This window comes from Microcaecilia unicolor, unplaced genomic scaffold, assembly GCF_901765095.1.
Source record: "Microcaecilia unicolor unplaced genomic scaffold, aMicUni1.1, whole genome shotgun sequence".
Lineage (NCBI taxonomy): Eukaryota > Metazoa > Chordata > Amphibia > Gymnophiona > Siphonopidae > Microcaecilia > Microcaecilia unicolor.
In genome coordinates this window covers 1-116,568 of record NW_021963332.1, presented here as the reverse complement: position 1 = coordinate 116,568, position 116,568 = coordinate 1, and the positions used below count along the sequence as shown (strand labels likewise).

General features: G+C 44.4%; 2 protein-coding genes across 4 annotated transcripts; one reads left to right on the top strand and one right to left on the bottom strand.

Annotated features, from left to right (window-relative positions):
- Positions 1–8,392: 8,392 nt before the first annotated feature.
- Positions 8,393–13,299, top strand: LOC115459202 (ras-related protein Rab-19-like). Its single transcript, XM_030189065.1, has 4 exons — positions 8,393–8,531; positions 8,979–9,184; positions 11,856–12,039; positions 12,947–13,299. Exons 2-4 carry the CDS (start codon positions 8,990–8,992, stop codon positions 13,153–13,155), a joined length of 588 nt encoding a protein of 195 aa, XP_030044925.1. The 5' UTR covers positions 8,393–8,531; positions 8,979–8,989; the 3' UTR covers positions 13,156–13,299.
- A 12,848-nt stretch (positions 13,300–26,147) lies between these two features.
- Positions 26,148–94,306, bottom strand: LOC115459201 (cGMP-inhibited 3',5'-cyclic phosphodiesterase A-like). Of its 3 annotated transcripts, none has more exons than XM_030189062.1 (15): positions 94,188–94,306; positions 65,524–65,784; positions 62,741–62,895; positions 57,380–57,495; positions 55,283–55,484; positions 52,816–52,901; positions 51,318–51,505; positions 45,738–45,875; positions 40,945–41,056; positions 38,417–38,530; positions 36,434–36,633; positions 31,834–32,037; positions 30,561–30,722; positions 28,560–28,803; positions 26,148–28,178 (listed from the first exon to the last, which is right to left on the bottom strand). In XM_030189062.1, the coding sequence occupies exons 1-15, from the start codon at positions 94,296–94,298 to the stop codon at positions 27,994–27,996; spliced, it is 2,478 nt and encodes an 825-aa protein (XP_030044922.1). In that variant the 5' UTR covers positions 94,299–94,306; the 3' UTR covers positions 26,148–27,993. The 3 variants fall into 3 exon arrangements, with proteins under 3 accessions (XP_030044922.1, XP_030044923.1, XP_030044924.1); XM_030189063.1 differs by lacking the exon at positions 94,188–94,306 and adding an exon at positions 77,893–77,950; XM_030189064.1 differs by lacking the exon at positions 45,738–45,875.
- Between the last annotated feature and the right edge of the window lie 22,262 nt (positions 94,307–116,568).

Below are 116,568 nucleotides of genomic sequence, written 5' to 3'. Positions count from 1 at the left end.
TATTGACCCCTGATGAAACACGGCCTGTGTTGGGTCGTTATCTTTGATATAATAAAGCTGTTGGACTCACGTCTCCAGTGGTGAATCGTCTATTAGTCTCTACTTTTGCCTTCTGTGATTCGTCATCGTAGAGAACTTTTCCTGTTCTATATTTGGTTTTCAAGTTTACCTCATTTATTGTATTTACTAGTAAAAGAGGCCCGTTTCTGAAGCAAATGAAACGGGCGCTAGCAAGGTTTTCCTCCCAACACCCCCCCTTCTCCCTCCCTCCCTCCCTACCTACGACCCCTTCGTCGTTCTGACGTCATTGCTCCGCACCTCCTGAACGCACCGTAGGCCATTGCTCCGCCCCTCGGTGTGACGCCATTGCTCTGCCCCTCGACGTCATCACGTTTGATGCAAGGGTGGGGCCCGGAGACTTGGCGATTTCAGTGGCTTCACCACCAAACCCTTCGAACCTTTCTTGAAGGAAGTGACGTCAGTGGCTTGGCTTCACTGACGTCAGTGTCTTCAGAATGTTGAGGGTGAGTTTTATTATATATGTTTAAACTTGGTCATTTTACTGTTGTTGCTGTTAAGAAAATTTTAAGTTTTGTGAGTAATCAATAGAAATAAAACAAAATAAAACATGGAAAAGAAAATAAGATGATACCTTTTTTATTGGACATAACTTAATACATTTCTTGATTAGCTTTCGAAGGTTGCCCTTCTTCGTCAGATCGGAAATAAGCAAATGTTGGTAGATGACAGTATATATAGTGAAACATCAAAGCATTCAGTGACAGTCTAACAGGATGGGGGGGGTAGGTGGATACAAACAGAGCATTACAACTTTATGGTTTATAATGGGCTAGAAACCCAGATCTTTGTTAAGTCCTGTCTGGTGGGTGTCAAAATATTTGATCATTCTGACTTCAAGTTTTATGTAAAACTAGTAAAAAAGGCCCGTTTCTGACACAAATGAACGGGCGCTAGCAAGGTTTTCCTCGTGTGTGTTTGGGAGAGTGTATGTGAGAGTGAGTGTTTGAGAGTCAGAGTGAAAGTGTGAGTCCAATCCATGCTCCTCTGTTACCTGGCCCCTCCATTCATCCCTATCCAGCAATTTCGCTGTCTCCCTGAGGCCTGCCCTGCAATCCATATGCATCCATGGCCATCTGTTCCCTCCATTCATCCCTATTCAGCAATTCCCCTCTCCCTGAGTCTTGCCCTTCCAATCCATGGCCATCCATGCTCATCTGTCACCTGGCCCCTCCATTTTTCCCTATCCTGCATTTCCCCTCTGCTGAGGCCTGCTCTGCAATCCATATCCATCCATGGCCATCTGTCCCCTCCATTCATCCCTATCCAGCAATTCCCCTCTCCCTGAGTCCTGCCCTTCCAATCCATGCCCTCTGTCACCTGGCCCCCCATCATTCCCTATCCAGCATTCCTCTCTCCTGAGGCCTGCCCTGCAATCCATATGCATCCATGGCCATCTGTGCCCTCCTTCATCCCTATCCATCAATTCCCCTCTCCCTGAGTCCTGCCCTTCCAATCCATGCCCATCCATGCTCATCTGTCACCTGGCCCCTCCATTTTTCCGTATCCAGCATTTCCCCTCTCTGCCTGAGGCCTGTCCTGCAATCCATATCCTCCATGGCCATCTGTCCCCTCCATTCCCCTATCCAGCAATTCCCTCTCCCTGAGTCCTGCCCTTCCAATCCATGCTCCTTCACCTGGCCCCTCCATTCATCCCTATCCAGCAATTCCCCTCTCTGCCTGAGGCCTGCCTGCAATCCATATGCATCCATGGCCATCTGTCCCCTCCATTCATCCCTATCCAGCAATTCCCCTCTCCCCTAGTCCTGCCCTTCCATCCATGCCCATCCATGCTCATCTGTCACCTGGCCCCTCCATTTTTCCGTATCCAGCATTTCCCCTCTCTGCCTGAGGCCTGTCCTGCAATCCATATCCATCCATGGCCATCTGTCCCCTCCATTCATCCCTATTCAGCAATTCCCGTCTCCCTGAGTCTTGCCCTTCGAATCCATGCCCATCCATGCTCATCTGTCACCTGGCCCCTCTATTTCTCCCATCCAGCATTTCCCCTCTGCCTGAGGCCTGTCCTGCAATCCATATCCATCCATGGCCATCTGTCCCCTCCATTCATCCCTATCCAGCAATCCCGTCTCCTGAGTCTTGCCCTTCGAATCCATGCCCATCCTGCTCATCTGTCACCTGGCCCCTCCATTTTTCCCTATCCAGCAATTGCCCTCTCTCCCTGAGGCCTGCCCTGCAATCCATTTTCATCCATGCCCATCTGTCCCTGTATTCATCCCTATCCAGCAATTTCCCTCTGTCCCTGAGTCCTGCCCTCCCAATCCATGCCCATCCATGCTCCTCTGTCCCTGCCCCCATTCATCCCTTTCCAGCAATTGCCCTCTCTCCCTGAGTCCTGCCCTTCCAATCCATGCTCCTCTGTCACCTGGCCCCTCCATTCATCCCTATCCAGCAATTCCCCTCTCTGCCTGAGGCCTGCCCTGCAATCCATATGCATCCATGGCCATCTGTGCCCTCCATTCATCCCTATCCAGCAATTCCCCTCTCCCTGAGTCCTGCCCTTCCAATACATGCCCATCCATGCTCATCTGTCACCTGGCCCTCCATTTTCCGTATCCAGCATTTCCCCTCTCTGCCTGAGGCCTGTCCTGCAATCCATATCCATCCATGGCCATCTGTCCCCTCCATCATCCCTATTCAGCAATTCCCGCTCCTGAGTCTTGCCCTTCGAATCCATGCCCATCCATGCTCATCTGTCACCTGGCCCCTCTATTTCTCCCTATCCAGCATTTCCCCCTCTGCCTGAGGCCTGTCTGCAATCCATATCCATCCATGGCCATCTGTCCCTCCATTCATCCCTATCCAGCAATTCCCGTCTCCCTGAGTCTTGCCCTTCGAATCCATGCCATCCATGCTCATCTGTCACCTGGCCCTCCATTTTTCCCTATCCAGCAATTGCCCTCTCTCCCTGAGGCCTGCCCTGCAATCCATTTTCATCCATGCCCATCTGTCCCCTGTATCATCCCTATCCAGCAATTTCCCTCTGTCCCGAGTCCTGCCCTCCCAATCCATGCCCATCCATGCTCCTCTGTCCCCTGCCCCCTCCATTCATCCCTTTCCAGCAATTCCCCTCTCTCCCTGAGTCCTGCCCTTCCAATCCATGCTCCTCTGTCACCTGGCCCCTCCATTCATCCCTATCCAGCAATTCCCCTCTCTGCCTGAGGCCTGCCCTGCAATCCATGCATCCATGGCCATCTGTGCCCTCCATTCATCCCTATCCAGCAATTCCCCTCTCCCTGAGTCCTGCCCTTCCAATACATGCCCATCCATGCTCATCTGTCACCTGGCCCCTCCATTTTTCCGTATCCAGCATTTCCCCTCTCTGCCTGAGGCCTGTCCTGCAATCCATATCCATCCATGGCCATCTGTCCCCTCCATTCATCCCTATTCAGCAATTCCCTTCCCTGAGTCTTGCCCTTCGAATCCATGCCCATCCATGCTCATCTGTCACCTGGCCCCTATTTCTCCCTATCCAGCATTTCCCCTCTCTGCCTGAGGCCTGTCCTGCAATCCATATCCATCCATGGCCATCTGTCCCCTCCATTCATCCCTATCCCAATTCCCGTCTCCCTGAGTCTTGCCCTTCGAATCCATGCCATCCATGCTCATCTGTCACCTGGCCCCTCCATTTTTCCCTATCCAGCAATTGCCCTCTCTCCCTGAGGCCTGCCCTGCAATCCATTTTCATCCATGCCCATCTGTCCCCTGTATTCATCCCTATCCAGCAATTTCCCTCTGTCCCTGAGTCCTGCCCTCCCAATCCATGCCATCCATGCTCCTCTGTCCCCTGCCCCCTCCATTCATCCCTTTCCAGCAATTGCCCTCTCTCCTGAGTCCTGCCCTTCCAATCCATGCTCCTCTGTCACCTGGCCCCTCCATTCATCCCTATCCAGCAATTCCCCTCTCTGCCTGAGGCCTGCCCTGCAATCCATATGCATCCATGGCCATCTGTGCCCTCCATTCATCCCTATCCAGCAATTCCCCTCTCCCTGAGTCCTGCCCTTCCAATCCATGCCCATCCATGCTCATCTGTCACCTGGCCCCTCCATTTTCCGTATCCAGCATTTCCCCTCTCTGCCTGAGGCCTGTCCTGCAATCCTATCCATCCTGGCCATCTGTCCCCTCCATTCATCCCTATTCAGCAATTCCCGTCTCCTGAGTCTTGCCCTTCGAATCCATGCCCATCCCTGCTCATCTGTCACCTGGCCCCTCTATTTCTCCCTATCCAGCATTTCCCCTCTCTGCCTGAGGCCTGTCCTGCAATCCATATCCATCCATGGCCATCTGTCCCCTCCATTCATCCCTATCCAGCAATTCCCGTCTCCCTGAGTCTGCCCTTCGAATCCATGCCCATCCATGCTCATCTGTCACCTGGCCCCTCCATTTTTCCCTATCCAGCAATGCCCTCTCTCCCGAGGCCTGCCCTGCAATCCATTTTCATCCATGCCCATCTGTCCCCTGTATTCATCCCTATCCAGCAATTTCCCTCTGTCCCTGGTCCTGCCCTCCCAATCATGCCCATCCATGCTCCTCTGTCCCCTGCCCCCTCCATTCATCCTTTCCAGCAATTGCCCTCTCTTCCGAGCCCTGCCATCCCAATCCATGCCCCTCTGTCCCCTGCTGCCTCCATTCATCCTTTTGCAGCAAGTCCCCTGTCTCCCTTTCATGACCCCCCCTTGCATCCATGCTTCTCATTCTCCCATGTCCCAGCCTGGGCCGCCCTCTTCTCCCCCCCCTCCCCCTTCGCATCCATGCTGTCGTTTCTCCCCTGCCTCCACCGCTCCCATTGTTTGTGTTAGTGGCCCCCTCTTCTCTCCCCCCAACATGGTTGTTTTTTTTTTTTCTCTTGTTTTTTAAATTTACCTCCGTGGCAGCGAAGCGTCAGGGAAGGAGGCGGTGCTCCCGACGTCTAGGTTTCCTTCGCTGTGTTCCGCCTTCTTTTGACGTCATCCTTGACGTCAGAAGAAGGCGGAACACAGCGAAGAGAAGGCTAGACGTCGAGAGCGCCGCCTCCTTCCCTGACGCTTCGCTGCCGAGCGTTGCGATTGGTTGAGTGTCATTGCTCCGCCCTCGACGTCATCACGTTTGACGCGTGGGCGGGGCAACACAATGCGATCTCACCCCTTCACTTAGAATGTTGGCTAACAGAGGCTTCATTAGAACGTTGGAGGTGCTTTTATATAGAGAATTGTACCTGCTGTACACCGCCTTGGGTGAATCTCTTCATAAAGGTGATTAATAAATCCCAGTAAATAAATAAAATAAAATAAAAAAAATATATAGAAGAGATGTGTTTTCATTAATATGCCTTAAAGTATTTAAAATCTTTATCATATCCCCCTGTCCCTTCTTTCCTCTAGGGCACGGGTTCTTAACCCAGTCCTTGGAACACACCTAACCAGGTTTCAGGACATCCACATTGAATAAGCATGAGATAAATTTGAATGCACTGTTTCCATTCTATGCAAATCTATCTCATGCCTATTTATTGTGGGTATCTTGAAAACCTGACTGGCTAGGTGTGCTGAGGACTGGGTTGAGAAGCCCTGATCTAGGGTATACATAGTCCTAAAAACAGATGGGCAAGTGGTCCACTAGTCCCAGTAAAATGGAAGGTGAAGCAGATGACATAGTGGAAGATTAACTTACAAGTCTTCATTGTGGAGAGCAGGTAAAAGGATGCCCTATACAGGCAGAGACTTTCAGGGGCCCTTTTACTAAGCCACGTAAGCGTCTATGCGTGCCCAATATATGCCAAAATGGAGTTACCGCATGGCTACCATGTGGCTTTTGTGGTTTTGCCGCGTGTCCAATACGTGCGGCCAAAATATTTTCAGCCGCGCATATTGGACGTTCACCAAGTGGCATTTGGCGCACGTAGCTCATTACTGCCTGGTTACCGCTTGAGACTTTACCACTAGGTCAATGGCTGGCAGTAAGTCAGACCCAAAATGGATGCGCGGCAATATTCATTTTGCCGCATGTCCATTTTCAGCAAAAATAAAAAAGGGCCTTTTTTTTACAGGTGCACTGACAAATGATTCTATGCGCGCCCAAAACCCGCGCTACACTACCGCAGTCCATTTTTCAGTGCAGCTTAGTAAAAGGACCTCTCAGTTTGTTTGATGCTGTCTATTACCTGGAAGGTGGTTACACCACACCCTAGTTCTCCTACCTTGGGGAAAGTGAGAGGATAAGTCCTTGAGGTATTATATCGGCCCTGAAGCAACCCTGCTGGGCGAAACACGGCCTGTGTCAGGCATCCTTTTACCTGCTCTCTACAAGAAAGACTTGTAAGTTTATCTTGCACCGTGTCTGCTTCTTCATCTTCCATTTTACTAGAGTATACATATTTAGGTCTTCCAGTCTCTTCTCAAACCCCATACCATTTTTGTCACCTTCCTCTAAACTGCTTCAGGTCTTTTATGTCCTTGGTGAGATATGGTCTTCAAAACCAAACACTACTCCAAGTATTTTATCTGAAAGCTAAGAGATTTTAATGATGTACCAATCCTCTGAGCTTCAGAGGGTTGGGTGCTTTTAGAGTTTCTCTCACAAATTCCAGGGAATTTCTTCCTCAGGCCACCCAGAATAAAGAATCCGCTACAACAGGACCTTTGTGAACATCAGCTGAAAGAATTCTCTGTTCTTCCTACAGCTGGTTGAAGAAAGTTGTTTGTGTTTTGCAAGGAGGATGGAAGGAGCATGGAGGGATCTGTCTTCTAATAAACAGAAACAAACAAACAAAAAATAAGAAGATAATATATTTTTTGACAGGCGCTACATCAGACATCACAAAGCAAGGTCAATCCTCTGTGGGTGAGCATTTTTCGGGACCAGAGCACTGCATCAATGGCCTTATGGTCAGAATATTACGAGGAAAGTTTTTCAACAGTCCAATAACGTAAGACTTTTTAACTTAAAATGGGGCCTGCTACTAACACGTGGTTACTGTGTGGGAAAATGCACTATCGTGGGAGAAGCTCAAGCGTCCCATGGTACAGTTGGCATCTGCACACACTTCCCACATGCTAAAAAATACTTTTTATTTTTTAGCACTGGGGTTGTAATTTTTTTTTTTGGGGGGTGGGGGTGGAGAGTAGGCGTTTCCAGTGTTTGGGGGGGGGGTAGAGAGTAGGCATTTCCATGTTTGGGTGGGGGGAGAGTAGGCATTTCCGATTCTAATTGGCTAGTGCAGCTAAATTGCTGTACACGTACCGATTAGTGCATGATTGGCGCATGAGCCTTTTCTGCCTACTAAGTAAGTGTCGGTAATTGCTCATGTGTTAATTGGAAAATTAGCAAATGGCCATTAATTGAGGAAATTAAAAATCAGCCATTTTATAGCTGCGTTAAAAGTGGCCTCATTGCATGGGAAACCCACGTGCTACTCATAGCGCAGGCCACCTTTTAGAAAACCTTTGTAAAAGGGCCCCAGAATATTTTGACAGCAACAAGAAAGGACTTAACAAATATCTAGATTTCCTGTCACCTTATAAACCATTAAATTATACTTCGCTGTCACTTTCTGATCACCCATCCATCTCTCCCTGTTTCTCGTCCCCACTCCTATCATTTTCCCTATCATATGTTTCGCTTAGATATTCTGATATTGTTATCTTTTGTTTATACTGTCCTGACCTGAGGAAGAAACTTCTATCCTTGAAAAGCTAGTCAAAAAAATGTATTAATGTAGTCCAATTAAAAAGGTATCATCTTCAGTGGCGTTCCGAGGGGGGGGCGGTGGGGGCGGTCCGCCCCGGGTGCACGCCGCTGGGGGGTGCTGCGTGCCGGTCAGCATCGTTCATTTCCAAGCTCCCTCTGCCCTGGAACAGGTTACTTCCTGTTCCGGGGGAAAAGAGGGAGCATGGAAAGAACGACGCTGACCGGCGCGGCACCCCCCCAGTGGCGTGCACCAGGGGGAGGGTTTTTTTTCGCCGGGGTGGGGGGGTGTCCTTTCACTGGGGGGGCGGGGCGCATCGACGATCCGCCCTGGGTCAGCGCCCCTAGGAACGCCACTGATCATCTTATTCTTTTTTTTTGTTTTTGGAATTTCTATTTATTAACATTTATTAGGATATATTTACTTTCTTTTTGAAGGATTTCACTCAAGGCGGTGTACAGCAAGAGTAAGTCAAACCTAAGCAATAGACAGTTACAGCAGTAACCTCACTACTTGGTTCACAGTGAAAGCTTTGACTTTCCCTCCCTCTTGCCTGGGGCAATCACATTCAGTTTAGCCAGGAATGAACTACATTTCCCAGTGGAGGCAGCAGGAGTCTTACCTGTTCCGTCAGCTGAAAGGTAGGCACAGACAGGTAAGCAATAGGTGAAGAAACACATACTCTACAGGAAATGAGGAAAGATGAGGGACAGCTGAACTGAAAGAGAGCGAGGGCAGGGCTGGAAAGAGAGAAGTTATAACTATGAAAGTGAGGATCTTGTGTGCTTATGAGACGGAGGTTGATTATGACTAATGTTGAGGCAACAGATTAAAAACTGAAACACCTAAAGGGATCAGTTCAGGAGATGTGAAAAGAGAGTTCCTTGTCTGAACTACGTTTCTTTGATGCATCGAGCCCTCAGTCAGGAGAGAGTAGAGAAGCCATTGTTGTGTTGTTTCTCTAATACGAGGGGAACTGTCTAAACTGAAATCCAGTATGTCTTGAACTGAGCGTTGGCTGTGAATTTCAGAGAGAGTTTTGGTGTAGATTACTCCGAGGTTAACTTTTGAGCAAATTTTGCCTGGAGTTTGCATGCTTCATTGCTCTGGGGAATAACTGAAGGGTACAATGGTGGGATTTGCACAGCTGTGTGATGTGGGACAGATAGGCTACAAATCTAGTTGTTCCTATATGTTTCTGCATTTTTTTTTTCAGGAAGCCCAAAGATGTACTTTTTGAATTCTGGTTCAGAAGATCCCTTTGATTTCCTTTTTAAGATTATCCTGATAGGAGATTCAAATGTGGGGAAAACATGTGTGGTTCATCGTTTCAAATCTCACCTCTTCCCTGAGAAGCAACAGAACACCATTGGGGTGGATTTCACTGTGCGTTCTTTGGACATTGAAGGCAAGAAGGTGAAGGTAGGAAGCAAGGGGCGGGTAGCTGGCCCTCAAATCATGAGAACCCTTATGGGGGGGGGAGCAGGTAGGGTGTGCTTTTTCACTCTTACTGTGGATCAGATCATCTTCACACCCCTTTTCTGACCCTAAGAGAGGCATTTTCAATATGACGTCTAAGTCCGACTTTGGTCGTTTTGCAAAAAAAAAAAAAAACGTCCAAAATCTGAATAGGAAAGAAGGTCATTTTCAAAAAAAAAACATGGGGATTCTTTCTGGGTTTATCCAGCAAACACTTAGGGGCCCCTTCTACGAAAATGCACTGAAATCTGGGCTAACGCAGGACCTTCCCACACTCTAAGCCCAGATTTTCCGTGGCACTTTTTGCACATTTTCTATATTTGTTTTTCAGGTTGTGCCCTAGTGTTTGCAGTACCTGGGAAAAGTTAATGCGGGAGCACTTTCTGTCTCCTATTTTTAGTGTATGGAAAAGAGGACAACATTGCAAAATGGTGTCATGTGGTCTGTGGTACCCATTTTCAAGCGCTAAATGCGTTAAGGACCTAATATGGTTTATTAGACGGGTCCCTTATTTTTTTTTTTTGCACTGGCAAGTGTTTATCAATTATAATCTAAAACTGGAAGTCAGGATTGTGGGCAGATTGTCAATTCATGGGAGAAAGAAGATGTGTAAGGGGCAGGCAGTACGGATACCTTTCTTGACACGAGTTTTGGAGACCATATCTTGCTAAGAATACACAAAGAGTTGAAGTGGTTCAGAGAAAACGACAAAAATGATATGGGGTTTGTACTGAAAGGCCTAAGGGAAGAGACTTGAGAACCTGAATATGTATACCCTAGAGGAAAGGAAGGATAGGGTGATATGATACAGACGTTTAAATATTTGAAAGGTATTAATATATAAAGAAACCTTTTCCAGAGAAGAGTACTACTGCTACTACTTAACATTTCTAGAGCGCTACTAGGGTTACGCAGTGCTGTACAAGTTAACAAAGAAGGACGGTCCCTGCTCAGAGGAGCTTACAATCTAAAGAACGAAATGTCAAGTTGGGGCAGTCTAGATTTCCTGAGTAGAGGTGTAGTGGTTAGGTGCCGAAGGCGACATTGAAGAGGTGGGCTTTGAGCAATGATTTGAAGATGGGCAGGGAGGGGGCCTGGCGTATGGGCTCAGGGAGTCCGTTCCACGCATGGGGTGAGGCGAGGCAGAAAGGGCGGAGCCTGGAGTTGTGGTAGAACTAGAAGACATGAATTGAGGTTGCAGAGTGAGTTGATGAAGGAGTAATGTTAGGAAGTATTTTTCACAGGGAGGGTGGTGGATGCTTGGAATGCCCTCCTGCAGGACGTAGTGGAGATGGAAATAGTAACAGAATTCAAGAATTTGTGGGATAAGCCCAAAGGATTCCTAAATGGAAAGAAGAGAATGAAATCAAAGTGAATCCAGTAGTTGGAAAATAAGGCTAGTGCCAGGCAGACTTCTGTGGTCTGTGCCCCAAATATGGATAGATTGATCTGGTTGGGCTGGAGTGGGCTTCGGCAACTCCTGTAGTTGAAAATTAAGCCAGTGTCGGACAGACTTCTACGGTCTGTGCCCTGAAAATGGCAAGGACAGCTCAGGACTACGTAAGCATATGTTGGACCAACTGGATGGACCATACAGTTCTTTATCTGCTGTCACCTACTATGTTACTATGTGATTTATATGTGTTGCAAAGTAACGTAGAACATAGTTAAAATGAAAGATAAAAATTAACAAAATAGTAATAATAATAGTAAGGTGAAATTAAATAAGGACAATTCCCAGATTCAGGTGGTGGGAATGAACATAAGAGGAAAACTGTAGGGAAGATGACATGTGTGATGGGGGAGAGGGGGGGGGGGTGCTATCTGCTACAGAAGTATGTCCAGTAATGCTATAGAAATGATCAGCAGTGCTAGTACTCGAAGTCATGGTCAGATAGCAGCCTGCATGATGAGAGGAGTCTCCTGGAGCAGGAGTTATGCTAACAGGATGGTCAGTGTGCTTGATAAGGGCGGTATTATCTGTTGTGGAAGGAGTTATTTTTGCAGGTTGGGTAGTGTGCTTAAGGAGGGGGAGGTGTTGTGTTTGTAGGATTGGCAGTGTGTTTGACTGGGTGATGGAGGGAGGAGACATCTTTGGACAGAGACAACATGTACACCGAGGAGAGAGAAATGTGCCGGGGGGGGGGGGGGGGGGGGGGGTGAAGATGAATGGTAGGTGTGGGAGCAGATTGATGTGCACTAGGCCAAGCAGGATATGTAAGAGGATGGAAGATGTTACAGCTCTTGCCCGTGGCAGAAGCACATACAAGTTGCAAACAGGGTCTGGCAAATTTATTGCTGGAGGCTTCGCGCTCAGGTGTACCTAGTGTGTCTTGGTTCTGTCTTATTGCTGCATTAGTTAGACCCATTAGTAGTTAGGGAAAGGGGATGGGATTTAATATACTGCCTTTCTGTGTTACAATCAGAGTGGTTTCCATATTATATACAGGTACTTATTTTAACCTGGGGAAAATGACTTGCCCAGAGTCACAAGGAGCTGGTATGAGATTCAAGCCCATTTCCCCAGGTTCTCACGCCACTGGACTAACCCTTAGACCACTCCTCCACTCCAGTTAGGTTGGAGTGTTATGGCATTATGTTTTCTCCTCTGCAGATCCAGGTGTGGGACACAGCTGGCCAGGAACGTTTCCGGACCATAGGACAAAGCTACTATCGCAGCGCCCATGGTGCGATCATAGCTTACGATATCAGCAGGCGTCAGACGTTTGAATCTGTTCCACACTGGATCCATGAAGTTGAAAAATATGGGGCAGCCAATGTGGTGCTGATGTTAATTGGTAAGTAAATTCAATTTATTGAACTAGTTTTAAAGACAAAGCAGAATTCTGCCAATCTAAGTGGCCTAGTGTTAGGGTGGTTGACTTTGGTCCTGAGGAACTGAGTTTGTTTCCCACTTCAGGCACAGGCAGCTCCTTGTGACTCTGAGCAAGTCACTTAACCCTCCATTGCCCCATGTAAGCCGCATTGAGCCTGCCATGAGTGGGAAAGCGCGGGGTACAAATGTAACAAAAAAAAAAATCAGTTTTAATGTACTGGCCAGTTCTTCACATTTGGTCCTTCTGTGGGAGACCTATTTTATGCATTCATTCTGAATTTGAAGGAATGATATTCCCAAAGAGGTTGCCTTATGCTGTGTCAAGGTTCTTACTATTTTGTTGTTTTATATAGCTGGGCCAAATTCATTGTAACTTCACGGAAAATGTCCAGTCTCTTTTCTCACTGCAATCCACGTCCAACACGGGATATAAATTATATTGTAATGTAGTGTAATATAAAGCTTTAGTTCTCCTCCTCCCGGAATCAGTGGGAACCCACCAGTTCCTGTAGTCTGGGACCAGAGGACACGTGTGGATTCCTCCTCCCTCAAAAATCAATAGACACCCACTGTTCTGTGCAGTGTCTAGCTCCCCTCCCTCCCTGAATCAGTGGATACCCAGCATTCTGTGCATCATAAGGCCAGCCTGAGGCCATGAAGGAGACAATTTGCACATTTCTAGAGCCATGTTCCCCACTCTGTGGTTATAACGGTTTTCTTTCTCGTAGACACCTGTAATCAGCTGCATAAAATTTCACTTTTTTCCTCTTTCAATCACAACTCCTTTAGAAGTAATATTATTCATTTTCTCCTTTAAATGAGAAATAAATAAGCACAAAGTCATTTCTTTTCCTCCCCCACCTTTAAAGGGAATAAGGCAGATTTATTGGAGAACCGTCAGGTCCTGTTTGAAGACGCATGCACTCTGGCAGAGAAGCATGGGCTCTTGGCAGTCCTGGAGACCTCTGCCAAGGATGCGCAGAATGTCGAGGAGCTGTTTTTGCTAATGGCCAAGGAACTGATCGTGCGGAACAGTTGCACCTGCATCGGGAAAGTCCGTCCGGGAGCCTGCAGCTGAACTCCCGCCCTGTGATTGCAGAGGAGACCTTCCAGAAGCAGCACTGTCCTTGCTGAAAGGTCATTGCTGGAGCCGCCATGACCAGGGACCGCTGCCTCAGCATCTGAAGGCTGACGCCAGGGGCTCCTTCAGCACAGGAGGGACATTCTGGGCTCTATAGACAAGTTTTTCCTGGCCCGGAAGGAACACGTGTGTCGTCTCATAGCCTAACACCTGCTATAGGGTTTATACATACTGACTTTATGAAATCAGCTTCCAGGAGAAAGGGCAGAGGCAATCTGCTGCGAGGTGAGGGATGAAATGGCACCCCCCCCCCCTTCCGAGTCCAGCATCTCTCCCTTCACACTCTCTCCCCCCCCCCCCCAACCCCAGTCTGGTATCTCTCCCCTTCCTTCCTCAACCTTCCGTTTTTGTTTTTCAAACATCATTGTTGGCAGCGATTCCCATATATTGCCCTTCTCTCTACTGCGGCCCACCTCTCTGATGTAACTTCCTGTTTCCTCAGAGGTGGGCCACAGTACAGAGAAGAAGCCAGTGCCAGTGGAATTGCTGCTGCTGACTTTTGAACAACAACAAAAAAAAAGGTAGACCCGGGGAAAGGGTTGAGAAAGGAAGGGGGGGGGGGGGAGAAGCCAGGCCATGGCCGGTGTGGGGGATGAAAAGGAGCAATGCCGGCCTGGGAAGGAGGAGAGATGCAAGCCGTTTGGCCGGCCAGCTGGCGGCAGTGGCAAGATGCCGCTCCATGAAAAGTGCCGCCTGAGTTGGCCTAATGGTAGGGCCACCATGGTCAGGGGTAATGTCATGGACCTAAAGATCCTGAGGAAATTATTACCAAAACATGGGGAGAGTAACTTGACTTTCAAAGAAAGGTCAACAGTGTCATCTGTCATCAAAATTAACATCTGATGTTTTACAGATAGACAAGTTCTATAGTTCCAGAAAATGAGAAAAAAGCTTTTGCAGTAATTAAATAAAAAGTTACTACCTGCATCTCATATACTTCACTCTTTTCTGCAATTTCCTCTCAATATAGATTGTGGTGTCAGGTAAAGACCACGAGCCCCTGCTAGTCTTCCCTGTCCTTAGCTGGGTTTGATGGACCTTTAGTCTGTTCCAGTTTGGCAACGCTTATGTTCTTGGAGGAGTAGCCCAGTGGTTAGTGCAGTGGACTTTGATCCTGGGGAACTGGGTTCAATTCCAACTGCAGCTTCTTGTGACTCTGGGCAAGTCACTTAACCCTCCATTGCCCCTGGTACAAAATAAGTACCTGAATATATGTAAACTGCTTTGAATGTAGTTGCAAAAACCTCAGAAAGGCGGTATATCAAGTCCCATTCCCTCCCTCCCTCCCTTCTTGTAGCTAAAGATTATTCAGTACAGCCTTGACAAGGATGGTCCATTTCAGCACTTGTTAAACACACAACTGTGCACTTGAATGGTGTCTTAATTGCCTCTTAGATACAGACATTTGTCTTAACCATAATCTATAAGGACATGCGTAAATAGTAGATGACGGCAGAAAAAGACCTGCACGGTCCATCCAGTCTGCCCAACAAGATAAACTCATATGTGCCACTTTTTGTATACCTTTGATTTGTACCGGTCTTTTTCAGGGCACAGACCGTATAAGTCTGCCCAGCACTATCCCCGCCCCCCAACCACCAGCCCTGCCTCCCACCACTGGCTCTGGCACAGACTGTATAAGTCTGCCCAGCACTATCCCCGTCTCCAACCACCAGTCCCGCCTCCCACCACCGGCTCTGGCACAGACCGTATAAGTCTGCCAGCACTATCCCTGCCTCCCAACCAGCAGCCCCACCTCCCACCACCAGCTCTGGCACAGACCGTATAAGTCTGCCCAGCACTATCCCTGCCTCCCAACCAGCAGCCCCGCCTCCCATCACCAGCTCTGGCACAGACCGTATAAGTCTGCCCAGCACTATCCCTGCCTCCCAACCACCAGCCCCCCTCCCACCACCAGCTCTGGCACAGACTGTATAAGTCTGCCCAGCACTATCTCTGCCTCCCACTACCGGCTCTGCCACCAATCTCGGCTAAGCTCCTGTTGTACATGGCGTCATGCACAACATTGGTGAGGCTCTACACATGGGTGGGAGATGAGTCTCTCCCACTAATGCACACACCTTGTAGAATGATGCCAGACACATTTAATGTGCCTGGTTACACAAGCCATCGAGTCTGAATGAACCTAAACCCACCTACTGAGGTGGCGTTAAAAAAGCCCCCACCTTAATTGCCCATTTGACAGCACTCGCTGCTTACTATGTGCTGATTGCTTAGTGAGGGATTGAGCAGAGACTGGATGTGTACTGCATATTGCAGTTAGTGTAGGACGTATACGTCACCTGAATAATGTTTTAACGCACACCTAGACCTGGCACAGGTAAATGGTTAGGACACGCTAAAAGTCATGTCAACTGCTTAGTGCACATTAGTAAACATGAGAGAGAGGTTAGTGCTAATTTGGAATTGATTACCAATCGACTTCTGGATTCCATAAGAAACTTAGTTTTATTCTTAATTGTGTGGTATTTACAATCTAAGAAGTGCCAGCTACTATAATTCTTTGAATTGTTTTAATTTTAGCCCGATTCTGTAGACATTTTAATTGATTTATTGTTCTTTGTTTATTGCTGTTGGAAGTTTACATAATTGTATTTGCAAGATTGCATGAGAATCTATTTATATATTTTTTCTGAATTGCCTTATATTTTCCATAGAGGGAATTTTATCACGTTACCCACCTTGAGCTCATGGTGGTAAATCAAGCTATAAATGCCTAATTAAATGAAATTAATTTATTCCAACAACTGTCATCATAGGTCTGCTCTCTTTCAGGTAGGTAAACGCTGATGATCAAATGGTCAGACGATCCAATAGAGGAAATTTCTTAAGATCATTCGCAGTGTTAAGACGTATAGGAACAGACAGGAGGTCCATGAACTCTTCCAGCCAGTTAAGGCTCCAGTCACACAATCAGACACACAGGAGTTTTCTAGAGCTAACCACAAGCAATTGAAATGCAGCTGAGGGCTTTGCTAGTATTTTCATCAGCTAAGGAGAAACAGCTGGTTGCTGGAGTGGTACCGGCCTCCACAGCCCCCAACCCATCTCCTTTGCCCCATAACTCTCGTTCCTGAATAAGCACAACACCCGTAATACCTCATTTCACATTACAACATCCACATTCTGAATTTTGTGAGAAATAATTCTAATAATTTTGAATACATCTCACCAAGAGGCACTTCAGGAATCCTGGCAAAAAAAGCAGCTGCAGTAGACACAATGGTACAACTAAATAATGGTTATCTAAACCAGTCCTTCTGGTCATAATCTATTTTGTACCAAAACATACTGTGATGGGGAACATGGTACATATTGCTACATAAGTGCAGCTGGTTAAAAACAAGGAAGAATTATTCACCCTACAGAAAAGTACAAGATGTTGTTCTAAAAGTCTCTATGTGGACAGTGAGCCCATTATTGATTATATTAAATATAAGTTAACATGTCTAAACAAAATTTTATGCAGGCCAAATGCTGGAAAAAAGCATTATATCAATCCCCATTTTGGCTTTTGATTTGAACTAAGATTGCTTTCAAGCAGGTCCTAAGCATTTCAGATGGCCTGTCCTGACCTTCTTTCAGAAAACATCCAGCCAGAACCCGCTGGCACCTGTGGCTGAGGGTCTATTTTCTAAATTGCTGCGTATGTTAACCTGTTAGTTGCTGCAGCTCCTGCTAATGGATCTGTTCATTACAATTGTTACTGCACACTACGCCTTAGTAAACAGACTGAAATCAATAGTAGAAGAAAATGCAGGTCCGAAAGCCCAGTCCACAAACAAGTTTGGGACACGTTGCATTAAAACTTGAAACAAATGTGGAGAAATGTATTTTGCTGAGTGTTGGTGGGGTCATGCTGGTTCCATAGTCAATGTAGGTTTATTGACATGGAAGAGAGGCAAATCTATAGCAGGTCCCATCAAATCCAATAAGGACAAATATGTATTCCACCTTACAGAGCAAATAAGCTAATTTCACGACACACAAGAGAAGGAAACCTTATTTTTGCACAGATAGTCTATAACAATGCAATGGGCAACAGATTTCAATTGCAGGTGGTTGTGGCTTGTGGAAGAGACTTCGCATTCAGGTGGTCTTGGATCACTAAATAGCTGTGCTGACCTTGCATTAGATTTTTCCATTTCAGTGAGTGGAGTGGAATGGGTAGATGTGAAGCGTCTGTTTACGCTTTCCAAAAATACTAGGACTAGGGGGCATGCGATGAAGCTACAAAATAGTAAATTTAAAATGAATCGGAGAAAATTTTTCTTTACTCAGCATGTAATTCACTCTGGAATTCATTGCCAGAAAATGTGGTAAAGGCGGTTAGCTTAGCAGAGTTTTAAAAAGGTTTGGATGGCTTCCTAAAGGAAAAGTCCATAGACCATTTTTAAATTGGACTTGGGGAAAATATTTCTGGGATAAGCAGCATAAAATGTTTTGTACTTTTTTGGATCTTGCCAGGTACTTGTGACTTGGATTGGCCACTGCTGGAAACAGGATGCTGGGCTTGATGGACTTTTGGTCTTTCCCAGTATGGCAATATTATGTACTTATGTAAGTTCTTTTTTTTACTTTTCTAATAAAAGTTCACATATAGCTGTATTTATGATTTTATGTGTGTGTGTGGTGTGTGTATGTATGTGTGTGTATATATATATATATATATATATTTTTTTTTTTTTTTTGTTCACACATAGAGAAATGATTTTGCTTTTTTTTAAATATAGTTGAACAGCCATTAAAACAAATTAGTGCAGGAGCAACTTACCATCACCTATTTTGTAGACAGGGCTCACGTGCTAATTCTGCGCTAATCAGTTTGCAGTGTGGTGCAGTAACTGATCCGCGCTGGCACGCCCACTCTCCTCCTCCCAACACGCCGTCTCTGTGCTCGCTGATCTCAGACTTCCCGCAGTAAAACCCTTCCAAGCTGTGTGTCACTGGTGCTCAATGCAAAAAGGACACCTAAAAGCTTTGGCGCATCTTTTGAAATGAACCAAAGTTCAATTAACCAGCACCAGAGGAGCTGAGCCACACAGAACATGTTTACTGAGACATGTAGTTGAAATTACATTGAGGCCCAGATGCATCAACCTGATGTCAGACTGGGGCGGGCCCAGGTCAGGAAAGGAGAGAGATGTCCTGAAGACTCGGCGCCGATCAGATGTTCTTCTTGCCAGTGCAGCGCCTTCACACAGTTGAGAGGCACTGCGCGGGCCTGGTAATGTGGAGGGGGGGGCCCGGTGGAGGGGGGCGGTGGCGGCGACGACCTCAGGGGTGGGGGCATGGGGCGGAGGATGGCGGGAGGCGGAGCTTGGGAGTAGAGAGAAAGGAAGAGGGAAGGGAGGGGGGCCGGGCTGCTAAAATTTTGAGTTTTCGTGCAGGGGGAAGCGGGGAGCAGCGGGGACCTCGGGCGGTGGGGGGGGGGCAAGGCCATCCATACAGGATGCTCCTGACGAGTGCCTTTGCCCCCTCCCAATCCTTATTCGATTTTTGTTTTGCTTTTCTATTAATGCAGGGGGAAGCCTATGAAGTAGTGCATCCACCTTGTCATTCTTTATTGGTAGCGTTTTTATGTAATTCACTTAAACATGCCAGCTTGGATTTTTATGCTGCAGGGGGAAGCGGGGAGTGACAGCTCAGGCCTTAACGACAGCTCTGACCTCACGCTAAATATTTTGCTGTAAATGATTCGGTGTAATCCTCGGTATGGTTAGTGCATCCCGAATTGTCCACATTACAATAGTAGTTACTCATTTGCATTCCGTTTTCGTTAGCTGCTAGCGTAGTCGGAAAATGGCCTTTAATACATGCAACAGTTGAAAATTTCTTCGTTAAAGGTCGTTAAAATTTTGTGCATCTGGGCCTGAATGTCAACAACAGTAAAAAAAAAACAAACAAACACAGACCCAAGTGTGAACTTTCATCACATTTTGTCTGTCATTAATACTGTGCACTATTTGCAAACAGTACAATCTGTTTCCAGATAGAGTAGACTATTAATGACACTTCCTCCCCCCCCCCAAAAAAAAAAGAAAGACAATACCGCAAATGACACAGGAAGCCTAATATAAAGAGTTCTCCCCCTGCAGGATATTATATTTCTGCCAGCGTACCCATGGAGTAATGCCCTTGACAATTGGCAGAGTGAGTGCCGTCATCACAAGCCTCCATGCGCCTTCCTTCCCTGCTGGTGGCTACGGCAGGGTCGTGCCCCGGGTTTTAGGCAGCCACCGGCCGTTGGTGGACTCTTAAGGCTTCACTGTTTCTAGAACCTCCTTCTGAATTGTCCGCAACAAACATCCAAGATTATTATTCATATGTTTCCATACATTTGGATTAAGAATTAGGCTCATTTGCATAGTTTAGAGTCCTCCAAGTCCAAGCAGAGCAGTTTATAGCCTTCAAGGTTGCGATTTGAAAACCACTGACCTGAGACAGAGCTGCCCTCTCATGCCACACTTCTAAAATGAAGTCTGGTTCCCCCAATAAATGCCCCCTCCCACAAATTTCACTTTTGTACATGCAAGATTTTAGTTTACAAACATTCACTTGTTCTTCAAGGAGAAGTTCTTATGCTGCGAACACAATATTGGAAGAAACATCGTTTGGCTGGCTGGAATCTGGGGCAGAAAGCCCCAGTGACTAGGAGAAGGACACCCCAAGCTTTTCAGGGTAGCACAGTGCTTCTGAACATTACCCTTAACAGTTACAAACAATTCAATCACATTAGAGATCTTTTGATGCCCATTTCCGGAAACTGTGACGGCACATTGCCAGTGTATAACTGTTACACAGCTGGAGCCTGGGTGATCTAAACAGGTTGATGTACTTTGCACAATAAACAGCTTAGGTGTTTTGAGCTTGAAAATAAGTTAGAGCATTGCTTGAATGCTTAAGACTGCTGTGCTGAGAGGACAGTGTATGGTTCTGGCAGCTCAGGAGGCTGAGAATGACTTCAGGTTGTGTTGTCACTGAAGCAGTTTGGGAGGTGGTGGTGTAGGAGCAGGGTGTGCACACGGAGCAGCTGTCACTGAAGCATTCTGGGAGGTGGTGTGGTAGGAGCAGGGTACACACATGAAGTGGCTGTTACTGAAGCACTGGTAGGTGGTGGTGTAGGAGCAGGGTGCGTACACGGAGCAGTTGTCACTGAAGCAGTCTGGGAGGTGGTGTTGTAGGAGCAGGGTGCGTACATGGAGAGGCCATCACTGAAGCACTCTGGGAGGTGGTGTAGGAGCAGGGTGTGTACACAGCGTAGCTGTCACTGAAGCATTCTGGGAGGTGGTGTGGTAGGAGCAGGGTACACACATGACGTGGCTGTTACTGAAGCACTGGGAGGTGGTGTTGTAGGAGCAGGGTGCTTACACGGAGCAGTTGTCACTGAAGCAGTCTGGGAGATGGTGTTGTAGGAGCAGGATGCGTACATGGAGCAGACAGGTAGAGGAGCTTTGTAATCTCATGGATAACAGCAGAGTTTCCTGTGTCTTGCCTTCCATGAGCGAGAAAAGAGGTCAAAGAGACTATTGGTACAGCTGAAAATACATTACACTAACAATACTTAAAACACTCAAATTCTTCAAATAAGTTATTTTAAACAGCCTGAGTGTACAGAAAGATCTGAAATCCAGGACTGGCCTGTGATCTCCCTTCTGGAACTGGGTAACATGGAAGCTCTGCATATGAAATGCTGAAGAATATTAATAAGTAGCTCTGGAGCTTTTTGCACAGAGAGAGCCAGATCTCGCCGGTTTTCTGGCCTTGTAGTTTCCTCCTGCTCTTTTTGCCTGAATCACAACACTTCATTTGAATTATCAGGGATGCAGCTCCCCTTGAACCTGAGGTACAGCCACTAGCCATGGAATTAGCCACGGCTGTGACTGTCCTCCTCCCCCAGGAAGTAGAACCCTGCCTGTGCACAATGGCTGCCCCTGTCAGGAATTTTACCATGCCAGACCTAGTTCTGTGCAAAGCACCAACAAACAAACACAGGCTTTTTCCCTGATGAAAAAGCTGCAGGACAGGTTTGGGATTTCTTTCTGAGAAAATACACCCAGAGTAAAGCAGGCAGCCACTCATACTTTAGGGCAGTGCCTCCAACCCAGTGCTTGGGACACACCTAGACAGTCAGGTTTTCTGGAGATCCACAGTGAATATACATGAGATAGATCTGCATGCAAATTTTTCTTGTGCATATTCATTGTGTCTATCTTGACAACCTGACTGGCTGAGTGTGCCCCAAGGACCGAGTTGAGACACAGAAATTTTGTTTGGGGTGAAGGCTTTGCAAGGATGTGGCTCTATTTGCATCTTGTTGGTTGACTAATTCTGCCAGAATATTTAAAAGGGGGGAGGGTCACACAACACCACCTCCCAGACTGCTTCAGTGACAACTGTTCCGTGTGCACACCCTGCTCCTACCACACCACCTTCCAGACTGCTTCAGTGATGTAAGGACGAGATGTGCAACTTTTTATGCAAAATTAAATTGATTATGTTTAACTTAATGATCATGAAAATGAAGCAAGGAGGGGGCCCAACTGATTCTCTTGTTCGTGTACCACTGCATCCATTATCTTGCATAGTTTTGGACTCTAGGCTGGTCACAGGAACTGCTGGATTTATTTACATTATCTATTTTATTACGCTTGAAGGAACTAAATCCTATTTCTCTCCATAATGCTTCTTTCTTGGTGAGAAAGGACGGCCACAGATGATTCGTTATGAAAAGTGAATGTGGCAGTTCATGCTGCTCTGATCTGCTATGGCCTTGTCAGGAATAACTTCCTGTTTGAGACAAGAGACTGAGGTCACAGCAGTACACTGCTGGCTACACTAGGCTTAATTACTTCAAAGAGCGCTTTCTAACAGGCCAATGCTCAGAACCTAACACTGGTGCTAGAGGTGTTTAACACCAGTGTTAAACTGCGTACAATGCTCAGAGGGCTCTAATGCCAGAAACAGCACAAATAATATTTAAATGCATGCGAAGGGATGTTAAAGAGGGTCTTGAGGTATTCCCTCTTATGCTCAGAGAAGAGCGCAGGAAAGAACGCTGGAAATCTACCACCAGCTCGGATCTAGCAGTGGGCTGATTGAAGGGAGGGTTTTCACTCTAAAATTGGCTGGTTTTGCTGTACAAGCCTCGAAGCGCCAGTACTGAGCCGGACGAGCCAGGAGGGGCAAAGCCTGAAGCCTGGCTGGGGAACAATCAAAATCTTGCTGCTGGGAAAATTCACAGGATTGTTGCAAGGGAGGTAGAGAATTTAAAAGTGCAGTGATAATAAAATAGTGTATAATCTCACAAAGCTCAGCACGGGCTCCCTGCTCCCTTATTTGACTGTGTGCATGCACCAGGCATGTTCCTCCCCTTACACAGTGCACAAATGATTTGCATAGCATTACAGTGCATTGGGGAGCTGGTTTTCTGTGCTGTTCACTGCAGAACAGGTCTGAGAAGCGGTCCATAACTGTGCAGGATACATACACAGAGGGAGAAGTAGGCACTGAAGCAGTCTGTGCACTGGCTGCTGGACTCTAGCAGATGACATGAAGCTGGTGGGCATCAGAAATGCTATTTTACCCACTTCCAGGCTGGAGATTTTGACAGTCCTGGGTTTGAACTTATATCCCAAAGCAGTGTAGGATCTGTAGTGCCAGATCCTTCCCATTGAAATCAATGCTGCAAGTCCGATAATGCACCAGGATGGGCTGGTTAGAAATCCAGGACTGGGTAACTTTGCAGTAACGGTTAACCATTATTGCAAGAAACTAGGAATTAACTTGCAAAAACTCACTCTACCACTAAACCGTCCCCACGTTTACCAGCCCCTGATGGCTTTGCTTTTATGGCACAACCCACTGTTTCTGCATGTTCAGTGAGACTTTGTAGGCTGGATTATCACAAGATAGGGTTACCATATTTTGTCCCCCCAAAAGGAGGACACATGCCCTGCCCCCACCACACACCCCACCCCACCCCCTTTCATGCCCTCGCTCCGCCCCTTGTCAAATTTTCCCCTCCCCCTGTCACACACCCCGTCACCCCCTCCCCTTACTACTGCCCTGGTGGTCTAGTGACCTCTTCAGGGCAGGAAAAGAGCCCCCTCTTTCCTGCCCGGAGCGCTGCCTTGCATGCATCCTTCCTGTTGATGATCTCAGCGCGATTCAAAATGGTCACCGAGAGTTGAAGTCTCACGAGGTCACTTCAACTCTCGGCGGCCATTTTGAATCAGCGCCGAGATCACCAACAGGAAGGATGCGTGCAGGACAGCACGCCGGGCAGGAAAGAGGGGGCTCTTTCCTGCCCCGAAGGCGGAAGAGGTCACTAGACCACCAGGGCAGTAGTATCTAAGGGAAGGAGAGGCTAGCAATCTGCCCGTTTGTCCGGATTTCTGGACAAACGGGCAGATTGGCAAAACCCGCCTGGTTGCCCGGATATGTCCTCAAAAGAGGACATGTCCGGGTAAATCCGGACATATGGTAACCCTATCACAGGACACCTACGTGGAAAGTCCAGCCAGGCTCTTTATTTTATGAAAGCAGCAAGCTCTCTAAAAACAGGCTCCAAAACCAGCCCAGTAGCAATAAATTCTGATGGACACAGGTTCTCCTGTGCCAGAGGTGGGTAGTAGAAATGCAGGCACATGCTTACACGTATGAAATGCACGCATCGCTCACACTGCAACCCAGCTCTGCCCAAGGAATCCCTATGCAGGTCAGCAAACAGTTTCCGCTCCCTGCACAATGTTACAAGTCTCTCTGCACGTTAAGCAAATGTATAACATTAGAGCTGATAAGTTGATACACTGGCCATACACCATCTTAAGAGCTAAAAGACCTGAATTTGTTCTTTCCACAATCGACACTAAGAATCACTCATCACTGATAGTTGTTCAAGTGCAGTTTGTTTACAATTCTCTGTAGGCAGGGGCATAGCTGCAGCTTGTGGAGATCTCCAGGCTGTGCCAGCTGAATTGCTCCAAAGTCCTTTTCTTCCAGTGTGCAGCTGGCACCATAAGGGACTTCTAAATGATCTCATGAGATCATGGGTGGGGTATGTGGTCCATGAGGTCTCGATGTGCCACTGCACAGTAAGGAGAATGCAGAGTGCTGAAGACTGGAGTTGTGGGCTCTTGGCATTAACTGATGCCATCGTGGGTGAGAGACATGCAGTCAGAGCTTCAGGTTACCCAGGAAGGAGATTTTAGGCCAGTCCTGGATTTTTGCCAACCTCATCCTGATCCATTGTGGAATCTGCAGCACTGATTTTAATGGGTAGAATCAGGGACTACAAATCCCATACTGCTTTGGGAAGCGCTGTATAGTAACTAAGTAAATGTAGTTAGTTACTATACTTAAGTAAGTGTTTTGTCACTTTTACTTGTGAAGTAGTACAGGAAAGATTTGTTATTTTTACTTTTACCAAAGTAATAATTTCACCAGTTTTTACTACTTTTACTGATGCTTCCATTTAAAAGTAAAAGTGGAAAGTGGAAGCAAGATATAAATGATTCCTTGGTTCCTTAGTAAACCAAATGAAACAGCAAAACTTGTCACACAACATGTGGACCATCTCATCTACCTTTTGTTGTTCAGAGAATACAGCCAAGAGAACAGTGCAGTTAGTTGTCTGTGTTCGTTGAACTAATCACTGGTCTCCAGACATACAGAACAGTGATGGGTTCAGTCACTTTGAAGCAGAGATGAAGCTGAAGCTGCTTGCAATTCTTGGTGAACATTTACCACAACAGACTACTGATCATCCCATGGGAAATTTACATTGGGGTAACTGTCCACTGGATTGTTAGAGTCTTCAGAGACGAAGGCTCCTCATCTGGCCGTAAGACATAAACGTTCAACATATTGAAATATTCTTACATCAGTTCTCAAATATAGTCAAACTGAGTTTGTCATCAGATGAAAATTGTTAGAATAACAACAGACAACATTCCAACTTTGTGAAAGCCTTCTCTATAATTGGAGAGCATGACGACGATAACAAAATGAAGATGAAGATGCAATTGATGAGTTACACAGTTATGACAGTGATGATGGTGAAGCATTCTTTGCTTTACGGAAGTCAAGTGTTTCAGATAGATTCCCTTGATCAACACCCTGCAGATTGTCAGAAGACATCAATAGTTTTTCAGCCAGGTCTGATTTGAAGGAACTTTTTTTTATCAGACTGAACACTCCACTTCCTGCCAGTACAGTTGTTGAACCTTTTTAGCTGTGCTGCTTTAATAATGATTCCCAAGTGCACTCGCATGAGTGACAGTCATTTTTAAATGTACTTTTACTAAAAGCAAAGTGGACTTGAGTAGTAGAGCAGTAAAAGTTTGGGATAAAAATGTTAACAATAGTTGCATTCATTACAGTTGAGGTACTTTTACTTTTTACTTAAAAAGTATTGTTTTAGGCAATAACTATTTTACTTTCACATAAGTAAATGTTAAATGTGTTCTTCACTTTATGTTTTACTTAAGTACTTTGACCAATACTGGATTTAGGATACAAGTTTGAAATCAGGACAGGCCAAAAAAGTGTTTGTTCTGGAACTGGGTTAACTTGAAGGGGGGGGGGGGGGGTGGAGAAGGAGACAGGCCTATTGCCATGCCCAAGTTAATCTTGCCCACTTCCTTCAAGTACACTTTCAAAAGCATCATTCCACACTCAGGCCAACCTATTTTAGCAACTGAGATGTGGTGCTGGTGCGTATTGTTACACTGAGTGCTTTGGTGCAATTACAGGTTCTGTTCCTGCTTTTCTTAATCTCATCATATGCGTTTGTGATCCTTCTTTTCCGTTTCTTGGAATGGGAATCCACAGGGATGCACCTAGCAGGATCTGAGATCATCCCCAGTGGAAAAAGGCAAACAGTAAGGTTGGTTCTTCCGCTTTAAAACATGTGAATCACTGCAATATGTTTTATTAGGCTTACAAATTGTGCACGATTCATGGTCCACTGGGGTGGCAGGTTGGGAACTTAAAATAGTGCAAGCAAAAACCAAGCTGGACACCCACCAGGGGGCCAGAGACAAGAAGAGCACATGACTGCATTAAATACAGTACACGTTGCCATCCAGGCCATGTTTGGTATTTTACAGTTCTGCAACATTATCATCCCAAACTGTATGCAACACGCAAGAATTATATTTCTTCCTTTACAAAACAAAATGCAGAGGTGACAGTAATATGAGTGGGCTAATTTCTTTCTGTATGAATGTTGAATGTCAGAGGGTGTCGCAATGACAGTCCTGAAGTGCTGGAGGAAACAAATCGGCATATGTCAGTGTCGCAGAAACCCTGAGAGAGGAGGGGCTCATTTTCAAAGTACAAATACCTACATAATGATGTGGAGGCGTATTTTGAAAGCACAGAGACTTATAAAGTTACAGAGTAACCTACGCTTTAAAAATGGGCCTCCATGAGTACAAGAGCGGCCCATAAACCCCAAAACAGTTCTTGGAGAAGAGAAGGGGTTACGAGCTGAAATCCCCAGACACAGAATTATAAAATGTTCTTTCACTGGACAAAGCCCATGTCTAGAAACGAGATTTCTTGGAGAAGCAGAGCGTAAATGTTCACAAAGGAAATGCTAGAACCAGTGCTGTTCATGTCAAAGAGAAAAGGCAGAGCAGTCACAGGGGCAGCTTGGTGCCCTGACCCTGGACCACTAACATCCCATAGGGCTGTGCTCAAACTGTTCAAGGCCTTATGGGTTGGGCATAAAAAAAAAAAGTGCTTAAAATAATTCTTTACAAAATGTTCCCCATTTTTCCCCCTTAAAAAATAAAAAAGGTGGGGTTTCCTATCTACATGATATGATAAAAATCTCTCTGTATTTACAAAAAGATAACCATCATTGAACAAATGTGAAATAAAATATTGAAAAAGTGAATGACAACTTTAAATAGACATTTGGCTCACAGCATCTGAACAATGGCAAAAGGAACACGCTGTCCTGGTACATTTGTTCACAAGTCATGTGCTACAATAATACACGTCTCACATACATACTTTACACACTCACTACTGGCAGGATATATCAGAAGTTTGATAAAGCTTTGGAACTTTTATCACTGCGTGAAGAGCAGGAGATTCTGAACTGGTACCGCTGAGTTAACTAAAAAGGTGTTTCATACCACCATCATTCTCTGGATTCCTAAGTTTTAGATTCAATTACTCCTTTGTCAAAATCCACACTCAAGGCACGTTTCAATCTGGTACAGCAGCTAGTTCCCTGCCCCCAAGGGCTTACAATCTAAGCTTTGTACCTGAAGTAATGGAGGGTGAAGTGACTTACCCAAGGTCACAAGGAGCAACGGTGGAATTTGAACTCTGGCTTTCCTCGTTCTCAGCTCGCTGCTCCTCATAATTCTGTCTGTTATATCACAATAACCAGTATACTCTCATATATATCAAATGCGCACGCGCACGCGTACGCACACACACACACACACACGCACATACATATATACAGACACGTGGATTCGTGCGGCTGATGTGTGCAGCCAGTCACCCTGGCCTTCTGGTATTTGAATGGCTGTAGAGGCCAGTGTTAGGAGTGCGAAAGCTTTCGTGAGTGTTGCATTTTAAAACAGTACCTCACTGACTGGAGGGAAAGAGAGAGGAAAACAGCTGTAGGCACATTATCCCATATTTCTACAGTGTCGTGTCTAAACGTTTGTGCTGGTCTTGGAGGAGTCTGTGCATCAGTCAGTCAGTCTGTCTTTCTTTGAATACTGTTCAGTGGGTTCCAGAAGCATCTTTGCCCCCTTGGCACTCCCTTTTCTCCTCCTCTTCTTCCCTGATGGGCTGAATTTGTTCCACCTCTGGCTCTTCTTCAGTGGCCTTCTTCCACATACTGTGGTTCTCCAGCAGATGCTGCGTAATCTGACAAAACACTTTTCTCCTCTTGAAACTTTTCTTTCCTGTAAGAGACACCCCAGCAATCAACCAACCGATGTTCAGAGGCACTACTATTACTATTTAGCATTTCTATAGCGCTACAAGGCGTACGCAGCACTGCACAAACATAGAAGAAAGACAGTCCCTGCTCAAAGAGCTTACAATCTAATAGGGGAGAAAAGAGAATTCTGACAAGGGCAGAGGGAAGCAATGGAGAGAAGACCAGGAACTGGAACGAAGGACTGGAAAGCTAATTGGGTCAGTTTGGTTCTATTTGCCAAATGTCCAAATTCAGTGGCAAGTGAATGAAGCATTAACAGTAATTAGCTGAATGGCCCAGGGAAGTAGGAAGTAAAAAGAAAGCTGAGTGTTGCAGGAGGACACAGATAGGATGGGCCACCTACTTGGTGATGATTCTGAATTCTCTGATATTTCTTCTTCTGTTGCATCTTCTTCATGTTCATCTGTGTCCCCAGACTCATCACTCTCTTCCACCCACCTCCCTGGCATCAGGCCTGCTGAATCATAGGAGTGGCAGAGCGGTCCCACAATGTGAGAGATGAAAGATTCTTGGAGCTTTGCTAATTGAGGAGCAGACCGGTCCATGAAAGGGCTTATTGGAAGACCAAGACTCAATTCTTCATCACCCTGGAGATCAGACAAAAGGTTTTTCAGAACATGTCATCGTAAATGTTAGTGATACAGGATTTTTAAAATACCCAGTTTAAATGGTGGTTTTTTTTAAACATTGAAGCGAGTTTCTCAGTATTGTGACCTTCTTGAGTGGAGCTGTGCATGAATGGTAGGTATAAGCGAAGCAGCCCAATCTTTGAAAAAACTGCGGGTCAACGTAGAGACCTACTTTGGACTTGTTACTAATGTATTACTTCTCATTTACATGCCTAAGATGTAGCAAAATTTACAAAATAGTAGTGGAGCAGATTGAGCAGGTAGGATGAGTTCAAGGAGAATTATAGCTGGGATGTAGTTATTCTAATAACATTTAAGGATCAAAAACCCTATCTGGTGTGTACTGGAATTAGCTCTATTCTTCTTTATACCAGTTCTACAAATATAATTACATTTCAATTCTTTCTCTAAAAAAGTTTTATTAAATAATTTATGATGCTCACTATATGAGAAGTGCCAACCACCTTATTTTATATATTTTTTGTTTTTTTTCACTGGCTCTCCAACTCTCAACCTCAGGGCACCAGTACCCTACCTCCTTATACTGTATCCTAATGTATCCTAACATGATGTTGAGAGTTGTAGAGCCAGTGAAAAAAATCCTTCAGGAAATGGAAGAAGGATCCGACTGAAAATAATAAGCATAAGGAATGGCAAGTCAAATGTAAAGCGCTGATAAGGAAGGCAGAGAGAGACTTTGAAAAAAAGATTGCGTTGGAGGCAAAAACATGTGGAGGGGCATAATCGAAAGGGACATCCAAGTTTTGATGAGGACGTCCTCACAAAACGTCCTGATGCAATGGTGGGGAAACCCCGTATTATCAAAAGAAGATGGATGTCCATCTTTTGTTTCGATAATACGGTCAGGGACGTCCAAATCTTAAAATTTTGGTCATCCTTAGAGATGGTTGTCCCTAGACTTGGTCGTTTTTGATTTTTGGCGATTTTCGAAACCAAGGACGTCCATCTCAGAAACGACCAAATGCAAGCCACTTGGTTGTGGGAGGAGCCAGCATTTGTAGTGCACTGGTCCCCCTGACATGCCAGGACACCAACCGGGGACCCTAAGGGGCACTGCAGTGCACTTCATAAATTGCACCCAGGAACATAGCTCCCTTACCTTGTGTGCTGAGCCCCACAACCCCCCCCCCCCCCCCCACTACCCACAACTGTACACCACTACCATACACCTTACAGGTGAAGGGGGGCACCTAGATGTGGGTACAGTGGGTTTATGGTGGGTTTTGGAGGGCTCGCTGTTTCCTCCACAAATGTAACGGGTAGGGAGGGGGTATAGTCCTGGGTCCGCCTGCACCCACTAAAACTGCTCCAGGGACCTGCATACTGCTGAGGCTGGCAAAAAATATTTTGAAAGATATTTTTTGAGGGTGGGAGGGGGTTAGTGACCACTGGGGGGGCGTAACGGGAGGTCATCCCCGATTCCCTCTGGTGGCCATTTGGTCATTTTGGGCACCTTTTTGTGCCTTGGCAGTGAGAAAAACACGACCAGGTAAAGTCGTCCAAGTGGTCATTTTACTATTGTTATGCTGTTAACAAAACTGTAAGTTTTATGTTAAACTGTATCTGCTGTACAGCACCTTGGGTGAATCTCTTCATAAAGGTGGTTAATACATAAAAATAAATAAAAGTCACACTGTGTTGTTCTCTTTTTTATAGGGTTACAATCTGTGTTGGAGATACAATATAGCACCCACCTGCTCATAGAACTCATTCACTATACCCTCTGTCCACTGCAAATGCAAGTCTTTGCATTTTGCAGGTCCGTTGATGTCGGCCAACTTAATACACATTTGGCAAATTAGTAGACGATCATTCTCATTAGACCAGTCTATACCAGGACCCACATCATCATTCACCTGCAAGACATAAGAGAACACCATACACCACAGGGCCAAAACTCAAACTTCCAGCATCCCAATTCTTCATATACTGAACAAGTGAGCAACAGAGAGGATTTATCCTGAGATAACAAAGTCCTTCCATGGATACATATTGAAGAGAATCCAGATATCAAAGAGCAATTACTAGTTAAGGGTCTCTTTTACTAAGCCACGTACACGCACCAAATTGGAGTTACCGGCCCGTTACCACATGGCCCTTGCGGTAATTTCGATTTTGGCGCGCGTCCGCTACATGCGTCTGAAAAATATTTTTTATTTTCTGACGCTCAGCAGCTACACGCGTCAAGTGCAGTTTGACGTGCGTAGACCATTACCGCCCGGTTACAGCGTGACACCTTACCATTAGGTCAATGGCTTGCGGTAAGGTCTCAGACCCAAAATGGATGCGCGGCAATTTTCATTTTGCCGCACGTCCATTTTCGTTAAAAAAAGGCATTTTTTGTAGGTGTGCTAAAAAATAATTCTGCGCGTGCCCAAAACACGCATCTACGCTACTGCAGGCCATTTTTCAGCGCACCTTAGTAAAATGACCCCTAAGGTTCCACAGATCATTCCAAGGGAAACTCCAGTCCTATGTGCTCTGCAAGCTATCTCTGGGGTCTTCACTCTGCCTGATTGCAGATGATCTCCAGGGGATCCTACCCTCATACCTGCTCCATTGGATTCTTCAGAATCTGTAGTCTTTCCCAAAGTAAGTGGAATACCTGATCACTCTTGTCTCTTCTATTCAACAGCCAGCATTTCAGCCTGAAACAGCCATTTGTACTTAAACAAGCACATGTGTTTTGTAGCTGGTCTTGTCTTTTATGAAGCTCAGTCACCAGATCAAATGCCCCAATCTAATGTCCCGCTCTTCACTTCCATTGCAAACGTAGAAACAGAAAAGTAAAGTAGAGAAACTCCATCCATAGCACTACACCACTGAGCTAATAACACAATCAGATATACATTCTTTTTTCAGCAAAAGTCCCAGAAATGTTTGTCTTTTCAAAGGTGCATTCTGTATCGGGTTCTGTTGCACTGCAACTACCTTAGCTAGACAAAGGACATGCATAACGCTTCCTACCTTTGCATTGAATTCAGCCAAAAAATCAAAGTGTTTCTTTAAGTCAGTAGCAAGAATTGCTTCAATGACCAGGAAACGGAAACGTTTGAACTCCACGTGGTCTAAATTCACTAAGAAGTTGTATTCTGGTCGGGTCATGAATAGATTCCAGGCTGCAGCAGCGTGATGGTTCTCCAACACCGAGCGATCATTATAAAGCACCGCCTGGGGGAGGGGGAGGGAAAAGCAATCAGTGTACAACAAGGCAAAAATCTCTGTTTGAATTTGTGATAGAGCCACATTGTCAGTATTTGGGGCAATTCTGGATGCCACACCTCTAAAAAGATACAGTGCAATTAGAAAGTGTTCAGAGATAGAGGTATATAAAATAATGAGTGGAGTGGAACCAGGGGCGTATCTGAACTTCAACGGTAGGGGGGGCCAGAGCCGAGGAGAGGGGGCACATTTTAGCCCCCCCCCCCCCGCTGAAGACGAAGACGACGACGCCACCACTCCCCCCCCGCCCGACTACTTTAAACCCCCCCTCCTCCCGCCGTCGCGCCTCACCTCCCTTTGCTGGCGGGGGCTGGCCCGCCAGCCGAAGTCTCCGTCCTTCCTTCCGTCACTCTGCCGTCATGCCTCACTTCCCTTTGCTGGTGGGGGACCCCAACCCCCGCCAGCCGAAGTCTCCGTCCTTCCTTCCTTCCTTCGTTTGGGTTTGGTGGTTTCTGACGTCCTGCACGCTGCACGTTGTACGTGCGTGCGTGCAGGACATCAGAAACCACCAATCTCAAACAAAGGAAGGAAGGAAGGACGGAGACTTCGGCTGGCGGGGGTTGGGGTCCCCCACCAGCAAAGGGAGGTGAGGTGCAACAGCGGAGTGACGGCAGGAGGAAGGGGGTTGAGAGCGTCATTGGTAAGGGGGTCCAGGGGCAAATCTGCGGGGGCCAGGCCCCTGTGGCCCCATAGCAGATATGCCCCTGAGTGGAACAGGTGGATGTGAAGCGTCTGTTCACGCTTTCCAAAAATACTAGGACTAGGGGGCATGCGATGAAACTACAGTGTAGTAAATTTAAAACAAATTGGAGAAAATATTTCTTCACCCAATGCGTAATTAAACTCTGGAATTCGTTGCCGGAGAACGTGGTGAAGGCGGTTAGCTTAGCAGAGTTTAAAACGGGGTTAGACGGTTTCCTAAAGGACAAGTCCATAAACCACTACTAAATGGATTTGGGAAAAATCCACAATTCCAGGAATAACATGTATAGAATGTTTGTACGTTTAGGAAGCTTGCCAGGTGCCCTTGGCCTGGATTGGCCGCTGTCGTGGACAGGATGCTGGGCTCGATGGACCCTTGGTCTTTTCCCAGTGTGACATTACTTATGTACTTATGAAGGGTGACCAAAATGATTAAGGGGCTGGAACAAATCTCATAGGGGAGAAGGCTAAAGAGGTTAGGGCTGGGAGAACAGACCGCTGAGGGAAGATCTGATTGAAGTCTATACGAGCATGAGTGGAATAGAATCAGTTTCTCTATTTATTTCTAAAAAATAAATAAGACCCAATGTTTTTCCCAAGGCAATAAATATACAGATGTAACAAAAAACCCCAAACCAATTAAATAAGATCTCTCAGAGCAGCTCTAGTCCAACTCTTACTTTTACTGGGGGATAAAGCTGCCACATCCTTTAAAGTCTAAACATAACATTCACAGATATAAACATATAAAAGATATGCTTCTCACAGGAACTTCTGTAATGGCTGAAATGATTTAGGCTAATAGGAACAAGTTCCATGAAACTAACAGAGCAGATTTTAAACAAATTGGAGAACGTATTTCCATGAAACACACAATTAACCTGCACAATTCTTTACTGGAAGCCAGGTTCAGAAACCGGAAATACAGGGCTTGTCCCCTCCTCCAGCTTCTAGGAGTGAAGAACACAGAAAGGACCTTTCATATTGGGCCCTGTTGGGCACCTCAAAGCGTTCTGGACTGGCCATTGCTGGTGATAGAATGATGGGTTGACGGACCATCGATCTGACCCACCTTGGCACATCTTAGGTTCTGAGGGACTGATAACCATGAAGCATGGAGGGACATTTTCAAAACAACATCCAAGTCAGAATTGGGACGTCCTGCTGATAACATCAAAAAAAAAAAAAACCCCTGTCCATCTCACAGACCTTTTCGAACAGGAAAAATGTTGGGATTTCCTGTTCGACAATACGTGAGAAGGATGTTCTTGTGCTGAAAACATCCATTTTCCAAACTGAAATGTCCAAAATCTGAACGCCAAAAAAGCAGGCTCAAAAACGTCAGTCTGGCATCTTTTGTACAAAAATGGCCACACAGATATCCCTGCAGAGCAAAGAGGCAGACTTTAAACAACGGGACCAAGGTACAAACCTCACCTTAATTCCTTTATATGCAGTAAACCCAGTAAGCGAGGTAAGAATGGCAGGAGGGCGCCAGTATGCATGCCAACCCAGTAAGCGAGGTAAGAATGGCAGGAGGGCGCCGACCTCTGGAGGGCGTCGCCGCACCATGCTTACCCTCGCTGCTTACCTCTGGACCCTGACAGCAGCCCTGCTCCGGTACCCGCACCGTCTTCCTTGCCTTTTCCACCACCGCCCACCCCCCGCTTAGCCTGCCCTCAGCTCCCCGACCTTCGTGCAGTGGCCGCCCGGTGTTTAAACCTTTTTAAGTTGCAGCGACGGCTCACCTCCGCTCCAGCCTTTCACTTCTCGCTCAGTGTCCCACCCTCGCGGAAACAGGAAATACCTCATCAGAAGAAGGCGGGACACTGAGCGAGAAGCAAGAAGGGAAAGGCTGGAGCGGAGGTGAGCCGTCGCTGCAACTTAAAAAGGTTTAAACGCCGGGCGGCCACTGCACGAAGGTCGGGGAGCTGAGGGCGGGTAGGGGCGCAAACTAATAGGCTGCAGGGGGTGCCAGAAACCCTAGGCCCAGCCCTGTTTATATGATATTGTGAGGCTTCCAAGAACAGATAAAACCTACTGTACCTAAAGGTCCACCACTGCAATAGTCATCAACTTGCAGGTGTCTTATAAATATAAATTCAGGTACAATAGGTATTTGTATGTTGCAGGAGGGCTGACATATTTGTATAGAAATAACAGAGTTAACGTGGGAATTACACTTAGGTCCCACTGCACTGACCACTAGGCTACTTCTTACACTTGCTTGCTGCTCTATTAGGAATGGCTATAATACCCGAAGATGTCATAGAGCCTGGTATCCACTGTCATTTTCACTTCTTAGGGGGTGGGGCGGGGGTTAGTAACCACTGAGAGATGAAGGAGGGGGTCATGCCTTCACCCCTCCAGTGCTCAGCTTCTCTATCAGGGCACCTTTTTGTACCCTGGATGTGATTGAAACAGGTCTAGATAAAAATGTCCCTTTTTTCGACTTGGACACTTCTTCCTGTTTCATTATCACTGAAAGACATCCCAATTTTGAGCCCATCCTAGTCCTGTCCACCTCCAGCTCACCCCTTCGCTATTTGGACAAACTGTAACATAAAATGTCTAAATTCTGCCTTTGAAAAACTGCAATTTGGATGTTCAGCAGATGGCTGATTTTGGGCCATTTTGAGATGTCCACCTACTTTGAAAATGATCGCCATAGTCTGGGACAGTAAGATCAGTAGTGATCTTCTGATGCTGCAAACATTTTACACAGGTCCTTTTGGTTTGATTTGACATAAGAATTTCTAACACTACGCTGGTGTTCACAGATATTTTAGACTCCTGAAGCAGGCCATTAAACCGAAACATGGCCTGTGTAGGGTCCTTCATTGTTGTAATAAAGAACTGTTTTAATCCCTAGAGTGCATACATAAGTATTGCCATACTGGGACAGACCAAAGGTCCATCGAGCCCAGCATCCTCTTTCCAACAGTGGTCAATCCAGGTCACAAATACCTGGCAAGATCCCAAAAAAGTACAAAACATTTTATACTGCTTATCCCTGAAATAGTGGATTTTCCCCACGTCCATTTAATAATGGTCTATGGACTTTTCCTTTAGGAAGCCGTCCAAACCTTTTTAAAACTCTGCTAAGCTAACCGCCTTTACCACATTCTCTGCCAACGAATTCCAGAGTTTAATTTACTACTTTGTAGCTTCATTGCATGCCCCCTAGTCCTAGTATTTTTGGAAAGCTTAAACAGACGCTTCACGTCTACCTGTTCAACTCCACTCATTATTTTATGACTATCTTGTCAATCTGAGTTGTTCCTTTCTAAATTCGTTTTATTCTTTGATTTTGTAAACCACTACGATCTTCTGATAGAAGTGGCAGTATATTAATCACTACAATAAACATAAACTAACATTTCCTGTATTTTTCTTCTCTCTGCTGTGTGGTTTCCCTGGATTATTTTGTGGAGTTTGGACTTGCTGTCTTGTTTTTACCGTTTAGTTTTCAACCACTCGTACATGTGCTCAAAGCTTGGATTAATTACACTCCGCACATATTTTAGTAATCATCAGCTGACACATATGAGCTCATTATGGGAGCTCAGTGACTGAGGAAATATCACATTGAATCTTGCACGAGTGCGGGAGAGTATAAGTGGCTAAGAATACAACTGCTCACCTGTGGTGCACTGGTTGCCACAAGAAAGGCGTTGGTCCTGCCTGGGTGGTCATAATCGTGCATCGCTGCGGCCACATACAAAGCCATAAGCTCCAGGGCCGGGATGTTTCCAGCAAGGCTGCCATACTTCTCGTCCGAGGCCGTGCACATCTTGGAGAAGACGTAAGCCATGTGGCCATGGGTGATGCCACTATCGGAATCTGAACAGGGGGAAGAACTGCAGTAAAACAGCAGGAGACAGCACAGAACCAGAAAACTTACAGATGACAGGACCTTTAACTTGCATAAGTGTGAAAGTTAAAAAGTCTGCATAGGGAAAACTGCATGAGGCTAAAAAAATTTGCAGTAATCTGTTCGTGATTGAGTTCAAAATTCCCCAAGCTGGTCTAAATATCCAGGCTTTACGCCAATGACTGGACTTAGCCGACCTACCTGCTGCGGGCTGAGTATCGGTCGGCATGTAAGTTACCAGCCCTGCTCCATACCTAGTTTTTGGCTTTGCTGTACGGTTAACAAATATAAGTGGGACAAATGCTACAGAACATCTGTCAGTTTGTGCCGACACCCACCCTGCTGCTCCTCTATAACTTTTCCAGGTCCTGCTCCCGTCTCTCCACAACAGGCCTTCCAGATTCCCCTCCCAACGCCGCTCCAGTGCTTGCAGACTCTCCGTATAGAGGCGGCACCCAGGTTCCGTAATAAAATCCTAACATAAGACAGCACCCGTGTACTGCATTTAGCTACCCAATAGCAAGTGAAAATGTGCAGCTTAAATGCGGCAACTCGGTGTATAACTTACTATGTTCTGGACGTTACATGCGTGACTGGGAGCTCCGCCCATGCTCTGGACACATGTTCACCCCTTGCATTTATGCACTAAGGGGTCTTTCACAAAGGCTACAGACACCCATTGGAATATATGGGCGTCTCTAATGTTTAGCGCACACTAAAAACACCAGCACACCTTTGTAAAAAGGACCCCTAAGTAAGCTGCACTGCTCAGCGCCGACCTCGTACTTATGTGTGAAGTGTACATTCATGCGCGTAGGGAGCTAGGATTTTATCATTGCAGTAGGCAAATGGCACTTACTTCAGCAATGAACTTTGCTTCCTGTAGCCCTTCTTTTGGCCGACTGCACTTCCTTTCTTGTGCTTCACTTACATTTAAGCACTAATGTTACACAATGTGGCTTTTAAAACCCAGGCTGATTGCTGGCAGTGAACACCGATCCCCTTAGCACTGATTCTCCGGGGCTCCCTAACTTGAATGTCTGGCCTGCCATTTTGGTTCATCAGTCCGTAGGGAAGAAAGAGAAACTGCTGCACGTCACAAACTTTCTGCACTGCTCGGCCTCTGGCCTCTCTATGTTCTCTTGCTTCTTTGACTTCCAGCTCACTTACAATTGGCTTCTCCTGGGCTGTTTTTCCTCTATTTTAAACCCTCTGCCCCTCATGTCAGAGAAAGTCCTACTCCGAGCATCAGCTCCTACAGCAGTGCCTGGTATCAACCGTTTGGCTAGCAGCAAATCCATTTACCATTGCGGAATCTTAGCACGAGGCAATGATTCAGCAAAGAGGAATCCACAGCAAGATGGAGGAGCCCTCAAATTGCAGTGACTTTCATGTCAGATTTTATGTAATCAGACTCAGCAAATAACACATTTGTACCCACCTGCCTCCCCCCCCCCCCCCATTTAGGTCAACTAAAACCAGCCACAGCTGATCTCTGCTCCCCTTCCCCAGCAATACAGCTGACAACAGCTATATCTGCCCACATAGGAGCCGACTCTGTGGGTGCTGTGGGTGCTTCAGCACCCCCAATATTGAGAATATTCCTTGTATGTATCCAAGGAAGGATTATTTCCACTGGGCTTAGCACCCCCAATAATTTTGAAAAGTTGGCTCCTATTGCCCATCGCAAAGTCTGGACACAGCTCAGAATGGACATGGCCGGCTGACCTATTACTAAGGAGAATGACATACCTGAGTCACTCGCTGATCCATGCTCATTGCTGACTGTGATGAGGCCTGGGATGGCCTGGGTGCTAAGGTACCAGACGGCATGCAGCACATCTGTGGCATGGATCCTGTTGTGATCTGTGGCCAATATAAAACATGACACATTCTGGTGAGCAATGGGATGGTGTAACAGCAAGGATGGAACTTCTTCTATGGCCAAACTCACCTCCTCTATAAATGTACAATGCTCTCACTTCAATCCCAAACCTTTTCTTCCCACACAATCCCAACATACATCAAATACAGCCCTTCAAACAAAGGGGATGGGATTTAATATACCACCTTTCTGTGATTACATTCAAAGTGTTTTACATATTATATACAGGTACTTATTTGTACCTGGAGCAATGGAGGGTTAAGTGACTTGCCCAGAGCACAAGGAGCTGCAGTGGGACTTGAACCCAGTTTCCAAGGATCAAAGTCTGCTGCAGTAACCACTAGGCTACTTCTCCACTAGCAACATTCCATGTAGAATCTGAGATTTTATTTATTTTAGTTACATTTGTACCCCGCGCTTTCCCACTCATGGCAGGCTCAATGCGGCTTACATATACAGGTACTTATTTGTACCTGGGGCAATGGAGGGTTAAGTGACTTGCCCAGAGTCACAAGGAGCTGTGCCTGAAGTGGGAATCAAACTCAGTTCCTCAGGACCAGAGTCCACCACCCTAACCACTAGGCCACTCCTCCACTAGTAGCAACATTTCTGAATCTCAAATCTCCATTCCTTGAGATTCCAGAATCTTGCTATCCTTTGAGGTTCTACATGGAATGTTACTACTCCTTGAGATTGTGCCTGGAATCTTGTTAATGGGACTTGATATACCTCCTTTCTGTGGGTTTTGCAATTACATTCAAAGCAGTTTACACAGTATATACAGGTACTTATTTGTACCTGGGGCAATGGAGGGTTAAGTGACTTGCCCAGAGTCACAAGGAGCTGCAGTGGGAATCGAACTCAGTTCCCTAGGATCAAAGTCCGCTGCACTAACCACTAGGCTACTCCTCCACTCATTCCACCAATAAGAGCCAACCTCATCAGTGATGTCACAATGGCTTGATTGCCCAATACTTGGCTCACTTCTGATATTGTGATGTCATAAGGGAAAGGGGGAAAGGGAAATGGGACTTGATATACTGCCTTTCTGAGGTTTTTGCAACTACATTCAAAGCAATTTACCTATATTCAGGTATTTATTTTGTACCAGGGGCAATGGAGGGTTAAGTGACTTGCCCAGAGTCACAAGGAGCTGCAGTGGGAATCAAACCCAGTTCCCCAGGATCAAAGTCCACTGCACAAACCACTAGGCCACTCTCCTACTACAGACACCTCTTCTGTGACACCGTCTTCACATGAAGTCAGTGCAAACACTATGAACAAAACTACAAGTTTCTTGCAGCAGCAAGGGGTAAAGTCTGAGGTAATTAAGTAACACATTTGCATACATTTGTATATTAAATAATGTAAATGTGTATTTTTACTTTATGAACCTAAATCATTTTCTGATATTTCTTGTGTGTGCACATTGTTCATTTTATGGGGAAAAGCATCTTTGTGATTAGGGGTAAGAAGTGAGGGGGACGGAGAATAGAAATGGGAGAGAGATGGATAAGATATCTCAGGGGGAGGGGCAGAAAGATGCCCCTTATACATTCCCTTCACTCACACATCCCATAACCCTCTTCAGTCCTCTCATTCACTCAGTTCACAACCCCTTCACAATCTCCTCACTCATACACTAACCTCTTCCATTTGCCAAAACCCTCTCCTCACCACTTTCTGACCTCAAATTTTGGTGCTGTGGCCAAGTGCCTTTGGCAGCACCTCTTCCTCTATTCTCAGTGCCATAGAAAACCAGAGCGAGTTAATCATATCAACACACCGACTCTGAAAGCAGAGAGGAGGCAGCTTGATATGTTATGTTGCCTCAGTCTTTGTACTAATGTTAAACCAGACTGGGGATCAGTGTAGAATGGGGGGAATGCGTAGGCCACAAACTTATCCTGTCTTCTGGAGAACAGGGAATTTCAAGAGACCAGAGGCATGGGGGAGGAAGCTCACGTATCAGAGGGCAGCTGTTCTGTTCAAGAGGAAGTTGTATCAATTGCACATTCTTCTCCCTCTGGAATCAGGACATATATCATTGGCCCTCAGATTCTCCTAAGCCAGGGCACCAGTCATTGACGTTAGAGTGCCGTCCACATTATGATGGTGTGGCGATATTAATAGTACTGCCTCCTAATGTTAAGGAGTGGAGGTGGGCCTGGAGCTCTTCTTTCTGGTGCTGTTTGTGGTTCTCTGCATGTTTTTGCAGGTTGTAGTATTCTGAGATTCTGTGCTGGGCTCCAGGTTAACTGTCAGCTGTCTGCTCCATTTCTATAAAGTCAGTAGAGGTTTAATGAAAGTCCAGTCCATGGTTGTGATTTAGTCTAATTCCAGAAAACTGCATACCCAGGCTCACCCACTAGGGGGCAGCAAAGTCTGTACTTACAAGGAATATCTCGGTAGCCATTCTCCAGAGCATGAAAATAGTTCATGAACTCTCTCACTGGAATTTTAAATGTTTCAAAAAGCCCCATGTCCTCAAAAAGCCTGTAGGAAACCTAGAGAAAAAGAGACATTTACATTATACTAAGAGGAGCACAACGTGGAAGACTCTTCCTGGGCTTTGTGTTGAATCAGTTTTCTTAAAGTCACAAAGGAACACAAACAGAACAACATAATAAATTCTAGCAGATAACGGGCCCATCCAATCCGAAAACATTGACTCTTTCCCTTAGATTTTCTAGAATTTGAACAGATTTCCATTGCCTAAACCTAATAAATAAAAATAAAACAAAGAAAAAAAAAATAAGATGATACCTTTTTTATTGGACTAACTTAATATATTTTTGTGATGAGCTTTCAAAGGCAATACCTTCTTCAGGTCAGAAACGGGCAAAGCCTGACAAATATCAGAATATGTAAATGACACAAAGAACCATTCCAATGACAGTCTCATGAGGAAAGGTAGGGATGAAAGTGAGAAACTGCGAGGGAGGTGAATGTAGGGATCAGGGGTGCACCGAGCACTTAGAGGCTAATAGCGTCAGTTACGCTCCTGATGGCAGCTGGGTGTGAGCATTTGCACCAGCCATTGAGTGTAAAGTTAGGTGCGTATCCTAATATTTTGTACTAGAAATTAAGCACACAATTGTCGTTATAGAATTCAGGCTTAGAACACATACTTTAGGTGCCTACCGTTTGAGAATTACCCCCACACTGCGCCTCTACCTTTCCCTCTGAGACTGTCATTGGAACACTTTTATGTTTGGGTCATATATCCTGATAGTCATCATCTTTTGCTCATTTCTGATCTGAAGACGAAGGTATTGCCTTTGAAAGCTCATCACAAAAATGTATTGTTAGTCCAATAAAATCTTCTTCTTTTTGTTTTATTTCTGTTTATTAGCTTTAAAGGTGGACTAACATGGCTACCACACTATTTTCTCCATTGCCTAAACCAAAATCAGGTCTCTATCACACCTCCCAACTGGTCTCTCAACTTTGCTCTCTGTACCGCCATGCCTAGCAATTGTCCCAAGCATGCACCCCTTTGTCAAGCCTTCTGTTACCCCCACCAACCCCCAGATTTTAAACTAGAACCTGGGGAAAAGCCAACAGTCACTCAGGAGCGAGAGGCTTGGAGAGGCAAATACAAGCCAAGAGCCTTCAAAGGGCAGAGCAGAGTAAAGATGGCAAATTATCCCTGTGAAATACTAAGCAGGTTGTAGATACAAACAAAAAACACACTTTGAAGTGTCTGTATACAAGTGCTAGAAGCCTAAAAATTAAGACAGGAGAGTTAGAGTATATAGCACTAAATGAAGAGGGAGATATAAGAGGCATCTCACAGACCTGGTGGTGCTGGAGGATAATCAGGGTTCAAATTATATTGCATGATAGGGTGGATCAAATTTGCAGAGAGGTGGCACTAAAAGAGGGCACTGAGTGAAACAGAATAAACAGGAATCCTTATGGACAGAAATTCCAGTTGTGAAGGGAAGGAGAACAGTGGCTATGATGCCATTTGCCTGGCAAGAACAAACAGACAAGATGAAATTAAAAGAGAAATTAGGGAAGTAAAACAAAAAAGGCAACACTATACTAAAGGGTGATTTCAGTTCCCCACTATTGACTGGATAACTGCCACATTAGGAAATGTAGGGAGGTAAGAGATGAAATAAATGACTGTTTTGTGAAGCAACTGGTTCAGGAACTGTCAAGAGCGGGAGCTATTTTAGATCAGAACTTGGTGTGAGAGGTAAAGGTGTTGGGTCTGCTTGGCAACGGTGATCACAGCAGAACCAAATCTGAGTTAAAAATTGGACTGAAGGCAGTGGCATTCCTGGGGGGGGGCGGTGGGTGCGGTCCGCCCCGGCTGCACGCCACTGGGAGGGTGCCGCGCGCGCCTGTCCTCCGTTCTTTCCATGCTTCTTCTCTGCCCCCGAACAGGTTACTTCCTGTTCTGGGGCAGAGAAGAAGCATGGAATGAACGGAGGACAGGCGCGCGCGACACCCCCCCCCCCCCCAGCGGCATGCACCCGGGGGTTTCTTTCGTGGGGGGGGCGTCCTTTCGCCTGGGGGGGGGGGTCACGCTGCATCGGGGGGGCGCTGCACCCGGGGTGGGGTGGGGTGCATCGGTGATCCGCCTCAGGTGTCAGCCCCCCTAGGAACGCCACTGACCGAAGGCACTAAGGAAATCTACCATGTCAGCATTTATCTTTGTTAAGGGCAACTAAGCCAATTATGGCAATTAGCTACGAACACAGCAGAATTTAGGAAGAGGCTTAAGACGTTTCTGTTTTCACTTGCCTATTCCAGCTCTTAGGGTGAGGTAAATATTTTATGTCATCAGGTAAATGATATACTGACACTCTGTAATAATATTGTATTAATTGTTTCGTTCTTCTAGCTTGTGATACTGTAATTGTATCATAAGAAAATTTTTAATAAACATACACATAAAATGAGGAAAATGGTTAAAAAAAACTAAAGAAAGCAGCTACAAAGGTTAGGACATTGTTTAAAAATATTATCTTAGAGGAAAGAAGGCAGATTGACTTCTGGGGACTGACTGAGGTGGGGAAGAGAAAAGCTGGTGGGGATTGGTTGAAGGGGGTAGGTGAAGAGTGGTGGGGATGAACTAGGGTTCCTTGAACTTTTTGAAGGTTAATATGGAGTCCATACAACCAAAAAGGTTGGGAACCTCTGCCCTAACTGCTACATTTCAACATATTTTTCTATGTTGTAGCAGCTGGAACGGTCTCTCCCATAGAAATACATTGGACCATTTTTTCAGACTCTATTTCTCTGGAACACCTAGGCTCGTCTGATCAATTTTAAAACGTGATGTGTCTTTCCCCTTGATGAGACCTCATCTTCAATACTGTGTGCTCCAATTTTTTAAAGGAGAGATATCAGAGGAACACCTAGGCTCGTCTGATCAATTTTAAAACGTGATGTGTCTTTCCCCTTGATGAGACCTCATCTTCAATACTGTGTGCTCCAATTTTTTAAAGGAGAGATATCAGAAAATGGCCGCAGAATTGGTGTCACACGATGAGACTTCAGAACTTAAGTAGGTATATCTTAGTAGCAGTAGTTATGAAACAAAGCTCAAAGGAAGCCTACTCCAAAGTAACATCAGAAAACAGTTTCAGAATGGGGGTTGAATGATGTTAGTTACAGAAAAAGGGTGAATGCTGTCTGGAATAGCTTTCCCAGGAGAAGTGGTGAAAGCAAAGCTAGTAACGGAATTCATAAATGCCTGAGACAGCCATAGAGGATCCTTCACTCATTATAAGCCTCCTTGAATCTCATTTAGTGACAAGTGGGATATAAATGAGAGATGAAGGGAAAGGCAGAGGTCAAGATCAGAAGGGTCTTATCTGTCGTCAGATTTGTCAGTTCCTTTTGACTTCAAAATTCCCATTCAGTAACAAATGATTATTTAGGACTGGATTCAGTAAATGGTGCACACACTTTATAGGATCAAGCTTACTGCCAATTCCACACCAAACGTTTAGGCACGCTGGACTTAGGCCTGGTAAAACCAGGTGTAAATCCTAGCGCCAAACCTGGCCACCCTCCAGCCGTATTCTGTATATCCATGAGTAACTTTCTGGAATGCCCGTGGCCACGCCCCCTTTTCAGATACACACCATAAAAGTTAGGCACTGAGCTGTATAAATTCACGCACAGCCAGATGCGTGTGCAAATCCTAATTGGCTCCCAATTATTGCTAGTTAAGGGCTTGTTACTCAATTAAGTTGCATATCTAGAATCCAGGGGTTACTGTCCTGGTCTAAGGCAGCATTCCCAGTGTTCAGCAATCTTGAAGGAATCATACTCATGCAAAATTGACAGTATGCACATGTCAAAGCCTCTTATGAAATTACCTCATGCATGAAAGCACACATGACCAGAAAACGCATACGTTCATGCAACCTGGAACAGGTTTTGGGCGGAGGGCTAATGGAGTCAATGACTATGTTTTAGGTGTGATTCCTGCAGGATCTGTGCCTGGTATTTCATAAAGACACATAGCCATGTATGTGTTTTTGTAAACTAGGGGCCTTCTCACCAGTGGCGTAGCTACCTGGGGCCACGGGGGCCTGGGACCCCCCAGATTTGGCCCTGGGCCCTGCCGACCCTTTCGACCCCCCCTTCCCACCGCCGCCATCGAGTACCTGTACTGGCGGGGGTCCCCGACCCCTGCCAGCCGAAGTCCTCTTCTGCCGGTCTCTGGGCTGGCGCGTTGCTGCAGCTAATGTGGAAGCCTAGGATTCTGTTTCTGTGTGAGTTGTCCTGACATCCTGCACGTTGAACCTGCAGGACATCAGGACGACTCACACAGAAGAAACAGAATCCTAGGCTTCCACATCAGCTGCAGCAACACAGCGGCCCGGAGACCGGCTGAGGAGGACTTCGGCTGGCGGGGGTTGGGGACCCCCCCAGCACAGGTACCTGACAGTGGCGGCGGCGGGGTCTCGGGGGAGGGTTGGCTGTGGAGGGAAGGGGGGGGTCGAAAGGGGAGGGGCACCGGGGGTGTATGTCAAAGGTGGCAGGGGGGTCCACGGCACGGGGGGGGGGGGGGCTAAAATGTGCCCCCTCACCTCGGGCTCTGGCCCTCCCTGCCGCCGAAGTCTGGCTATGCCCCTGCTTCTCACCCTTTCAGTCTAGGTGTCCTTTTCTGCATGCAACTTCACATGTGGGTGTTCATCCCTCAAACCCTCTACTTACCTGACTGAGGATACGACCACATTTCTTTCCCGTCTTTTCCACCAAATCAAAGATGGGGAAGTTCCAGGTGTTCAGCTCCTTCATGACTGGGCCTAAGTCTTCCATGACTAGAGGCTCTGGTGCAAGGATGGGCTTGTCCTGTGAGGAGGAGGAGTGGGAAGATCTCATGCCAGAGGCCCCGGAAACCTTAGGTTAACACTGTATGATACGGTCTTTCATGTCACCTTTTCTTTTCTTTCCTTTGTCCCTTCATTTCATTTTTTTTCCTGAGGATTGAAGGTGGCTTTGCTTCCTAACAGGTGCTATGCTGACATTTCATGCAGCTCAGAAGAGAACATTTTCAGTCCTTATCCCCACACACACAAGAGACCTCATCACAGTGGGACCTAAGTGAGCAATGAGTAGGTAACTGAGCAGCCATAGGCCTCACTGTCTGTATTATTCGTATTTGGTCATCATAATTTCTGACCTTGACAATGCAGCTGCAAAACTTCCTGTGTGTGATTTATATCCTTTTAATTGTACAGTATCTTCTCATGACAGTGTAACTAACTATTAAACCTGACCCCCGTACCAGAATAACTCCTGTACAGTGTCCAGACTACAGAACATTCCCAGTCTAGCACTTCCTCTGAGGTGGGCCACAGGTCACCCTCAGAAAGCTAAGACTATAGGACCAGGCAGAGCAATTCCAAGAACCCATGAAAGTGTGAAGCTCACGTACTTTGTGGGTTTCTAGACTCTATGCATTAATTAAAAAAAAATTCCAACAAATTTCTTGAATGCAGCTTACATATAACATAGCAGTCTCCCTTCTGAGCATATAAACGAGGGTAACAGATCACCTTCTTGGCATGGGGGAGGTAAACAAGTCACCTATTCCCTTGTTCCGTCCCCCTTCCTCCCTCAGGCTCTCTAGTTTGTTGATGCTAAGATGATGCAAAACATAGGTTGGGACATGGTGTTGGCGGCCAACTCATTCCATGGCCTATGAAGTAGACTTCTGACTGTAAAGCAGTTCAACACCTCTGTTTGAAATTAGAAATTCTCTGAGCTGCTGAAACTGCTAGCATTCAGCTCAGCCTGGTTCCTGGCAGCTAACAAAATCCAAGTCTTTGAATTATCCTGCTTTTTAAAATAGATGAAGGCTCAGCTACTGAATAATGTGCATTGATGCAGAGTTCAGTTGGTCTAGAGCAGGCCACACACCACCTCTCCCTCCATAAAGCAGGAAGAACGTGGTGAAGGCGGTTAGCCTGGCAGAGTTTAAAAAGGGATTAGACGGTTTCCTAAAGGACAAATCCATAAACTACTACTAAATGGACTTGGGAAAAATCCACAATTCCAGGAATAACATGTATAGGATGTTTGTATGTTTGGGAAGTTTGCCAGGTGCCCTTGGCCTGGATTGGCCGCTGTCGTGGACAGGATTCTGGGCTCGATGGACCCTTGGCCTTTTCCCAGTGTGGCATTACTTATGTACTCTCGCACTGAGGATATGTCTCCAAGTGCTGCCCGGGAGGGAAAGGTTAGGACAGCTGTTGTAGTTGGTGATTCGATCATTAGGCATATAGATAGCTGGGTGGCTGGTGGATGTGAGGATCGCCTGGTGACTTGCCTGCCTGGTGCGAAGGTGGCGGACCTCACGCGTCACCTAGATAGGATTTTAGATAGTGCTGGGGAGGAGTCTGCTGTCTTGGTACATGTGGGTACCAATGACATAGGAAAATGTGGGAGAGAGGTTCTGGAAGCCAAATTTAGGCTCTTAGGTAGAAAGCTGAAATCCAGATCCTCTAGGGTAGCATTTTCTGAAATGCTACCTGTTCCACGTGCAGGGCCCAAGAGACAGGCAGAGCTCCAGAGTCTCAATGCGTGGATGAGACGATGGTGCAGGGAGGAGGGTTTTAGATTTGTTAGGAACTGGGCAACATTCTGGGGAAGGGGGAGCCTATTCCGAAAGGATGGGCTCCACCTTAACCAGGGTGGGACCAGGCTGCTGGCGTCGGCATTTAAAAAGGAGATAGAGCAGCTTTTAAACTAGAAATGGGGGGAAGGCCGACAGTCGCTCAAAAGCGCATGGTTCGGGAAAAGGTATCTTGCAAAGATACCTCACAAACAGGGAAGATAGGGTTTCTGGATAGTGAGGTTACACAACAGACCGTGGTAAGCCAGGTGCCCTCAAATACAACTAAAGATCAGACAAAAGATGTCAAATCAATAGTGTCAGGTACTAAGCATCATGCAAATAAGAACAACAAACATACTCTGAAATGTCTATATGCAAATGCTAGGAGTCTAAGAAATAAGATGGGAGAGTTGGAATATATTGCACTAAATGAAAAATTGGATATAATAGGCATTACTGAGACCTGGTGGAAGGAGGATAACCAGTGGGACACTGTCATACCGGGGTACAAAGTATATCGTAATGATAGGGTGGACCGGATTGGTGGAGGGGTAGCATTGTATATTAACGAGAGCCTTGACTCAGATAGATTACAAATTCAGCAGGACACAAATCACACCTTTGAATCACTGTGGGTTGAAATTCCATGTATAAAAGGGAAAAAAATGGTGATAGGAGTGTACTACCGTCCGCCTCGCCAGGATGAGCAGGTAGACACAGAAATGATAAAAGAAATCAGAGACGCGAACAAAATGGGCAATGTGATAATAATGGGTGACTTCAATTATCCAAATATAGACTGGGTAAATGTAACATCGGGACAAGCTACAGAGATACAATTCCTTGATGAAATCAAGGACAGCTTTATGGAGCAACTGGTGCAGGAGCCGACGAGAGAAGGAAAAATTCTAGACTTGGTCCTTAGTGGAGCGCATGATCTGGTGAGGGACGTTATGGTACTGGGGCCGCTTGATAACAGTGACCATAATATGATCAGTTTTGACATCGACCTTGAAGTAACTGTACACAGAAAGTCAAATACGTTAGCGTTTAACTTTAAAAAAGGAGACTATGATAAAATGAGAAGAACGGTAAAAAAAAAACTTAGGGGGGCAACTGAGAGAGTAAAAACTGTACAACAGGCGTGGACGCTGTTCAAAAATACCATACTGGAGGCCCAGGCCATACATATTCCGCAAATTAGAAAAGAAAGACGGAAGTCCAAAAGACACCCGGCCTGGTTGAAAAGTGAGGTGAAGGAAGTTATTAGGGATAAAAAAAACGCCTTCAGAAAATGGAAGAAGGAACCGTCTGAAAATAACAAGAAACAGCATAAGGAGTGTCAAAGCAAATGCAAGGCGCAGATTAAGAAGGCCAAGAGGGAGAATGAAAAAAGATAGCTTTAGAGGCAAAAAAACATAGTAAAAATTTTTTTCGGTATATTAAAAGCAGGAAGCCGGCAAAAGAATCGGTTGGGCCGCTGGATGACCGAGGGGTAAAAGGGGCGATCAAGGAAGCCAAAGACGTAGCGGAGAGACTGAATGAATTCTTTGCTTCGGTCTTCACCGAGGAAGATTTGGGTGGGTTACCGGTGTCAGAAATGGTATTTCAAGCGGACGAGTCGGAGAAACTTACTGACTTCACGGTAAACCTGGAGGACGTAATGGGGCAGTTCGGCAAACTGAAGAGTAGCAAATCTCCTGGACCGGATGGTATTCATCCTAGAGTACTGATAGAACTGAAAAGCGAGCTTGCGGAGCTACTGCTAGTGATATGCAACTTATCCTTAAAATCGAGCGTGGTACCGGAAGATTGGAGGGTGGCCAATGTAACGCCCATTTTTAAAAAAGGCTCCAGGGGAGATCCGGGAAATTATAGACCGGTGAGTCTGACGTCAGTGCCTGGGAAAATGGTAGAGGCTATTATTAAAAACAAAATTACAGAGCACATCCAAGGACATGGATTACTGAGACCGAGTCAGCATGGCTTTTGTGTGGGGAAATCTTGCCTGACCAATTTACTTCAATTCTTTGAAGGAGTGAACAAACATGTGGACAAAGGGGAGTCGGTTGATATTGTGTATCTGGATTTTCAAAAGGCGTTTGACAAGGTACCTCATGAAAGGCTACAGAGGAAATTGGAGGGTCATGGGATAGGAGGAAATGTCCTATTGTGGATTAAAAACTGGTTGAAGGATAGGAAACAGAGAGTGGGGTTAAATGGGCAGTATTCACAATGGAGAAGGGTAGTTAGTGGGGTTCCTCAGGGGTCCGTGCTAGGACCGCTGCTTTTTAATATATTTATAAATGATTTAGAGATGGGAGTAACTAGCGAGGTAATTAAATTTGCTGATGACACAAAGTTATTCAAAGTCGTTAAATCACGACAGGATTGTGAAAAATTACAAGAGGACCTTACGAGACTGGGAGACTGGGCGGCTAAATGGCAGATGATGTTTAATGTGAGCAAGTGCAAGGTGATGCATGTGGGAAAAAAGAAGCCGAATTATAGCTACGTCATGCAAGGTTCCACGTTAGGAGTTACGGACCAAGAAAGGGATCTGGGTGTCGTCGTCGATAACACACTGAAACCTTCTGCTCAGTGTGCTGCTGCGGCTAAGAAAGCAAATAGAATGTTGGGTATTATTAGGAAAGGTATGGAAAACAGGTGTGAGGATGTTATAATGCCGTTGTATGGTTCCATGGTGCGACCGCACCTTGAGTATTGTGTTCAATTCTGGTCGCCGCATCTCAAGAAAGATATAGTAGAATTGGAAAAGGTGCAGCGAAGGGCGACTAAAATGATAGCGGGGATGGGACGACTTCCCTATGAAGAAAGACTAAGGAGGCTAGGGCTATACAGCTTGGAGAAGAGACGGCTGAGGGGAGACATGATAGAGGTATATAAAATAATGAGTGGAGTGGAACAGGTGGATGTGAAGCTTCTGTTCACGCTTTCCAAAAATACTAGGACTAGGGGGCATGCGATGAAACTACAGTGTAGTAAATTTAAAACAAATCGGAGAAAATGTTTCTTCACCCAACGTGTAATTAAACTCTGGAATTCGTTGCCGGAGAAAGTGGTGAAGGCGGTTAGCTTAGCAGAGTTTAAAAAGGGGTTGGACGGTTTCCTAAAGGACAGGTCCATAAACCGCTACTAAACGGACTTGGAAAGATCCAAGATTCCAGGAATAACGTGTGGAATGTTTGTACGTTTGGGAAGCTTGCCAGGTGCCCTTGGCCTGGATTGGCCGCTGTCGTGGACAGGATGCTGGGCTCGATGGACCCTTGGTCTTTTCCCAGTGTGGCATTACTTATGTACTTATGTACTTATGTACTTAGCTGTTCAATATTAGGGATGCTCGAGCCTCCACATGGTTGGCCCTTGTACAAGGGACTGGGGCTTTGTTGGTCACTGGATCAGAGAAATGGGACGCTTCTCTCCTCAGCTACACTCGACAGACAGTGTGAGGCATCTGAGCGCTGCTGTTCTTCACCCAGCACCCCCAAATAAAACAGAGATAATTCAGTTTGTAGAGGTCTGAGTCTCAGGCATCAGTACCACATTCTCTCACTAACCTTAGAGATTTCATCAGTATACAAGAATTACAAGTTAACCTATCAAACAGCTAGCAAAATACTAACATTGTGTTGTATCTGTTGCTCAGAAATTACCTCTGGTGGGAGTAAAGGGTGTAGAATGGTGATCTCCGTCCTGTAGGCTCGGCAGATGGATCCCTTCCTGAGCTGCCTCAGGTCTCTGGTGCCCTCCAGTTCCTCCTCGTTCAGCAGGATATCGCTGCTGTCACTGTTGTTGGTCTCGTGAGTACTGTCATAATCAGAGGTGGTTTGAGCCGGATCATCTGCAACACAAATCCAACTACTTACTGTGAGAGCTGGAACGGCTGGAGCAAACGTGAAGAGCAGAGAATGGAAGCAATTACTTTGATTTAGGTTGTGGTTTTTTTTTTACATTTTTAAATGCAAATCACCAGATAATCACAGAAGTTCCAAAACAGACTCATAGGTGAAGATGCCACAACTGACGCAGAGACAGTGTAGTAAAAGTCACACAGAGGTGGAGGAAGAGCTGCCCTCCCCCCCATACCCTCATCACTGTACGCTAGCCCTAAACCTCTTTTCTGATGCATGTAACTCATTCCGATGAATACCGTTTGCTTTACATTAGTGTGTTCGCTGGTACTCCTCTTTGAGCGGATATAAATAAGACAGTCAGATCATTATAAGAATGATGTGGATGCTGGTGTACAGGTGAGGGTTCCTGCTCTCAGGTAGAGAACATGCAGTGCAGTCTCCTTCCTATCTAGGGCACTCTCGCTGCTTCCTGTGTCTCGGAAGGGCTTCTGAGAAGGAACTGACGGCACAGTGCAGTGTCTATTGTACCATCCTTATTGATCACAGGAGCAGTTTACCTGCTTACTGGGGGGGGGGGGGGGGCAGGGGGGCCAATATAGAATTAGCACCTGCAACATTTTGTGGGAGGAGTGCTGCCCTCCCCCAATGCCCACCCCCAACTATGCCTATGGCACAGCTGGTTTAGTGTTAACTATCAACTTATACACACATTAGCATTGGCCAGGATCCATCTGATAATCAAGCCTGCATAATTAAGGGAGTACAGAACGCCTGAAAACAGCCTGCTCCATCCGTCAGAGTTTGTTAACTGCTGATTTAATCATCAATAAAGAATGATTCTGAATAGCATGTTGAAAGTATATGTGCTGAACACACGGGGCAAAATAGTGAAAACCAAAATACGGATGCCATTTCCCCTCAACAAGCAAAAAAAAAAGAAAAAGTGAGGTAGCTCCAAGGAGGATATCAAGTGGTAAAAGACGACCCGACACACCCGTGTTTTGGCCCAAAGGGCCTGCCTCAGGGGTCTGGTGAATCTCTGATCTTGTAGCAGAAGTGCTTAACAATGAGATTGCTGTTGAGGTTCTTGGGGTTTCCTCAGAGGAAAAAAGCGCTACAAAAGTGGCCGTCCAAACGGCAAGAGTCAGTGCCGCAATTTGTGCGAAAATTGCTTCTTCTTTACAGAGTGTAGCTGGGCAGAGAAAAGATCGTCCTTGGACAGAAACTAGCCTAGATCTGCATTTCAGATTGGGCAACATAGAAAGTTTTTAATAAAGTATAAACCGTAAGGAAGTACCTGTCCTGTTCAGCAAATGTGCTGCTCCATCTGTTCTGTCTGCGGTGGCATCTTCACGAGTTCTTTGGTTATAAGGTCTTCCACAACTGGAAAAGAAAGCATTTCGTAGAAATTCTTATCGTACAAAGACGGCACTAATAGAACTATTAGATAACATAAGAAGGGCGATGACAATTCTTTCCCCATTTTGTTGCACCTCTCTTCCGCTTTTGATACAGCTTACCACACTATTATAATTAATCGCCAAAGGAACTAGGCTTAGGTGATGTAGCCTTAAGTTGATCTAGGTTACTCCCGAGTGGGAGGACACAAAGCAACAGTACTGGAAACCCTTCCTCCACTCTGTTCCTGCTTAGACTGGAGCATTGTACTCAGGCTTCTTAATCTTTAGAATCCCTAACTGATAAGTACATAAGCATAAGCACCGCCATACTGGGAAAAGACCAAGGGTCCATCAAGCCCAGCATCCTGTCTCCGACAGTGGCCAATCCAGGCTTCAAGAACCCGGCAACCCCCCCCCCCCCCCAAAAAAAAAAAAAAAAAAAAAAAAATTTTTTTTAAGTAATGTTCAATGGACTTTTACCTCAGGAATCTGTCCAAACCCCCTTTAAACTCCGTAAGGCCAGCTGCTGTCACTTCATTCTCCGGCAACGAGTTCCAGAGTCTAACTACACGCTGAGTAAAGAAAAACGTTCTCCTATTTGTTTTAAATCTACCATATTCTAGCTTCATCTTGTGTCCCCTGGTTTTGTTGTTGTTTGAAAGTGTAAACAAACGCTTCACATCTGTCCATATTGCTGATCTGCTGGTTATATATGTCAAAATGAGTCAGTGCTTGACTACGGATTTGTAACATTAAAGTGAAATAGTTTGAGGTGTTTCTGCCTGAAAATGCACTGGGATGTTTTCACTTGAAAATCAAAGGGAAATAACTTAGAAATCAATTTTCTGCCGTTTCAGACTGGAAAGGACAAAAACAAAATTTAATCTTGTTTCGTTCTCTCATTTTACAGTATGTTAAAAAACATTTACCTATGTAAAACTTAAACTCCTGAGAAAATTTTAAAAACCATGGGATAAAAGGCAATGTTCTGGTGAGGATTGGGAACTGGTTAAAACACGGGTGGGCAACCCATTCAGATTTCAGGATTTTCTCAATGAATATGCATGAGCTCTATTTGCATACAGAAGTCGAATAATGTGGTGTCCCAGGGATCTGTACTTGGACTGGTGCTTTTTAACATATTTATTAATGATCTAGAAATGGGAATGAATGAGGAGAATAAATTTGCAGATGATACGAAATTATTCAATGTTCTCATCTCACAAGCGGATTGTGAGAAATTGCAGGAGGAAATTGGGAAACTGGAAGTCCAAATGGCAGATGAAATTTAATGTGGACAAGCTGCAATGTTCCCTCTAAGTTGAGCGGGAGGTCCTCCAACTGCATGGCTGCCAGTGGGGGGCGCTGCTTCAATACTGTGTTTTCAGTCACTAGGGATGGGCAGCTTCCCTGGAGTCCTGAAGAGGTTACCTGTACTTCACTACTGAAAACAGCACCCCCTACTGGCAGGACTGTAGGTGGACTCCTGCTCAGCATAGGTGCACATTGGGAAGAATAATCCTCTCTACAGGTCCACATTCAGAGCCACCAGCCAGGAAAAAGGATTTAGGCAGCACTATGGACAATATGTTGAAATCCTCTGATGAGGATATACTTCAGGGCAAAGCGAAATTTCCTTGGTAACTATGGAGAGGCATTTCCAGTTACTGAGGAAACTTCACTTCACCTTGAAGAATGCCAGGGCTGTGAATGTGTGTTTCATTTCGGACCCAGGCAGTTGTGTGAATCCAATATCAATACATCCCTTATTTACTGCTTTATCCCACTTCAGGGTCCAAATCGGTTTACAAAATAAAAGGATTAATAAATGAAATACAAATGACAAAATAATTAAATTAATGAGTAAAATACACAACATATAAACAAAAATAGACCACATCTAAACAAAAACCCAAACAATCCTAATCAAAATTTACCAAATAAAGCTTTCAATTCGGATCTTATTCTAATAAATAAAGGTAAGGAGTTTCTAAAAGAGGTCACAGAAAAAGAAAATAAAGTATTAAAAATTCTCAAAAAACGATCCCCCTTTGGATGTAGGTGGACAAAGCAGCAATTGATCCTGTGAGAAGAATGCCTAAACAAGGGTTTTATCACTAGATTAATCACTAATTCAGAAGTAAGGCCATAAATTGAAACACCAGATAAGCTGGATCATTTCTACTATTAAGTTATCCTTGATGAAAATTGGGTGCTCCTCCTCCTTCGATCACCTCTGCTCTTTTTATAGTTGGTGTCTTGCTGTGGAGGTTTCTTCCTGCTTTGCTTGTTCCCCTTCCAAGGGAGCCATGATGGAAGATAGATAGTTACAGAACAAACGCTGATACCAAGTTCACAGCTTACCTACTGCAGATAACTGGAGGTCCTAGGAAGTTCTCAGGAGCATCAGGTGCGCTCTGAGTGTAGGTCAAGGCCTTGTGTGGACTCAGGCTTGTGCTTTCTGGAAACTGCAGGCTAGAAGTTTTGTTGGTGGGGCTGGTGGCAGGAGTCCCCTGGAGGGGTGAATTGCATGGGGAGGTGAGAGGGGAAATATTTGGGGGGATACCTAGGGAAAAAAAAGCAAAGTTTCTGGTTAAAGATTAGAGAGGTGTGGTAGCCGTGTTAGTCCACTTTTAAAGGTAATCAATAGAAATAAAACAAAATAAAACATGGAAAAGAAAATAAGATGATACCTTTTTTATTGGACATAACTTAATACATTTTTTGATTATTCGAAGGTTGCCCTTCTTCGTCTGATCGGAAATAAGCAAGTGTTGGTAGATGACAGTATATATAAGTGAAACATCAAAGTATTTCAGTGTCAGTCTACAGGATGGTGGATAGGTGAGAGGAGGGTGACAAACAGAGCAATACAACTTTATAGTTTGTAATGGGCTAGAAAGCCCAGATCTTTGTTAAGTCCTGTCTGGTGGGTGTCAAAATATTCAATCATTCTGACTTCAAAGGTCTTACATTCCTGTATTGTTTTAAAGTATGGTTAAAGATTAAAAGTAAAGAAACACATTTATGTAGAACCTAAACCACAATATTTCTATAAATTATTACATAGTAACATAGAAGATGACGGCAGAAAAAGACCTGCATGGTCCACCCAGTCTGCGCAACAAGATAAACTCACATGTGCCATTTTTTGTGTATACCTTACCTTGATTTGTACCTGTCTTTTTCAGGGCACAGACCGTATAAGTCTGCCCAGCACTATCCCCACCTCCCAACCACCAGCCATGCCTCCCACCACCGGCTAACTCCAGAGGAGCACCTGAGTTTGATTCTCTGGGCAGATCTTCTATTCCCTGGGCTGGCTGAAAATGCTGTGGAGGCACATCTCCTGGAGGAGATGAGCAGTCTCAACCTATACTCAACAGCAAATCTAGTGACTGGGTTCAGGACTCATGACCGTAGGTCCCTGGAAGCAAGGCCGCTGCAAGGGTATGAGGCACCATGGGTAAACCCTCTTCAGTTAACTTTCAGACACCTAACTTTCCCCACCCCAAGCATGGGCGGGCCATAGGTGTGTCCCTAAGTAACCCTCACATTGTATAGAATACTAGCAGTCGCACTTTTCATGGTGCACTTAGGTGCCAACTTAAACCAACCATTGACTTGGTACCCAAATTTTGCCATGCCAATGCAGCTTTGTACCAGTATTCTATGTCAGCTTAGATGCACCCTGAAGCCATTAGAGAACTGGCACTAAGCACACCCCCCCCCCCCCCCCCACTGTGTCACCAATTACAGAATTGCTGTAATTATCCATAAAAAACAAAGTAAGGTGATGACACAAGGTGTAAAATGTGTTGCAGCCCTTGATCTCCTCTGAGATTTTGAACCCTCTTTTTTCACTTTAGGGATCTCCGTGTCTCTGCCTCCTCCATCAGCAGCAGTGAAATGATGTGTCTAGGCATACACATATGGAAACCCCCTTCTCCTCTCACTCATGGCCAGTCCTCAGACTCTGCAATCTGGTGCTTATGGAAAGCACCTTTTCTCCTCTTTAGGAATCATTTCTCACTATATCACATCCTGCACGGCCTCAATCTCGCTGGACTGGGACCTGGACTACCTGAACCTGCAGCTCCACCACTCCTGAGCTCCAATCCTTTCCCCTACTTAGACTGTAGAGACAGCAGCAGCTTCAGTCTTCTTGTGCCTCCTTGATAATGCAAGAGCAAACGCTATAATCTAGGTTCTGCATTTCCGTGAGCGCTAGAGGGGTGTCTAGAAGATATTCTGCAAATACCAGGCACAAATTAAAGACCTCTTTGCTTCTAGGTTTGACTTTTAAAGCGTTCATGGATTTAAACATATCGAATGCAGGAACAGATCAGTCTATCCATTTATCTGTTCACCTAATTAGTACCAGCATGAGACAGAGCGGGTGAGCAGCTAACTTCCCAGACACACAGGCAACAAAATAGGAAGACAAGGACTGTTGTTTACCTTGCCGGCTTTGCCTTTTTGAATTCAGATGGTTGACAGGACAGGAGGCAGAGAAGGAACGACTTTTGGTTATATTTGGTGAAGTTGAGCTGTTCCAGGAGTCTGATGTTAACATACTGTAAAACCAAGCCACAAAGAGCAGTTAGTGCACAGGAAACATTTATTGATTTAAAAGTTTTATGATCAGCTCCATCCACTGTTCTGGGGAGGAAACAAACATATATAAACATCCATGTAGCAGATACAATCAAATACTTGTAAAAGAAGATGTTATAAAACACTAAACGAAAGGCAGCAGACTGTGTCTCATGTGAAAAAAATGTTTGGTGTGGCACAGAAACACAGGAGTGACTTTGATGATGGAGGTACCAGTATTGAGTGACTTTCAGGGGCATTTTCGAAAGAGAAGGGCGCCCATCTTCCGACACAAATCAGGAGATGGGCGTCCTTCTCTCTCAGCCAAAATGGCCTAATCGAAAGCCGATTTTGGGCACCCTCAACTGCAGTCCATCGCGGGGACGACCAAAGTTCATGGGGGCATGTCGGAGGCGTAGCAAAGGCAGGACTGGGGCGTGCTTAAGAGATGGGCGTCCTCGGCCAATAATGGAAAAAAGAAGGGCGTCCCTGACGAGCATTTGGTCGACTTTCCTTGGTCCTTTTTTTTTCACGACCAAGCCTCAAAAAGGTGCCCGAACTGACCAGATGACCACCGGAGGGAATCGAGGATGACCTCCCCTTACTCCCCCAGTGGTCACCAACCCCCTCCCACCCTAAAAATGCCAACCTCAAATGTCATACCCAGCTCCATGACAGCAGTATGCAGGTCCCTGAAGCAGTTTTAGTGGGTACGGCAGTGCACTTCAGGCAGGCGGACCCAGGCCCATTCCCCCCCCCCCCCCCCACCTGTTACACTTGTGCTGGTAAATGTGAGCCCTTCAAAACCCACCCGAAACCCACTGTACCCACATGTAGGTGCACCCCTTCGGGCTATGGTAGTGGGCTTTGGGGGGCTCAGCACTGAAGGTAAGGGAACTATGCACCTGGGAGCAATTTGTGAAGTCCACTGCAGTGCCCCCTAGGGTGCCCGGTTGGTGTCCTGGCATGTGAGGGGGACCAGTGCACTACAAATGCTGGCTCCTCCCATGACCAAATGGCTTGGATTTGGTCATTTTTGAGATGGGCATCCTCGGTTTCCATTATCGCCGAAAGCGAGGACGACCATCTGTAAGGTCGACCTAAATGTTGAGATTTGGGTGTCTCCGACCGTATTATCGACACAAAAGATGGACGTCCATCTTGATTCGATAATAGCGGTTTCCTCGCCCATTCACAGGGCCGTCCTGCGGGGACGCCCTCAGGAAAACTTGGGCGCCCCGTTTAATTATGCCCCTCCACCCTTACCACGGGGACAATTCTCTAAAGGGCGCTAACCTTAGGCACCAGAAATCCGTGAACTAGGACATTCAATAATGACCTCTGGTCACCCAGATTTTGCTCTAGATTAGAGCCCGAGTTGGCATTTGCATGCATTTAGGTGCTAATCAATGAGGTGTAGAAGGCATGCGGTTTAAACCAGAGTACAGAACGTCACCATGAGAAGACTCAGAACTCTGGAAGCAAAATCCTCTTCGATGCAGCAATTAAACAAGGAAAAATAACTTATATTTCAAATGTGCTGGAGAACCGTTTTTGCCTTGCAAAGTGGAAGTCTGTTCGCCACCAGTTCTCTCTCCATGTAGGATTTTAACAACACGCTGAGAGTAATGTTGTTTATAATTTTATATTGCTGAAATCTTAATAGCGTCACAGTAGCTTGAAGGGGGTCATACAGCAAAGTATAGCATAGGCAGTTTCAGTTCACAGAGGAGATATGCTGCAGACTAACTTTTACAGACTGGGTGGAGAGAGAAGGGGGGGGGGGGGGGAACTAACCCAGCATACACAGAGAACAGGGCAAGCCAATAGGAAGAGTCCTATGAGACATGTGAAGAGCCTATTACAGAGAACTACAGGTAATGAATCTGTTACAGACAATTCTTAACATATATTGACAAACAACAAGCAGCTGTCTCTGTGCAAATGGGGTCAGAACAGCTGTCACTTACGCCCTGTAAAAGCCAGGTGTACGGATCATGCATTTGATATACCACCTTTCTGTGGCACAACCAAAGCAGTTCACTATGTAAATGTTAGTTTCTAAATGTTGGCACTTCACAAACAGCTTCCAGTTCGCTTGACCTTGTAGAACAGCGCCTAAAGTCAGTTGCCCATGTAAGTGCTCCTTACACCCATTTTGGTGCTTAACTTCCGTTTCAGCACCAAAAGTGAGTTGCTAAATTGTGCTGCAGCATTTGGAAATAGTGGACTAGTCTACAGAAGGCTAAATTGCTCATCTGTGATAGATGTTCTCCAAGGACAGCAGGTTACCTGTCCTCATACATGGGTAGGTGGAGCTTTAGCTTCTAGAGGAGCTTCTGGGGAGCCCACAACCAGTCAGATTTTCAGGAGATTTACAATGAATATGCATGAGATAATGCATATATAGTGAGTCACAATGCATATAAATTGATCTCGTGCATATTCATTGTGGATCGCCTGAAAACCTGATTGTCTGTGGTGTCCCCAGTATAGGATTTGGAAGCCCTGGTCTAAAGCTTTCAGGAAATCCCGTAGAATCATGGTCAGCTGATTTTTAGCGCCACCATAGTACACACCACCTAAGTGATGCATGACCTATTCATCTCTGTTGGCCAATGAGAGAGTGAAGAGTGAGCACTAATAGAGTTTATTAAGAAATCACGGCTGCCTCTCCGAGGCCACATCTGAATTTCCTGTTTCAATTTCAGGCGGGAAGAGGCAGACGAGGTGAAAATGATACGGTACAGTCAGATTTTTTGGCTTGGAAAAGAAACAGAAGGTGAATGGCAGGAAGAAAAAGGTAAAGAAAATGCTTGCTTAATTAGTAAACCACAGAAAGTGATATGTTGTTAGTGAAATTAACTTGAAACCAGTTAATGATCTGTTGGCTCATAGAAAGCAGGAATAGTGTAGCTTTCAGATAACAACTGGTTCATATTGTGTTATTTTTGTATGATTCAGGAATAGTTTGACACTCCTCCTTACCTGTGAAGCAGAGAAGAAATTTTACATCTTTTTTAATGGTGGGTTGAAATCCTGGTGATGCTCGTGTGACTTTGGGCTAGTGATTTCACCCTCCATTGCCTCAGATACAAACTCACAGCCTCATCTTCTGACCCATGCTTATTTCTAGGATAAGCAGCATCAAATGTACTGTACTGTATTGGAATCTTGCCAGGTACTTGTGACCTGGATTGGCCACTGTTGGAAACAGGATTCTGGGCTTGATGGAATTCGGTCTGTCCCAGTATGGCACTTATGTACTTGGGATTCTGAATGGAATCTTGCTACTCTCTGGGGTTCTACATGGAATGTTGCTACTCTGGGATTCCAGAATCTTGTTATTCTTTGAGGTTTCTTCCAGGTACTTGTGACCTGGATTGGCCACTGTTGGAAACAGGATTCTGGGCTTGATGGAATTCGGTCTGTCCCAGTATGGCACTTATGTACTTGGGATTCTGAATGGAATCTTGCTGCTCTTTGGGGTTCTACATGGAATCTTGTTACTCTTTAGGATTCCAGAATCTTGCTGTTCTTTGGGGTTCTGCATGGAATGTTGCTACTGTTTGGGGTTCTACATGGAATCTTGTTACTCTTTAGCATTCCAGAATCTTGCTGTTCTTTGGGGTTCTACATTGAATGTTGCTTCTCTTGGGGGTTCTACGTGGAATCTTGTTACTCTTTAGGATTCCAGAATCTTGCTATTCTTTGGGGTTCTACACGGAATGTTGCTTCTCTTGGGGGTTCTACGTGGAATCTTGTTACTCTTTAGGATTCCAGAATCTTGCTGTTCTTTGGGGTTCTACATTGAATGTTGCTTCTCATTGGGGTTCTACATGGAATCTTGTTACTCTTTAGGATTCCAGAATCTTGCTGCTCTTTCGGGTTCTACATGGAATGTTGCTACTCTTTGGGTTTCTGCCAGGTACTTCTGACCTGGATTGGCCACTGTTGGAAACAGGATACTGGGCTTGATGGACCTTTGGTCTGTCCCAGTATGGCAACGCTTATGTTCTTACGTACTTATATCATTTTACTGCATGGAGGTAAAATAACCAGTAATGTATTTATAAAAAATAAAAGGCAGAGAACTTTTCTATGAACATAAATAATCATTCTGGGGGAGGCATGAAACCCTGCTAAAAGCGCCAAACTCATAGCAGCAGAGAATGTGTTTTTCTGAAGCATAGACAGGGCTCCTGCCTGGAGGCAGACGAACGCACCCAGGGCCGTGCCAACACGGTAAGCGAGGTAAGCATGGCAGGAGGGCGCCATCCTCTGGGGGGGTGCCCCGCCGCACCATGCTTACCTTGCCCTCTTCTCCCCAGATCCTTTTCCTTTTTTTTTTGTTTAAATTTACCTCTGTCCGGCGGCATAGCGTCAGTGAGAAGGAAGCAGCGCTCCCCCGCCCCGACGTGTCTACTAGTCTTCCTTTCGCTGTGTTCCGCCTTCTTCTGACGTCAGAAATGATGTCAGAAGAAGACGGGATACTTAGCGAAGGGAAGAAGACTAGTAGACACATCGGGGCGGGGGAGCGCCGCCTCCTTCTCACTGACGCTACGCCGCCGGACACAGGTAAATTTAAACAAAAAAAAAAAAAAAGGAAAAGGATCTGGGGAGAAGAGGGCGGGCAGTGTAGCGATCGTTTTTGGGGGGGAGCGGCGCGGTGCCAATGGGGGGGTGGTGGTGGCGCGGTGCCAACGGGGGGGGGGGGGGCGCCGGAGGCGCCAACTGCAGGGGGACGCCGGAGACCCTAGGCACGGCCCTGAACGCAGGAAGCCTGTAAGAAACCTTCAGCTACACAGTGTTAAGTGGACTTCAGGTACACATCTCAGCGTTACCTCCTTTTACTACATTCTCTGGCAACAAATTCCAGAGTTTAATTTGAAAGCATTTGAAAAATAACAAATCTATGTGCTCTGTCACTATTCTCCCTGCAGGAAAACCTCTTCCTATGCACCTCTTCCTCTTTTTGTTATCCAGAGGATTTGTGTATCTTGCTTCTCCCTGACTTCCAATGACTTCTCTGCATCTCCAGACACTTTTCTCAGTGCTTACTTGGTACTGAGAGGAGTTTGGAAGGGCAGATGTTATAGACAGTTGTGCAAATTTACCCGATGGTTCTCTGCATTCTCACTTTAGAATTTTGATCCCTGTTAAGGCAAGTGTCAAGAGCCACAAGGGCTTAGCTCAGGGCCACATCAGACAGCGATTCTAGCTCACCCTGGGGAAGGAGCTTCATGAGGTCTGAGGCTGCCACTCCGGTCTCTCCGTACAGGTGCCGGCTCCAGTGTGGGTAAACCTGTGGCCGATGTAGTAGTTGTCCATGTGGATGAAACTCGTCGTAAGAGGCCTGGGGGAAGACTTCTCCTGAGGCGCTGAGGAGAGAGGAGAGGAAGAGATCAGATATTCCCTTATTACTCAGAAAGATGCAACATATCATTTACTGCACAATATTTTAAGTCAAGAGTTGAAAACTGGACTGTCTCAGCAAGCTATTGCCGGAAGGAATGACAAGTAAATGGTAATGTGGAGTCTGTTTAATTCTGTTTTTCTTTAAGCTGTATTTGGAAATAGATCAGTCCTCAGTGGCCGCTCAAGGTGAGTCACATTCACGTGCAGAAGTTATTTCTCTGTCCACGGAGGGCTCACAGTTTATGTTTGTTTCTGAGGCATTGGTGGGTTAAGTGACTTACCAAAGATCACAAGAACTGGGTAGCGGGATTTGAACCCTGGCATCCCTGGTTCTCAGACTGTGGCTCTAACAGCTGTTCCTCCACATCCTCATGGTATTCACCCACTGGATTCATATCGCTAAAGTATGTGCTGTTTGTTGTTTAGTTTCATTTCAATGTTATGTTAATGTCTTATGAGATTATGGGGCTCATTTTTTAAACAGAAAATATCCAAAAAGCAGCACAAGGTGGCAGATGGATGCTTTTTTTTGCCAAAACATCCAAATCACTATTTTCAAAACCCATTTTTAAGACGTTTTTCTATGCAAAAGTTGAGTACAGTAGGTTTTTGATGGGTTTTGGAGGACTGACCATACAATATAAGGAGGTAACAGTGAGATATGTACCTGAAGTTCACTGCATTGCCCCCTAGAGTGCCCCACTGCTCTGCTGGAATGTCTGTGGGTCAGTCTACTAAGAATGCTTGTTGGTCACCCAGACATCCCAATGGCTTGTTTTTGTGCATTTTCCCCTTGGACATAAAAAAAAAATTGTCCAAAAAGATAGACGCACTGAACACAAAAACATCCAGCAAATAGCCGTTTTCAAAAGAAAAAGATAAGACGTTTTCTGGTTCAAAAATCGCTATGTTCGCCACTTGATTTTTGGATGCTTTCAACAAAACGTTCTCAATAGAAATCAAACAAAATAAAACATGGAAAAGAAAATGATACCTTTTTTATTGGACATAACTTAATACATTTCTTGATTAGCTTTCGAAGGTTGCCCTTCTTCGTCAGATCGGAAATAAGCAAATGTGCTAGCTGACAGTGTATATAAGTGAAAACATTCAAGCATTACTATGACAGTCTGACAGGGTGGGAGGAGGGGGGGGTGGGTCGGAGGTGTGCATGGGGACATCAAAGCATATCATTGATATTCTAACAGGATGGGTGTGGATAGGTGAGGGGTGGGGTGATTAACAGAGACATACAGCTTTATGGTTTATAATGGGCTAGGAACCCCAGATCCTTGTTAAGTCCTTTCTGTTGGGTGTTAAAATATTCAATCATTCTGACTTCAAAGGTCTTACGTTCTTGTATGGTTTTCCGATCTGACGAAGAAGGGCAACCTTCGAAAGCTAATCAGGAAATGTATTAAGTTATGTCCAATAAAAAAGGTATCATTTTCTTTTCCATGTTTTATTTTGTTTGATTTCTATTGATAACCTTAAGAGTGGACTAACACGGCTACCACACTCCTCAACAAAACGTTCAAAATCAGATTTAGACATGATATTGAAAATGCCCCTCCACATATGTTTGATTGTTACTTGCCTAGATCATTGGATAGAATGGGATATACATTTTTCACATAGATAATAATTAATAAATATCTAGATCATCACCAGGCTGCTTACAAAGCTGGAAAGAGTAATTACTAATTTATACTATGACTTTTTTTCTATATAACAAACTGTAATAGGGGATTATACTCTATTTTGGGATTTAAATGTTATCAACTAATCAAATTATTATTATTATTATTAATATCATTATTATATGGATTACTTTCAGTTACTTTTCCCTATAACATCCTCTGTTGAGGATGTGGATATATTTGTGAAATTAAGGACTATACCCAGATTGCTTCTTTTGAAAATTGTCAAGACGATGATTCAAGTTACGGAATAAAGAACTAATTTCTCTCTGTGTGTTCAGTGTATAAAGTAAGAGGCATCAAAGCCACAGGGTCTCTGGTTGCTTAATGTGTTAATCTTTTACCAGATTCACAAGGCTATACCATCAACAACCAGACCCAGTGTTTCTAAGTGGTTTGAGGAAGATAAACTGGCTAATTTTTAGCTGAATCTAACAACCTAGATTTTCGGTTGAAAAATCTAGCAAGTGAAAACTTGACCAGCTAGACTTGGTGCACCTACAGAAGGATTTCCTATCACTAACCGGCTAAGTTGCCTCTAAGAAAAAAACATCATCACCTTTCAAATTAAAAAAGCTATGTTGTCTCTCGTGCACAGCTCATTTCATTCCCTCTCTCCCTTCTTATTATTTGAAAAATGTCTCCGTGGAAGCGAGATTTCTTCCTCACTCCCTGCTTTCCATATAAGGAGAGTGCCGCTAGGTATCCTTCTCCTCTGCTTCCTGCCCAAAGAAAGATAAAGTCTTCCTTCCACTTAGCTCCTTCCAGCACCCACCTTTCCCATGTGCAACCACTGTACCTACCCAGGGAACAGAAAGTCTCCTTTCGTTGGATAAGAGCACTACCTACATCAGAGGAATGGAACATTTACTAGATAAAAATAAAATGTACCTTGGGAATGGTCATCTTTTCTCCTCTCTCTGGGCATTCCTCTGAGTCCGAGCAGGCGTATTTCTCATTAAAGGACCCCAGTTGATTTATCCTAGGCTTGTGGATAGGCTGGAAGGTTAACTGTGTGCTCAGTAGGTTGCTTACTGCCCTCAAGGTCGTGCATACATTCGTGGGCAGTGAGGGATCGGCAAGGAGGTCTGTAATAAGTCCATGAGCTTCTCCCATAACAGCAATATCAACAGCGACACTGGTCCCCAATGACTACAAGAGAAATGATAAGTTAAGAACATAAGACGTACTACACTGGGTCAGAGCAACGATCCATTGAGTCTCCAACAGAGGCTAGGCCAGACCACTAGGAAGCACCCAACAGATCCTAATGGGAAATCCCAGTCATGTTCTTCTCCCAAGACTTTAATGCATGTAGTGACTGACTATCCACTCACTCTGCATCTGCACACCAAGACCAGTTCCTCATAACTTATTCAACTGTACATATAATCAGTTCATTTCCTTTGTAACTGTCTACTATCCATCTTGGTTATGTGTCTTATGTGCCTGAACTGTACTTGCCTTCTTGACTGCTTGTTAACATGTTTATTTGTAATGTACATACATCATATCTATGGTATTTTAATGTTCTAATGTGTTGCTTATTAGGTGTTTCATTGGTATTATGCTGACATCATATCATGTCTGTTATTTGAATGTTTTTTTCATGCTGTTTTTTATGGTATCATTTGTATTCTGTTGACATTTGTCACACTTCTGTTATATGAATGATCCACTGTGCTGTTTTCATACTGTATCAATGCCATTGCTATTACTGGGATTTAATTTACCTTTCTCCAAGTTTACCTCATTTATTGTACTTTATGATAACATTTGATCATTTTACTATTATTATGCTGTTAACGCAGTGTAAATTGTTTATATCAAATTATACTTGTTCAGCATAGCCTTTGGTAAATTTTATTTATTTTATTTATTTGTAGCATTTGTATCTCACATTTTCCCAACAATTTGCAGGCTCAATGTGGTTTACATTTGCCGTAATGGCGGTTGTCATTTCCGGGAAACAGAATTACAAACGGTAATGTGTTAAGTTGCATACATACATAGTAACATACATGTAACATAACATACGTTAACAGATCATGGTATAGATATATATCATGTGCATATATATGTGAAGGAAGAATAAATTATGGTAATACATGAACGTTCCTGAGTACGAAATTGGGTTGTAACATTCTTTAGGTCATCGACTATAGAGAGACCATATTCGACATAGAGATTGAAGTGGTTATGCTTATTCATTAGTGGTAAGGAGGTTGATCAGTCAAGTGATAAGATTTCAATTATGTCTATGTCGTGTAAAGTCTTATTTTTTGGTGTTTAAGATGGGTGTTTATGGTCTGCCTTCTTGAACAGATCTGTTTTCAGTAGCCTTCGGAAGATAGTTAGGTCTTGCGTTATTTTTATGGCCTTCGGTAGTGCGTTCCATAGCTGCGTGCAGATGTATGAGAAACTGGTCGCGTATGTGGATTTATATTTTAGTCCTTTGCAGTTAGGGTACTGGAGATTGAGGAATGTGCGTGCTGATCTCTTTGCATTCCTGGTAGGCAAGTCTATAAGGTCTGACATACAGGTCGGGGCTTCCCCGTGAACCATTTTGTGGACCAGGGTGCAAACTTTGAACGCAATTCATTCTTTTAGTGGGAGCCAGTGTAGTTTCTCTCTTAGGGGTTTGGCGCTTTCGTATTTCGCTTCCCCAAATATGAGCCTGGCTGCTGTATTTTGAGCAGTTTGAAGCTTCTTAATGATTTGTTCTTTACATCCAGCATAAATGGCATTGCAGTAGTCTAGATGGCTTACCACCATTGATTGTACTAGGCTGCGGAATATTTCCCTTGGTAAGAAAGGTTTGATTCTTTTAAGTTTCCACATTGAGTAGAACATTTTTTTTTGCTGTGTGAGATTTCGGTCGATTGTAACTCCCAGAATTTTTAAGCTGTCTGAGAAAGGCAATTGGTTGATTAATGAATAAATAAATAAATAAACAAAACATAGGTAGGTTCCTCACCCCCAGAAACAGAAGATGGAGCAAACTGTTTGGATACACTGTGGCTGGAGCTGTCCTCTAGAAATTTAAATGTGGCTATGTTAGTGAAATTCTATTGTATAATTATGTATGCATTGAAAAAATACTTTATGGAAATTGTTTTACTCTATTAGTCAATTACATATTATGCCTCCTGGCTCTAGTCACTATTTGAAGCAATGAACTGCTGTTTCCTATCAACCTATTCCAGCTCATTCATAATAATTTGTATAGATCTCTGCCGTATCCCCCCCTCAATCATCTTTTCTCCAAGCTGAAAACCTGACTGGCTAGGTGTCCTCCAAGGGCTGGATTGAGAACCCCTGGTTTAATTAGGTGATAAGAGACGCTTCATCCAATGGCATAAATATCAAAAGTGGATGTCATTAGTAAAAGTAAATATGTCCTTGGAAACTGCTGGTACAGAATTATCTCTGCTCTGACTACCTGCAGAACTGGATTTTGTAAATATTTTTCTGCTTCTGTGAACAAACAGGCGACAGCCATGGCCAGAAGGATGCTAGGCTGCGTAGAAAGGGGGCATAACCAGCAGAAGAAAGGAGGTGTTGATGCCCCTCTACAAGTAGTTGGTGAGGCCCCACTTGGAGTATTGTGTTCAGTTTTGGAGGCCGTATCTTGCTAAAGATGTAAAAAGACTGGAAGCAGTGCAAAGAAAAGCTATGAAAATGGTATGGGATTTGCGTTTGCAAACCGTACGAGGAGAGGCTTGCTGACCTGAACATGTATATCTTGGAGGAAAGGAGAAACAGGGGTGATATGATACAGACGTTCAAATATTTGAAAGGTATTAATCCGCAAACAAACCTTTTCTGGAGACGGGAAGGCAGTAGAACTAGAGGACATGAATTGAGGTTGAAGGGGGGCAGACTCAGGACTAATGTCAGGAAGTATTTTTTCACAGAGAGCGTGGTGGACATGTGGAATGCCCTCCTGCAGGAGGTGGTAGAGATGAAAACGGTAATGGAATTCAAACATGTGTGGGATCAACACAAAGGAATCCTGTTTAGAAGGAATGGATCTATGGAATCTTAGCAGACATTGGGTGGCGACACCGGTAATTGGAAACAAAATGGGAGCTGGGCAGACTTCTACGTTCTATGCCCTGATCGTGACTTAATAGATAGGGATGGGCTGGAGTGTAAATTTTAAGGGCCTTCGATGTTAGCTTCAGAACTTAGTACAAGAACAGTGCTGGGCAGACTTCTGCGGTCTGTGCCCTGAGAAAGGCAAGGACAAATCAAACTTGGGTATAAAGTATCACATACCATGTAAAATGAGTTTATCTTGTTGGGCAGACTGGATGGACCGTACAGGTCTTTATCTGCCATCATTTACTATGTTACTATGTTTTATTGGAAGTACCAGGTGGGATTTTGCTTGTTTTGACTTCATGGCCCAGGGTTCCTTAGAAAGAGTGTGATAAAAATGTTATCTTGCCAATTCAGTAGGTTCAGACTCCAGAGAATACTATCCATGGAGGGGTTTCACCCCTGACCAGTGAATGTTTCACTGCATCATCTGCTCAACCAAGACTCCGGTAAGAACCAAGTAACCAGAGCAGAGATTAGAACTCACCCACCTAACATCAGCTGTATAATTTTCTTGTTTGGAGCATCCTTGTTTTGGCTGTGGAACAGGACAGTGAGAAGCAAGAATGTTTCCAGCAAGTCCAGAAGAAAGAATTGATGGTGTTGGTGGGCCGGTGGGGACTCTGCTTTCATCTGCTGATAATTCACTTCCCTGTGTAAAAACCACCTACTCAAATACACTAATTCAACACTGCCATAGCAAACCACATCATACTAGACCAGGGGTCTTCAACCCAGTCCTCAGGACACACCTAGCCAGTCAGGTTTTCAGGATACCTACAATGAATATGCATGAGATAAATTTGCATACCATGGAGGTGGGGCATGCAAATCTATCTCATGGTCTGGATTGAGAACCCCTGCAGTAGACAGAAAAACAAATGCACTGAAAAGTATACTTAGATCTGCTGTGTACATCCAGACGAAGTCACAGGCTAGTAAATTACACAGACGGCTGAGCCTCTCTTCAAGCTTGGTAGCTCTCTGGGACTGGCCCAACATTTCCAGTATGAGGTCTGTGATGCAACTGTTTTGAATTGTCTGGGGTCCCCATTCTCCCTTCCTGCTGTGTCTTCCAGAAAGCTCTTTCACTCATCACCTCCTCTATAGCCTCACCCATCACTTGCAACCCTGCTACACCTTCTGCAGCAGTGAAGAGAAGAGAGAAACTGGAAATATGGAACATGATGAGCAGGGTTTCAAGCAATGGGCTGGGGTATGGAGAGGGGTGGAGATGAAGAGAGAAGCTCTTGGAGGCAGGATAAGAAGTGGAGGGAATAAAAGATTCGATGGGACATGGTGACTGGGGACTTTGTGTTGGGTGAAAAAAAGCAATTACAGAGAAAGCAAAAGCTGGGGTTGAGAAAAGGAGAAAGAAATATATAAGCAAGAAAAAAGCAAGGGAAAAGGGAACCTCACTGAGAGAGAAGGTCTGGGATGTAGTGGACAATGATGAAGAGGAAGAGATGATCACGTTTTGAGAGTGCAACTCCTCTCCGTTCAAGACTGCACTGCCTTCCAATCAAAGAACGTATCAATTTCAAAGCCCAGACTTTAATCCACAAGATAATACATGGAGAATCTCCGAACTATATGATAAATCTGGTCGACCTTCCAGCTAGAAACATGCCTGTATCCTCACGAAAGTACCTCAACCTGCACTACCCCAGTTCTAAAGGTCTCAAATACAAAACTTATTTTGGATCCAATTTCTCCTTCCTGGGCAGCCGTCTATGGAACGCTCTCCCTAGACCTATCCGAGCAATCCATGACCACCTACCATTTAGAAAAGCACTAAAAACCCATCTATTCAAACAAGCCTACACAAAAGACCCAGATTAATCTCTTGAACCCATCTACCTTACATATACTGAAGAGAAAACGACATTGACCCAGACTCTATCTCCCACCTTACCTTCCTCTCTCTATCATCTGTCTCTACCTACCTATCCATCCTATTATTATGCATCCTATTATTATGTTATACTTAATTTCTTACTTTACATAACAAAATTCTGTGTTACCTATTACTATGTAAGCCGCATTGAGCCTGCTTTTAGTGGGAAAGTGCGGGATACAAATATAATAAATAAATAAATAAATGATGAGAGGGAAAGAAGGATGACAGAAATGGAAAAAGATGACCAAGGGATTCCTTTTTTTTTTTGGGGGGGGGGAGGGGGAGATGAGAGAAAGAGGACCAGGGATAGCAGGTGATGGAGGAGACCCTAGACTAGGGTTGGGGTAGGGGAACGCATCCAAGGAGATAATGAGGAAGGGGAAGATGAAGATGAATGGAGGTAAGTGCACAAGAGAGGAAGAGGCAGGGGATGAAGGACAGGGAAAGGAGAACAAGCAGAAACGGGACAAAAGAAGAAACAGAAGTGAAACAGAGAACACTAGAGAGGCAGAAACAAAGAGGCATAGAGAGGGGAGGAGAGATGAGCCAGAAATGCCAAATCACAGAGTATATACATGGACCCCACTTGCTACCCTGCTGGTGTCTCGGTGCTGAGACAATACACATGGGTCTAGGACACCTTACTTGGAAACATGGAACACAGTAGGATCTGCCACTGAATATCCAGACATATCCACAACCTTGTTGACAGATCAAATTTGCTTTCGAGCAAAGAAGCTTTTTCTCACCACAGTAAACACAATTAACTGAAAATTGAACTTACTGTCAAGTGTAAACCCCAAACTCTGGACATAAGGTCTTGATGGAGACTATATAGGGGCTCATTTTCAAAGCACTTAGATTTACAAAGTTCCATAGGTCACTATGCAACTTCAAAAGTCTAAGTGCTTTGAAAATGTGCCTCTTTATAGGATAAGCCCCCCTCCCCCGATTTCTCAGCATTTATTCTAAGCCTATTTGTAATAAGCTGTGCCAGACAGACTTCTGTGTCCTGAAAATGTAATGACTATTAGTACCAATGCTGCTGAAATGTCTAAACTTGCAAACAGTTAGTCTAACACCTCACCCACCAGTGAAACTAACACAGATTCTGCTTCACAGAAAGCCCCTAAAGCCTTGCTAACCAATATGCAAAATATTATGGCCCAATATTACAAAGGATTTTGCTCATAACTCTGGGTTCCTTTTCCTAAAGCTTAGTATACTAAATGTCACCTGACCACAGGCATAAAACAGCATTTAGCGTACACTAAGCTTAAAAAAAAAGAGCCCTTTTGAGAGTTAAGCTTCTAAGTGAGCCTATTTGAAAATTTAATAGGACTGTCTTCATAAATCTACACTCAAATTTTCACTAAACCCTTAAATTTAGAAGTAGGTGGCAACAGGGATAGATTTAGTGTGGGGCAAATGGTTATGAGCTCAATACTAGGCTGATAAATTATAATCATATATCCAGGCAAATGAAGTTTTGGCTGAAAATAGGGTACAAATTTAGGAGCTCAGTTTTTAAAAAAAAAATCAGGCCCTATAATCTTCTAAAAATCCCCACAACTGTAGTAATATTGCCTGCTCAAAAATTTGATATTGGCCAATAACTTGCAACTTTATCCAGATTGAAATTCAAGTTTTTCTCAAGATCGGGCATTTTTCAATTGTAAAGATAAAGAATTCGGGTCAAATGGCACATTCACCAGTGTACAAAGATCTTTCACCATCTCATTTTTTTGTTTTTTAAAGATTTTACAATCTAAGAAGGACAAAGGTCCAACTGACTAGTAGCCAAATGATAAACAAGATAAATATCTTTCCATATCATCTTCTGTTACAGCTGCAAAAGAGGTGGATCTCTTTAGGATACTGTCATTGTGTCAACCCCTACGAGTCAACAAATAGCGAGCAGCCTGTATCTTAGTCTCAAAATGTTTGGTACAATTCTGACTTCTGGATCCTTCAGCTGTTAAGCCCTTAACCAATTCCAAATAATTCAAATGAAGATTATAGCGAGGAACTAATCACCGTTTCTTAGCATAATACTCTTCCTCTTTATACCTCCCTATTGGAATGAATTTTGCATGTGGCAGCCCAGACTCTTGCTGGCTTCACGTCTCCTGGAAATGTAAATATTTGTACTTTGAATTCTAAAATATCGTTAATACTTTCCTTTTACCAGAGGATGCAATCTGCTTACATTGAAAGATAAAATGCTCAATTCAGACACTGATGTATCCGATATGCCAGTCAGTCTATTCAGTCCAACAAAGCCAGTCGCCCCACTCTCCAGTGGACCCTGCACAGCTGTAATTAGTGATGAGTTTTCTCTTCTCTTCCATCCCCATTCTGAGGGGCTCATGGCACTGGTCTCTCTACCAGGCACAGTCGGAACATGCCATGTCAGTTCCTGTGTCACATGGTTGCACAGTGATATTTTGAAAATTTCCAGCAGGGCAAGAGCTGTCAGTAAACAAGGCACCGGGTCTGTTAGAAGAAATCCTGACCATCTGCAAAATGAAGCATTGCATACAGAAAAGAGAAACAGCCCGGATGTATTTGCAGGGCAGCATGTCCTTAGCACCCTGCATCCCGTAACACAGGTTCCATGGCCTGCCAAAACGAGAGACTCTCTCTGCCTCACCTTCTACCCCACAGCTCTACGTCCATCCAGTTATGCTATGAGATAATTAGGAGGCACAGAGACAGGAAATGGGAACCATTATTCGCAGTACACAGACCCAATCAGGCTGTTACACATAACTGTCATTTCCTTGCAGCTCAGACATAAAAGTTAATCTCATACTTGGGATAACTGTCAGCCAGTAAAGCAATACATGGGAAAAGGAGAAGTACTGCAATATTGCTCTTCAAACATAAGTGTACCTTATCTCATATATTTGCAGGTGCTGATAAGGAAGTGACAGGTTTGCCCTCTCCATCCATTCTAGCACAGCGCTCTTCAGCTCATACCTGTCTGCCCTTTCTAGGCATCTCTCTGTGCCACCTTCTGCCATCCCTGCAGAGCCTCTTCCCTACCCCTCCTCCACACATTCCTGCATGGTCCGCCAACTCATGTCTGCATGCTGCCACCTTGCACAGTCCAGTCACATTTCTTCACTTCCCTCCTCCACCCTTCTCTGTATACCTCCTTCCTTCACCCGTTCTTTCAAACCTCCTTCCCTCACCCATAATTCTTGTACACCTCTTTTCACTTCAGCTAAACAACAGCTCTTATGTCACAGTCTCCTTTGTATTAGGCTGTATCACTAGATACATCCAGAAAACATAATAACTTACCCAAGCCCCCCTCCTACTGTCAGCCCCAGGCCTATGCTCTGGGACAGCACCAGCCCTCCTGTCCTTATGCAGCTTCATCTGGATCTAACGCGACCTGCATGTGAGTTTCCTGCGCTTGTGCTTCCGTGTTTCTTCACATTGAACAGGTGCTTCCAAGTAGGCTTTTTATTGGCCGAGGCAAATGCCAAAAGACTAATGCACATGATGTCACAACATTGTCATGTCCTGTCCGGGGTAGGGATGCTGAGCTGGAACGGGACCCTTTTAATATGGCCTCAGGGTGCTGTTCACCTCTACCTCTGCATACCCCTTTCCCCAACCTTGCATGCCCCTGCCCAACCCCATCCTCTATGACAGTGACAGAGCGATAAAGCTGCGACACAGTGGCATGAGAGCAACACTGCCAGGGAGGTTTTATGATATCTGTTTCTAGAAACTAAATGTGCTTTTGTTTGACTAAAGGTCACATTCAGCACATTATGGCCTATAAACTGTGCAGCCACTGGAGGTTTAACTGGGTGAAACTGCATTAAATCACTGCTTAAAACACCTAAGAAGCATACAGAAGCATGCATCATGGATGAAGACACCACAGGGTCCAGTTGCAAGAATACTCCTTTGGCCTTTGACCTGGGGAAGTGTGCCACTTAATGATGCGGGGCTAGTCCACTGTGCCAATGACAAAGGGGGATAAAATGACCCTAACAAGCCATAAAGTACATCTGGATAAGTGTGAAATAAAAGTGATAATTTATTGGCAGATGAAAGCAGCAGTGCACCTTTGTTAGAAATGGATCACTGCGTTTGCGCTGCTTACGAGTGGTAGGTCTCAGATAATGAGAATGACCCCAGTCTTGTTTTATGTTATTTTTCAATCAATATTCAAAGGCAATTATGCCTACTAATTACCCAGATCATGGTGATATTCAATCACTATCTAGAGAAGTTATACATTTAGATTTTGCCTGCTACATAGCAAACTGGATAATTCAGCACATCACCACATGACCTGTGTATTCAATGCTGCCACCTCAGTGGATATTGGCACTCAGTATACAGACCTAATGTTTAACTTAAGCTGGTGACCATGAAGTATAAATACTTGCCCCTACATTTCGAACTGTGCTATCTGTATGGATGTGATTTTTAAGAGCTCTGTAGCCCTCTGCAGATCAGCGTTTTATATAGATGAATGGGAATGTCTCAGGAACCTGGTACAGGCCAGGCAACAGATCCTGCTTTCAGGCAGATGACAGACTAGAACTCAAAGTCCCTTTAACTAAGTTATTTTTCATGTACTATTTAGAGAAGAAGGGGAATGTAATATTTCTAAAGCAGGAAATGTGGTATAAATGATTGCAAACGTTCATCCATGTAGAGAGAACCCACTGGTGCCACATGGTTACATAGGCTCGTATAGATCATTCACTGGGAACTGTGTAAACACTAAGGGGGGAATTCTCTACAGGTCTCCTAAAGTTAGGCACCATGTTAAGTGCAATTCTAGATCAGCATGATTGTCATTCTAGAACATTACATGCAAGCATTCTGTAACCCATGCACATAAGTGCTAGGCATGCCTCGACCCACCCATGCTCCTCCAAGGTCCACACACCCTTGCAGTTGCAAGCTTTGGGGCCTTTGTGTGTTGGGTGGAGGCAATAAATGGAAGTAATGGTCCTTGGGCACCGGAAACTCATGGTACAACAGTGGATAAAAGGAAAGACAACAAAATCAACTTGCATACGGTGCAAAGGCTGGAAAGTGATCAAGCTTGCATTTCTGACTTTTGGGAGATACTCAACTGGTAGTTAGGAAGGTTTGTGCATAATTGCACTTGAAGTAGCAAATTTGTCCTTTGTATCAGAAATTCTCCTTTCATGCATTAATCAAGCTGGACTCCTTTCACTTTTGATGCACTTCTGGTAATGGCATCAAAAACCACTCCCTGACTCACTTACAACTTTACATCACAACATGACTGATGAGGTAGAGTTGACCGACCCTCTATTATTAAGGTTGCATTGGCTGCCTGCTATGGCCAGTATTTGCTTTGTGCTGCTGTCATGCAAGATAAATTCATGGTATGTCCCTACCTTTGATTTGAGATCTATGTTCTTGGATGACAGCAGGTTAAACATCTTCCTTCCTTCCTTCCTTCCTGATTTTAAATTGATAGTGGTAGTAAAGAAGACAGTGAAAGGACAGGAACATTGATTTGGAAGAGCCTTCCAAAAGAGTTGAACAATTTCTTTTCTAGCATTTATTTATTTAAATTTTATATTCCATACTATGAACAGTGTTCTAGGCACATTCCATCATCAACATAATAAATAAATAATTACTTTGTTTTTGTTTTATTGTATTTTGGTTTGTATTTATTATTACATTGAACTTTTGCTGGTAAAGTGCATTATAAATGTTAGATTACATTAACAAATTATACCCATTGGCCAGAGCATTGTACATGGAAAACCCAGACAGACTGGGTAGGTCAACATATATGTTGTCAGCTAAGGATTAGTTATTACGAAAACCCTATCTGTTTTATACTGGAAAGATCTACAAACGTGGATGAAAATCCCCAACTGAAAGAAAGAGGGTCCTCCCCAGCACACTTCCCCTTGATTGCTAGATTAATGCCAGGTTAGAAGTAGCTAAAAGTGCTTAAAACCTACAGATAAACTGAAAATAATTCCCCAGCCCATATGACTGCTGGTGGTGGCTGAAGAAGTACAGGGCTGGGATCCCTAACCTACACATCATCACAGCTACAGCTCGGATTCTAGAACTTCAGTCAGCCACATCATTAGTTGCTTGAGAGGATGGGAGAATGATGGGGGGAGGGGTTAGGATTGGATTTATAAAAAATGTTGTCACCCTTGTTTATGCACTTGGTCATGTGCTGCATCTTCTGTTTGCAGTGTAAGTGACCTTCAAACATAAAGAGGAAAAGACCTGCATTGACAAAGCCCCTGACTGTCTCCTTCCGGCCCTGCACATCTCTGCGGCTATCAGAACACTGCTGCCTGCAGAGATCCAAAGAGGCACAGACTGAACTGCACTTTTTCATCTTCCGTATGTAAATATTCCATTTTTCTTGCTCAAACCTAAAACAAACAAATTCTAGCCAGAGCAGCCCACTGTGTGCCTTAGCATTTAGAGAAGTGGTTCTCAACCCACACAGATTTTCCAGGATATCCAGAATTAATATGCATGAGCTAAATTAGCATGCACAAAGGCAGGGCATGCAAATTACTAGCTATTCATTCTGGATATCTTGAAAACTGGACTAGCTGGATGTGTTCCGAGGACTGAGTTGACAACCCCTGATTTAGACAGCCCTAAAACAATTCACAGACCTAGCAGAAAGCTACGTTCTGTCTACCTTTCCTGTTCACTGATTTTTGCTGGCACATTCTGAGTAATATGAATATGACACTAGCCTCCAGCATTACCCAGAGCAGTGTTCCATAATTCATTGGAAGCAGAACCCACGAAATGCATCGGAAGTTGAACCTTTACAACAGGGACGGGCTCCCGTAAAGCTGCACAGGTCGGAACTGCATGCTAATTTCTCGTACAGTTCAGAAAATTTAGCATGATTTATTCCAAAGCATTTCTTGCTGCTTCTGAAAAACTTCCACCACAAAACATTGTATAGCCAGACCGTTCAGTGAAAGGAAAATTGGCTCACGGATTTTGCTGGGTCTTTATTTCACAAGGTCTGCACTAGAGAAGTGATACCACTGTGATCTGGTAAAAAAAAAAACCTGCATTTTAATAATCAGAGTGAAAGAGATGAGACATACACAGCTCCCATAAACCTGGGGCTTGAAAATCTACTTTGGGACCCAACAGCCACTCTTTGATATGAAGTAGAAGAAACCCAATGAGTGCACTGGGCTAGAGACAGACAAGGGTGAGGGTAGAACCACTGACTGTACCTGATCGGGGAGGGAAATGGTTTTCCTGCGCCGTTTCATGCAATGCAGAGATGGACAGCTGACAATTTCCCAGTTGTGCATCAGCGTCTCCAGACGGGTTATCTAAAAGCTAAGCCGCAGCTCCATTGCTCCATAGTTAATGCTGCTTTGCTTAAACCCTGGGCCTGCCGCCGGCTGCACTTTACCACAGGTCTTCCTTATAAATCTCTTGGTACACAATGAGAGAAAGCACAGGGGGCAGCTTTACCTCAGAGCTCGACACGACAGGGAAATGCTCAGGCTGAAATGAACTGTTGCTTGGCAACAGTGGGGTAAAAGTACAACTCCTGAACAATAGATTCAATTCATGGCTTTTTTTTATTTAAAGTACATTAAAATATAAATTAATACTGAGGATGGTTTCTCACTTAAGAGTAACCCTCTCCGTCATGGCTCAAGGACAGCTCAGTGGTGCAGAGAAATGGAATTCACTTCAGTACATTCTAGGCAGCTTAAACTGTTACTGTAAAAATCTTGTGTCTAAAATTCACCATCTCCACTGAGACCTTCACGCGTCTAGAGCCTCCCAATGGAGAGCCTAGTGGTTAATGCAGTGCACTGTAAAGCAAGGGACACGGTTCAAACCCCCACTATAATGCTTTGGGTTTCTACAGGTACTTGTGACCCAGAGTGGAGGAGTAGGCCCAATGGCTAGTGCAGAAGGCTTTGATCATGGTGATCTGGGTTCAATTCCCACTACAGCTCCTTGTGAATCTGGGCAAGTCACTTAACCCTCCTTTGCCCCGGTCCAAAATAAGTACCTGAATTTATGTAAACCGCTTTGAATATAGTTGCAAAAACCTCAGAAAGGCGGTATATCAAGTCCCATTACCAAGATTCCATGCACAATTTCAAAGAGTAACAACATTCCAGATAGAACCCCAAAGAATAGCAAGATTCTGGAATCCTGAGTGGCAAGATTCCAAGCAGAATCTCAAAGAGTAGCAACATTCCATGTAGAACCCCAAAGAATAGCAAGATTCCGGAATCCCAAAAAGGAAGGAATGGAGGAGTAGCCTAGTGGTTAGTGCAGAAGACTTTGATCCTGGGGAACTGGGTTCCATTCCCACTGCAGCTCCTTGTGACTCTGGGCAAGTCACTTAACCCTCCATTGCTGCAGGTACCAAAACTTAGATTGTTAGCTCTCTAGGGATAGAGAAAGTACCTGTATATAATGTGTATAGCACTGTGTAAGTCTTGTAGCACTACAGAAACGATTAGTAGTAGGATTGGTCACTGCTGGAAACAGCATACTGAGCTAGATGGACCATTGGCTGTTCTTATGTAGATTGTATCAGAATCTCTGAGGGACAGGAAGAGATTGTGCTGTTTGTTGGTATGGATGGAGAGACTGGAGAAGCTTTATAGTCTTTATCCACCATCATTTTCAAACGTTGCAATCGGCATGTCATTTGACTCTGTGCTGGCTCCTATTGGGATATCGGCACTGAATATCCAGAATAACAGGCAGAGCTGCATTATCCTTATAGGGGACAATTATATATGGGAGCTAAAAGTTACACACCAAAATTCTGTGCACCCAGATTCCATTACAGAATAGAGCGCAAGTTGATGTTTGTGTGCCAACATTTAGGTGGTATCACTTACGCCATGTAAAAGGCAGATGTAAATATTAGCGCCCACATGTCCCTGTTCAATTGACTTTTACATTAAGTCTGTGAAAAATCCACTATAAAAAGATTTCATTAGCTCACTGGGAATTCTGAACATTAGATGTAGAAATAAGAGGCTGATTCCAGCTTATTTCACAAGACTTCAGAAATAACCAGAGTAAAGCAAACTAGCAAATAGGTCCTTAGCACACGAGACCCTGAAAATTATCTAAGGAAAAGTAGATCATTATGAGATGAGAACCACTTATATTTTGATTTTTTTTTCATCTGTTTTTTACATTTCTCAAAGAAAAACTTCAGATGACTTTGATCATGTCTTCTATCTTCTAGGTGTATTAAACCAGGTCATGGCTTTACTTTATGAGATCTCCATTCAAGAAACTGTGGGAACCTGTAAAATAAAATAGGCATGGAAACACAAACGCAAACATAGAACACAAACGCAAACACAAAAAAACATAAACACAAATGCAAAGAAAAACACAAACACAAACACAATCACAATTGCAAATGCAAACGCAAACGCAAACATGGAGAGGGTGGTGGATATGTGGAATGCCCTCCCACGGGAGGTGGTGGAGATGAAAGCGGTAATGGAATTCAAACATGCATGGGATAAACATAAAGGAATCCTGTTTAAAAGGAATGGATCCATGGAATTTTCGTGGAGATTGGGTGGCAACACTGGTAATTGGGAATCAAAACCAGTGCTGGGCAGACTTCTACGGTCTGTGCCCTAATCATGAATGAAAATATATGGACAGGTTGGAGTGTAAATTTTAAGGGGCTTTGACATTAGCTTCAGAACTTTAAGTACAAGAACTGTGCTGGACAGACTTCTATGGTCTACGCCCTGATCGTAACTGGATAAGGATGGGCTTGAGTGTAAATTTTAAGGGGCTTCAACGTTAGCTTCAGATCTTTTAGTACAAGAAGAGTGCTGGGTAGACTTCTGCGGTCTGTGCCCTGAGAATGGCAAGGACAAATCAAACTTGGGTATAAAGTATCACATACCATGTAAAATGAGTTTATCTTGTTGGGCAGACTGGATGGACGTACAGGTCTTTATCTGCCGTAATTTACTATGTTACTCTTTGGGGTTCTACATGGAATATTGTTACTAATTGGGATTCTGGAATCTTGTAACTCTTTAGGATTCCAGAATCTTCAGAACTTTTAGTACAAGAACAGTGTTGGGCAGACTTCTACGGTCTGTGCCCTGAGAATGGCAAGGACTAATCAAACTCAGGTATAAAGTATCACATACTATGTAAATGAGTTTATCTTGTTGGGCAGACTGGATGGACTGTACAGGTCTTTATCTGCCATCATTTACTATGTTACTCTTTGGCAGTGGCGTAGGAAGGGGGGGGCGGTCCGCCCCGGGTGCACGCCGCGGGGGGGGGGGGGGGTGTCGGCTCTGCTGGTTCACTGCTTTCTCTGCCCCGGAACAGGTTACTTCCTGTTCTGGGGCAGAGAGAGCAGGGAACCAGCGGAGCCGACGCAGCTCCCAGCGACGTGCACTCGGGGCGGAGCGGCCCTCCCGCCCGCCCTCTTTGGTAAGAATGCGCTCTGTGTGGGGGGGGGGGGTGCGCAGCGGCGAACCGCCCCAGGTGTCAGCCGCCCTCGCTACAGCACTGCTCTTTAGGGTTCTACATGGAATGTTGCTACTAATTGAGATTCCAGAATCTTGTAACTCTTTAGGATTCCTGAATCATCAGAACTTCTAGTACAGGAACAGTGCTGGTCTGTGCCCTGAGAAAGGCAAGCACAAATCAAACTCAGGTATAAAGTATCACATACCATGTAAAAGGAGTTTATCTTGTTGGGCAGACTGGATGGACCGTACAGGTCTTTATGTGCCGTCATTTACTATGTTACTATATTACTGTTGGGCATGCTCAATCGCAACCACAAGGCCTTTCAAAATAGTACACAATGGGTGATGCTGACATGCCTGTTCCCGGTAACCTTTCGGTACTGCATTCACAGCTCTCTCTGAATGATGTCAGCTAAACTGCTCTAATCTGCTGATAAAACATTGATGGTTAAACACTGCAGTCCCAGGAGGGCTGGGCCAGGTGCTGCTTTTCCTGTCACCCCCCTGCACGCTTACAGGACACACTTCTCCATGTGCCTTTCTATGAATCCTCTTCCCCAACCAATTGGTTACACTGTCTAAGACGTCAACCAGGTCAGCAGTCTTCTCCAATGAGCTGTCTCCATCAGCCTGAGATCACGACAATGCAGTCAACTTGGGTGGTTTTGCAAATGAAGCAGTCCAAGTGAAAAGGCACACCAAACTTGCAAAAACATTAAAAGTCACTGAAAACAGAAGAATGGCTTCCTGGCAGGGCTCCATGTTGGGCACAATTTTGTGTAACCAGGTAGTCACACAAAGCAAGACTCAATGTAGGCCCCTTTCTAAGGAGACAGCTGCAAGTGTCTGTTTCTCTGTTGAAAGCAGCATATTACAACTGATATCTGATTTCCACAACTAAAACAGATTGATGCAGTTCCAAGACTAAATGCCTTCAGTTGAACATGTAGACTGTACAGAGAGCCTTTCGTTTACTCAAGGACGACGGAAAGCAAGCTGTTTCTGCTTTTCCTCAGTGGACGGTTACTCAGAGCCTCTCTTGCTGCTCAGCTGCTCTTCTCCAATTCTCTAGCACATCCACTTGAGGAGACAGCCCTGGAGAGGGAAGATGTTATTTTTTTACATCTCTTCAGATGAGGAGGAAAAGAACCTGCTTCCTCTCTTCTGCTGCCAGCTCTGAATGATGTTTCTCCTGCTCTATCACACAAATGCAAATGTAGAACACAAACGCAAGCACAAATGCAAAGAAAAACACAATCACAAATGCAAACGCAAACATGGAGAGGGTGGTGGATATGTGGGATGCCCTCCCGCGGGAGGTGGTGGAGATGAAAACGGTAATGGAATTCAAACATGTTGGCAGAACTCTGTCATACACTGTCCTTATGCGATGGACACTCCATCCTTCATCCTACTTTTGTGGCAGGGATGCAGCTCTTCGCAGAACTGATGCATTTAGAGTAAAGTGTTAGGCACTCAGTAATACATGGAAATTATAAGAAGAACACAGAGGCTGGCGACCCGTTACAGACTAGGAATTATTGAGTTGTGAGCTTTCTGGGACGAGAGAACAATCTGTTGGATGAAACATTTCAAGGATTACAGGTAAATTAGTGTTTCTGTTGAGGAGTTATTGAAAAAGGGATGCTTGTTACTGAAGTTAAATATAAAAGTGTTATTAAACTGATAACTGGGGTGAGTAAAGCAGAGATTAAAAGAGGGAGTAGGAGAGCAAGGAGGAGAATGAAATGGAGAGGGAGTGATCCTGTAAGTAAACTACTCAGAGGAAATGGACTAACCATCATAAGAACATAAGAATAGCCATACTTGGTCAGACCAATGGTCCATCTAGCACAGTATCCTGCTTCCAATAGTGGCCAAGCCAGGTCACAAGGACCTGGCAGAAACCCAAAGAGTAGCAACATTCCAGAATCCCAAAGAGTAACAAGCTTCCGGAATCCCAAAGAGTAGCAACATTCCGGAATCCCAAAGAGTAAAAGATTCCAGAATCCCAAAGAGTAGCAACATTCCATGCCACCAATCCCGAGGCAAACAGTGGCTAACCCTTTGTCCATCTGCCCCATCCACAAGCCATGCCACAGCAGCAGCCATCAGATACACATAATGAGAGAACTTTAAATATGGAAAATTAAACTCCTCCCCTTTACTTTTGATGAATTTTAGTTTCTTCTAAGCAATTCTTGGTGTTTACTTTTCCACAAAATCTAAAAGTTTCCTTTCTAATATTTTATAAAAGGAATCAGGATACAGAAGAGGAATTAGACTCAAAATATAATTATCTTAGGCGCAAGTACCATCTTGATAGCATCTAGATGCCCCCACCAGGACAGGTATAAAGGTGACCACTTCAAAAGAATGTCATCAATTAACTGCAACATCACCTCTTTATTAGATTCTAAAGAATGCTCCACAGAATTACCATACCACACCCCCAAATATTTCAACTTATCAGGAACCCACACAAGAGAAGGCACACAGATGCTAACTATGGACTTGCACCAGACTTTCCCCAGTTAATCTTTTAAGCAGATATCCCAGGAAATTTGTCAGTCAAGGCAAGCAAAGTAGTCAAGGATTGCATACACATATAAAGCAACAAGTCATCTGTAACTTTCTCCCTGACAGTTCAACCCTACAACTTATCAACCACTCTAATAATCCATTCCTTCTGCACAGGATTCCTTTATGCGTGGGATAAGCATAAAGGAATCCTGTGCAGAAGGAATGGATCCTCAGGAGCTTAGTCGAGATCGGGAGGCGGGGCTGGTGGTTGGGAGGTGGGGATAGTGCTGGGCAGACTTATACGATCTGTGCCGGGGCTGGTGGTTGGGAGGCGGGGATAGTGCTGGGCAGACTAATATGGTCTGTGCCAGAGCCGGTGGTGGGAGGCGGGGATAGTGCTGGGCAGACTTATATGGTCTGTGCCAGAGCCGGTGGTAGGAGGTGGGGATAGTGCTGGGCAGACTTATAAGGTATGTGCCAGAGCCGGTGGTTGGGAGGCGGGGCTGGTGGTTGGGAGGCAGGGATAATACTGGGCAGACTTATACGGTCTGTGCCAGAGCCGGTGGTTGGGAAGTGGGGCTGGTGTTTGGAAGGCGGGGATAGTGCTGGGCAGACTTATACGGTCTGTGCCCTGAAGAGCACAGGTCCAAATCAAAGTAGGGTATACACAAAAAGTAGCACATATGAGTTGTCTTGTTGGGCAGACTGGATGGACCGTGCAGGTCTTTTTATGCTGTCATCTACTATGTTACAATGAGGCATATTTTCAAAGCACTTAACCTTCCAAAGTTCCATAGGTTTCAATGGAACTTTGGAAGGCTAAGTGGTTTGAAAATATGCATCTATGTTACTATAACAAGAGGCTTTAAAGCCAGACAGTGGCGTAGGAAGGGGGGGGCGGTCCGCCCCGGGTGCACGCGCTCGGGGGGTGCTGGCCCCGCTGGTTCCCTGCTCTTTCTGCCCCGGAACAGGTTACTTCCTGTTCCGGGGCAGAGAGAGCAGGGAACCAGCGGGGCCTACGGAGCTCCGAGTGACATGCACTCGGGGCGGATCGGCCCTCCCGCAGGTAAGAATGCGGTCTGGGGGGGGGGTGCACCGTGCTGCACCCGGGGGGGGGGGGGGGTGCGCAGCGGCGACCCGCCCCAGGTGCCATTAGCCCTCGCTACGGCACTGAAGCCAGATTAAACATGGGAGAAAGTGGGCAATCCTATAGTTTTACAGTTGCTGACAGCTGAGGGCAAAATTCAGCCTAGATATTCAATGCCAGCCCACCTCTGGGCACTGGGTCAGCTGCCAGTCCACAGTTATTGCCGGCTGATTTCAGTACTGGCACCTGCGTACCTAAGTGTGTAAAGATAGGAAAGCCTTTTGTGCAGTCCAATCTGCTTGCTTAGCTCTGCGGATGTCCACATAACTGCTGGCGCCTTCCTGACACTGCCCACACAGACTGCCCTGGAATTAAGCGGGCAGTGCCATGGTGGTCAGAGCAGAGATTTAGAAGCACTGCCTGGTAAATATCAGTGGCTGGGATGCTGAGCATGGTTTAAGTGAGTTGCAGCCTCTCCTGCCTGCTTAAACTAGACTGAACATCACCCCCTTAAAGAACAGCAAGAGATATCCAATATGAAGCACCGAGGCAGAATTCTGCACTACAGATTCTCACCCTACGCCTGTCGCAGCCTTCTTACTGCCAAACTGCTACCGTCTAAAGCCTCTGCTTGGCCAAGAGAGGGCAGCAAGCACCAATTCATGAGAACTCGTCTCCAAAGCACAGGATACTTACTGCCTTTCTCATCCACTTTGCAAACCTTGCTCTTTCTCTTATTAAATGGAACAATCAGATGGAGCAGCCCTCAATTCTCACAGAGGCCAACTCAGAACAGCTCACCAGTGAGAGTAAAAGTAGAACAGTGCTAGGTGGACACAAGAAGAAGTTCTCACCCAGTACACTAGCTCTTTAATGCATATTAAGAGAGAATCCAGATGTGTAGCTCTGGGTTAACTCACGTTTTCAACATGTTTAATAAATAAGCATTTAGCTAATAACATACCCTCACTTCCGCATAAACCCAGCTTTTCAAAGAGCAAACACACAGATATACAATTCACCTATTCAGACCTTAGAGAAGGTCGACTCCTGGAATGTAGGTGTTCATTCCCTGTATGAGGATTTAGCTTCAAAAAAGTGATTAAATCTAATTTTAGGAATTTTTCTTCAGCTTGGTTTACTGAGCAGTTTTGAGTTCTTAAAGGAGCAGTGAGAAAAGCCGAGAGAGTTTGGTGTAAAGTCTTCCTGTACACCGCTTTGAGTGAATGCCTTCAAAAAGGCGGTAAATAAATCCTAATTAATAAATAATAATAATCAATAAATAGTAGACGTGTTGATGAATATAAACTGGGGATTTTTGACGCTAAGAAGATCTATTTCTCTGGAGTATTGTTAAAAGCACCTAATAGGTCTAGGACTATTTTGCATTGATTAAACATCTGATCACTGAGCGCCCGTCTGTGCGACTAAATTTAGTTGTGGGCAGTTATGCCAAGTAAAATTCGGTGTAAATGCTGATGCATAAATTACTACTACTTGTCATTTCTACAGCGCAACTGGACATACGCAGCGCTGTACACTGGACATGAACAGACAGTCCCTGCTCATCAGAGCTTACAATCTAATTAAGACAAACAGGACAATAAGTGTCAATAATTGCTTGTTAATTAGCCAGTTATTGGCACTGATTGGCTTGTTCACTAATTAAGTTGTATGCACAAATCCAGAATACGACCAGATTTGCGTGTGTAATCCAGGGGATTATGTCTATTTTTCTCTCTTTGCATTGGCTCCCACTTGAGAAATGCTGTTTTAAAAAAATTATTAGTATTAGTGTTTACATTTATGCTCTGATTTGTCCTTTGCACTCACAGAGTGAGAGGCGTTGTTCTCTTCTCTGTTAGAACTTTGAGGTTTGAATGATTCCTATGTCTTGTACATCGATTGATGATTTTAATGGAGTTTCAAAGAGTTGTAAAAACTTTTTTTTTTTGTTTTTCTGATTTTCTTAGAGGATTGGCTTATGGTTTGTTCTGACTTTTCAGATGATTATGGCAGGGGCGTAGCCAGACACCTAATTTTGGGTGGGCCTGGGCCCAAGATGGGTGGGCAGAAGAACTCCACCTTGTCCCACAAATGATTTGGTCTCTCCCTCTCTAGCCTGCATCCCATTTGGTCTCTCAAACACCTCCTCCCCCGTATACCTTTTAAATAGCAGATTTTCACTTTCAGCGAGAAGCAAATAATACACACTGCTCATGCTGGCCCCACAGCCTTCCCTCCGATGCAACTTCCTGTTTCCGCATAGGCGGGAATACATCAGAGGGAAGGCTGTGGGGCAGTGTGAGCAGTATGTAACAGTCGCTGCTCGCTGCAGGCAAAGATCTGCTATTTACAAGGTATGCAAAAGGAACAGTTGATGGGAGTTTTCGGCTGATGGGGCTTGGGGATCTCTGCCAGCCACACCATAGGTGTGCTGCTACTGGTTGGGCCTGAGCCCAAAGTGGGTGGGCCTGGGCCCACCCAGGACCACCCTTGGCTACGCCACTGGATTATGGTCCCATTGGTTTTATCTTTAGATAAGATTTATGCTCCATATTGAATTACGTTCATTTATTATTGTATTATTGTTATTACATTTGCATTGTATAACCTATTATGGTCATTACTGGGAGAACAGGCTAAATATATTATTTATTTATTATTTATTTATTATTTATTTGTTACTTATATCCCACATTTTCCCACACATGCAGGCGCAATGTGGCTTACAGAGAATTACATAAGAGTACAAACTTAACAGCTTAGGCAAGCATAAAGAAGTAAACATGGGGGAAGAAACTAACAAAGTGAACTAAGTAGGGTAAGGGACAAGGGATGTTTTAATCAACATGGTAAATTGAGGGATAAGTCTTAGCAAAGAGGAATGTCTTTAACAACTTCTTAAAAAGGGCATGGTCCACTTGAGTTTTAAGGTGGCGAGGTAACGTGTTCCAGTATTTGGGACTCCAGTAACGGAAAGACGAGGCGAAGATTTTCTTATACTTGACTCCCTTACAATTCGGGAAATGGAGGTGAAGATAGGACCGAGCAGCAGGGTTGGCATTTCTAGGCGGAAGGTCAATCAAGGGGAACATGTATTCCGGGGCACCCCATAGATGATTTTATGTGTTAGGGAGCAGATCTTAAAAGCAATGCGCTCCTGTACAGGTAGCCAATGAAGTTTAAAGCGTAGGGGGTCAGCGTGTGCAAAACGCCGCTCGTTTAGGATGAGCCTCGCCGCGGTGTTCTGAGCCGTTTGGAAAGTTTTCAGTAAGGAGGCCTGGCAACCCACATAATACCACTACAATAGTCCAGGTGGGATAGGACAAGCCAGTGGACAAGGGTACGGAACAAGTCTCTGGGAAGGAGGTATCTGATACGTCGAAGCCTCCACATGGCCTGGAACATTTTTTTGGAGACCAAGTGTACATGATCAACCAGCTGGAGATGTGAATCCAGGTGCACTCCCAAAAGTCTCAGGCTGTTGTCAATCGGGAGGGCAGAGCCCAGAACTGGAAGCATTGTGTCTGTTACATGTGCGTGCTTGGACGAGAGGATGAGACAATGAGTTTTTTCCCTGTTTAGCCTGAAGCGAAACACCCTGGCCCATTGTTCTAAAGTGGAGAAGCAGGCATCTATGAGGTTAGCAACTTCTGATACTGTGGATTGAAAAGGGATGTAGACTGTAATATCATCCGCATAGATGAAAGGGTTGAGGTCCAGATTTGCAAGTGCTGTGGCTAGAGGCATCATCATTATATTGAATAGGGTAGGTGAGAGGGGAGAGCCCTGAGGGACCCCACAAGAAGCATTCCACGGTTCAGAGGTGTGGAATTCACCATGACCTGATAGGACCTTGAGGTCAAGAAACCCTTGAACCAATGCAAAACTGGTCCTCCTATACCAAAAGTATCCAGTAGATGGAGCAGGAGTTCATGATCCACCATGTCAAAAGCACTAGACATGTCAAATTGTAGCAGGAGAATCTTTCGTCCAACAGATAGTTCTTGTCGAAAGTTGGATAAGAGGGTAACCAGGACAGTCTCCGTGCTGTAATGAGCTCGAAAACCTGATTGCGAATGATGGAGGATATCAAAATTAGTTAGAAATTCGTTGAGCTGAACATTGACCAGGCTCTCCATCAGCTTGATAACTAGAGGTATCGAAGCCACTGGGCGATAGTTAGAGATGACATCTGGCTTGATCTTTGAATTTTTTGGGATTGGAGTGAGAAGGATGTTTCCATGACCTGGCGGGAAAAATCCTGCGCTTAACATATTGTTAAGGTAACGTCAGTTCTTCAATGTAACAATTTGGTGCGACTTTTAGGAGATGAGTCGGACATACATCTAATTTGCAGCATTTATTTATGAATTTACGTAGAGCAGCAGTCACGTTATCGGGTAACAGACGATTGAATTTGGTCCAAAAGCGGTCAGCGGGGCAAGCACCCGAAGGCACGTCCAAGGATGCCAGAAAGTCATCCACGTCAGAGAGACAGCTGACGGTTGAAGACCGCAGGGTAAGAATTTTTTCCTTGAAGTAAGATCCAAGTTGTGTAGCTGAGGGAGGATCAACACTGGAGCGTTCTAGCTTGCGAGTATCTAGAAAGGTGTTTAGTAGTTGATATATCTGTCGGATGTCCCGGCCAGCCACCTGCATCTTAGATGAAAAGTAGGTGCGCTTTGCAAATCGGATGGCATGTTTATATTTGCGGTGACTACTTTTCCAGGCCTCCCGAGCCTGATCAGATTTACCTTTTCGCCAGGTTCTTTCCATACGTCGTACCTCACGTTTCAAAGCTCTCAGGTCTATTGAGAACCAGGGTGATAATCTACGAATGTGCGAGGATTTGTGACGCAGGGGTGCAATTGTATTCAGCACTGCGTTACAAGTGTGGTCCCAGTCAGTGAGATAAGTGGGCGAGGATGGTTGCAGATCCGAGCCATGACTATAAAGAGACCTCCAGAACAAGCTGGGGTCAATGACCCCTCTGGTGTAATGTTGGTGAGAATGACGAGGCCGGAGGGGGCCTGAGGTTTGCCAGCGTAGTGTGAACTGTAATTTAAAGTGATCCGACCAAGCCGTTTCCAGCCAGCTAATATCATGAACAGAAAAGTTCTGATCGTCTAAAAATTTAAATGAGAGGAGGTCAAGTGAGTGACCCTTACAGTGAGTTGGACCAGAGATAGGACATTCGAGGTCACAAAGGTGGAGAAAATCCAGGAATTGGGATACTTCTGGGGATGTGGGATTATCCAAATGAAGGTTGAGATCACCCAAGAAAAGTATATTCGAGTTGTTCATGCAGATATTAGAGATGAAATCCAGAAGCGCAGAATGACTGCTTGACCAGGTAACTGGTGGCCTGTAAAACAGCACACAGGCCAGCTGGCCATGAAGGGAGGGATGATGAACCTTGACAGCAGCAACTTCCAGCGACGAGGAGATCAAAACCGAACTTGCATCTACTATGAGGTGAGAGCGGTAAATGAGCGCCAACCTGCCCCCTCGCTTGTCTAATCTGTCCCAGTGGATGATCTTGTAGCCTGCTGGGCAGAGATCCAGCACAATGGGGTCTTTAGGTGTTCTTATCCAGGTTTTATGAATAATAAATAAATAAATAAATAAATAAATAAATACAATTATGTGCTTTTAAACTGTGTATGTTAATACTTGTCTGAGCGGAGGAGTGGTTAGAGCAGCAGGCTGTGAATGAGAGACCAGAGACTGAATCTCACTGACACTCCTTCTGACCTTCACCAAGTCACTTAATCCTCCATTACCTCAGGTATAAACTTAGATTGTGAGACCTCAGGGACAGGGAAACATCTAAGTACCTGACTATAACTTGCCTTGAACTGCTACCACTGGAAAGGTGTGACCTAAATAGCAAATTCTAAATGATACACACACATATATATATATATATATATATTTTTTTTTTAAAGAAATGTTCAAGTGACTCCTTTGTGTGGATAGCTTCCATTCCCTTCTTCGCTTACTGGATTCTTTAATGTTGATGTAGCAGTTGTTGTACTAGAATAGATTCAAGGCGTTTCCAATAGTCCTCTCTGTGACCAGGTATGTTCATACAGAAACAAACTTCTAGGGTAACCACTGCCCTCTCACACCCGGACCGTGCAAATGAATTCAGCTTAGTACAGGTGGTGGGGCTTCCAATATACCAGACTACCAAAATGCCCTTCCTTATGCAGCAAAAAACTATATGGCTTAACTTACTCCTATTATACTGTAGGCTACTAAAAAATGTATGGATTGAGGAGAAAGTCGCTAAGCATACTTGCAGTTAACAACAAGGTGGAGTCTCATATCTTTTTGCACGGATATTCATATCACTCCCCTGGTGACTCTATCAACATGCATAGTTTTAATCATCGACTAAAACCACCTCCACCCTAATGTTGTAATTGCAAAATGAACTTATATTGCCACACTAACATGTGCAAATGTCGAGACATGTTTCAGCTAAATGGTGTGGGTTCCCCCAGAAGAAGCATAGCGAAACAGGCACTGTCGGGGCTTCTACACATGCCAGTCTGAATGATGGAGTTTATATGCTCCTTAAGCTAAGTGTCTTTTGTTATATATTTATGCACATTTGCACATGTTAGTGTGGCAATATAAGTTACATTTTGCAATTACAACATTAGGGTGGAGGTGGTTTTAGTCGATGATTAAAACTATGCATGTTGATAGAGTCACCAGGGGAGTGATATGAATATCCGTGCAAAAAGATATGAGACTCCACCTTGTTGTTAACTGCAAGTATTCTTAGCGACTTTCTCCTCAATCCATACATTTTTTAGCTTCCTTATGCAGCAGCAGGAAGAACATTCTGGACCACTGTTCCAGAAAGGTGCCAATCAACTCCGAATAAGGGGAAGTCTATTCTAACAAAGTGGCCCAATGGCATTGACGCTTAAGCTAGGAGGGGAGTATAAAACTGGGAGTTAAGAGATGAGCCTTGTCCCTTCCTTCCTGGAGGTTGTCCAGTAAGGAGCATGTAGAATAGCAGTGGGTGTAAGGAGTCTAAGGAGCTAAGGGAGAAGGACAAAGCACAAGGGTTTTCAGTCTGGTGTATAAAAAAAAGAGAGGTATGTTCCCATACTGAATGAAATGATCAGGGAGTGCCATGAAGGGAAAAGAGCTAAAGAGTGAAGCTGCTGCCACAAACAGTCCCTGTTGGGGAAGGGGATTTGGAACCTTGAAGCAGTGAAACTGGTGAGTGCTTCTGCCTTAAAGTAACAGGGAAGACCAACTCACCCAGAACCCTATCCACTAATCTGTACCAAACAAGGGAGATCTAAGCACTGGGGAACAGAGTGTGGAGGAGTGGCCTAGTGGTAAGAGCACCGGTCTTGCAATCCAGAGGTGGCTGGTTCAAATCCCACTGCTGCTCCTTGTGATCTTGGACAAGTCACTTAACCCTCCATTGCCTCAGGTACAAACGTAGATTGTGAGCCCTCCTGGGACAGAGAAATATCCAGTGTACCTAGTAGAGTGGAGGAGTGACCTAGTGGCTAGAGCACCAGTCTTGCAATCCAGAGGTGGCTGGTTCAAATCCCACTGCTGCTCCTTGTGATCTTGGACAAGTCACTTAACCCTCCATTGCCTCAGGTACAAACTTAGATTGTGAGCCCTCCTGGGACAGAGAAATATCCAGAGTACCTGAATGTAACTCACCTTGAGCTGCTACTGAAAAGGTGTGAGCAAAATCTAAATAAATAAATAAGGAGAGCTAAAATGATCACCAGAGGGCTAAGAGTACAGGACAACTGTTGTCAGACAGAGAAAGATAACACAGGGTTTAATCTTTGCTCCAAAGACATACATCAACTGAGAATGAAGGGCTACAGAATAGCAATGAGGAGGAAGGCGGCACCAAAAGAAGACGCATTTTAAACTCGCCAGTCTGTGAGTCATGTTGGAGATTGAGGCGAAAGACGCTGTATGTGTGACAGAACCTGCCAGAGAATGAGTGCATGAAATGTAGCAAATGAAGGAGGAATGATGTTTATGGAATGAAACGTACAAACAAATTAGTCCTAGAAACGGTTTCATTGGTATATCAGGGTTAGGGTAGGGCAAAGTGGTTTAGGGTGAGTACAGCATTTCAAGAAGAAAATAGCCTGCACCTTTACAGCACAAGACGCATGAGCTGAGGTTTAAAAACGGGACTGGTAGCATTTTCTTATCTCCAGAACTGTGGATGAGCGTGTATAAATATTTGAAATGAATAAAAAAATATATATATATGAAAACAGAAGTAGAGTTTCTCATTCCTAGACAGCAAACTTACATGAGCTTCCATCAACCTTGCAATCCTAGAAGTGACAAGCTCTGTATCCTTGTGTCCATCCTGTGAACCTCCTAATGTTAATCGGCTTGTTAAAAATTCAGTACATCTCCTCCCTGCTGACAAAATAATTTTGATATATTTTGGGGGGAAGTTTGGGTTTTCCATGATTTTTGTAAAATATTTTTGGTTTCACAGTTCCAATTCATGCATGGAAAATGATTGTACACATGTTAATTTGTAGGTTAATGTACATTAAATTAATTTTATTTATTTATTTATTGCATTTGTATCCCACATTATCCCACCTCTTTGCAGGCTCAATGTGGCTTACAATACATCATGGGTACTGGAAATAGGAGTGCATATACATTAGGTTTACAGAAGATTTGTGTTACATGGTGGTGAATTATATAATGGTGTTAAAGCAAAAGACATTATAAGACAGTGCTAGAAGTTCAAAAGATTATACAGTTACACATGTTGATCTTTGTGATATATCTTGTCGAAGAGATAGGTTTTTAATAGTTTGCGGAAATTGGTCAGTTCATAAACCGTTTTCAAGTTGCGTGGCAGCGCATTCCAGAGCTGCGTGCTCGTAAAGGAAAAGGTAGATGCAGGCATTGATTTGTATTTCAAACCCTTACATTTGGGAGGATGAAGAATGAGGGGTGTACGAGAAGATTTTTTTGCGTTCCTGAGTGGTAGTTCTATTAGATCTGACATGTAGGCTGGGGCGTTACCATTTTGCATACTCTAACATTAAATCAACTTAAGAAAGAGGATGGGATTTGATATACTGCCTTTCTGTGGTTATAATCAAAGTGGTTTACATAGTATACGCAGGCGCTTCTTTTTGTGACTGGGGCAATGAAGGGTTAAGTGAATTGCCCAGAGTTACAAGGTGCTGTAGTGGGAATTGAACCCAGTTCCTGCTGGCTCTCAGGCTGCCGCACTAACCGATAGGCATATTCCTCCTTCCTCCCTATCCACAGAAGTTCTGAAACCTTAGTGTACATGACTCATCGAGATCCGATGACTAAACCTTGCTCAGCCTCACAGTCATGGAAAACCACCATATTAACTGACCTGTGAGCCTTTGAATCCTCGTCTCTGGTCCCACTCAGAATGCTGAAAGGATAAAGAAAGAGAAAGATATGAGAATTTATTCTGATAACAGGCGTTATAAGTACTCATCATGAGTAGCTGGATTTGTTTTGTGAAAGGATTAATGGGGGAGCCCATCATACTGAGACAGAGGATGAGGAAGGTGAGTGATGCACAATAGTGAGACAGACACAGCAATGAGTGTGTGCATTCACCACACTGACTCACTAATCACTGCTAGTCTGCTTTTCTTCAGTTCGCGCTCCATTAATACGCTGTGCTTCCCCTTTAATTGACTGCATCAAAAAAGGTTAATTAGTAATGCTTGCGTAGTACAAAAGATGAAAATTAATCATCTGGAACACCATAATTTTAACAATATTAATGTCTGTCAGAGTGGTAAGAACGCAACTGTAGCTACACGAGAACCAGGTGAGAGAGAGAACAAGTATTCGAGAAGGTCGTTATGATTATCAAGAAATCCAGTTCAAAGATAGGTAACCAGGACAGTGTAATTATGCAGTGACATCAGTTCCACTCAGGGTTGCAAATGTCTTCTGAAATAAATAGGTCTTCACTGCCCACCACAATTTGAGATAGGATAGTTTGAAATGGATGGAGGCTAAAAGTATGTGATGCAATAAACAGTGCTGGTCCTTGCATTTCATACAAAGTGGATATGCAAATGACAGTTGTTGAGGAACTATAATGGTCAGGGGTCCGTAGGTGACAACAGAGGAGGAAAGATAAGGAGGAGTGCCAGTTTGGGAGTGTAAGAATCTTACATTGGGCATGAAAAGAAACGGGTAACCGCAGGGCCCTTGAGAGACACAGCCAGGCACAGGACAAACAAAAGCCCTGGCCCTCTGGTTCCTGCCTATGCGGAAATAGGAAATTGTGTCACAGGGAAGGCTGTGCGGCTGGTGTGAGCAGTGTGTATCAGTGTCTGGCTGATAGTACTTGCTGCTGGCAAAGAACTGCTGTTTTAAAAGGTAGAGGGGGCCTTGAGTTTTACAAAAACCAGAGCTGTGGGCAGCGGCAGGCCCCTCGGAGAGCTAAGAAGTACGGCTGATAAAAAAAGTGAACTAGGACTCCCAAGCTGCAACAGTGTTCTCAAGATTAAGTACCAGATGGCTTTTGGAGATTCAAAAAGAGATTTTGTCCAGTGCGAAGTTTAACCGAGTAAGATCAAGGAGAAGAGAATCGGTGTAGCAGACCAGGAGGATATTGTCAACATAGTAGAAAGCAGTAATACCAGGTCTTATAAGAGCGTTATTAGTGGGCTGACAAAGATATTCAACAGAAGTGGTGCGAGTTCTGCCACATGAGATCAAACCTTGATGAGAGTGGAAGGAGGAAAAGTGCGATGAACATGGGCGGATAAGCACATGGGTGGAACCTCTCTGCTGGACAGTCTTTTGTTGACCATCAGCAGTTCATAGTGATGCAAAGAAATTCAGGTTGATGGGATGGGATCCACTAGGCAGGTAGTGGTGCAGGTGCACTCTGGGTACCGATATGCAGCGACAGTATGTGTAACTTACTGTATTCTGCAAGTTGTGTGTGTAAGTGCACCTCTGCCCCTCGCATGCTCCGTCCCTTTGCAGCCTGTGTCACTCCTAAGAGGTTAGTTACTTCTTCATTAAAGGGTTAGTTGAAGAGCCAAGCTTTCACCTGCTTCCTGAAGTAGAGGTAGTCTTGTGTTAAGTGGAGTCCTTCAGGCAATGCATTCCAGAGTGTGGGGGCTACTCCGGAGAAGGCTCCTTTGTGGGTATCACATATGTAATGTCTTTTGGAGAGGGTGTGGTTAGGTTAGTTGAAAGCAGTCACTGCAATAGCTAAGCTGAGTTGGGAGTGAAATATAGAAGGAAGAAACTCTTGGTTGTTGTTAATGAGGCTCATGGTGCTGAAATGAATACAGGTGACTTCCATCTAATCTAAGTTTGAAGCTAGAAGCCCAAAGAAGCAGGACCCACCCTTCTTTTACTGTATTCTCCTAAATAGTGGGCCTGAGGCCTGTTCCTCTCCAGAGGTGGTAGCAGCATTACGCTCTCCCCTCCTTGTAAGCTGTGCAGTCCTTCCAGGGATGTGCACAGGGCAAAAAGTTTTGATTTGTTTAGTCATTTTCTCTGATTTTCAGATTATTTTTCATGTTACACATTCATTTCAACATTAAAAAGTTTTAATATACTTTAAAAAATTAATACTTGCTATTCTAGTTAAGCGAGTGGTAATTTGTAGGTCAACATGCATTAAATTAATTCAGTGCACACTTCATTTTTTAAGGCACGTTAAGGAATAGACATCCCTAGCCACCTTTTCCATTGGTTTTTGGATTTAAACAAATATGGGCTACAATTAATTAATGCTACTTTACTGTTAACCCCAGTTATTAGAAACTAGGTCTCACTGTGTAAAATGGGACCCGTGTTAAAATAGCATGAGTTAGTGGTAAAATAACCCAACTTAACAGTAGCCCATGTTGATAACTTCCCCCCTTAATGTGAAGAGTTTCAGTCTCTGGTAACCAGAGCTGATATTGTGATGTCATAATGTCTCTTTCCACCAATGAGCCAATCTCATCAGTGATGTCACAATGGCTTCATTGCCCTATACTTGGCTCAGCTCTGATATTGTGATGTCATAATGTCTCTTTCCACCAATGAGCCAACCTCCTCAGTGATGTCACAATGGCTAGATAGTCCTATACTTGGCTCATTTTTTATTACATAGAGCAGTGATTTCCATTTCTATAGACATTTCTTTTTTCTTTAATTAAGAGGGGAAGTTATCAATGTGGGCTACTGTTAAGACGTGTTATTTTACCGATAACCCCAGTTATTAATAACTAGGTCTCAAACACTTATTAACGGTAGTCCCTTTTAATAATTACGCCCTAATTCTGAATCACTGTCCTGTCAAATTCACAGAGATGTTGAGAGAAAAATGTACAAACTATGATACAACACCTTTCAATGCAGGTAGAGAAGCCAGCTGAGAAGGAAGGAAAAGGGTTAAATTCTTTCTTCACGGTGCAGGTTATACTAATGAGACCATAACTCAATTCGTGATGAGTGCTGAGCTCACCTGGTTAATAAGTCTGTGCACTGTTTTATCAGACTTTCATATTCATGTCTTGGGTTTTCCCACAACTTTAATAGGGTTGTATTCGGGGTACTGAAAGAGTAATTATGAATGCGTAAATGATTGTGAGATGGATTTTGTGATTTTAGGCAGGCCTGGTTATATTTCATACATATTTACATATCCTGCGTGGAACCACAACCGATTGCAGAAAAATCAGGCACTGTTCCAGTTCGGGGCTGTGTGTGTACATTCTCTTGGCAGCTTGTACCTATCTCATTTGCCAGCACAGTGAAGTCTGTAGTCCATCTGCATATGCTGGTTTCACTATGTATCAAGCTCTGTTATAGCAATTTCTATGTGTCCTTTTCTCTTTTAGAAAACTGAAGAGGAAGGAGCTCCACACTCCCAGGCAGACACAGCAGACAGCTGAGATAGGGATACATTTTACAAAAGTAAAAATGTAATTTGAAGTTAGGGAAGCAAAGCTGAACTTTCTGGCCATTTTTTTTACATAATGCAATGTTAGGTTCTAGGCATAGGGAAACTTTGCAAAGGGAAACCTTGTAAGTTCCTCCTTCTTCATCCTGTGTGTCCCCAGCAGTGTCTGTGCTGCAGGAGGGAAGGCTTCCAGGCTCCAGGGCCCACACAATCCCTTCAGAAACACACAGAGCGGTACAACTGGACAGAAATTTGCTGAGCAGCAGGAAAGCCAGGACTTATTCACTATTTCAGTTTTATTTAGATGAAAAAGTAGATTCAAATGTTTATAAATGCAGACAACACTGCCAAACGTGTGATTTTTCTGCAATATTAACCTATAATTTAAACTAGGTTATCTGTCACCTGTTGCCATTAAGAAATAGTCTCACTTGCGAACAGCATTTTAAAAAAAAAAAAAAAAAAAAAGGCACAGCATATGCAAATCAGCAAAACAGAACTCACAATCCACTTCTAACCTTTCCGTGGATTTCCTGAAGATTGCTTTATAGTCTTTACTGGATCAGAATAACGGGATAAAGCATCGATTCCTTCAAATGTTCAGCTAGTCAGATGCAGTACCAGAGAGGAGTTTTGGACTATCATCTCCTGAGATGATTTATGGTGGTCTCTTGCTGGAATTTAAGGCCTTAACAGTTCTTTTAATTGAATAGCGCTAAGGTCATGCCAAAATCTAAATCTTTTACTAAATGACATTAAGCCCTAATGCGCTCCTAATGTATGAGAAAATGCTCACTGCAAAACACGTTTAAGCATTTTGTACAAAGTTCCCCTTTTCTGCGTACTAATGGCACATTATTTATTTCTTTTTTTACGGTTTTTGGAATGGGTGTGAAAGCATTATCCAGCTACCGCATGTCTGATTAGAATGCACTAATAATACAGATGACATTAGTGCATGACCTGCAAATTAAAAAAAAAAAGCCTAATTTTGCTGCTGCATTAACTATGGGCTTAGTGTGCTGGAAAGTTCTGCATTAAAACGCGTTAAGCCCATTTTTAATGCATTTTAGTAAAAGGGCCCCTGAATTCTGTGAGATACCGGTAAAGAGAGTAAACTTTACATGAATCATTCAAGCCAGTTACTATTTCTGCCCATTCTTTTTCTACGTTCAGACATGAATATGTCTAGATAATTTGCTCCATTCATAAGAAATTTCAGTTGGCCAAATGGAATATTGAGCATTTTAAAAAACTAAACGAAAACAAACAAAACAGAACAATTTGTGTGACTAATTTGTTTTAACCCCTTACAAAAGAAGGGCGCTACTACTACTACTATTTAGCATTTCTATAGCGCTACAAGGCGTACGCAGCGCTGCACAAACATAGAAGAAAGACAGTCCCTGCTCAAAGAGCTTACAATCTAATAGACAAAAATAAATAAAGTAAGCAAATCAAATCAATTAATGTGAACGGGAAGGAAGAGAGGAGGGTAGGTGGAGGCGAGTAGTTACAAGTGGTTACGAGTCAAAAGCAATGTTAAAGAGGTGGGCTTTCAGTCTAGATTTAAAGGTGGTCAAGGATGGGGCAAGACGTAGGGGCTCAGGAAGTTTATTCCAGGCGTAGGGTGCAGCGAGACAGAAGGCGCGAAGTCTGGAGTTGGCAGTAGTGGAGAAGGGAACAGATAAGAAGGATTTATCTATGGAGCGGCGTGCACGGGAAGGGGTGTAGGGAAGGACGAGTGTGGAGAGATACTGGGGAGCAGCAGAGTGAGTACATTTATAGGTTAGTAGAAGAAGTTTGAACAGGATGCGAAAATGGATAGGGAGCCAGTGAAGGGTCTTGAGGAGAGGGGTAGTATGAGTAAAGCGACCCTGGCGGAAGACGAGACGGGCAGCAGAGTTTTGAACCGACTGGAGAGGGGAGAGGTGACTAAGTGGGAGGCCAGCAAGAAGCAGATTGCAGTAGTCTAAACGAGAGGTCACAAGGGTGTGGATGAGGGTTTTGGTAGAGTGCTCGGAAAGAAAGGGGCGGATTTTACGGATGTTGTAAAGAAAGAAATGACAGGTCTTGGCAATCTGCTGGATATGAGCAGAGAAGGAGAGAGAAGAGTCAAAGATGACCCCAAGGTTTCGAGCTGAGGAGACAGGGAGAATGAGAGAGCCATCAACAGAAATAGAAAACGGGGGAGCGGGGAGGTGGGTTTGGGGGGGGAAAATGAGAAGCTCGGTTTTGGTCATATTTAATTTCAGGTGGCGTTGAGACATCCAGGCAGCAATGTCAGACAAGCACACTGAAACTTTGGTTTGGATGCAAGGTGAGATATCAGGGGTAGAAAGGTAGATTTTTGGAGTCATCAGCATAGAGATGGTAGGAAAAGCCATGGGATGAGATTAATGAACCAGCGATTTTTGTCAGTGGACCACATGAATGTTTTATCACTGTACAGCATGATTTCTACATGCGAATAAGTGAGAATCTCTCCGGAAATTGTGAGTCCATATCTACTAAATAGCTCTGTAGTGTGTGCTATGTAGATAACATTTTTTGCTAAAAACCCTAATTAGGGACGGGTAAAAGGAAAAATATTTGGTTACTTTCATAAAATTTGGCTTTTCCCCCCAGTTCTTGTTGGTTTTGTTGGTTCATTTCACATGTGTATTAATAAAACATTTCTGCGTAGCATCAGAACTTTGTACACTGCAGAAATAAACCATATGTGTGTTAATTCATAAGTTAATGTGCAAAAATTGATTTTATGTAACTATTTTTTAAGGTACCTTAATGAACTAAATCCATGCCAATGAATGCACATCCCTACCGGAGAACAGAATTTTGATCTTGATCTGTAAGTGTTATGGGGAAACATTGTTTCTGATATATAAACTATAGATATACTCTTATGAACATTGGCTGCTGTAGGTTGAACGGTTCAGGAGGTAAAAAATTGCTTTTAAAGAAAAAGTGTCACAAATTGTGGGCAGGGAAATGATGCCTCTGTGGCCACTCCATTAATGCTTGCAAACCAGTGCAGAAAGGGTTAATCATCAACATACTGACACTGATTTTCTTTCGCTCTCAGAACCCAAAAGCCCAAAATATTTCCTGTTGCTCAGCACTGGTGCACTGCTGGACCTCTAACCAGAGGGAAGGAGTGGCCTTAGCAAATTTGGGGCTCTGTTTGGTGCCCCCCCCACCCCGATTTAAGATTTCACATGACCCACCACAACTACAGTCCAGCATCTGCTCCTCTCTCTCAGCTCTTCACTCACTGCCCCCCCTCACTTTCTGGCATCTCTCCTCTCTCTGACACCCCCCCACCTTGTATTTAAACACTGTCTCTCCCTGAGTCTACAGCTCACTGGAGGCAGCAGCAATTCACCTGTGCTGCCAGAACCCTGCCTCTGTGGCATCTCACCCCTGCAGAAACAGGAAGTTACATCAGAGGGGGCGGGACTGCAGAAGGAAGGTCCCTCGTGTGCAGGCTTTTATTTTATTTTTTAATATACGGTCCCATCTGTTATGCATGGTGCCACATACATGTAGATCTTTGGTTGCATCATATGTATTTTTATAAATATGGGTCTACGTTCATGGGAGAGATAAAAAGATAACCAAGACAAAACAGAGTCCCAAAATCCAAGTGAGGACAGAATATCAAGGACTAGGTGAAGATTGGTAAATACACTTTTGGCATAGGGTTACCATATGTCCGGATTTACCCTCTTTTTGAGGACATGTCCGGGCAACCGGGCGGGTTTTGCCAATCTGCCCGTTTGTTCCCTCTTTCCTGCCCGGAGCGCTGCCCTGCATGCATCCTTCCTGTTGGTGATCTTGGCGCCGATTCAAAATGGCCACCGAGAGTTGAAGTGACCTCGCAAGATTTCAACTCTCGGCGGCCATTTTGAATGACGCCGAGATCACCAACAGGAAGGATGCATTCAGGGCAGCGCTCCAGGCAGGAAAGAGGGGACTCTTTCCTGCCCCGAAGAGGTCACCAGACCACCAGGGCAGTAGTAAGGTAAGGGAGGGGGGTGACAGGGAGGGGGGTGACGGGGTGTGTGACAGGGGGGAGGGGAAAATGTGACAGGGGCGGAGGGTGTGAAAGGGGGCGGGGTGTGTGGTGGGGGTGGGGCATGTGCCCTCCTTTTGGGGGACAAAATATGGTAACCCTATTTTGGCAGAAACTATTTTTAAGCCCTAAGTCAGGCTGCTTTGATATTGGAACCAACTCCCCTTTTCTCTCACTGGTTCCCACTGCAGATGCTGATCAGAGGTGGTAAGGTGTGTACAAACATGTCCATTTGGATTTTCCTCCTGCAGTTTTCATCAGGATTAAAAAGGTAGAGGATCTTACCCTGGAGTTTAAATTTCCACAGCTCAAGCCCTGGTAAGGTTCAGTCTGTGAGTGTCTGTGGGATCTGGGGTTCAAGGATAAACCTCGTCAACACGTTGGCTCATTCACCAGATTTTTTAAATTCATATCCATGATTTAGGAAACCGTGCTTCATCCTACACACAAGCTTCGGCTCTTCAGGGGCTGCAGAAGCCTTCTCAGAACACTAGTAGTCATTTATACATCCCATCAAAGAATTTCGTCCAGATACACAGAAGCTTATTAAGACAAACAAGATGTTTTGGAACTGGAAAGAAGGGCTACTTTGAGTAAAGTTACACAGTCAATGACCTAGTTTGCTTTTTTGGGTATAACATGAAAATTTGCAACAGAGTGGACAGCATGAGAAGAGATCTCCAAAAATTAGAAGAATGGGGATTATCTTAGGCAGTTCAAATTTAATGTGAAGAAATGCAGAGTGATGCACTTGGGGATGTAGGAATCTAAAGGAATGGTATGTGTTAGGGGTCAAGAGGCTGATATGCAAAGAGCAGGACAGGGACTGGGGTGACAGTGTCTGAGGATTTCAAGGTACTGAAACAATGTGACATGGAGGTGGCCACAGCCAGAAACATGCCAGGCTACAGAGAGAGCAGAAATCACCAGCCTAAGAAAGGAAGTGTTAATGTATTTCTTCAAGTCATCGGTGAGGCCCCACTTAGAGGACTATGTTCAGTTTTGGAGGCTGTATTTCACTAAGGATATAAAAAGACTTTGGTTCACAGGAAAGTAACCAAATTAGTGTGAAGTGTATGCCAGAAGATGTATAAGAAAAGACCCTGGAGGAAAGGAGGGACAGGGTTGATATGATACAGACGTTTAAATGCTTGAAAGATATTAATGAATAAATAATCTTTTTCAGAGATGGGAAGCTACAGAACTAGAGGACATGAAATGAAGCTGAAATAAACATCAGGAAACACTTTTTCACAGAAAGGGTGGTGGATGCCTGTGGAGGTGTTAGGAACAAAAACAGTGATGGAATTCAAAAAGGCATGGGATAATACAGAGGGTCCTTAGAGAGCAAGGGGATGGAATAAAAAGAAAACTTAAATGACTTTTACATTTTAAAAGAGGCAAAGAGGGGTGTAACCTGCACGAAGAGACAGGCACAAATCCAGCCACCTTCATGGGCAGACTGGATGGACCATACTGGTCTCTCTGTTGTCATTCGGATGTTATTGCTGTATCTAAAGGGTATAGAAGATAAAGGGATGGGGGTGGGGTTCTAGCACAGTCCACGATTAATCCAAAGGCCACACATTTTCTCTGTGCTACTGATTTTCCTGTAGCCACAAGCACAAACTTTTCATCAACACTGAGCATACATCAAATGCAGACACATCACACCAGGGTAGATTTTGTTTTCTATTTTTCTCTTCATCAGAAGAGCTTGAAGCCTGTAATGTGTTCAAAAAAGATATAGTGGAATTAGAAAAGGTGCAGAGAAGGGCGATGAAAATGATAAAGGGGATGGGATGACTTCCCTATGAGGAAAGGCTAAAGCGGCTAGGGCTCTTCAGCTTGGAGGAAAGGCGGCTGAGGAGAGATATGATAGAGGTCTATAAAATAATGAGTGGAGTTGAACGGGTAGATATGAAGCGTCTGTTCATGCTTTAAAAAAATACTAGAACTAGGGGGCATGTGATGAAGCTACAATGTAGTAAATTTAAAACAAATCGGAGAAAAGTTTCTTCACTCAACGTGTAATTAAACTCTGGAATTTGTTGCCAGATAATGTAGTAAAAGTGTATAGCTTGGTGGAGTTTAAAAAAGTGTTTGGATGGCTTCCTAAAGGAAAAGTCCATAGACCATTATTAAAATGGATCTGGAGAAAATCCACTGCTTATTTTTAGAATAAGCAGCAAAATGGAAGTGTCCAGTTGAATGTATATGGGCTGCTGAATGCTGTTTAAATGAAAATACAGACCAAGGAGAACACTTTGGGCATGAAAACCTTTCCTATCCTTTCCTAAAATGCAGACATATATCCTAAGAAAGAAGTCTGAGCTTCATGTCATACATACAAATTTGTTACAGTCCAAATTGCCTTTTAGCTACACAGAAACACCTTGTGATAGCATTGGATGTGTCTTTGCATGACAGAGACACATGAATTTCTGCACCGCAGTAAATGGAAGGGTTAAATCAATACTTGGTACCTTGGCAATCCTGAAACTCCTCTTAGGATTCTGCTGCTTTTCTTTCACCCTTTAAACAAATCTCAACTTTCAAACAAGCAAAGACGACCAACCAGCAAGTTTGCACTGATAAGAATAAGCATTTTCAGTCTACAGAGGCGCATTTGCTGGAAACAAAATGTCCCATTTCAATTCAACTAGTTCTTAATACAGAGTGAAAAGAGAAATTTCAGCTATTCACATTTCTTTCATTAAAATAGGGAAGGCCAGCATGCCATAAAGGAAGCATATAGGTGTTCCTTGACCCCCTCAGACCACATCCTGACCCCTCTTCCTCTACTGAAGAACATAAGACCATAAGAATAGCCACACTGTGTCAGACCTATCGTCCATCTAGCCCAGTATCCTGTTTTCCAAAAGTGGCCAAGCCAGGCAACAAGTACCTGGATGCAACCCAAATCGTGGCAACACTCCATACTACAAATACTGATGTCTGCTGAAACGTTGCTGTAGGGGTAAGAGCAGGGTCGGTCACTCCTGCTATGCTGATGAGGTTATTACAATTGATAGCAGCAGCCCAAGCCTGGCACAGTTGATAAACTCTTCCTGTTTAATAAGATGATACCAGCCTGTGTCTGGCTCAGAGCAGCTGGCTCCCAAGGCCAGAGGACTATGCTGGCCACATTTCTATCATGAGTCAGGAACAACCAGGGATCTCTCCTACCCTAAGAAGAAAGATTCAAGAGTCTGCGATGAGTGATGAGGTCCAAGGGGTAGAATTTTTGTATTATTGTGTGGTCACAGGGACCTGATTTAATTTTTACTTTCATTTCTTTCTTCATGATTATTTTAAAAAAGCAGAAAGAAAAAGGAAATGAAGTTAGCGGGCCCCAGGAAGATCTCCCACTTCAGAACCTCACATGCATCCTGAAAGTCTGAACAGGCAAGATTCCAGCTGGAAAGTTTTCTGTCCTATGAGTGACCCTCCTCCATGAAATGTAAGATGCTATGAGTGCTGGATGGTAGGGGTGGGAAGTTGGGAAACGAAAATGATCAGAGTTTGCAAAGAGTCCCCCCACCCCCCAAGATCCAAGCCCCCCCCTGTGGCTCAACCCCCTTGGCTGCCACTTCCAACCCCCCTCTCCCTGCAAGATACCCTCCTCCCCCCCCCCCCTGTTCCTACCTCTATCCCTGGTGGTCCATCAGGCTAGTTAATGTAGTTCTAAGCTTCTCGTTGTCTTAGCACAGCACATGGAAGACAAACAGTGATTCTACTAAGTTTTCTTGATAACAAACTTTTTGAATGTAAGGAGCTTTGTGTCAGTGGGGGGATGAAGCTCTTACCCAAAGGATCTCATGACATATCATGAGAGTATCTGAGGTCCCCCCTGACTCCATGCATTTCGCGATTCCTGCCCTCATAAACTGTGGACTAGAATAACTGGACAGACTGGAAGGTCCAACTGGTCTTTTTCTACCATCACCTGTTGACGGTTAGGATTAGATCAAGGACACATTATTGTAGGATTAGGAAGCAGGTAAGGAAATTCTTAATCTGCAGAACTTTTGCAAATTAATTTGGAATTGACAATTTATTGAAATCTTATCAGCAGGTGAAGAGGTTTTTTGTTTTTTCAAAAGAGCTTATATTAAGTGTTTAACTTTGAGGAAATGGTCCAGTAAATACAGCTGGTGCCTGATTTGATTTGATGGTGATTTCTATTGCTTGTTTTTAGTACACTCACTGTTTTTTTATTTATATATTATACCCTGTCCTGAACTGTGAACAGTTGCGGCTAATAAATATTTGTAAAAATAAATATGTTACATACAAGTGTACTAAGTAAAACGATTATGTGAAAGTCTTCCAGCCCTTCTGGAAAAGTACTGAAATTCTCCAAGTACAGGGTCTGCTGGCAGATGCTGGTGTCACCGTTACCAAAGGCACTTCCTGCTGCCCCACTCCTAAGAACAATGTGTGCCAGTGATTTGCTGAGAATACAGAGAGTCTCACAGCCATCCTATACCTGACCCTGAACAAGGGCAGAGAGGAAGGCAAACTGCACAGTCACAACCCTAAACCAAGGGGGAGGAGGGTAACCCGCACAAAGTGACAGTCACAACCCTCAACAAAGGCAGAGAGGAAGGTAACCTGCAGGGAGCAGAAGACAGAGCCCTAAAGAAAGACATTGGGGGGGGGGGGGTAACTTATAGGGAGCAGCAAACAGAACCCTAAAGAAAGGCATGGGGGGGGTAACCTATAGGGAGTAGAAGACAGAGCCCTAAAGAAAAACATGGCCACCTTACTGGGCAGACCGATGGATCACGGTGGCTTTTATCTATCAATTACTGAGTTTCTACATTAGCTGGAGTTTCTATAAATTCCAGAGTAGGTACATCAAGCTAAGGGCTTCTTTTACAAAACCACACTAGCAATTGCCACATGGCAAATAAGAGGAAGCCCATAGGCTTCCACTCAATTACTGCGCTAGAAATCACTGGCACTGCTTTGTAAAAGAGGCCACCAGACACACTCAAATACTGGGGATAAAATCCTGAAAACGCTGTCGAGAGCACAGAGGAAGCAGCCAACCTCCACTAGGGAGAGGAAGCCAGAGACCCTGCCATCCTCTGCCTGACTCTTTGCACTTCCCTCTGCTGCAGACTGGGGAGGCAGCAGTGCTGCTGAGGTGGTGGAATCTTAATTAAAAGATGCACTTGAGAGAATCTTCAGGAGAAAGAGCATGACCTCTGTGTAACCCAGTCAGCCAGACAAGTGCTACAGTAAATCAGGTCTGTGCACTCTGCATTCATGAGGGTTATTTCTTTGTTTTCTTTTCCAGCGTGGAAAACCGAAAGTGGTATGACAGATCTTTCTTTGTAGCTGAAAAGTATTAAGGCAGTTCAGCCTGAGAGAGAGAGGAGAGGACTGCAAAAATTATCTCTGCTCCTGCCCAAGGCATGCCCCACACTTCCACTCTGAGCTCTGCTGCTGATGAAGAGAGGGGGGTGATTGGGTGTCACATGAACCTCGAACTTCTAAGATAAAAACATAACATAAGAATATAGGCGTTGCCATACTGGGACAGAGTGAAGGTCCATCAACCCAGTATCCTATTTCCAACAGTGGCCAATCAAGGTCACAAGTACCTGGCAAGATCCCAGAACAGTAAAATAGATTTTATGCTGCTTATCCTAGAAATAAGCAGTGGGTTTCCCCCAAGTTCATCTTAAAGAGGAACCAGAAGGAAGGAGATAGAGAGCTTGCCACAACCCCCAGTCAGTGAAGAGAAAGGACAACATTATTGTATCTTACAGATACAAAGGAGAAGACCAGAGGAACCTGAAGGAAGGAGATACAGAGCTTGTTACATCCCCAGTCAGTGAAAAGAAAGGGAATGTGTCTTATGGATACAGAGGAGAACATCTCCTTCTTGGTTCTGGTTCCTCTGTTAAACAGCTGGCTACAGCCCACAGTAGGTGATGAGATATGAAAGACTCAGACGAACACAGTATTTCCATAGCAGATTTTATCTTGAGCTCTACTCCTGTGTTTTTCTGACCTTTTTCTATTTTTGAAGAAATCACAGAGACAGATTATATTTTATTCAGAGACTGGTCGGAAGAGTAGACTTGGGCTGTGGTTGAGCATCTCATGGAGGTAAGCCCTTAAGAGCTCTCCCCCTACTCAGCATGGCCTCAGGGGTCAGGAGCCACCCAGGCATTTATGAATACAATATATAAAAACCAAAACCAGTCTAAACCTGTTACTGATGTACTGGAGCTGTCCAGAACCCTGTGTGGTTTGGAAAACCAACTGCGAACTGTTGTTACATATAGAAATGTGATTCGAATTTTATTGTACTGTCATGTACTGTAGACTTGCTACTCATTATGTGTTCTCAGCCCCTAGCTGGCTGCATCCAGCCCTCTTTAATAATTTAGGAGTGTCTTTCAGCAAAAGTTACCACCCTGCTTGTACGGAACCAGTTCACTGGTAGAGTGACGTCATTGGAGTGATTTACGAGTGACACGATTCATGTTTAGATTAGGAGAATTTGCTAAAGATGGTTAAAATAAGCTCTGCAGGCTTTGTTTATCATTCCAAAGTTTATAATAGTGCCTTTTAAAAAAGCCATTAAAAAACACAAGTGCCGATACAATGTATTAAACAGAGAGGTAGAGAAGTGTCAGAGATGCCCTGGCAGGGTCCGTCACCTCTTCATTTAGAAGACGCAAAAATAGTTTATCATTAAAATATAATTGCAACCATCTTTGGCAGGCTCTGCCGGAGATGGGGTTTTAATAAATTCAGCAGGTTGAATCTCAGGAAAGCTGGGGAAGTTGCTCTGAGACACTCTGGAGAAAAGAGACAGTCAGAGCACTTAACCCAGGTCAGGGATGTACTTCACCTGCTGGTGAGAATCAATTGAATGAGGTTCCGTAGAAAAAGTCAAACAACCACCAGATAATCAGAAGAGCCTTTGAGTTTAGACCATGAAAACCAAAAGGCAAAGGGCTAGATTCGGAAAATTGGTGCCCCAAAATCAGCACCAAGTACTGTTCTATACAGGGATGAGCGCATTTTATAGAATAATGCTTAGATCCGATTTCCACGCCTGAAGTTGTGCCAGCTGAAACTGGGTGTAAATATGGGGAATTCAGCATTTCAGTGTGTAAATGGTGCTGTTCTATAAAGCCATGCACAATGTTTTGAATTGCAGGAAGACGCATGTGCTATTAGTGATCGCTAAGGCCTATTGATTTCATTGAGAGCTCATTAACTAATGTGTTCCGCGCACATCTAGGTGTCGATCTTTCAGTACCACTTATAGAATCTGGGGGGAAATGCCTTTTGCCCCAAAGAGCAAAGCAAGACATCAGACTGTGGCCACCAGGTCTAGACAAGACCCACCCCTTCCTCTCTTTGACCTTGTTCTGTTTGTAGCAGATCCTGTTCCTCCACCTCTGTTGGTTGCATGTGTTAGACTACATATATACATCTAAGCAATCACTAATTCTGTTGACTCCTAATGTAAGGAAGAAATTACCTCTCCTTCTCTGTGGTACAAAACACTTTTCAGAGTCCTGCTATACTGGATCCCACAGTGACCAAAAAGCAGCAAATATGAGTTATCTTGTTGGGCAGACTGGATGGACCGTGCAGGTCTTTTTCTGCCGTCATCTACTATGTTACTATGTTACTATGACCTCTAGTGGCTTTAGTAGAGTATTGAAGGATGACTTACTTTCACCTTGCAGTTCCCAAAAAGCAGGAGATGTTACCCTGCTTATTATTACCATAAGGGGAGGGAATAGGTTTTTGCAGGGGTATAAAACCCTGAGCACAGTTCACTAAGACAATCCCCAGCCTCTGACCAGCTGGAAGGCCTTAGCCAACTATCTACAGCAGAAGAGAGCTCTGTCTACTACTACTACTACTTAACATTTCTAAAGCGCTACTAGGGTTACGCAGCACTGTACAATTTAACATAGAGGGACGGTCCCTGCTCAAGGAGCTTACAATCTAAGAGACAAGTGAACGGACAGTCCGATAGGGGCGGTCAAATGGGGCAGTCTGGATTTAGTGAATGGTAAGAGTTAGGTGCCGAATGCAGCATTGAAGAGGTGGGTTTTAAGCAAAGACTTGAAGATGGGCAGGGAGGGGGCTTGGCGTAAGGGCTCAGGAAGGTTGTTCCAAGCATAGGGTGAGGCGAGTCAAAACAACCAGTCAAGAGATACTAGAGCATCCAGCAGTGCTTAAGCTCTCAACTGTCACTGGGGCAGTGGCAACAGGGAACCCACTGTACCCTCTCTAGGAGCCAAGGAGAACAAAAGCAGCTGGGCATAGTTATGTATTTCCAGCAGGGCACGCCAGATCTCTTTTCATCTGTTCAGGATCCTGGAAGCACCCAAGGGGATGGGGATGATATGAAATAAGAACCACTTACAGCTTCTTGTCTCCTGGAGACCAACCCACAATTGCAATTTAAAATTCTGATTTTTAAAAACCACTCCATACCCTACAAAGGAACTGGACGGAGTACAAACACCAAAACAAAACAAATAAATTCAAATAAAAATACCCCAACCCATCAATCACAATTGTAACCCCCTGGAGAAACTGGGTGTAGGGGTGGCCAAAGGCAATTGGCTGCTTGAGGCAGGGATGAGATGCCGCCCGCAGCCCCACCCCCACTCAGTCTGACATCTCTCCCCTTCCCTTCCTCAGCCCTCTTCCCCACGTTTACCTTATTTGTTTCCTTTTCTAAAAGGTGGCAGCGATTCCCATAGGCTGACCTGCCGTGGTGCTGCTGGCACCGGCCTCTTCACTCTATTGCGTCCTGCCTCTGAGGAAACAGAAAGTTATATCAAGAGGCGGGCCACAGTAGGGAGAAGAGGCCGGCTATGGGAATCGCTGCACTCTCATCTACTGGGGTACGTCAGGAAGTTCCTAGATGCCATTAATGATGAATTTGAGGGCTAGTCCTCACTGCAATGCAGCAGCTGGTGCAGTGGGTAACAGAGGTGGAGCTACGTGGAAAAGGTATTTATGTTTAATGATAACTTGCTAAGCACGTGAATATGTTTCTAAATTAATGACCATAGTGTGTCTGGAATTCAGAATACATTTGAAAAAATCTTTCCAAAGACTCCTGAGGAAATTAAAGTCACAGAAGTAGGGAAGGATTAACCCTTTTGTGAACCCCTCCCCACAATATAAATACATTTTTTAAATCTCAGCCCACTTTATTGAAGCTTATTTCTATAAAAATTTACCAAACAACAACAAAATTACAAGAAAGATAATGTACGATTAAGGACTGTCCATGCCTCAATGTTTAAGTTTATTAAATCAATAAGAAAGAAAATGATAGAGTTTTACGAGCAGAGTCAGCATAAGATATGGAGCATGCATAATTCTCACTGTTGTTTTTATATCTTTAGATTACAGTATCATATTTAATAAAACAAAAATGTAATAAATGACACACTGTTGTAGTATAAATAGCCAAGAGGAAGATGTACAAATCTTATTATTGTTATAGGGAACCAGAATGATTTCTCTGTATTTCTGTTACCTTCTAAATCAAAAGACATTCACATAAGAACATAAGCATTGCCTTACTGGGACAGACCGAAGGTCCATCAGGCCCAGTATCCTGTTTCCAACAGTGGCCAATCCAGGTCACAAGTACATGGCAAGGTTCAAAAACAGTAAAACAGATTTTATGCAGTGGATTTTCCCAGGTCCATCTTAATAATGGCTTATGGACTTTTATTTTAGATAATTATCCAAACCTTTTTTAAACCCTGCTAAGCTAACTGCTTTTACCATATTCTCTGGAAACAAATTCCAGAGGTTAGTTATTCATTGAATGAAGAAATATTTTCTCCAATTCATTTTACATTTACTACTTAGCTTCTTTGTGCATCACCTAGCACTAGTATTTTTGGAAAGAGTAAACATATTGTCATAGCCAGTCAGATGAATATCTTTCTTTTCAACATTTTCAGTTTTTTTTTATTATTTTATTTATCACATTTTACATTATTATTCAAGTTTAAATCTTGAAACAGAAAAGATGTCATTGGTCATATATTAACAGAGAATATTATTACAATCCCAAATAAATCACAATATGATCCTTTCTCATCTTTAGTCCACTATATTCAGAGGCATTACAAACTACAATCTAGGAATAGTGCTCCAATTTCAATAAAGAAACAGGAAAGAAAAAGGAAGGAAGAGCAAGAAGTCCAGGTGTTCCAACATTATGGCGTAGAAGTTATTACCGGTCCTGGTGGCGAAATAGATGAGCCAGCTAATTTAGAATCCAAAAAAGAGTTCAATTGCTTAGAATCGTAAAATATATACTTTACAGAATTAAATTTTATAACACATTTGCAGGGATAGTTTAACCAGAATAATGCGCCCAATTGAAAAACCTTTGTGCGCAATTTAAGAAATTCTTGTCTCTTTTTCTGTGTAACCTTAGATACATCAGGGTACATTCGTATTTTGTAACCAAGGAAATTCTGTTCTCTATGTAAAAAATATGTTTTAGTACCCAGTCTCTATCAGGTTGTAAAATAAATGTAACTTTGAGCGTTGCTGATGTAAGGCCCGCCATATCGTCTTCTATCATTTGTGTCAAGTTCATATCCCCAGCTGATGCTGGGGGTTCTACTCTTTCTAGTTGTTCAGGAACTCTTTTCAAGGAAGATGTTATATAGAAAATTTTTGAAATAGGAGGATATGACTGCTCAGGTATCTTCAAAACTTCTGTAAGATACTTTTTAAAGGTAATAAGAGGTGATATCAATGGCTGTTTTGGAAAATTTAATAAGCGCAATGTGTTAGAGCGTTGAAAGTTTTCAAGCATTTCCACCTTATTTTGTAGAAAAAGATTTTCTTTAATTAAATTGATTTGCAGTTGTTGACATCCTTGAATAGCTAAAGAATTATTCTATATTATTACTCAAAGTTTCCAACTTTTTTCGATAGCAGGTAATTTTCCAGACAAGAGTTCCATTTGCTGATTTACAAATGTGAATTTCAAAGCAAAGGAAGTTTCTAGACAAACTAAGGCTTCCCAAATTGAATCTAGTGAAATCTCCTTAGGTTTCTGAGGTAATAATGACTTACTTGGTAAGCCTAATTCCATCGGGTTCTTCTTTAGCTGTGCCTCTTGTATCGCCAGATTTTCTCCAGTGGCCGTCTCCCCTTGTTCACCCGCTAATTCCAAAGCGGGGAATGTCGGCGTCTGCAATCCCATAGCAGCGCCCATGCTAGGAGGCCCCGTCGACGTTCGAACGTCCTGAGACTCCTGAACTGCTTCCGGGGTTCTCGCCGGCATCAAGGGGGGATTTCGCTCTTCGGGGCTCCAAGATGTCTCAGCCTCAAGCCGCAAAGATGTGAGACCTCTCTCCATATTATGCGGCAGCGAGGAGGGCATTCCCGAACTTACTCCCGGAACCATGAAGCGGTCTAAAGGTCCAAAAGACGGCATCGGCAGCACCGCAGGGCTAGTGCGCTGCCTGCCTCTTCTCTTGGGCATCAGAGGATAATTTTTATGAGGTAAATCCAAATTATCAGAGGAGCTGCTTCACGTACGTCTTACTCTGCCGCCATCTTGCCTCCGTCCCCAACATTTTCAGTTTTAAACTCCATCTGAACCATCTCATTACAGTCAATAGAGCTTATAATGAAACTCAGGCACTATACTGTCAAAAGAATGATTTTTTTTTTTTGTTACATTTGTACCCCGCACTTTCCCACTCATGGCAGGCTCAATGCGGCTTACATGGGGCAATGGAGGGTTAAGTGACTTGCCCAGAGTCACAAGGAGCTGCCTGTGCCTGAAGTGGGAATCGAACTCAGTTCCTCAGGACCAAAGTCCACCACCCTAACCACTAGGCCACTCCTCCACTGTTGCTACTATTTGAGATTCTACATGGAATGTTGCTATTCCACTAGCAAACTCCATGTAGAAGTCGACCCTTGCAGATCACCAATGTGGCCGCGCAGGCTCTGCTTCTGTGAGTCTGACGTCCTGCACTCACAGAAACAGAAGCCTGAGCAGCCTTCTACATGGAATGTTGCTAGTGGAATAGCAACATTCCATGTAGAATCTCCAATAGTAGCAACATTCCATGTAGAATCTCCAATAGAATCTATTTTATTTTTGTTACATTTGTACCCTGCGCTTTCCCACTCATGGCAGGCTCAATGCGGCTTACATGGGGCAATGGAGGGTTAAGTGACTTGCCCAGAGTCACAAGGAGCTGCCTGTGCCTGAAGTGGGAATTGAACTCAGTTCCTCAGGACCAAAGTCCACCACCCTAACCACTAGGCCACTCCTCCACTGTTGCTACTATTTGAGATTCTACATGGAATGTTGCTATTCCACTAGCAACATTCCATGTAGAAGTCGGCCCTTGCAGATCACCAATGTGGCCGCGCAGGCTTCTGCTTCTGTGAGTCTGACATCCTGCACGTACGTGCAGGATGTCAGACTCACAGAAACAGAAGCCTGCGCAGCCTTCTAAATGGAATGTTGCTAGTGGAATAGCAACATTCCATGTAGAATGTCCAATAGTAGCAACATTCCATGTAGAATCTCCAATAGTAGCAACAGAACCTCAAATAGTAGCAACATTCCATGTAGAATCTCCAATAGTATCTATTTTATTTTTGTTACATTTGTACCCTGCGCTTTCCCACTCATGGCAGGCTCAATGCGGCTTACATGGGGCAATGGAGGGTTAAGTGACTTGCCCAGAGTCACAAGAGCTGCCTGTGCCTGAAGTGGGAATCGAACTCAGTTCCTCAGGACCAAAGTCCACCACCCTAACCACTAGGCCACTCCTCCTCCACTGTTGCTACTATTTGAGATTCTACATGGAATGTTGCTATTCCACTAGCAACATTCCATGTAGAAGTCGGCCCTTGCAGATCACCAATGTGGCCGCGCAGGCTTCTGCAGGACGTCAGACTCACAGAAGCCTGCGCAGCCTTCTACATGGAATGTTGCTAGTGGAATAGCAACATTCCATGTAGAATCTCCAATAGTAGCAACATTCCACGTAGAATCTCCAATAGTATCTATTTTATTTTGGTTACATTTGTACCCTGCGCTTTCCCACTCATGGCAGGCTCAATGCGGCTTACATGGGGCAATTGAGGTTTAAGTGACTTGCCCAGAGTCACAAGGAGCTGCCTGTGCCTGAAGTGGGAATCAAACTCAGTTCCACAGGACCAAAGTCCACACCCTAACCACTAGGCCACTCCTCCACTGTTGCTACTATTTGAGATTCTACATGGAATGTTGCTATTCCACTAGCAACATTCCATGTAGAAGTCGGCCCTTGCAGATCACCAATGTGGCCGCGCAGGCTTCTGCTTCTGTGAGTCTGACATCCTGCACGTACGTGCAGGATGTCAGACTCACAGAAACAGAAGCCTGCGCAGCCTTCTAAATGGAATGCTAGTGGAATAGCAACATTCCATGTAGAATGTCCAATAGTAGCAACATTCCATGTAGAATCTCCAATAGTAGCAACAGAACCTCAAATAGTAGCAACATTCCATGTAGAATCTCCAATAGTATATATTTATTTTTGTTACATTTGTACCCTGCGCTTTCCCACTCATGGCAGGCTCAATGCGGCTTACATGGGGCAATGGAGGGTTAAGTGACTTGGCCAGAGTCACAAGAGCTGCCTGTGCCTGAAGTGGGAATCAAACTCAGTTCCTCAGGACCAAAGTCCACCACCCTAACCACTAGGCCACCTCCTCCACTGTTGCTACTATTTGAGATTCTACATGGAATGTTGCTATTCCACTAGCAACATTCCATGTAGAAGTCGGCCCTTGCAGATCACCAATGTGGCCGCGCAGGCTTCTGCTTCTGTGAGTCTGACATCCTGCACGTACGTGCAGGATGTCAGACTCACAGAAACAGAAGCCTGCGCAGCCTTCTAAATGGCATGTTGCTAGTGGAATAGCAACATTCCATGTAGAATGTCCAATAGTAGCAACATTCCATGTAGAATCTCCAATAGTAGCAACAGAACCTCAAATAGTAGCAACATTCCATGTAGAATCTCCATAGTATCTATTTTATTTTTGTTACATTTGTACCCTGCGCTTCCCACTCATGGCAGGCTCAATGCGGCTTACATGGGCAATGGAGGGTTAAGTGACTTGGCCAGAGTCACAAGGAGTGCCTGTGCCTGAAGTGGGAATCAAACTCAGTTCCTCAGGACCAAAGTCCACCACCCTAACCACTAGGCCACTCCTCCACTGTTGTTACTATTTGAGATTCTACATGGAATGTTGCTATTCCACTAGCAACATTCCATGTAGAAGTCGGCCCTTGCAGATCACCAATGTGGCCGCGCAGGCTTCTGCTTCTGTGAGTCTGACATCCTGCACGTACGTGCAGGATGTCAGACTCACAGAAACAGAAGCCTGCGCAGCCTTCTAAATGGAATGTTGCTATGGAATAGCAACATTCCATGTAGAATGTCCAATAGTAGCAACATTCCATGTAGAATCTCCAATAGTATCTATTTTATTTTTGTTACATTTGTACCCTGCGCTTTCCCACTCATGGCAGGCTCAATGCGGCTTACATGGGGCAATGGAGGGTTAAGTGACTTGCCCAGAGTCACAAGGAGCTGCTGTGCCTGAAGTGGAATCGAACTCAGTTCCTCAGGACCAAAGTCCACCACCCTAACCCACTAGCCACTCCTCGCTGATCAAAGGCGGCACAAAAGACTGAATCTGAAA

Bases quoted from the DNA above. Each gene is read 5' to 3' on its own strand.
- LOC115459201 (XM_030189062.1), bottom strand. From the start codon at position 94,298: ATGATGAGTACTTATAACGCCTGTTATCAGAATAAATTCTCATATCTT. The intron at 45,876-51,317 runs GTAATTTCTGAG...TCCTCCTCACAG, and splicing joins ACCCTTTACTCCCACCAGAG to GACAAGCCCATCCTTGCACC. The intron at 41,057-45,737 runs GTAAGTAGAGGG...CTTTTTCTCTAG, and splicing joins GTGGTCGTATCCTCAGTCAG to GTTTCCTACAGGCTTTTTGA.
- LOC115459202 (XM_030189065.1), top strand. From the start codon at position 8,990: ATGTACTTTTTGAATTCTGGTTCAGAAGATCCCTTTGATTTCCTTTTT. The intron at 9,185-11,855 runs GTAGGAAGCAAG...TCTCCTCTGCAG, and splicing joins TTGAAGGCAAGAAGGTGAAG to ATCCAGGTGTGGGACACAGC. The intron at 12,040-12,946 runs GTAAGTAAATTC...CCACCTTTAAAG, and splicing joins TGTGGTGCTGATGTTAATTG to GGAATAAGGCAGATTTATTG.